The 140,293-nt window shown below is 47.2% G+C and overlaps 3 protein-coding genes across 3 annotated transcripts; all 3 read left to right on the forward strand.

Annotated features, from left to right (window-relative positions):
* The first annotated feature begins 29,386 nt into the window (after positions 1-29,386).
* ABCA5 (ATP binding cassette subfamily A member 5) lies at positions 29,387-64,259 on the forward strand. Its single transcript, XM_054393793.1, has 38 exons — positions 29,387-29,491; positions 30,433-30,637; positions 31,842-32,000; positions 32,900-32,997; positions 33,713-33,942; positions 35,424-35,565; positions 36,732-36,920; positions 37,276-37,423; positions 37,869-38,037; positions 39,599-39,657; positions 40,213-40,323; positions 41,091-41,266; positions 42,052-42,171; positions 43,129-43,267; positions 43,621-43,711; positions 44,142-44,281; positions 46,577-46,696; positions 48,283-48,484; positions 48,736-48,905; positions 49,676-49,809; positions 51,436-51,573; positions 51,908-52,021; positions 52,367-52,537; positions 54,448-54,561; positions 54,785-54,922; positions 55,667-55,741; positions 56,751-56,842; positions 57,386-57,512; positions 57,609-57,726; positions 57,817-57,908; positions 58,357-58,532; positions 58,972-59,047; positions 59,130-59,224; positions 60,102-60,221; positions 60,808-60,957; positions 61,907-61,986; positions 62,776-62,831; positions 64,011-64,259. The coding sequence occupies exons 1-38, from the start codon at positions 29,387-29,389 to the stop codon at positions 64,116-64,118; spliced, it is 4,947 nt and encodes a 1,648-aa protein (XP_054249768.1). The 3' UTR covers positions 64,119-64,259.
* Positions 64,260-64,793: 534 nt separating this feature from the next.
* LOC128976736 (ATP-binding cassette sub-family A member 9-like) lies at positions 64,794-102,460 on the forward strand. Its single transcript, XM_054394083.1, has 40 exons — positions 64,794-64,853; positions 70,415-70,481; positions 73,793-73,905; positions 74,590-74,800; positions 75,424-75,582; positions 76,729-76,829; positions 77,539-77,765; positions 78,533-78,671; positions 79,266-79,451; positions 80,003-80,135; positions 80,926-81,097; positions 81,809-81,867; positions 83,113-83,223; positions 84,762-84,937; positions 85,299-85,418; positions 85,758-85,896; positions 86,832-86,922; positions 87,502-87,641; positions 88,078-88,197; positions 88,857-89,016; positions 89,308-89,474; positions 89,926-90,053; positions 90,779-90,916; positions 91,305-91,415; positions 91,844-92,014; positions 92,175-92,288; positions 92,792-92,902; positions 93,501-93,572; positions 94,107-94,198; positions 95,455-95,575; positions 95,934-96,048; positions 96,345-96,436; positions 97,949-98,127; positions 98,909-98,984; positions 99,458-99,552; positions 100,538-100,657; positions 101,594-101,734; positions 101,888-101,967; positions 102,057-102,112; positions 102,238-102,460. The coding sequence occupies exons 1-40, from the start codon at positions 64,794-64,796 to the stop codon at positions 102,325-102,327; spliced, it is 4,953 nt and encodes a 1,650-aa protein (XP_054250058.1). The 3' UTR covers positions 102,328-102,460.
* A 4,717-nt stretch (positions 102,461-107,177) lies between these two features.
* Positions 107,178-135,298, forward strand: LOC128976473 (ATP-binding cassette sub-family A member 10-like). Its single transcript, XM_054393741.1, has 38 exons — positions 107,178-107,282; positions 107,851-108,061; positions 108,600-108,764; positions 109,660-109,760; positions 111,003-111,229; positions 112,031-112,169; positions 112,534-112,719; positions 114,039-114,186; positions 114,745-114,916; positions 115,485-115,543; positions 116,147-116,257; positions 116,349-116,524; positions 117,119-117,238; positions 117,597-117,735; positions 117,863-117,953; positions 118,807-118,946; positions 119,788-119,907; positions 120,079-120,274; positions 121,990-122,156; positions 123,151-123,278; positions 123,625-123,762; positions 124,596-124,709; positions 124,991-125,161; positions 125,536-125,646; positions 126,271-126,396; positions 127,355-127,411; positions 128,449-128,540; positions 129,191-129,311; positions 130,015-130,132; positions 130,630-130,721; positions 131,325-131,503; positions 132,112-132,187; positions 132,466-132,560; positions 133,032-133,151; positions 133,351-133,491; positions 133,756-133,835; positions 133,916-133,971; positions 134,718-135,298. The coding sequence occupies exons 1-38, from the start codon at positions 107,181-107,183 to the stop codon at positions 134,814-134,816; spliced, it is 4,884 nt and encodes a 1,627-aa protein (XP_054249716.1). The 5' UTR covers positions 107,178-107,180; the 3' UTR covers positions 134,817-135,298.
* Positions 135,299-140,293: the final 4,995 nt, after the last annotated feature.

Consider the following 140,293-nt stretch of genomic DNA (forward strand, 5'->3'; position numbering starts at 1 on the left):
TGCTGCGAATTCAGGCTTTCTTGTCTCCAGAAAGCAACTTACTACTAATCATCTTTGAATGCAGCGTCTGTCTCACCCTCTCCAGCTGCCAGGGACTATTTTGGGCTCTCCTTCCAGTTCAGATGCTGCTCTGTCAGGAGAGGGGGGGAAGGGGGGGGGTGTTTTATGATGTCCTCTCGCACAATTCACCAATCTGGGCTTTTAGTTAATTTGTAAAGCGGATTCCTTGGCAGGAATCCAAGTTCTCCTAGAGATGTTCCAAGTTTTAGTAGCCAATGAGCAAATTTCTGGTGTCCTTGGGAAAGGTAAAGAAGTGAGAGTCTATCTTGATTGCTTTTACTTCTCTTTTTTTGTTGTTGTTGTTAGAGGGGGATCTCCCAAAGGACAAGTTTACACCACATAGGAAGGCTCTCTGGTCACAGAAGTACCTTTATGTATAATGGCTGTCAGGGCTCTAACTGAATAAAGCTCAGTTTTAAGTGTGTTCACCATTGTATCAGATTTTGTTGCTTTGTTTGAGCCAAGCACTCCTAGTCTCCAGCCTGGTATCTCCTGGTAGGTTATCAGGGGATTATGGTTTCCATCTCTCATAGTTAAAAAGCAGAAAACACTTTGAAACACATTGAAAAAAAAATCTAGTGTATTGCCTTTTTTCTCTTCTAATAGGCTACTCTGTCAACCCTCTGCTTGTTAAATGAGAGAAAAATCTGTGGGCATGCAGTGAAGGTCAATCTTGTGGGTTTTAGTACAGTTTTAGTACGTTTACTTAGTACAGTTAAGTACCAAGGTCTGCTTGGGAGTGAGCTTCTGCATTAGCCAGCAGCATCTTTCTCTTAGGAGAAGGAAACCTGCAAGAGGAGACTGCAGGTTAACTCTCCATCTCTATGTCCAAAACTTCAGTGCTGTTTAAGCTTAGGATGCAAACTGTTACAGCTTCCCTATCCTGCTGCTAGCTCCAAAATCCACATGGCATTTAGAAATTAAGGTCAGATCTCTGTCTGCACCTCATTACCAGCACAGAGTCCCAGCTGACCAGACCTTGGCCTTCTTGTGCAGGGCTGGGGTGACCCACTGCACCTTCAGGGACTCCTGAGGGCTTCCAAAAGCCCTGTGCTGTGGCTTGCACTTCTCTGGATGCATTTTTGCTAAGTGCTGAGGCTCAATGCTTAAACAAACCTATTTCAGACGTGGCTTTGCCCAAAGGGATTCTGGCATTTTGATGACAGCATGTAAAGTCTGTCTTTTCCTTCATCTAACTGGAAGAAGGGGACAGCTGTTCTCAGCTCCTACAGGTGTTTCAGTCTTTGAATAAAATGACAATATATGTCATGTATCTGTGCTTTGATCCCCAGGGCAGTAGCATGCAGAAAGGCTCTGATCACAGGCTGACACTTAAAAGGCCACAGCATCAGCTGTTTGAAAGAAGAAATCAATCCCAGTCCTTACAAAGCCAAACTTGGTTTTATTTCTTCATACTTTTGCAGCACTGGAGACCCTAATTGCAGGCAATTAAAGCAGCCCTAAGAGGAGAGGGGAAAAAAAAAAAGGAGCTGTGTTGAAATCAAAGCTGGAAAGTGTGCCTCTAAATGAGCACCAGTTGCCAGTGCTGGAGAAGTGCCCTGGAACAAGAAGCTGATGCCCAGGGCAGTGCTGGGCGCTGCACAAACCCTCCATGCAGAGCTGGTGCCAAAAGGACCTTCTCAACTGGTGTGCCCTGGTTTGTAAGTGAACACTTCACCCTCTGGCACGCAGGTACTTGTGTGAGCATGCAAGTCTAGCGGGCTCTTACTGGGGCTCCTGAGCATGGGAGATGCTGAGAGCTGATGAGAGCAGATAGGATGGAGCAAGTCCAGGGAAAAGAAAGTCAGTGATCAGTGCTGGGTTGGCTTTTAAAATGTCCTCTCTCCCTTCCTTTCTGATGCTGGCACCTCTGGGAAGGTTTGTCATTGCCAGATGGGGACTTCCATTACTTTAGAGCTGTCAGAACAACAAAAGGCTTCTTTGAGTCATTTTCTATCTCTGACCTTCAACTACTGGAGAAGCAATAAGCACTCTTAGGAGGAATGATAACAGAGGGTGAAGCTGCAGCTATTATAATACCACCTCTTGCTGGAGTGTCAAATAAGCCCTGCTGCAAACATACATATGAAGAACTTCAGGCTCAGACTCTGCTGAGGGATGAAAAGCAGGAAAGCATGCTGCCTGGACTTTGAGGGAAAAGCAGCCAGAGATGCTCTGAGGCCATTTGGCCCTGATAAGCATTGTTTCTTTGAGTGCAATTACATGTTTGGGTTTAGCAAAAGACTCTCCTTCAAAAGCAGCTACCAAGCCTATGCTGATGCAGCCTTCATTAAGGGTCTCTTGCTGCAGACACAGTCAAGTGTTGACTCTTGTATTTATTTTCTGTTGCTGCCTTATCTTTGGCATCTCATCTGCAACTTTTCCTGGGATTTTTGTTGTGGTGGTTTGGTTTTTTTCTTTTTTCCACTGGTTTCATCTGAGTGCAATCAAAGTGGCTCTGGCCAGCCTCATCTAGTGTGAGGTGTCCCTGCCCATGGCAGGGGGGTTGGAACTAGATGATCCTTGTGGTCCCTTCCAACCCTGACTGATTCTATGATTCTATGAAAGTGGATGTTGTTCTTGGGCTTCAGTTCTTCTAATGACTTTTGACCTGCTTGGGTGCAAACTAGGAAAATCCAGCCTTGATTATAAAATTGCAAGCTAAGTAGGCTAACAAAACAGCAACAGTAAGAAACTGGATCAGCTTTGCTCAGTGAAGTTCTCCTGCTCAAACAGAAAGGGAGAAAAAAAAATAAAAAAGCCTCCTCTCTCTGCAATGTTTCTTACAAATATGAAACTCTATCTGAGCTGCAGAGGCTGCTCCCTCAGGCTGTTTGCACAATGCTCCTTGGGCTTCACTGCACTCAGTTTTTCCCAGCAGCCTAACAAACCATGGCCATTGCTCCTACAGCAGCTGGGGAGGGTGTGGGGAAAGGGGCATGAGTAGGTCCTACCCCAAAATGCTCTCCTGATGCAGGTGGATGCTGCTCTTACCATGCCCATACAAACTTGGGCCCCCACTTGTCTATGAGATGCAAACCCAGAGCAATGTTCACCTGCAGCTGTGCTAACATCAGCAGACCCAAGATGCAGCAGTGGCTTCTTGGAGCTTCCATAAATGAGGTTCAGTATCTGCTCACAACATCTTCAAAGTAAAGATGATTCAGAGGTGCTTTAGCACCCCAGAGACTTTCACTGTGGGATGAACCCTCTGAAACAGCAACTGGGTGTTGGGAATTTCTAGCTGAAAAGGAAGGTCAGATTTAATTTCAGCTTTGAGGCAAAAGAAAGTCCCTACAAGTGAGAGTCTCAGACTTCCCCTCTCCAAATTGCACTTTACTGAGCCAAGTTTACTGAGAAGAGGACACTCTTCCTTTCACATCTGTCAACATGCAGAATGTTGTGATTTTGGAAGACAAAAGAAAGAACAAAATGCTTTTTTGCACAATGAGTAGCTATGGAACAGCCTTTACCACTTTGCCATCCCAGATCATAATACCATAGCTCCAGGGTCCTGGATCTGCTTTCCTGCTAATGCTGCTCTACTTGATAATGCTAATCTCCAACTATTCCCAGACAGGCCCTAAGGAAGGGAGCTAGGGTAACTTTACAGCTAATGAAACTGCTTTTTTTCTTTTTTTTTTAATTATAGCTTTGTCCACATCTAAAATGAGCAGTCCTGCAATTTACCCAGCCACTGGAGAGTGACTCAACACTTCATGTAACGCTGCTGGTGTCCACGCTGCCAACTCATACAATGCACTGATTGTCCCCCAAAAACGTGAGTGACCACAGCACCACCTCCATGCTCTGGTTTTTAGCCTTCTCCTTCACTCAGAATTTCTTGTGCCACCCATGGGAAGCTGTGACCTGCCTGGGTCCTGCTTTAGCTCCCTGTGGATGCAGAGCTTTGCACCTTGAGCAGGACACCTGTGGGCAGGTTGAGCATTAGAAATGCAAGCTCCTGGGGTGAAGGCAGGGAAAGGGTTGGAAATCATGACCATGCCCATTATCAAGGTAAACACATCCTGAGGTCCTCCAAGTGCATTCACAGTGGAGGGCTCCAAGTGTGTTCCCAACTCCTGTGTTATCAAACCTCCCATGCTATTTTTCTAGCTTAAAAAAAAAGGATTGGAGTTTGTACCAGATGTGTTGGGTTTTAAATCCCTTTGAGAGGCTTCTCTAGGTGGTGTTGTGGCTCTTTTTTTTTTTCAGCAAGAGAAACAGACAGGTGACATCAAACAGGTATTGTTTGAGGGGGGGCAAAAAAGGCAACTTGTTAGTCATCTTGTGTATTTGCAACCACAGTGCACAGAATCTGCAAATCTGCCCTGTGACTTGCAGGTAATTGTGTTCCATTGATGCCAACAATCTTGGAGGAATGAAGTGTCTCATCTCTCTAAATTACTCCTGTGGTTTTAATTGAGTATCGTCTCCTTCACCTCAGCAGCTTGTGTATGTGTCATGGGAGGGAATTCACCCCAAAGGAAGCTCCCTTTTATTTTTTTCTTTCCTTTTTTTTTTTTTTTTTTTTTTTTTTTTTGGTGACTACAGTAACAAACGAGCAACACTTGCTGTGGCAGTGAGGAACCTGATCTTTTTTTTTTTTTTTTTTTCCAGCTGGGAGGAGAAAACAGCTCTTTGCTCCTTTCTCCCCTGCAACTTCTTGCTTTTACTGCTGTAATTGCTTTTAGAGATTGAGCTTTTAAATGCTTGTATCTTCCTGTCCCTGCCCAGCACCAGGGAGCTGCCACCCTGACCAGCATGTTCCTGGCTGTTGTGCCATGTCGTGACATGGGGACAGGGCACCCTGGAAATGCAGCCTGTTTTTTGCAGCCCAGGTGTAGCTGCCTGGTGGGGAGGAGGTGAGAGCTCCTTCCCTGCACAGCCCAGCAGCACTGCAAGCAAAACACATCTGCAGTGCAATGCAGATGGAATGGGAAACAAAACACAGCAGCTAGGGAGTCTTGACTGGGTATACTGGTTTCCTATTGCACAGCTCTGTAGAGCAGAGATTTGGCTTATGCCAGACATTTCTAGCCTCATACCTTCTACCCCATGGTTTCTTTTCTTTCTTTCCTTCTTTCTCATGCTGGTTAATTCCTCCAGCATGGCATTGCATGAGACTTTTAAACCTCTTTATAAACATTTACCCCCTCTTAACCCAAGCAAGCTCACGGAGGAGGGGCTCCACCACAGAGCAGGTGGCACATTCAACAGGGTGGAACAGCCAATTCAAAAAGGTATCCTTTTAAACATAAATAAATACATACATCAGAATTAAAAATAAACCAGGAGCTCAAACTAAAATGGGTTGTGTTTGCTGCTAGGGCAGACTTTGCTAGGCTTGCACCTGGCTGACTGTGCCACAGCTTTGCTCCCCGTGCTCTGGCAACACCTGCCCCTGCCAAGTGCCTATGTCATGGGGAGTGCACTGATGGTGAGGAGCTGAGGTGGTGCTGACAAGGCAAACTGCACATTGCACAACCAACAGGAGCCTCAACGCTGCTCATGGGTTAATTTTATACCAGCACAAACCTGCCACCTACCTTGGATTTAAAAATAAATAAATCAATCAAATCGAATCAAAAAGCAATCAGTTAGGCTTTGCATTGGTTCCACTGAGAACTTCTGGCTTGAGGAAAAATAAAAAACAAAAAGGAGCATTCTACATCAAATGTAGTATTGTGAATAGGTGCATGGCCTTTGGTCAAAGTCCATAGGTACACATTCAGCCAGCATCACGTGGGATGTGGTTCTCATCATCTCAGTATCCCTTTGTAGCTAGAGCACAAAAAGAATTGCATTTGGAAAGGCAAAAAAAACCCCCACCACCTAAGAATTGGGAAGTGAGATCAATATTTACTTAAAAGCAGCTCATTTCGGTGCACTATGTATGAATTAGGGCTCTGATGGGAGCTGCTCCCCCTTTCCTTTTCTGATTTCAATGGAGAAATTTGCATATTAGCAGGTTGCTTCTCTGTGGGCTTCAGGAGTGAAATATTCTCCCATTACAATGAATCCAGAAGACTCTCCAATATCTCTGCTGTCACCAGAGCCCAGATTTACAGCCACAAACTGTGTTTAGCTTGTAATTAACATGGACTTCCTCATTATTATTTTTTTCTCTCTCTTCCAGAATAATACCCTATTAGTCCTGCCAGCCAAATGGGCCATATTCAGGCCACAATTCAACTTCTTAATGACCACTGACATCAATTCCCACTTGTTCAGAGTGGACACCTCTTTGAAAGTGAGAAATGGGTTGCAGGGTCCTGCTGTGCTTGGAGAAATATTCTTTGCTGTGGATTGCTCCATCCAACTCAAAATACCATTCTGCAACTTAAAAAAGAGAGAATGGTGTTAGAAAAGAGAATGGAGTGATGGAGGAGTTTGTACCCAGTGATGTCTTTCTTACTGGAGCTGTATTTTCACAGAATCACAGAATGGGCTGTCTGGAGATGATCTCTTCCAACCTGTCTGCCAGAGCAGGCTCACCCAGGAACACATCCAGGTGAGTTTTGAAAGTCTCCAGAGAAGGAGATTTTTTTGACCACAAAGTCTTAGGGAAGTCCATCAAGGCACTGGGAATGTGGCTGCATACTCCAAGTATGATGCTGGAAGCATTTGCTGGTTTCTGCTATGGAAAGGGCCAGAATCAAGCTGCTGTTTCTGAACTCCAGGGAGAGTTTTACTTTCTACAGCCAATGCTATGGTTGTGCTGAAAGCAGAGCACCTCAGCTTCTTCACATAGCACAGGCAGGGTCTGAGAAGCAGTTTTGCCTTCTCAACTAGGTGAGATTCTTGGTAGGGAATGAGTCTTAGACTAACCCTCCAGATTACATGTTCCCCCTGACAAGCAGCATTCAAAACAAAAGAAAAAAAAAAAAAGAAATTAATCTCTGGCAAATTCTCAGAACAACTTTGGAAAGGATTCAAAGTAAGGAGAGGGCTCAGCAGCTCAGCAGCTGGCTGAAGCTCTGTGCAGTATTTTAGAAAGCTGACGAGGAACCTCCTGTGCAACACATGAAAGCTGATCCTGAAATGCAGAGGATGCCTCCCTTTAACTCATCCTGAAGAACGATACCTCCGGTGCAAACCCCGGAGCTGAAACCCCTTCCTGAGCAAAACCTCAGCCCCGACAGCTGAACGTGGAAAAGTTATCCCTGCAAGGAATTCCAACTTACACACTCGTACTGCAGAGCGTGAGAGGGGTGGCAAACGGCCTCAAGAATGATGCCATTCATTGAGATCATGTTTTGTGGGTTGGCTACTTGTCCTTTCCCATTTTCCTGCTACTGAGAAGGACAGACAAGGCCAGCGCTGGTGAGCGTGGGGACTAAGTGGCACCCTGGGAGGGCAGGCTGCAGGGTCACCAGCACAGGGCCTTGCCCATCACTGTCTCCATGCAATCCAGCTCCCCCACCCCAAGGCTTTCCAGGGACCCCCTGCAAGTGGCTGCCTCCCTGCCCAGCCCCTGCCCCTCCATGGGACCCTCCTGTGAGCACCAGTGAGCCAAGGGCATCGCTGGGTTCAATTCTGCATTATCAAACTTCCTTGGTTCTTTCTGTTGGAAACTTTGACCATTCCCTGCTTGGCTGGAAAAGATGACTGCAGCAAACCCAAATTAGGAATAAATTATACAACACAACTGTACATTTTTCTTACAAAGGAAAACTGCGTGGCAAGAGCTTCAAAAGCACCTCCTTCCAATGCCCTCCCAGCAAGGCTTAGAGTGGAGGCCATGGGCTTCACAATTTTTTTTTTTTTTTTTGGGGGGGGACACCACCAAACACAAGTCCCAGTTTGGGAATTGCTTTTCCACTGGGCCACGAGCTGTCTCTCACCCTCCCCACAAACCACACACACTCCCCAGCTGCAAAATGCACCGAGACAAGCAGCAATATCAAATCCAAACATTTGAAAGCAGCTCCAAAAGTTGCATCTTTGTGGCCAGTCCCTGACATCTGTGCATCTTTTTTCACAATGAATGGCTGGAGCAACTCCTCCTGACACCCCCCCGCTCCCCACTCCTCCCTTTCAGCCTGCTCCTGCAGAGACTGTTGCATTCCCACAGCATATTTGCAATACGGAATTCTCCACCTCCTCCAACCCCCCTCCACCCCCCTCTTGCAGGACACACAAGGCAGAACCACTCCAGAAAAATCACAGAATCATTAAAGTTGGAAAAGACCTCGAAGATCATCCAGTCCAACCATCAACTCAACACCACCATGCCCACTAAACCACATCCCCAAGTGCCATGGATAGGTGTTTTTTGAAAAGCAAAGACCAAGCCTGGCCATAAAAACCCCAATAAATTACAAATCCTTCTTGTCCCCTGCCCAGAAATACCCCTCCAACCCCATCCCGAGTGCTAAATAAAGCAGATCTTCTGCATGCAACCTGCTTTCCAAACCTCACTGCTGCCTCTGACCAAAAGTTACCAAATATTTAAAGGGTAGGGGTGGGGAGTGGGAAGGGGGGGGGGACGAAATCAGTGGAAAATGATCTCAGTCCTGGCACAGGAACAATACTTCCCCATGGAAACATAGGTATATATTTAATTCCTGGTAACTCCACTCAAGTTTCACCTTTCATCTGCTGCATGGACTTCTCCAAAAGTTTTTTGGTTGGGTTTTTTGTTTTTGTTTGCACGTGTAACAAGCTGCAATCCACATGCACCCTGCTGCATGCACATGCAACATGCACAACAGCAGTAGCCCCCATGCATCTGCTCCTCCTTAGCTGCCCTGATTGTGCAAAAAAAAAAAAAAAAAGAGGAAAAATAATAATTAAAAAATACATATAAAATTTAAAAAATAAAAAATAAAGGGTTTCAGCGATCCCAGCAGAAGAATTCCAGCAACGTCAACGCACAGCTGAAGTGCCAGCCCTGCCTGCCGGGAGCTCTGTGTGTGTGTGGTGTGTGTGCGCCTGCAGAGCCGCACAACCAAACAGGAAATGCAACTGCAGCCGCTCAACGCCTCAAACTTCACCCCTGCAGCTGCATCATCCCCCACACTGCATGCATGCAACTTTCGGACATGCATGCACGGCTGGCTGCAGAATTGCCCCCGAAGAGAAGCAGGAGCCTTACCTCTGGCCTGAGACATTGTCCCCTTGGCTTTGGTGGGGGAGGGGAGCACAAAAGACTTTGCCTTGCCTCTCCTCTGGAGCTTAGTTTTGCAACAAAGATGCAAACTGCAAGCGCTCAAATCCTCCTGCAGCGGGGAGTTGTCCTGACTCGCTGCAGCAGCTCTCCTTGCAGCGGGGTGCAGCTGGGGGGGGGTCGGGGGGGTGGGGGGAGCGTCCCTGCAATTGCACACGCTGCAGGGCAGCTTGCAGGGCGGGGGGTTGTCCTCCCCCCGCTCCGCGCTGCAATGGTGAGGAAGGCTCCTGCTGCACCTACATGATGGGCCAGGGCTGGCAGCGGAGAGCTCCAAACTTGGAGCTGGGGGGGGGGGGGGGCCGGGAGCGCAGGGCGCAGGCGCGGGGCCGACGGCAGCCGCGGGGCCGCCTGGGGGATGGAGTCCGGCGGCTGCCTGCAGGGGGCGGTGCCGCCTGCGCGGGGAGGGGGACAGAGCGCGGAGCTTGTGTGGGGAGTGGGAGTGTGTGCGGAGGCTGCGTGGGGAAAAGGGAGAACCCGCGGAGGCTGTGCAGGGAAACGGGAAACCTCCCGGAACCTGCGCGCAGGCTGCACAAGGAAAGGGGAGAGCAGGCGGGTGCTGCGCTGGGAAAGAGTAGCAACTGCGGTGGCTACGCGGGGAGCCCGCGGAGGCTGCATGGGGAAAGGGGAGCGTGCACGGAGGCTGCGTGGAATGAGGGGTGCACCCGCGGAGCTTGCGCGGAGGCTGCATGGAATGAGGGGTGCACCCGCGGAGCTTGCGCGGAGGCTGCATGGAGTGAGGGGTGCACCCGCGGAGCTTGCGCGGAGGCTGCGTGGAGTGAGGGGTGCACCCGCGGAGCTTGCGCGGAGGCTGCGTGGAATGAGGGGTGCACCCGCGGAGCTTGCGGGGAGGTGAGGGAGTGCGTGAGTTGCGCGCAAGGGCGCACAAATGGCATGCTAAGGGCGAGAGCGCTGTGGGTACCGTGCGCGCCTTCGGGTTCGAGGTGAGGGATGGAGGTGGCAGGGTCGGTGCCGGGTGACCTTTTTATTCCCCAAGCTGCTTTCGCTGGGAGGCAGCAAGGTCTCTGCCTGCACCCAGGCTGTGTGCTCTGTGGTTCCTGGGTGCAGAACTGATGCTGGATGTTCTGTGACCAGATGTAGGGGGCAGCCACCCAAGGCAGACACTTTCCAGTGGGAGCCTTAAATTCTTTTGGGACTAGGAAAGGCTTTGGGTCTTGGGCAGCAGCTGGAAGGGAACACGGTGGGATGGCCACAGCTGAGGCAGTGTAGGAGCCAGGAAGCCTTGCCCACAGAGGTCTTGGTGCCGTCAACCCCATTGCTCTCTGTGCAGAGCTTCCACCACCCATCAACCCATTCCAGGCACAGGGAAGTCCATCGTGATGTTCTGATGCACCACAGTGGAAACAGGGGATTGGAGTGGGAAAATACAACAGAAAGAAGAAAAGGACATGCTCTAGATTGTCTCTCTTGGGTTTAGACTTTAAGGATCCGTTGGCAATGAATCTCTAACCTTTCAGCCTGTATGGTGCCATGGACCTTACATGTTCTGCATAGCATGGCAGTGCCCTGGCTTAGCCACCACTCTTGGTCAACCTAGAGGACATCAGAATTTCTTAATATTTTTTTTCTTTCCTGCCCACATGCAGGAATTTTATCCCAATCCTGAAATTAAGTGTTTGCTGAGCTCGACTGCTCAGCCTCTGTGAGCATTCTAGTGGGGAAGAACTGGTGGAGCCAGTGCAATGACATCCTCTGGAGGTGGGGACACTGTCTGGATCTGAAACACAGCTGGACACTGTGGTGTGATAGAAACATGGAATCATTTTGGTTGGAAGAGACCTTTAAGACCATCAGCTCCAACCATTAATCAAACACTGCCAGGGAGTCCAGCGTACAAGGTGGATCCCTCTTCTGTATGTAGGAACCCCACTTAGGGAAAAAGTCCCTAGGGAGAAGCAAAGACAGGTCTTCCTAAAGCAGAGCTTTACATTCAATATAGGCTTCATAGGAACAATAAAAGAATATTTAAAAAAATACTAATTCAGCCCAAAAATGTGTGCTTTAAAAACGTTTGCAGCTAGATTAGTGCCAAGGATGTGTTGTGGACATCCTGCTGAAGTATTAGAATTGGAGAATTGTTTCCTTTAGAAAAGGTTTCTGAGATCACCAAGTGCAGCCATCAACCTAATCCCACCATGGCCATCAAACCATGTCCCAAAGTGCCCTGTTCACACATCTCTTGAACACCTCTGGGGATAGTGACTCCACCACCTCCCTGGGCAGCCTGTTCCAATGCCTATAAAGGTAGTATTCTTAATCTCCAACCTAAACCTCTCCTGGCAAAATTTCAGGCTGTTTCCTCTCCTTCTGTGGCCTGATACTGAGGAGAAGAGGCTGACCCCCACCTAACTCCAACCTCCTTTCAGGGAGTTGTAAAGAGCAATGAGGTCTCCCCTCAGCCTCTCTTCTCCAGGCTGAACACCCCCAGTTCCCTCAGCAGCTCCTCACCACCTGTTCTCTGGACCCTTCACCAGCTTCATTGCCCTTGTTGCTTCGTTTGGTGACAAAGGTATAAAATCCAGAGAAAAGTTTTCATGGGGAGGGCATCCAGGGCTGGAAGCTGCACTGCCATTTCCAGTCCCCTTTTTGCCTTGGGCTAAAACCTGTATATTTAGGTGATTTTTCATCCCGCTCCCATTTCCCAGCTGGCCCTGTGGGCTGAGCTCGTGCAAGGCCAGCATTCCTTGGGATTTTCCCAGGTTTAGCTGCAAGGGCCAAGGTCTGAAGGAGCTTGAAACTCTCAGTTAGGCATCTCTGTAGCTCTCCAGCGTTCAGAGTTGTTGGTGGGGCTGAGAGAAATTCGCTGCTCTAGGTGGGCACTGCTGCCAAGCTTGCAGCTGGAGCAGAGCCTTCCAGCCAAGCAATAAATCCCCCAAATGAAAGGTTTAGAGTGGAGATGCTGACAGCCCCTGAGCCACCACACTGCAGATGGCAGCGGGACAATTCAGTAGCTCCAAGCTAAATCAGCACTGGTGGCAGCAGCCTTTGAGAACTGCCTGCTTCTTTTAAGGCATTTTTTCCTATAGAGGACGGAGTCCTTCTCTAGAGGTTCCTGGAGCACTGACCATGACTCTTGTTGTGTCCCAGGTGCTCTATTTTGTTCTCATTGCACACACAAGCAGGTACAGCCCAGCAAAAACCTGTGTCATGCTGCTGGCACCCAGCAGCCAGCACGATGCCAATTTTAATTGCTTTTTGATGTTTTCCCTCTGCCTTCTCCCCAAAGGCATGCAAGGATCTGGGATCCCATTGCCTGCTTTGGAATTAGGACACCCTTGCTCAGCACCCTGGTAATGCTGAGGGAAATTTTCTGCCAGCTTTAACGGGTTCAGGCTGATCTTGGGGGCCTGCAGAAGCTTGTCTGTCATGTGCTGCACCGCAGTTCGTGTGCGGAGGGTTGGAGGCTGTGTGAAGTTCAGCTGCCGGACGAGTCCCAGCAGGACCAGGCAGTGTGTCTGGGGAGATGGGGACACAGCAGGCTGGGGGCTGCCCCAGGGGGTTGGTGCCTTTCTTGGCCCCTGCAGGATCATAAAATCACAGATGGGTTTGGGTGGGAAGGGACCTCTAAAGATCATCTCATCCAGCCCTCTTCCTGAACTCAGCAGGGACATCTTCAACTAGAGCAGGCTGCTCAGAGCACCTGCCCAGGAACCAGTGAGCTGCTTTGTCTGAGCCTGTGTCTTCCTGTGCAGAGAAGTAAATTTTCTAGGGCCATTATTTTAATCATAGAATCAGAATGGCTTGAGTTTGAAGGCACCTTAAAGATCATCTAGTTCCAAGCCCCCTGACATGGGCAGGGACACCTCTCACTAGCCCAGGTTGCTCAAAGCCTTATCCAGCCTGGTCTTAAACACTTCCAGGGATGAGGTATCCACAGCTTCTCTGGGCAACCTGTGCCACTGTCTTGCCACCCTCAGAGTAAAGAACTTCCTCCTAATTTCTAATCTAATCCAATCACCTTGTGTCACTAAGTAGTGCCTTGCCACATGCATCCTTGTGCAATGACTCTGTAGGAGCTCAAGTTGTGAATGCCTGGGGAGAGGAGCTCAGAGTCACTTCTTTACTTTGAGGGTGATGGAGCACTGGAGCAGGCTTCCCAGAGAGGTTGTGAGGTTGAGGAAACCTCTCAAGAGGTTTCTCTTGAGCCTTTCAAAACCCACCTGGATACAATCCTGTGCAACTCACTCTAGGTGAACCTGCTTTGTCAGGGAGGTTGGACTCGATGAATCACGGAGTCACAGAATGCCAGCTTGGAAGTGGCTCCAAGGATCATCTGCTCCAACCTTTCTAGGTAACAGTATAGTTGAAGTGAGCTGGCCCAGTACCCTGTCAAGCTGAGCCTTAAAACTGTCCAGTGCAGGAGAATCCACTGCTTCCTTTGGGAGATGATTCCAATGTTTGACTGTTCTCTTGGGGAAACATTTCCTTCTGGAGTGCAATGGGAATCTCCTCAGCAGTAACTTGTCCCCATCACCTCTTGTCTTTTCCGTGGGACTCCTTGTGAAAAGGGAGTCTCCATCCTCCTGGTAGCCACCCTTATGTCCTGGTCCATGGTGATAAGGTCTCCCCTAAGCCTTCTCAAAGCTGAACAAACCCAGCTCTCAGCCTTCCTTCATAAGGCAGGTCATACAATCTCCAGAGATCCCTTCCAACCTCTACCATTCTGTGATCCTTATTCCTGCTGCTGGGAGAATCCATAGGGCTGACTGGAGAGAGCAGATTGCCACATCTGGGTCTGGCCATGACTTTTTTCTTCTCCCCCCCCCCACCCCCCGCCTGGTTCTCTCTGTCTGTAGTCCTTCAAAACATTCCACGTGCTGGGGTTTGTTTATTCCTCCTTTCAGCTTGCTTTTGCATTGCTAAGAAACAAATTCACTGCAGCAAAAATTGGACAAACACTCTGCGGTTTCAGGGCATGACTGAAGGAAAATCTCCCCCTCTGTGTTTGTAAACAGGAGATTTGCACCAAAATATGGATTTGTTTTAGACATGACTCCCTGCCCAGCACTCCCTTTGAGGGGGGAACTGGGAAAGGCAGCCCTGCCATTGGGGGGAGGGGGTGGTTTCCAGAACAAACACAATTTGAGGCTTGGGCTTCAGTGATTATCACTGGAGGATAATCAACAAGCCAACAAATTAATCCCAGAGTTCTGTCCCCAAACAACAGTGAGCTTGAGGGGTGCAGTTTCTCCAAGTTATCCTCTTTCAGCCTTGCAGGACCATTCCCTGTGTTTATATCTTTCATTTTCTTCCATCCTAATGGAGAGGGCTGTGTTCTGCCCTGGGTCACAGAATTGTGGAGTACCTTTGGTTGAAAGAGACCTTCATGACCATCTAGTCCAACCTTCAATCCAGCACTGCAAGGTCACCACTAAACCATATCCCTAAGCACCAACTCCCCACATCATTTAAACACCTCCAGGGATGGTGACTCCACCACTGCCCTGGGCAGACCATTTCTTCACTAAGAATTACTTGGAAACCCCAGCCCTGTGAGGTTTATATCTGTCAGAAGCACAGACAGTGTGAAACAGAAGCAAAAACAGTGTCCAAAAACACCTCTGGTACCTCCTTTTACATCCTTGAAAACTTAAGACCAGGTTTGGGGGCTTCAAATCATGGTTTTCCCAGCATGTCAAATGGTGTGAAGGTGCTGTAGCTATTACTCTGAAGCTGTTGTGTATTTTGGATGGCAACCCAGTGCAGGGCCAGGCAGAAGTCACAGTGCCTGGGAAGTGGGATCTTCCAAAAACAATATGCTCTGCAAATGAGGAAACAGAGCAAAGCAAGAAGAGCTTGGTGAGCCAGCTTCCATGGAGCAGGAGATGGGATGGCCTCCAGCAGGACCTCTGCAGAAAGACCCAGTGGCTAATTTGGTTTCTTTCAGTTCTTCTGGTTCATGGTTTTATTGGATTCTGCTGCTTCCAGCCATTGCCTCCCTTCATGGAAATGGGAGCTGTGGAGAAGGATATTGTGGAGTGAGTGTAGCAAGATTTGGCTTGGTCTGTCCTGTGAGAGATTCTCATGATGGCTTTTAGAAATAACAGGTAAGAAACAAAGCTGGAAGTGGGTAGATTCAGGCTGGATGTAAGGAAGTTCTTCCCCATGAGAGTGGCGAGAGCCTGGAATGGGTTGCCCAGGGAATGGTTGAGGCCCCATCCCTGGAGGTGTTTAAGGTCAGGCTGGATGAGGCTCTGGCCAGCCTGATGTAGTGTGAGGTGTCCCTGCCCATGGCAGGGGGGTTGGAACTGGCTGCTCCTTGTGGTCCCTTCCAACCCTGACTGATTCTCTGATTCTATGCAAATCATATCTTCTGGTGTGATCCTATGCCCTGGGCAGTATCCTGTTAATTCTGCCATCGTTTTTCAGCTGAGGCAGTGGTCACCTCCCGTGGAGAAGCAGGGATTACGCATGGACGTGCAAATGCCAGCTGTTTCCCTGGTGCTCTCAATGTTCTGTGGTCTCCCAGTGCCAAGCTGAAATGAAAAATAGTAGGAATAAGCACACTGAAGACTCTGCCTGCTGTGGGGTAGGCAGACAAGGCTGGGCTCTTTGCTTCAGAAGTGGAAGGATCTGTAGAAAGTTCTTCAAGACAAGAAGGACCAGCTGCAAAAAAGGGATGTCTCTGAGGGGGTGTCTGGGGAAAGGAGCTTGAAGAAAAGCCAAAACAAACAGTGGGTGCAGATGCTGGGGAGAACACAGCTCGGGGAGAGAGGAGGTGAGGAACAATGAGCCGTCCGGAGCACGAGCCACGGACGGGAGCAGAGACCATCTGCTCCTCAGCAGCCTGAATGGTGCCGAGCAATATCCTGCATTCCTTTGTTCCCCAGTTTAAAGGGAGTTGCAGCCTGCCAGCGTTTTGAAAGCCAGACACAATCCCTGAGAGTTCAGCTCCCTCTTACCTTTTGTCTGAGTTTCCTCCAGCTCCTTCTCCTCAAGTGTTTTCTCTTGTAGCCGTTAGTTCCTAGCACATTTTTCCACCCTGAATCTTAAGTAGGTGGATAAGAAGCCCAGGAGGACATTGCAGTTGGCAGAAGTTAACCAAGCTGCCCTGCCTTGGTGCACAGAGGTGGTTGATAGTGTCTCTCTTTGTGACTTGAGCTGGGGAGTTCAGAGAGGATAAAGTGACCCAAGAAGTATAGGCAGCTCATAAACGTGAGCTTGAGCTCATGTCTGAGCTCTATTTACTGGCAGAGGCCAATAAATAAAAACTACTTTCAACTTAGTAACCTAAATAATAATAAGGTCTGAGACCTGTAAATGTGGCTAGATAATAACAGTAGTGAGTTGAGCATGCTCTCCAGGAGGGGTGAGGGTGATGCTGGTGTCTGTTAGCCTAAAGGAAAGAGACAAGAGATAGAGGTGGAGAGCCATGGTGGGCAAGAGCCAGGCAGGATTTATTTGTTAATATGAAGCTAATGCAGAGATGACCTAAAGCAGTCTCATACCTCTGGAAATCATAGAATCATAGAATTGTTTTGGTGGGAAAAGACCTCTAAGATCATCAAGTGCAGTGATCTTCAACCTGAGACCATCATGGCCATTAAACCATGTCCTGAAGTGCAAGGTCTTGAACCCTTCCAGGGACAGTGACTCTGCTACCTCCCTGGGCAAAATCACTTACTTGGGGGCTGGGGGGAAAGCTGTTCTGATCAGCTCATCTTCCATTCCATGTCCCTCCTTCTGAGACTTGCAGTTGTGCTCTTGGTGATGATTTTGTCTCTTGTAAAAAAAACCTGAACTATTACCAGGTGCATTTTCCATGGTCACCTTTTTGTGTTGGCTGTCCTGAGATGTCCATGCCCTGCATGCAGAAAGCCCCCATCAGAGGTCCTGTCCCTCCGTCACACAGGTTAGGGCTGGCATGTTGTGGCTGCTTCTTTCTTGGCTGCTGGCGTGGGGTTTAATGCTGAAAATATTGTTTGCTTTTTTCCTGCTTGGATTTCCTCCCATTCCTGCTCCATGCATGTATATATGTGTATAACAGGTTCTTTGTTTACTTGGGTGAAACTAATGGATCAAAATGCATCCTTCAGGCATTTTGTGAGCACTTAGCTCAGCCTCCACTCCAGCCCTTTTGTGCTTTGCTGGATTTGCAGTGCTGGCCGTGGGTCCTTTCCCTCTCTCGTGTACATCCCCAGCCTGACACCATGCCACAGGCTCTGTGTTCATGGCCCTGTGACTGCTCAGCTCTGCTGGGAGCGGGTGGGTGGTTAAATATCTTTTAGGGTCATATCCATCACCTTTAGTCTCTGTGGTGGTTAAATTTCTGCAGGTCACTCACCAGGCATCATTTGAATACCCAGCAGTTTGAGCTGGCTTCATCCCAAGAAGAGGAGCAACAAAGCAAATTCAGACTGATCTAAATTCTGCCCATCCACCAGTGCCTGAGCCCTTTCACAACGCCAAGGAAAGCACCACATGCACTGCACCAAGAGCTTGGAGAGCATTTCAAATCATGGAATCATCTAGTTTGGAAAAGAACTATAAGATCATTGAATGATTCATAGAATCATAGAATGAGTTGGGTTGGAAGGGACCTTAAAGATCAGCCAGTTCCAACCCCCTGCCATGCGACATCTCTCATTAGCCCAAGTTGCTCAAGGTCCCATCCAACCTGGCCCTGAACAACTCCAGGGAGGTGGCGTCCACAACTTCCCTGGGCAACCTGTTCCAGTGTCTCATCACCCTCACTGTAAAGAATTTCTAATATCCAATTCATCTGATAGACTCCTTCAAAGTTCCTCTGAAATCAGGGCACCTTTCAGCTGCATTAAACAAACACCAGCCCAGCTACCCTCTGTTTGGGAAGTGTTTTTCCCTCCTGCCCAGCCAGGTAGAGGTGGGGGCAGGACCATCCAGAGTTACCAGCTCCCTAGCACTGCTGGGTGACCCTGGCTGTGTTGCTGTGGGCTGGGTAGAGATGTAGAGATGGAGACACAACCTTTGGCCCAGCAGATGGCAATCCCTGTGAGACACCTGCCCCACATCCCTCACTCCCTGCCTTACACAGCCATTTGTTCTCACCTGGTGGCACTGCTCTGGACTTTGGACTTTGTTTCTCCCTGGTTTTCCCTGACTCCTTCATTCCACTGTAATATTCTTTTTTTTTTTTTTTCAGTAAAATGAGTTGCAGGCTCATCCAGTTAAGGGCTCAACCACAAATAACTGGTTGCTCTGGATCCCCCCTCAGTGCAGACCCTTGCCCACAGATGCTCCTGCACAAGAGCCAAGAGCTGTTGGCAGCAGCAGGGTTCTGGCTCCTGCACCACAGCTGAGCATCCTGGAGGAATCCAAGGGCTTCCTGCAGGCAGGATCCTCGCAGCCTGTAAGCTCTCCTGGGTAGGGATGGTCTTTATCACTCAGTGTGCACAGCCACCACCACGTGAGTGTTTTTGTCAAGGTGGTTTGTTAAACCTTTATTATGTTTATGTAGCTCCCAGGGTGACATGATCTGGAGTTAATTAGTGGAGCTGCTTTGCTTTGTGAATACAGCTGAAGAGTTTGTCAGAAGCCTGAGGTAGTCTTTGGAGCTCCTGTTTAACATTTTGACAAATCTGGGTGGCTTGGTGGAAACATCAGCATCAGTGGGGCTTGGACAGTTGGGATGAAAGTGGCTGTGAGCTCTGTTTTGCTTTGCAGGAGGCTTCACCTCTGTTGGCAGCAGATTAATTTTTGGGTGTGGATGCAATGCTACAGGGTGTCCTGACCAGCTGGGATTTGCTAGGAGACCACCTGAAAACTCCTGGTGTGGAGGAAGCAAAGCAAGGAGAAGCCCAAATATTCAGGGCTAGAAGCTGACACCTTACCAGCAGTTGGGGAAGGAGAAGGAGGAGGAATCCACTGCAAAAATGTTCTCCAACAAGCATGAAGGAGGTTGAGCAGCTCCAGAAGTGAGATTCTGAGAAAAGCAGGGCTAAATAAGGACAGGTAGTGGCCTCTGTCTGTTGGGATATTTTTACTGGACAGGCAGCAGGAAGCATACTTTTCTTCAACTGACATGTGCACTAGAGTATGCTGGAGTACAAAATCAGCCAGCAGTGCTTTTTAAAGTGGGAAATCATATTTCACACTCTTTGCAGCAAAATCTACTGGGAAGGGGGGAAGAGCTGGTGGGGGCACAGCTGCTGGTTTGGGGGATGCTGCCATGCATGATGAAAATTACCCATTTTCTACCACATCCCCATCAGCAATTTGCCTCCTTTGAACTGTGCTGATTCATAAGAGGCATTTTACTACTTTCTTTTTTTTTCTGCAAACATGAGGTATCATTCATGACCAGAATGAATCTATGTCTGTACCAAAGTGGCTGTAATTACAGCATTCTATCTGCATTGCTTACCATGTATGTATTATCTTTGCATCCTCTGGCTCTGATGTTAAGAGTCTCTTGATGCTTCAGTTAGAAAACTTGGGGGTTTTTTTCAGAGGTTTCTAACTTCCCATAGAAGTCTATTCTGGGCTGAAAGTCTCTGTGCCAAGTCTTAGGCCAAGACTGAAATCTCTTTCATGAAATTGTGTTTTGAGGCAGTTTGAATGTTGGTTTAGAAGGTGGATAAGAGCACAGGGTGAAATTTATGCCTTGCATGCTGTGAGCAAACCTGACTCCTAAAGAACCTCCATTTTGCATCACCATTTCTACAGGTGCAAAAAAATGCTGCCATTCTCAGCAGGGTTTAACCCCTTTTCTTTTCACACAGCTCTGAACTGCTATTGAGATTGGCCTGCACTTGCTAACCCTGTCCTGCTCCTGAATATCAAGGAGGTTTTGGGTGGCAGAGAGCTCATGGCTTTGACAGTGGCAGAGCACCCATCCCATCTGGGTGCAGCTGCAGACTTTGAGCACTGAATGTTGAAGGAAGTTGGGATTTGCACAGTTTGGTTTAGTCTCCTTTCAGCTCCCAGAAAGAGGCAGGTCTCTAAATTAGGTGCTCTGAATTATTGTTGAAGGGCTTCCCATGGCAGAGAATCTGGGTGTTAGGTGGTGCAACTGCATCATTCTTGTGCTTATAGACAGCTTTATTGATGCAAACACATAATTTCTGTAAATGTGGAGTGTATCTCCTCTTTAAAGACTCTTCTGTTGTCTTATAAACCACTACCTTTGCTTATAAACCACTACCTGGAGGGTGGGATCATTGCTTATGGACAAAGCTACCTGATTTCTGAGAATGACTTTAACTGTTGGTGGCAACTTGCCTGATTAATTAAATCTAAAAAAAAATCCAGACCACCAGCTTTTTTAAACAGCTTTATTTTGTCTCCATCTGGATAAAACCATAACAGGTAAAGTGAGCTAGGAAGCAGCAGAATTTTCTGCTTGGTCCAGGCACCCCTGCTGCTCCTAATGATGGGCTGATGATGCCTCACAGCTGAACAAAACTTACCATAATGAAAAAAAGGCACAAGCACATCACTGTGGTTTTGTTCTCCTCATCTGTGCTCTGCTGAAGTGCTGGGCACTCAGGAAATGCTCTCTCCAAATAGAAGCAGCACACAATGAGGAACTAGTTTTTTCACCTGTAATTTGCTTCTGCCTGGCACAGTCTCTAATAATGATCTCTGGAAGAAAGAAAAGAGCAATTCTTCAGTGCAGACCCTCAGCAGTGAAAAGGCAGGATGCTGGCATGAGGCAGGGAACCTGGTGCTTGGCTTCAAGAGAATTGTGACCTCAAAGGGCTTGGAGCTACCAGTTTGGATGCAAGAGGAGCCCTGTGTTGGTGAAGACACCTGTGCCCTCTGCATGCTGAGAAAAACATCTACAGGGTAAATGCTGGATGGTTGTTTTCTATTTAGTGTGAGGTGTCCCTTCCCATGGCAGGGGGGTTGGAATTAGATGATTCTTGTGGTCCCTTCCAACCCTGACTGATTCTATGATTCTATTTCTGCTTTCTGGAAAGTGCAGGTACAGCCTTGGATGCAGGAGGAATAGTGTGCCAAGGGATCCCAGTGGAAGGAGGTTGTGGTTGCTCAGTCTCCCCTGTAACAGCAATGTGCCTAGGGTCAGGAGAGCATCTGCAGCAAAGAAGGGCACAGTGTCTGAGCCAGCTGTTTGCATGAGAAAAATGCATCTAAACAGAAAGAAGAAATGGCCAGGAGCAGGATATGAGTCAGTTAATAAGCAGATGGGAAATCCATAGGAAAATGTAAAATCATTTGGGTTTTTTTTCTGTCAGAGCCATTTCAGTGGCAGGCCTCTGGTTCTCGAGGGACTCTGCAAAGCTTTGATAAAAACAGAAACAGCCAAGGAGCAGCTGCTTACCTGAGGCTTCTGCATCACTGGTCAAAAATCATTCCAGCACTGCTCTGCTGAAGGAGAAGGGCAGGCAGAGCAGGCACACTCTGTGCCAGCTGCCACATAAAAGCCACAGGGGGCAGAAGGGCCACAGCCACCAAAGTGACATTCCAGAGTAAATAGCTCTGCCCATCCATTTGTTATCTTGATACTGACCTGCCCAGGAAAGGCTGAGCAGAACCTCCTGTATTTGACTGCAAGAAATAGAGCCTGCTCCGATGCAGCCATAGAATCCTTTAGGTTGGGAAAGGTAAACTTGAAGATCACAGAATCACACCTTCTGCCAACTGGTGTGAAAGTCCCCAGCCCACACTGCTAGTAGCTAATTGGAGTCTGTCACAGAATCAATCAACCAGGTTGCAAGAGACCTCCAAGATCATCAAGTCCAACCGATCACCCAACCCTATCTAATCAACTAGACCATGGCACTGAAAGCCTCATCCAGGCTTTTCTTAAACACCTCCAGGGGTGTGGACCCCACCACCTCCCAATGGGCAGCCCATTCCAAGGGGCAATCTCTCTTTCTGTGAAGAACTTCTTCCTAAGATCAAGCCTAAACTTCCCCCTGTGGAGCTTGAGACTGTCACATCACCCCACTGGTCTCCAGCACCCCCTCCTTGATTCCCCATTTCCCCAAGAGTTTCAACTCAGAGTTACTTTTCCCGAGTGCTTTGATTTCACCTGTTGTTACCCAGCTCACATAATTGAGTTTACACAACAGCTCTGTCAACTGGAGCATGTTTACACTCCACTCCTGAGCAGGAGGAAGAGACAGCCCAAAATTTCCAGCACCGGTATAAACATCCCAGCCTGCTCCCTGTGCTGGGTTGTTTTGCCAGGTGCTGGATTGGTTTGGTTTTAGCTTTGATGCTGCTGGAGAGACCCCCTGCTGCAGAAGTGGAAGCCTCCCCATGGTAAGTAGAAACCAGTTGCTTGAAGCAGATGGGCTGGTCTGTGCCTACCAAACCTTTGTGCAGCCATCCTGCAGCTCGCCAGCATTTTGTGCTGCTGCCTGGGTGTAGCTGCTCAGATCTTCACTCCACTTAAAGAGATGAAATTGCTTTCTTTGTCTTTCAAGTTGCTTGCTCAGAAGTGTAAGTTGGGCAGGTTTCTGGTGCCTGCTGCTTGTACCCATCCCTACCCCAGATGGAGACTCCTTTTGGCCTCAAACAAATTACATCACCCTTGGCTTTTTGTACCTGTAAGTAGAGATTATGTTTAAGGCACCTGAGTGTACAGGGCTGTTGTAAAAGTTAATTAGGTGGTGGTTTTGCTGCACTTTGAAGATGAAAAGCCTTGCAGTACTTCAAGCGATAATTACTCTCTGGAGGCTATCCCCATTATGTGTGTTGGTTTTGACTCTTGTACTGAGGGTGCTGCTTGGTGGATCTCTGGCTGCAGCAGCGCCCAGTACCATGGGTGTCTCACCCATCTGACAGTAAGGTCTGTTTTAGATGTTGTGATCATCCCATATGGCACAACCTGATGTTCTGCAGCACCCACATATGAAACCTCTCCCATGTAGACCATTGCTTTCCCTCTCTGTGGACTGTGCTGGGGTGGGTTGTTGTTGGAGACTCCAAGCTATGAGCTCTTCTCTGGAGGGACAGGATTTGAAATGAGCAGAGGTGTGAACCTGCTGTGCCAGAATGCCCTAAACTCCAAGGACTCCAGGACTCTGCAACTAGAAGATGAATAGTAGTAGTAAAAACTTCTGAAGTGTAAACAGAGACCACAAGAAACATCAAAGTGACCAAAAGAATCCAGCCCCAGACGAGCTTCTGTTCTGTTTAATGCTGGATGGATAAAGAGAAGAAGGTTTTGGGGGTTTTCTGTTGAGGCTGAAGTTATGCCATTGTATTTACTCAGTATTCATTAGACATGATTTAATTAGAGCACTTTTATCTAATGCTCTTTGTTAAGGTGGAAACTAATAAAAAAAACCCTTTTCAGTTAAAGCAAACCTTTCTGGTGGATTCTTCTTCTTAAAAAAATTGCTAGCATAAAGATCAGGTGGGTTTTGATAATTTTCTGATTGTCAGGTAGCTGAAGAAGCCTGGACCCACCAGTACTGGGCTGCACCACTCTTGAGGGATGCCTCATGGAAGCATCATTCTCCCCAAAACTTCCTATCCCAAACCAACCTTCTCAAAATCAACCTCCTGCCACAAAAATCACAGAATCCTGGCGTGGTAGGGGTTGGAAAGAACCTCTGGAGATTGTTGAGTCCAACCTCCCTGCCAAAGCAGGGTTACCCAGAGCAGTTTGCCCAGGATCACAATGTGCAGGTGGGTTTGGAAGCCCTCCAGAGAAGAGAAGAACCACAGCTTCTCTGGGAAGCCTGCTCCTGGGCTCCATCACTGGAAAGTTTTAACTTGTGTTTAGGTGGAAAGCCTCCCCAGAACCTCCTACCCAAAAGCTCACTGTGCCAGCCCATGGGATTTCTGCCACTCTGGGGCTGCAGCAAAGGGTGCCTGTGCCTAAGGAGGGCTCTGGGACCAGGGCTGGGGTTGAATCCCTGGGTATTTCCAATCATGGCTGTCAGCAAAGGTGGGAATGTGAAGGCTTCTGCATGGCATGGCATCTACTCATGTAAATCATGCTTTCCACTGCTGAGACCCTTTTCTCCTTTCCAGATGAGGACACAATCTCCTAATCTCAGTTTTCCAAATGATATGCTGAGCCCTTGCTGCTGCTACAGAGCTGCTCTCCAGCTGCTGCTCATGCAGCTCCTCAAGGAGAACAAACCCAGCTCAGACCAGGAATTTCCCTCCACAGGAAGCCAAGCAGTCGCTCCTTGGTGGAGCACAGGGAGCGGCAGGGACTGTCCCCAAGCATGCAGGCAGGCAGCATCGCTGGCTGCTGCGGGATTCCAGATGCTCAATGACACCCCTGGGGTTCATTTGCAGCCCAGCAACGTGCAGGAGGCATTTAGGAAAACGAGCACGTCCCACTGAGCTCACGGAGACGGGAACAGGATTGTGAAGACCTTGGGGGCTTAGATCACATCCCACTTGTCAGCAAAAGGCTGGCCACGGACTGAAGCGAAGCACCTGGGGAGCACTCCCGGGCGGGGAGCAGTTTGGTAGGAAGCATCAAGGCACTGTCCAGCCACCAAGGCTGGCACATGGAAGTGATGGGAATTCTGCATTTGTATTCAAGGCAGCGTTTTCAGGGTATTATATTATATTATATCATATTATATTTTGGGTGATGCAATAAAACACTGCTGACCTTCTGGATGTGGGCAGGAGCCAGCAGCATGGGATGTATTAAGGTGCCTCCCACCCAACTGTAAATCCCCAGGACATATTTCCAACTTTTTCCTCCACTACCCAGCAAGGCCATGCAGCAAGGGGTGGGGTGGGGGATGTCCCTGGGATGGAGGGTTCCCAGGATGGTAGGGATAGTCCCCAGGGATGGGATGTGTTGTGGTGGTGAGGGTCTCCAGGACTGAAATACCTGGGAGGGGAGAGGTGTCCAAGAAGGTGTCCCTGGAAGTTCCCCGGGAGAGGGGCGTGGTCCACGAAGTTGGAGGGGGTCCCAGGGATGGGGTGTTCCCAGGAGGGGAGGGGTCCCCACCATGGAGGGTGTCCGGGTTGGAAGGGAGTCCTAGAGATGGGGAGGATCTTGAACAGGGGAGCCCTGATGATGGGGTGCCACCGGGATGTGAGTTCCCCAGGAAAGAGGGAATGGAGAATGTTCCAGTGATGGAGACTGCCCCTGGGATAGCGGGGGGCTCCCGGTGATGGGGCATCTCCGGGATGGTGGGGTGGGGGGGTGGGAGGTGTCCTACTGAGGGTCTGTCCCCGGGATGGTGGGGTCCTAGTGATGCAGAGTCGCTGGGACAGGATAGCTCCGATGATGGAAAGATCCTGATGCTGCTGCCCCACCCGTGTCCCGCAGGAATGCGCGGCGCCGGGGCCGGGGCCGGGGCCGGGGCCGGGGGGCGGGGGGGGGGGGGGGGGAGGGGGCTTGCTCCGCCCCGCTCCGTTCCGCTCCGCCCCGGGGCGGGAGATGCTGCCGGTGCTGCCCGGCCCCTCGCCAGCTCTCGGCGGCTTACGCTGTGCGTCCCGCAGCACCGAAACGGAGCTGGTGAGTAGTGGGGGTGGGGGGGTCGGTTCTCCCTCTGCGGTGGAGACAGGGACTAGGGGTGAGGCGGCGATGGCTGGACCGGGAGAAATGCACACACACACACTCCCACCTCCCCCCCAAGTGTATAAGGGGAAGGGGAAGAAAAAGGAGAGGAAGAGGAGGAGTTTTGCTGTACCTGGCGCTGCGCGTCATTGCTCCGAAGTCAATGCTTCTGGTTGCCTAGGGGTTTATGGTCGAAAAAATGGTGAGGAACCGACATTTGAAGGCGGTTCGGGGAGAAAAGGGGAGGAATGGAAACGCGAAGGGGTGGCCTTGGCTTCTCTCCACCGCTTGCAGCCGGGGACCCGCGAGGTCCCCGGGGAGCGGTGGGGATGCTGCGGAAGCTGAACTGGGAACGCGGCAAGAGCGATTTGGGGTGCAGTGGGAGCCGTGTGGATACTACGGGAGAGACTGGGGATGCAGCGGCAGCTGAACCGGGAACGCAGCGGGAGCAATGGGGATGCTGCGGGACCTGAGGTGGAAACGAAGCGGAAGCAATGGGGATGCTGCGGGAGAGGTGGGGATGCTGCAAGAGCGATTTGGGATGCTGCGGGAGCGATGGGTATGCACCGGGAGCTGAAGTGGGAACGAAGCGGGAGTCATGAGGATGCTGCGGGAGTAATTTGGGAGGCAGTGGAAGCTGAACTGGGAACAGCCCGGCCGTGCTCAGGTGCTGGTCGGTGTCATCTCGTTATCTTGCAGTTAAATATCAGGGAGTTGGGAGGGAAACAGGCTGCAGTTGCTGGGCTTCATGGGGCTGGTCAGCCTGAGACACGTCTGTATCCCTCGAGAATCAGGGAAGATTCAGCCCGTTTTAAAATTCAGCCCATTTTAAAAAATACATAAGTAAAGCATTTAGCTTAAATAATTTAAGACCAGTAAAAAGTGCATCAGAGTTTGTCTTCTCTCAGCAAGATCAATAACCTTATTTTCTTATCCTTCTGCAAGTGCTGTTCACTGGTAAGTTGTTGGGTTTTCCCCTCAAACCACAGCTCAGCTGGGGCTTATCCTCCCTTCCCCCTTGTTTTGTTTTTATTTTAGCTTTCAAAACTGACCCTTAAAGACCATTCTCACATTGATGCCTGGGGAAGCAAGGGAAGTCTGCCCAGGCATCATCAGATCTTTATTTCCCCTCCCAAGAAGCACTAACATCTCCCATATGGAACTGAAGTTACAAATCAAATCATTCCCTTGAGATTCCTTTGCTTGAGGTGCCCACATGTAGCTGTGTTTCAATCAGTTCTGCCAGTACAGGATCATAAGTGGTTAAACTGGGGATGGGGGGAACTTTTAGAGGTTAAGAGCATTTTCATTTTGTCCAGTATTGCTCAATTAAATGCCTTGGCAGCTTCTCTTTCTGTTCAGGCTACGTGTTCGTTTTCCTCATTTGGAGCTTCTAGGAGGGTTTGTGTTGTTTGGGTGGTTAGCTGTTTTGTTTTGTTTTGTTTTTTTCCCCCCAGTTTTTCATTATTCAAGTGATAATTCTTCAGTGTTCTTTGTTGTGTAACAGGCAGCTTCATTAGCTTATGTGGAGATGACAGGTGGAGAATCAAGAAATTAATTAACATCCTTCAAACGACCCTTCCTCCAACCTAGGTGATGTACATTAACACATGGAGGTGTTCCAGTGGAGGAGATGTGGGAGTTGTTACTGTTTTGTTGTTTGGGTACTTTTTTTTTTTTTTTTTTATAACTGGATAAAAAATACTGATGACAGAAGCAGCAACTGGCATTAAGTGATTGAATCTGATGAAATCAGCTTTGCCAGTTTTCTGGATCTCAATAAACCAGAGGAGTATGACTAAGGGAAGGGCTTGCTGCTTTATTTGCAGCCTTGCAGCGTTCAACCAGGACCTCAGTGGAGCTTCTTCTCTTGTAACTGCTCTTGAAATCTGCTCCTGAAAGCAAAGAGAAGTCCAAACACTGACCAGGGCATGCTGTGAGCATGTTTTTCTCTATGACCTGTAAGCAATAGCTGCTGCTCTTGGTTATTTTTAAAACACTCTGCAGACATTTTGAAGCTTTTCTTGTTTGGAAGGATCCACAGGAGTTATGTGCTTTCCCTGCAAGAATTAGTCATTAGGTTGATGGTGAAGCGTTTTGAGGTTTTGATATTGGGGTTTTTTTTTTTAATCAGAGCTTTGCTTGTTGGGTTTTTGTTGGGTTTTTTGTTGTTGCTGTTTTTTCTTTCTTTTTTGGAGTAGATTCAGTGTGACTTTATCAGGAACACTCCAGCAGCTAGGTGTGATCTCTTCCCTAGGCTTTGCTTCCAGCAATGTGCAGCCATGTCCCACACAGGTCCTTGTGCTGCAGTGGGGCTTCTGTTCCACAGAGCACCCTGACAGCCAGCAAAGGAAGCCTTGAGCAGCAGGTTGGAGTCCTTGAAGATGCCTTTCCCCTCCTCCAGCCAGAGAAATGCAGGCTCCCCCAGAGCTGCTCCTATGAGTGGTTTGTGCATTTGAAGTTCCTGAAGCTCAGCTCGTAGCAGCGGTGCTGACATCTGAGCAGCCTCATGTGTTTCTTTAGTTAGATGATGTCTGTACTCTAAAAATAGACTTCCATATGAAAATACATCTGGGGAAGGAAGCTTGAGCCATGTGTTGTCCAACAGATAACAGAGAAAGCAGGTCCTGCTGCAGAGCTGCTTGGAACTTGCAGTCACCAAACCCATTTTTGAGATAAGTGTCTGGAGCTGTAAAACCTGGAATGTGGATAAATTCTTAGAATCTCTGCTTTGTTTTGGCTGAAATGTTGAGAAATGACTCAGTTGTTCACTGGTGGCATGTGGGTGTTGCTGCAGCTGGGACATTGCTAGAACAGTTGGAGAGCTGCAAGGGGCTGGTGGCCAGCAGACCTGTGCTTGTTCTCGTGCTGCTGAGCAGCTCATGGTTGTATTTCAACTTCACAGGTGAGGAAATGGAGAGAGCTGTAGATTGATCAGCGACTCCAAACCTTGGACGCCAAGGTGGTGGCAAAACTGGAGATAGAAACCTGGTGGTTTCCCAGCCTGCTCTCCCTCACCAGGTACATCCCAGTGGAACAGGATCTGAAAGAACATTTTCAGGTTTTGGTTGGTTTTTTTTTTTTTTCTATTGATTATTAATTTTTCCAAAACTTTATGTTCAGCAGCACCATGCTGTGCAGCTGGCCTAATGAAAAGGTAACAACATAATGAAAAGGAAAACAAGTCCTGTTGGATCTGCTCCAGGATGGAAAGGGGTTACTCACGGTAAATTGAACAGTTTGCCTGGGGTGGGATGGCTCTTGTTTGCCAAAGCATCAGGCTGGCTGCCTGCCCTGAGCCCATGTGATGGGCACTGGAATTGTGCTCAGAGAGAAATGCTTTTGGTTTGTCACTTGGATGTGGCAAAATGATAAATAAGCCCAGGTTTGGTGAGCTCACCCAGAGCAGATCCTGTCTTTGGGTGGAAGGTTGCTCTGATGGCCTTTCCCAGCCAGCTTCCCCAGTTCTTTGTTGTTGCAAATGAGTACTGGAAATTTCTTCATGTAATGGGCATCCAGCATCTGCATTGGAAGGCACTTAATGTATAAAAAGCTGAAAATGAATATTTGTTTCTATTAAAATATTAAAGTATGACTGTATTGAATGCTACAACTGCCTGGATTTTGCTTATTAAATGAGTTTGTCATTTAATAGAGATTTTGGGGTTGTTTGTTTTTTGTCTTAAACAAAGAAGTCTGGAAAAATGGCACCAGCAGCTCCAAGAGAAGCAGGAGTATGGAGACAAACCAGAGCTCTCCTCTTCAAGAACTGCCTCATTAAGTGCAGGACTAAAAAAAGCAGTGTGCAGGTGAGTGGAGTGTTTGCTGCTGCCCTCCTGGCATTTATTTGGCTCCTCAGTTGGAGGCAATGCTCAGCTTTATTATAAAGTTTCTGAAGCTTCAAAGCCTGCTCTGAATTTTGGGTTGAAATAGGCTTTTCAGAAGGTATTCTTTGTTTGCTGTGTAAGGTGTTATCTAGACAATGGTTTGAAACTAGAGCAGAATAGATTTAGATTGGACATTGGGAAGAAGCTCTTTACTCAGTGGGTGGTGAGACACTGGAACAGGTTGCACAGAGAACTTGTGGACGCTTCATCTCTGAAAGTGTTTAAGTCCAGGCTGGGTGAGGCTTTGAGCACTCTGATCTAGTGAGAAGTGTCCCTGCCCATGGCAGAGAGGTTGGAACTGGATGGTCTTTAAGGTCTTCCAACTCAAGCCATTCTATGAAAGTATCCTTGAATTAATACTGCAATTTTGGTGCATTTTGAAAGCATTTGCACCCATAACTGAGCAGTCTGGCAGGGTCAGACCTCTCCAAACGAGTTTCCTCTTCTCTATCCATTTAGCCCCGTGCACAGGTGATGTGTAGAATGCTGTAAGATGAATTTTGAGGTGAAGAGGAGACAGTGTAATGCTTGGCTAGTCAAGACTAGCCAACTTCATGGTTTGTATTTTGTTGCTGCTTTCCAAATAGCACAAGTTTGCTGGTATTTAAAGTGTGCAGAATTATCCCTTGATACCTTCAAGTGGCTTCTTAGGCTCCCAATGCATACTGTTAAAATCCTGCTTCAGTGCAAGTGGAGGATTTGGCATGAAAATTACTGATGCATTGAAAATGTTCAGGGAACTTTGCAGCCATTATCCTCAGAGCCCCTCCTTTAAGCTTCATGTAACTAAGATAAACTTTGAGAAATGCTGCTTTCCACAGCTGCTCTTTGAAGTTTTCATATTTCTTTCTCTCTTCACACAGGAGATCCTTTTCCCACTCTTTTTCTTGTTTTGGCTCATTCTGATGAGCATGATGCATCCACACAGGAAGTATGATGAGGTGGACAACATCAACCTAGGCAGTCTGGACACCTCCATGCTGGTTGACTTTGTCATTGGATACACACCACCAACACGAATGGCACGAGAAATCATGAAGAAAGTGGCTTTTGATAACTTTGAAGATGGTATTAAGACCCTGAGCATTTTATTTTATTTTATTGTTTTCTTGGTGTTTTTCATGTTGTGGTTTGCGTTTGCAGAAGGGAGCTGACTGTTGCTGCTGTTAATAGAAAAAAGAATTTCTTTTCCATCACAGATAGAGAACAGGTTGTGAAGGATTTGGGTTGGTTTGTTGGTGGTGGGTTGTGGGGTTTTTTTGCCTAGTTGGCAAATCTTCTGGCATTGCCAACTCCCAAGTGGTTCCCATTCTCCTGTTACAGCCAACAAGTGCTGTGTGGCTGCAGGAAAGGTTTTGGGAGGACCTAAATCCAGTGTACAAAAAGGCCCTGAACACCCTGGGACTATTTAATAATTGTCCTGTCACATCCCAGGGCAAATTGAGGAGGTGATGCTGCCCTGTAGATATTTTAGGTTGCCTTTTCCCTCCTGTTGTTACTATCAAACTAAGATGTATGAATTTCTTCTTTAGAATGCTGGTTCCCACTAACACTGTGTCACCTCTTCTTTTGAAACTGATTTTTCTCCCTTTTTTGGGGTCTTTTTAAAGTCCTTTTCTTACACCACTCACACATCTAATGGGAATTTATCTCCCCAAAAGCACTCTGATGTATTTTTAGTTTGGTATCCTTCTATGCTTCAAAGGTACCACGGAGACACAGCCCAGCTCAACATCTGCATTCTCCTTACACTGTCCTCAAATGCTTTAAGCAAATGGTTTCCAAGCAGTGTGCAGCCCATCTTCCTCCCATCAGTGGCAAAATACCATGGGTTTTCATCTCTTTAGCCTTTTGCAGAGGTTAATCTGCCCTTCTTGAGAAGTGTTTTTGCTGAGAAGCCACTCTGGGGTAGCCAACAGAGGACTGGGGCACATGAAGCTGTTTCAGCAGCGAAAAAAAACTGGGAAGGAGCAAGGGGAAGACCTGGGAAGTCTTCTTGAACTATGTCCCCTGCTGCTGAGCAACACTCCTGCAGGGCTGTGCTCAAGAAAATACTTACTTCACTGTGACAAAAGTGCAATTGAGCCCCTCCACAACTACACTATTTGTCCATGACTCCCACTCCACAGATAGAGAGCAACATATATGCAGATACATCTCCAAACCCAAATAAATCCTCAGAGATTATCCCAGTGCTCCTTTGCAACTGCTGCACCGTTTTTCACCCTGCTGTGCTGGGTGAATCAACATGATCATCTTTTCCATCTTGCAGGTCTCATCACAGAGGAGTATTTAAGTGAGGAGGAGCTGCAAGAGGCTAGTGCTTTAAAAACCTCCAAATTTGTGGGTGTTGTCTTCAAGGATGGCATGTCCTACCAGCTGAGGTTCCCCGATTCGGTTGTCATGTCTTCCATTTATACAGAGTCAAGAGGTAGGTGTGATCTCTTCCCCAGGTGCTCTTGGATGTGCTCTCTGAGGGGATAAACTCAGCAATCATCCCTGCTTTTCTTTCTTCATGGAATCATTGAATTACAGGCTGGTTTGGGTTGGGAGGCACCGTCAAAGCTCCAGCCCTCCTGCGCTCCGCAGGGACATAGAGCAGGTTGCTCAGAGGCCCATCCAACATGACCTGGAATGGTTCCAGGGATGGGCCATCTACCAGCCATCTGCCCAATCTGGGCCAGTGTCTCAATGCCCTCCACAGAATAAATGTCTTCTTCTTAGCCAGTCTAAATCTGCCTTTTAGTTGCAAACCATCACCCCTCATCCTGTCACAACAGGCCCTGCTCAGAAGTCTGTTCCCCGTTGTGAAAAGCCATGAGAAGGTCTCTCTGGAGCCTTCTCCAGGCTGAACAACTTTCTCTGGCTGTCCTCACAGCAGAGGGCTTCCAGCCCTCCCATCATTGCTCTGGCCTTCTGTTGCCCTGCTCAAACAGGTTCCTGTCTCTGCTGTGCTGAGGACTCCAGAACTGGCCCCAGCACTGCAGGTGGGGTCTCAGCAGAGCAGAGGGACAGACATGCCTGGGTCTGGGCTGATACCCCCAAGTCCTTCTCCATAGGGCTGCTCTCCATCCCCCGGCTTATATTGATCTTGAGGATTGCCTTGACCCAAGTGTGGCACCTTGCACTTGGCCTTGTTGAATCTCAGGAGTTTCCAGCTCGTCCAGGTCTGATGGTTTTGGTCTGCTTTTTGACCTGGTGTTGCACATGTTGGTTGATAGAAGTGATTTCCACCATTGAGATGGGGTAAGCCTCCAGCTAACCTTGGGGGTAGGCCAGCTGCAGCTCCAGGTTTTTTTTGGTTTTTTTCCTTTTTGCTTTTTTCTGCAGCCAGCTGCTCCAACCTGCGGAAGGGATGTGAGTCAGTAACCTACTGGAGCTCAGGATTTACAGCCCTGCAAGCCTGCATCGATGCAGCAATTATACAGGTAAGCCTGAAACCAGAACAGACTAAAACCCAGGAGGGTCAGATCCCTGGGCTGCAGCTGGCTTTGTGATGTGTTCTGTTAATTGTGTAAGAGACCCTGTCAAAAAATGAGTTTGGATCTGGTGGCAAGGCAGAACATTTCCTCTGTGTGGTGTTTGGTGTGTTTTTTTTTTTGGTTTTTTTTTTTTGCTGTGTTTTGTACAGAGTGTTCTTGTCCAGTAGAATAATGTGGTCATTTGTCTTCATTTGTATCTAAATGAGCCTGAACTATACATCACAGCAGTCACCAAGACATGAAGGCTTGACAGTGCTGGCCCCAAAATGCTGTGTAAGATGCTGTACCCAAAGTGGCTACAGCAAATGTCCCATTTTGTTGTCCATATTTATCATCAGTGCCCTTTTCCCTACCCCCACCTTATTGCTCATGATGAGAGTCAGTCTCATCTTTTTAGGTGATGGGAATTGCAAGGAAAAACAAAGCCAAACCAAAACAACTTCATTTTCATTTCAGGTGTTCAGATATTCTCCAATTTCTGTGCTTTTGGGTTTAGATTTGGGGACAGTAAGATTTGGGGCTCTCCAAATCTCTCCTGGATATAAACCAGACAGCACAGTGCTGGCATGTGTGGCTGTGCTGGGATCACTGCTGTGGGGTGGGATAGGGCTGTAAAATGAGGAATGATGTAAAAATAACTCTTAATTTCTCTTTCTTCTAGCTGAAGACTAATCAGTCAGTTTGGGAACAACTGGAATTGACAAGAGCAGTGGTGATGGGAGAGGCTGCAGTGGTGGAAATAGATAACTTCCCTCGTGCCATCATTTTAATTTACCTAGTGATTGCTTTCTCACCTTTTGGGTATTATTTGGCTATTCACATTGTGGCAGAAAAGGAGAGGAAGTTAAAGGAGTTCTTAAAAATATTGGGACTGCATGACACTGCCTTTTGGTATGTGGATGTTGGACATGACCTCCTCTTTATATTTTGTTTATATATTTTATATTTCTGTTATAAAACCCTCCCAATGCTTTCTAGGAAACTTCCTCAATCCCATCCTCCGATTTTGGAATGATTTTTGGTCTGATGAACTGCAAACAGGCTAAAAAAGTGAGATGCTCACTAAAATCTGATGTAGAGATCCTCACAGGATGCTGACAAGGGCGATAGGATAGTTGAATGAGTAAATGCCAGAGCAATCCTGCTGTGTTTATGCATGCAGAGTTACACCAGACTTTGAGGGATTAAAGGTGATGATGTGTGAGATTTTAATGCAGTTTGGGTTTTGACTGGGTTTAAATTTTTTTGGCTCAGTGCCTGTTTTCTGGCAGCTCAACAGGTCACCTGAAGTCTCTCTTCAAAGCTTAGCAGCAGTTTCCCCCCCCCACATAATTAAATGAATCTCACTCTGTAATTTCAGTGGGACAGAGCAGCCCAAGCAGCAGGGTTTGATTTGATTCCTTACTGTGGTGGAAATTGCCCTGTGCAATATAATGTGGTGATTTTTTTTTTTTCCAACTGAGAGGATGCACTAATTTGAAATCCTTGATAGTTATAGAGATAAATTCAGCTTTAGCTTTCTCCTTCACATATTAGCTGCACCATAGCAGCCAGCTGGAATTGTCTGGGTTAGTTCTTTCTGGTTGCCTTTGGTTTGCTTCTTTCCTGGCACTCAGCTCTCTGGATTTTGTGGTACATCCTTGGTGACAAATCTTTATTAGTTTGAGTTCCTCATCCACAGTTATTCCCCTGCCCCCACTCACACGCCTTGGCATTGTGCACCTCTGGTCTGGAGAAAATCATTTTCCTTTTCCCAGTGGGAAATGGGAGCAATCTGCAAAGGCACACTGGTGATGCAGCTTTGGTTGACCACTGAATCTAACTCAGAGACTCACTCCTGAGGAAGCTGGGTCATTTTTTCTTTACTACCTGTCCACAAACTGCCCTTCTTTCCTGAGGTCAGCATTGCTCACAGGCTCACAGCTCTGTTTTTTAAAAAGAAAAGGATTTTATTACCCTGCCCAGCTACTGGAATGACTAATGTATTAAATTTTAAATAGAATTTCTTGAATTATTGAAACCTACTGCTCGGTTACCATCTTTTGGTTATACCAGGGAATTAATTATGCAAGTTTAAAAACATCTCCCCCCCCCAAAAAAAACCATCATGAATCATCTAATTGTGTGTCTTTCCGATGCTGTGGATATTGACTTATGTGCTCTAATGCTGAGAACAATTACAGGGATGTTTACAAAAGCTCTTTTTATTTGGGGACTCTTGTTTTGTCACAAGCTTGTCCCTTAGTGCAGCTGTTTGGAATATTAAAGAGTGATAGTTTTAGTTATTTTTGTGTGTAAATAAGTCAGGGTAGGAATTCATTGACTGGTTTCTGTTCTCTCCCCCATCTACCCCCCTCTTTTTTCACTCCTAGGCTTTCTTGGGTGCTGCTCTACATGAGCCTCATTTTTGTCATGTCCATTCTCATGGCGGTGATCGCGACAGCCTCTTCCCTCTTCCCCCAGAGCAGTGCCTTTGTCATATTTCTCCTGTTTTTCCTGTATGGACTCTCTTCAGTAAGTATTCCTGATCTTGTTCAATTTGGCCTTCCCATCCCTCTTGGTTTTTTGTTGTTTGTTTTTTTTTTTTTGTTTTGTTTTGTTTTGTTTTTTTCTCCATTTAATCTTGTTCTCACTTGGAACATACATAGCTTCTGCAGGACCAAATGGTGGTGGGTGTCTTCCCTGTCCCCAGCCCATTCCCAGGGTCCACTTCAGTTTGAGGTGTGGATGTTCTGGAAAAGGTTGCCCAGGGAGGCTGTGAATGCCCTCTCCCTGGAGATGTTCATGACCCTTGAGCAATGTGGTCTAGTGGAAGGTGTCCCTGCCCATGGCAGGGGGTTGGAACTGGATGATCTTTAAGGTCACTTCCAACCTAAACCATTCTGTGATTTTTATGTTGTAGAGCTCTTGATGGTCACTATGAGAAGCATCTGTCCTTATTGAAATACCTGAGTTGATAATCACTTGTCTTTGAACTGAAAACACTCCACAGCACTGTCTTGAAGTCCAAACCCATGCCTTCTTCTGCACACATTTGCTGCTATTACATAGTGTAATGTTAAAAGCCAGAGAATCAATTTAGATGGCAGATTGCTTCTCTGGGTTGATAAGCAGCCAGTGCAGACATGGTTACTTGTTTGCTGTCTCTCGTTCACAGAAGAGGTAGCAACCAGGGGATATGCACCCTCAGCTCTTTTTTTCTTCTAGAATTATTTTTCTCTCTCACCTTTGGGAAGTCTGTCCTTCCTGATGGTCAGAAAGGCAAATGTGGGATGTGGCTGAATGTCATAGTGACTGTACAAGGAGAATGAAGTGATGATCATACAACTCTTTTGGTTTGAAAAGACCTCATTGAGTCCAACCATCAACCTAAGACCACCGTGGCCATTAAAACATGTCCCAAAGTGCCATATCTGTGTTTCTTGAACACCTGCAGGGATGGTGACTCCACCACCTGCCTGGGTAGCCTGTTCCAGTCCCTGACTACTCTTTCAGTAAAGGAATTTTTCCTAATATCCAACTTAAATCTCCTCTGGCACTATTTCCTCTCATTCTCTCACCTGATATTAGAGAAAAGAGGCAAAACGGAAGCTATGGTCTTTTTGCTTCAGTTTTGCTATCCCCTGTATTAGTAATTTTTTGCTATGTTACCTTCTTCTCTCTTTCTAATCTGTCCTTAGGTGTTCTTTGCACTTATGCTGACACCTCTATTTAAAAAGTCCAAGCACGTGGGTATAGTGGAATTCTTGGCCACGCTGGCTTTTGGTTTTGTGGGCCTGAATATTGTCCTGCTGGAAGACTTCCCTAAGTCTTTTGTGTGGATTCTCAGCCCCTTGTGTCAGTGCAGCTTCCTGCTCGGTATCGCACAGGTAAGTGACCTTCTGCTCCTCAGGTGACTGCAAACCTCATCATGCTCATGTGTCTTGCAGCATTTTGAAACAGGTCTTGGTGTAGATATGCTTAAATAGATTTCTTTTTTAGGTTAACTGTTGATGATGAGGGAGGTGCTGGGGGGAACCCTATTTTAGTAGCTTCCCATGGCAGTTTACCACCAGACAGGACTCAGTGCACCATCCAGCAGCTGTTGGCTCTGGGTGCTCATTGCTGTGGTTTCAGTCACTTTTTCATTAATGATTTTTGGAGGGTTTTTTGTCCTGTTACTAACTTTGGCACCCTGCTGGTGCAGTGCTGGTGTGTAACCTCTCCCTTGGTCTCTGTTGGCAGGTTATGCATCTAGAAGATTATGAAGATGGTGCAACATTTTCAAGTCTAACTCGTGGTCCTTACCCCCTCTTCATCTCTCTTATTTTGCTGGTGCTGGATAGCATATTTTACCTGCTTGTAGCTGTCTACCTTGATCAAGTTATCCCAGGTATGTTCAGGAGAAAAACTAAACTGAACTGAACTGTTCTAGCATCTCCCAATTCCTGAAGTCCTGGGCCTCAAGGTTCACCTGGCTGATGACATTTTGTAGCATCATAGAATCATTTTGGTTGGGAGAGACCTTTAAGATCATCAAGTCCAACCAGGTCACCACTGAACCATGACCCTCAGCACCGCATCTGCACAGCTTTTCAATCCATTCAGGGGTGGGGACCCCACCACTTCCCTGTGCAGCCTGTTGCAATGCCTGACCAGGTCACCACTGAACCATGACCCTCAGCACTGCATCTGCACAGCTTTTCAATCCCTCCGGGGATGGGGACCCTACCACTTCCCTGTGCAGCCTATTGCAATGCCTGATCATTCTTTCAGTGAAGAAACTTCTCCTAATGTCCCGTCTAACAGCTAATTCTCTTTTTGCCATGGCTGTGCAGGGGAGTTTGGGCTGCGCCGGACGCCGTTTTTCTTTATGAAGCCCTCGTTTTGGTTGAAGCGCAGGAAAAATTACAAGGAGCTGTACGAGGGCAGCATCAACGGCAGCTTGAGTTTCAGTGAGATAGTGGAGCCTGTGCCTTCTGAATTTCAGGGGAAAGAAGCCATCAGGTATGATTCCTGCCCCTACCTCACGTGCAGCTTAGCAAATCGCCTGGATCCTGAAAACGTTTTTAACCTGCGGTTTGAAAAACCTCTCTGTAGTTCTCCACTGGCTGGATTCAAATCGCATATGGTATGCATTGCAGAGCCCTCCACACACACACAGCTCTGGTAGCCCCATCATCAACGATGTGGATGCCCTCCAAGGAGAAATGACTGAGCTTAAAGAGAAGGGTTTGTTTGTGGCTTGTGTTCCTTCAGCTGGAGCTCTCTCCCAACCAGCCGATTTTCCATCCCCTCCGTTCCACCGAGGCCAGGAGTGGTGGAAGTGGTTGCAGATGTTGCAATGCTTACACTTCTGTGAGGGTTTAGATTTTTGAGGAGAAAAAAAATGAATTCTGGGTCTGGGGGGGGGGGGGGCCTGTTGTGTCCTCTGTCGTCCAGAGGAGAACTTAGTGGTGGTTCTATCCTGCTGCCATATCTAAGAGGGTAAAACCAAACTGAGAAATAGAGGTCCAGGCTTTCATCTTCCATGCTGCCTTTTGTGTCACCTGCTGTCTTGCACCTGGGCTGCCATGTGTTTTTAGTGTCTCTCAGATACTGTTTCCAGTGTCTTTTTAGTCCTCATTTCCATCATTTTCCAGTGTCACATCTTGATGTGAGCTGGGGGACTGTATCTTCACTCCTGCTGGTTGGCTCCACTAGTCTCAAATAAGCATTTGAGCTTGGTGACCAGAACGAGTTTCGTTTTGTCCATGCTATCCATGTCTCTTCAGGCATCTGCCATAGGTTTGAAGTGTCCAGTTTTAATCCTGTTGTTCACATGAGAACATTGTGGCCATTTTTGCACTATTCATCCAATCTGGAGTCTTTCCACAGCGTCCCTCCACCAGCTCTCCGTCATTTCCTCACTATTTCATTGTCTTTACATGTCCAGGCTTTGTTTTCTTTCATACCCAGTTCTCCTCCCTGCTGTTCACACCGGTTGGCACTCTCCATCCTCATTTTTCAAGGTGGCCAGGCTTCCAAAACTCATCCTTGACATGGTACCTTCAGATAAACTGGTCAGGCTTTTTCATTTTGAAAAGTGGGTCTGGAAGGAAGATTTTTATCTGTCTTGGAGGGAGATGCCTGCTTTCTTTTCCCTATTTTTTGATCAAGAGCTGTCAGTAATCACATCTTTGAAGTCTGTTCTACTAACACCCCTTCTCCATGTCATGTCTGTTCAGTCTTCTCTTGTGAAATTATCAGGGAGCAGCTGTTCCCTTTTCTAGCTTGGGGAAACCTCTAGTGCATTGTTCTACCATGTGAAAGAAACAAAGACTTGGAATAATTCAGTCTGGCATCCTAGGAAATACCTTGGAAGGTGACCAGAAAAGGCTTTCTGATACAAGAGTGGATGTGGACTAAGTTCTGTGACAAGATGCCCTGTCTCTTAACTTACCTCTGTGGGTCTTAAATGTTTCTAGTGCCACTTGAGTGTGGTCTTCTTGTTGTGCTGACTGTTGCTCATTCAAAATGACCTCTGAAGATCCTCAAAGAGTTGCTAAACTGACATGTCTTCTTTCAGAATCAGCTGTGTTCAGAAAACATTCAGGAAAAAGGGGGAAACTGTGGAGGCTCTCAGAAGTAAGAACATTTGAGATTTTTAGCTGCTTGTCGGATGCAGAGGAGCAATAGCTGAATTGTTGAGTGGTCTTTTGTGTTTCAGTTTGGGCTTTTTTTGGTTTCTTTGAGTGGGGTGGGACCTTGGAGCATGGATGCCAGATGTGCTTGTGTGTGTCTTCTCTCACCGCTTGGGCAGTAACCTTGTTTAAAATGGTGCCCCCAAAAGAGGAGTCCTTCCAACACTAAAGATGTTGCTGATATTGTTCCAGTTGTTCCTCCTCTGCCCCATGTCATTAGAGACAGGATCTTCCCTGCCCCATCTCCCTGATCTTTTTGTCTCATCTCCATGTGTGGCTTTTAAACGCAGCCAGCCTGCCGCTGGTGCAGGGACTGTCCCAGCCCCAGGGTGCTGTGCCACACTGGGGTGTGGAGGTAAGGTGACCCCCTCAGGCAGAGCATAAATGCATACCCCATATGTCAGTATTTGAATTGTCCTCTGTGCTAGGAGCTGGCTCTGGGTGCCAGGAGCTCATGGCTAACATCTGCTCTTTCTCTTGCACCTGCCTCGGGGAGCAGATTTATCCTTTGACATCTATGAGGGGCAGATCACAGCTCTGCTCGGGCACAGCGGCACCGGCAAGACGACACTGATGAACATCCTGTGTGGGCTGTGTCCTCCCACGGATGGTGAGCTTCTCTAGGGGCAGTAAGAAGAGTGTGGCCAGCAGGTCGAGAGAGGTTCTCCTCCCACCCTGTGCTGCCCTAGTGAGGCCACATGCAGAGTACTGTGTCCAGTTCTAGGCTCCCCAGTTCAAGAGGGAAGGGGAACTACTGGAGAGAGTCCAGTGGGTGCTAGAAAGATGCTGAGGGGACTGCAGCATCTCTCTTACAAGGAGAGGCTGAGAGAGCTGGGGCTGTTTAGCCTGGAAAAGAGTAGACTGAGAGGGGATCTTCTCAGTGCATGTAAGTGTCTAAAGGGTGGAGGCCATGTGTGTGGGGCTGGGCTCTTTTCAGTAGTGGTCAGTGGTAGGACAAGGAGAAGTGGACACAAACACAGAACGTTTTGCTTGAACTTAAGGAAAAACTTCTTTGCTGTGAGGGTGCTGGAGCCCTGGACCAGACTGCCCAGAGAAGTTATGGAGCCTCCTTTTCTGGAGACTTTCAAACCCCACCTGGACAAGTTCTTGTGCAACCTGATCTAGGTGAACCTGCCTTAGCTTAGATGATCTCCAGAGGTCCCTTCTAACCCTCACCATTCTGTGAGGCTTAGAGCACCCTGCTTTGGAAAATCAAAGCTGTTCACCCTCACGATTATTTCGGGATGCACCAAATTTTCTGTGGATAGTATCTGAAAGAGCCCACTTTAGGTTCTTGTCCATGTTATTGTGCTGTCTGGCTGGATAAAAAAAAAAACCTTCTCAGTTGGTTGCTCCTGACTTTTCTGTTCTTGTTAGGTTTTGTGTCTGTCTATGGGCACAAAGTCTCTGAAATCGATGAAATGCTGGAGGTGCGGCAGATCGCGGGGGTGTGCCCCCAGTCTGACATACACTTCGATATCCTCACTGTGGAGGAGAACCTCTCCATCTTTGCAGCAATTAAAGGAATCCCTCAGAATGATCTGATACAAGAGGTGAGTCCACTGGGCACAGGTATTGTCTTACATTGGCTGAGAGAGATGGGATTGTCCAGCTTGGAGAAGAGAAGGCTCCCAAGGAGACCTTAGAGCAGCCTGTCAGGATTTGAAGAGGGGCTGCAGGAGAGCTGGAGAGGGACTTTTTACAGAGACATGTAGTGACAGCACAAAGGGTAATGGCTTCAAACTGGAAGAAGCTTCATTTAGATTAGCCATTAGGAAGAAATTCTTCCCCATGAGGATGGTGAGGCACAGGAATAGATTGCCCAGAGAAGCCGTAGAGGCTCCAATTCTGGAAGTATTTAAAGCCAGGCTGGATGGAGCCTTGATCAGCCTGGGAAGGGGGTGGAACTCGATGATCTTCAAGCTCTCTTCCAACCCAAACTGTCCTATGGTTCTGTGCATTCATTTCAATCTGTAGGGCACAAACTCCCTTACACTGCACAGGCATTTCCTTCAGGCCAGTTTGCAGGGGAATAACTTCACACTGCAGGAGGCAAAGAGGGACAGACAGATAATTACACAAAAATAAACTGCTGCTTTCCCTAGGAAACCAAACCACCCATAAAACATTTTAAATCCATTTGTGTTTGAACAAAGACACTTTTTAACTTCTGCAGCTTGCTGGAGCTGAAGGCCCTGCTCTGGCTGTAGAGGTTTGTTAGCAGAGTGAAAGAGGAAGAGCTAATTTGAACGTTAATCGTTAGTCATCAATTAAAAAAATAAATGATGGCATTTTAATTTTTTTTCAAAGTAATAAATGTGTTTCTTCTGTTTTAAAGGTGCAGAAAGTGTTGTTGGATTTGGATATGCAGCCTATCAGAGACAACCAAGCTAAAAAATTAAGTGGGGGGCAGAAGAGGAGGCTGTCGGTGGGAGTTGCTGTTCTTGGGAACCCAAAGGTGTGTGTAAGATGGCTCTGACTTGGTGTCACTTGGACACCTAAGGGCTGGTGTCTGGGACCTCTTTAGTGTGGAAAAGAGAAGACTGAGAGGAAATCCTGTTAATGTTCATAAACATCTGAAGGGGAAGGTGTCAAGGAGAAGAGGTCAGTCTCTTCAGTGGCATCCTGCCCTAGGTGAACCTGCTCTGGGAGGGGGATTGGACTCCATGAGCTCTGGAAGGTCCCTTCCAAATCCTACCATTCTGTGGGGTTTTTTGTCACAACCAACTAATGCATCTAATAGTATGTAAGGGGCAGAAATTGTTACTTGGAGCATCCATTGCTCTTTGTTTCTTTGTTTATGGTTTAAACAAATAAAATCTGAATTTCTGTGCTTGAGGATGTTAATGGCTTAGGTGGTGGCAGCAGCTGTGGATTTGATCTCTTGGAGAAACAAATAGCATGACAAGTTTTGTGTCATTTCTGGCAGGTAACATTTAGACCCCAACAATGAAACTGTCAGAGGCTTTCCTTGCAAAGCTATCCAGGCACTTAGAGCAGGGATGGAACCAGAGAGCTCTTTTGTGTTGCAGGTCTGTTACTTCTGGCCTGGAAGAATGGGAACTGCTTTTAGATCTGCGTTTCAAAACGATGTGTGTGACAGTTCAGGGGGATTTTAAAAGCATCTGTGTACATTCAGCCATCCCTTACTCCAAGAAGACAACCCACAGCTACACCTAATTGCATTAGAAGCAGAATAAGCCAGGCTGGGGCACTAAGTGACTGTGTGGCTCTTCCATTTGTCACAGCAGGAGATGACTTTGTTCAAAGCACAGTTGCAGCTGGCTGCCTTCCTCGCTCTAAGGGGTGTCCTGTGTGCTTCAAACACAGAGCCCTGTGTCTGCTCCTTAGGTGGGAGTTGCTGAGGTCAGTACCTTACCCATGGCTTTGCAAACACTCTGTGTTTTGCACCCAGGTTCTGCTGCTGGATGAGCCGACGGCGGGGATGGATCCGTGCTCACGGCACATCGTCTGGAACCTCCTGAAGAACAGGAAAGCAAATCGTGTGACTGTTTTCAGCACCCACTTCATGGATGAGGCAGATATCCTGGCTGGTGAGTCCTGCCATCACCCATTGGGCACCAATCCAGGGGCAGGGGCAGCCCAAGGCAGAGCAAACAGTGATGCTTCTCTATTTCCAACTCTCCAATTTGAAATACATCATTCATTGGGGCAGGTTGCCTAGGGGGGCTGTGGATGCCCCCTCCCTGGAGGTGTTCAAGGCCAGGTTGGATGAGTCCTTGAGCAACCTGCTCTAGTGGAAGGTGTCCTTGCCTTTGGTGGCAGTTGGAACTAAATAGTAGTAGAATCATGATCTTTGTGGTCCCCTCTAACCCAAACCAACCTATGATTTTTGGGGCAAACAATCTCCGAGTCAAAAGGTCTCCTTGGCTGTTTCTGTTTGCAGATCGTAAAGCTGTGATCTCTCAGGGGATGTTAAAATGCCTTGGATCCTCTCTCTTTCTCAAAAGCAAATGGGGAATTGGCTACCGCCTGAGGTATTCTTTGTGTCCTGTTATGTGTCACCATGTGTCTTTATCTGCTGTCTCCTGGTGAAATCTCTCAGATAGTTCCCTCCTCCACCCCCAAAATGATCCTTCTGTTATCCTCACACTTCATGTTCTGCTGCCTGATTGCTCCTGGATTTAGATGAGATACAAGGAGGAAATTTTTTACACTGAGGGTGGTGAGACACTGGCACAGCTTGCCCAGAGGGGAGGTAGATGAGGATCCCTGGAACCATTCCAGGTCAGCTTGTCTGGGGCTCTGAGCAACCTGCTGTAGTTGCAGATGCAGACTGCAGTGGGGTTAGACTAGATGACCTTTAGAGGTTCCTTCCACCCCAAACCATTGGGTGATGCTGTGCATCTGTGAGGGGGGAAGCAAGCTTTGAAAACTCCATTTTCTCCTCCTTGTGTGTTTCCTTAGCATGCACATCGATGCCTATTGCAACACAGAAGCCACCACCTCACTGATAAGGCAGCACATCCCTGCAGCCAGCCTGATCCAGGAGAATGATGAGCAGCTTGTGTACACCCTGCCACTCAAGGACATGGACAAGTTTGCAGGTATTGATCTTTTAGTTGTGTTGCAGGGCTGAGTGGCTGTGGAAGAGAAATCCATCAAGCGTGGCTGTCACCTGTAATCATTGTTAGATTTGTTGCTTCTGCCTTGGTGTGGCTTTACAGACATTCATTCTTTGGCTGATCTGGCTGATGAATCAGTCAGTGAGGTCTTTCTTGGGCATGCAAGGACCTCGTTGTCTCCTCCAAGGAGGGGGTGTGGGTACCTGACAGCAAGTGCTGGGGAGATGCCTTTAGCAGAAGAGTGAAGAGATCCTTTTGTCCAAGAATCTCCTTGTCCTGCAGAAACATCCAATGGAAGAAGGTATCAATGAGCAGGGCTGGCCTCCAGCAGGAACCCAGAAAGTCCCCAAGTCCTACAAAAAAGAGAATAGTTTGGGTTGGAAGGAACCTTAAAGATTATCCAGTTCCAACCCCCTGCCATGAGCAGGGACATCAACTAGATCAGGTTGCTCAAAACCACATCCAACCTGACCTTGAACACTTCAGGGAGGGGACATCCACAACTTCTATGGTCAACCTGTGCCAGTGTCTCAGCATCCTTGCAGTGAAGGATTCTTCCTTAGACAACCTAAATCTCCCCTCTTTCAGTTTTAAAACCATCAGCCCTTAGCCTATCACTATGCTCCCTGAGAAAGAATCTCTCCTACCTTTCCCACAGGCCTCCTTCAAGCACTTAAAGGCCACCAGAAGGTCTCCTTGGAACCTTCTCTTCTCCAGGCTGAACAACCCCAACTCTCTCAGCCTGTTCTCATAGGAGAGGTGCTCCAGTCCCTTGATCATCTTTGTGGCTTTCCTCATCTTCATTCCTCCTTGCTGCCAGCCTCAGAGAGCACTGCCTTGTTCCTCAGAGGATGGTGGAGCAGATGTGTTGGTTTCACTAGATGGCAGCAATTATCTGATGGGTCCTGCTCAGGGCTTCTTGTTCACCTCCCAGGGGAAAATGGGAGTAATAGCATGTCCTTGGAGCTCTGGGAAGGCTCAGGAGAATCAGTACTGATGGGAATATGCAGCTCATATTTCATAAGTGTTTTCTGGGTTTTTTTTTCCCCCCCACTCTTTAAGCAGTTTATTATTTATTAGCTTTACCTTCAGCAGCCACTGCATGTGCTTCTGAGAGACAGGAGTCTTTATGCAAGGTTGAATCCATTCCCCTGAACTATTTTAAGCAGCAGCCAAGGTTAGGAACATGCCTCAGCTACTGGGGCAGAAGAAATCATGGAGGTCTGAGGAGCAGCACTGAGATTCCAACTGCTCTTCCCATTTTCTGCATTTGAGCTTCCTTTCAGTGTGACCTTGGCTCTGAAGCTCCTGGGTTTGTCAAGTCCTTCATTTCACACAACTGGCAAGAGCTACACAATGGTTTTTATCCTAAGGTGCTAATAAATGCTCTCACTCTGGATGTAATGTTGGCCTCCAAGCTATCTTTTCTCTACAATTCCATGAAAAGAGATTGTAGCAAGGTGGGGTTGGTCTCATCTTCCTAGTTAAAAATGATAGAACAAGAGGAGATGGCCTCAGATTGCACCAGGGGAGGTTTAGATTGGATATTAGAAGAAAATTCTGCACTGCAAAGGTTCTCAACCACTGGCAAAGGCTCCCCAGGGAGGTGGTTAAATCCACATCCCTGGAGGTGTTTGAAAAAGGCAGATATGGAGCTGAGTGACATGGTTTAGCAGCAGACTTGACAGAGTTAGAGAATGCTTGGATGTGATGGTCTTCAAAGTCTTTTCCAACCAGAATGGTTGTGTGTGTGCCACCCAGGGTCTGCTGCCCAGCTGGTCTAGCTGTGTTGATCTGGTTGCACATATATATATATATGGAGTTTTTATATGTGTGTGTATATAGAAATAAAAGCTCCTCAGTGTTTTACTTTGTAAAATCTGTGTGTTGGTAGGGATCTAGGTGGAACAAGCTGTGCTGCAGTCCCTGGGCATGGTGTTTCCAGGAGAGGCATTCTCGCAGCCAGCCAGAAGGCAGCTGTGAGCCCAGCAGCTTTAGGATGCTGAGGTAGTTTTCCTAACCATGACAGCTTCAGGAAAACATTCAACATTTCCTCTAACCACAGAGGCTGAAAAGTTTGGTGCTACAAAGAGCTTCCTCCAATCTTGATTCTGAAGTGACCTGTGCCTTCATAATTATTCAACCACATGTGCACATTACCTGCTGTTCTCTACCATGCAGGAGGCTTTAGGGATGCCTCTGACAGGTTTGAAGATCTCCCAGGAGATGGTGTCAGCCTGTTTTAGAGCAACCAAAATGTTTCACTTCTGTCTCTAGGTTTGTTTTCTGACCTGGACACTCATTCCCATTTGGGAGTCATCACCTACGGCGTTTCCATGACAACACTGGAGGATGTCTACCTGAAGCTGGAAGTGGAGGCAGAGATTGATCAAGCAGGTGGGGTGGACTGTGGCTGTTTTCCTGTTTTCACTCATATTTGGTTTAGTGAATTAGTGCAGACTTGCCTGTGTCACACCGCTGCCAGGAGGAGTCTTGCTCTGCAGGTAGGAATGAAAAATCCTCTTGCAGAGCAGTGTGTCCAGCAGCCTGGGGCTCCTTTGATCTCAGGGTGTTCCAGGCTTTTGAAATATTGAACATGAAAAACACACAGAGAGATGGCTCTGGAGTGATTCTGAGAGGAGCCAGGGGAAAAAGCTTTTTACCAGCTGTCTCTGCAGTAATTAATTTTTCATCCTGTGTACTTACCTCTAACTTCTTTGCCCTTTTTATGGGCAGCTTTTTAAACTGTGCTTGATTGGAGCTGATTTTTTCAGGCAATTGTAAACACAGAGCATTACATTTATCTCCAACCTTCTGCATGAACAATATTAGTGGTCAGCAATTAAGGCTGAATATCTGGACTTGTCTCTTTTCCTTTCCTTTAAATTACCTTTCAATTCAAATTAACACTTGGGACTGCTTCATATTACTCCAGAATTACTCAGGAGTTCCTTTGATGTCAACTGTGAATTGTTTAAGATTTCTTAATCTTTCTAGAGCTTTCTGTGTGACACACTAATAAACTACCCTGCTCTGCAAAGCTTTTGTGTGGGTGTAAGAGGGTTTAACAGCTGATGCTGAATAATTCAGGTGCCTAAGTGAGCTAATAGGATGAAATTGGGGAGATTTGCACCTTTTGAGTGGCAGAAGTTTGTTTCATCTTCCTTAAGTGTCTGCCAAAGGTCTGTGTCATTGAGAACTTTGGAGTAAATCAGTGGCATTGGCTTTGGGGTTAAGCTGAGAGACTGTCAGGCATTGTAACAAGCTGCTCAGGGAAGTGGTGGACTCACCCTCCCTGGAGATGTCGAAAAAAAGATAGTAATGTAGGCATGGTAATTTAGGACATGATTTAGTGGTTATGGTGGTGTTGGGTTGATGGTTGGACTTGATGATCTCAGAGGTCTTCTCTGTGACTGGGGTGAGATCACAGTATGTCAGAGTTTGGAAGGGACCTCAAGAGATCGTCACAGGATCAATAAGGTTGGAAAAGACCTCAAGGATCATCAAAGTCCAACCTGTCACCCAAGACCTCATGACTACTAAACCATGTCACCAAGTGCCACGTCCAATCCCCTCTTGAACACCTCCAGGGATGGTGACTCCACCACCTCCCTGGGCAGCACATTCCAATGTCTAACAACTCTCTCCATGAAGAACTTTCTCCTCACCTCCAGCCTAAGTTTCCCCTGGTGCAGCTTGAGACTGTGTCCTCTTGTTCTGGTGCTGGTTGCCAGGTCCAACCCCCCCTGCCAGGGTAGTCTGCACAGGAATGCATCCAGGTGGGATTTGAAAGAAGGAAACTCCACAACCCCCTGGGCAGCCTGTTCCAGCACTCTGTCACCCGGCTCCGTCACCTGGCGTCTGCAGTAGCAGCAGGAAGGAATCCATGGTCCCCCAGCCTTCTCCATCCAGCCCTACCATTTCCAACCATGTAGCTGTGGCAGAGCATCTCACCTGCAGAGTTTCCCTCCTCCCTCTCTCAGATTACAGTGTGTTCAATGCCCAGCAAGCACAGGATGAAATGGATACCAAGTCCCTCGACGACATGGAGCAGAGCCTCCTGATGCTGTCAGAGACAAAGGCACCAGCCATGAGCAATGCAGCCCTCTGGAAGAAGCAGGTTTCCACCATAGCCAAAGTTCATTTCCTTAGCCTGAAGAGGGAAAACAAGTGTGTGAGAGTTATGTAAGTATTGGAGCTTTCTCCTTTGTAGACACAGTTCTCCTCCAAACCTGTTTGAATGGCAGCAGAGAGAGGGCAGGATGGGATTAATTTTCTTCCCAGAGCTGCATTTAAAAAAGACTTAAGTCTAAAGGTGTCCCTCACTGTTGGACAGAAGCTTTTTGGGGGTGAGGGAGGTAATTTAATGGCATGCACATAAACTGGGGTGGCTTTCACTGGACTTTAATAAAATTTGAAACTTTTATGTCTTTCAGGTTGTTGCTTTTTCTGATTTTTCTTGTAGTTCAGATTTTGTTGTTTTTCATACACCACGTCATCAAAAATTCTGTAGCTGCTATCAAACTTTCCCCAGATTTGTACTTGCTGAAGCCTGGAGAGGACTATCACAAGTACAGGAGTCGCCTCCTGCTGCAGAACTCCACAGGTAGGAGGGCAGAGATGAGGTGGTTCCTGTCTCCACCTCTCTCTTTAACCTCACATGGTGGGGAGGGATGGTGTGTGATACCTTTGGAGCTGGGGACAATCTTTCTCCTTGAAATTAACCCAAATGAAGATTTCCAAGTACCCAGAGATGGGTGAGGGGCACCCATCCCTTGTTCTTGGGGCTTGGTTCAGAGGTGCTTCTCCTCTCCACATGTCTGGTAGCCTTGTCCTCACTGTGTCTTGAGACAGATAAAGGAGCTGGGTAAGGAGAGCTTTAGATACATCAACATTAAAATCCTCCTCCAAAGCATACTGGAAAATGCCTTTTTTTGTTTCAACTTAGGTTGTTTTACAGATGTGTAGCAGCAACCCAAGCAAAAGAAATTAATCTGAGCTGTTGGGAATCGGTGCTTGGTACAACTTCATTTCTGCAGGCACTGTATCAAAGTGCTGCTGGTTTCCTGCTCTCTTAGCAAATTCTCTGTGCAGCTGAAAGTTTCAGTACCTCTTCAGCTCCTCTTCCTCACTGCTGAATAAGTCAATTACTTGGAGAATACAACCAAAAACTTGTCTTGAATTCTTTGGAGGCTGTTGTGTGGGAAGCCAAAAACACATTCAGAATAGCAGAGGACTTTCTGGTGGGCTTTGTGCAAGGGCTTTGTGATCTTTCATCACAAGAGTTGTATCAGTGAGAAAATACATCAATAATTGAGTGTAAAACACCCCAAGGTGGTGATGAGTAATCTTGTTGTTTTCTCTCTCTTCCACCAGAATCAGATATCAATGACATTGTTCACTCCCTTGGGAGCATGAACATATTGCTGGAGATGTTCAATGACAGTGATTATGTCTCTGCTGCCCCTCACAGTGCAGCTTTGAACGTGTTTGACCTTGAATCCAGGCAGGTAAGATGGGCAGATCAGCTTGGTTGTGTCCCAAAGAGCCAGACCCATGGTGCATTGGGGGCTGGGTTTGTTGTACTCTGCCTGAAAGGCACATACTGAGTTACAAGATCAATTCATGTCCTATCACATTCCTTATACAAGAGGCCTGCAAAGAGCCCCTGTATTAACAGCATGGAAATGTTATCAAAATAAATGTTTTCACAGATTGCATCATGTTGGAAGGGGATCTCAAAGGTCTCATCTTGCCCAGTCCCCCTGCAGTCAGCAGGGATTTCTCCTACTGGAGGCTGCCACATTGAGTCTGATCTTGAATGTCTCCAGGGACAGGGCCTCAAGCATATCCCTGGACAACCTGTTCCAGTATTCCACCACTCTCATTGTACAGAACTTCCTCCTAATGGGCAAGCTGAATCTGCCCTGCTCCAGTTTCAAATCATTGCTCCTCATCCTATCCCTACAAACCCTTCTTACCAGCCCTTCCTCAGCCTTCCTGTGTGTCCCCTTCAGCTATTGAAATGCAGCTGTAAGGTCACCCCAGAGCCTTCTCTTCTCCAGGCTGAACAACCCCAATTCTTCCAGCCTGTCTTCACAGGAGAGGTGCTCCAGCCATAGTGTTCATCATGTTCTGCCATAATGAGAGTTGTGGTAGGCTAATAAAACTTCCATCCCCTTTTCTTCCCCACCAAAGCCAAGAGAAATATTTCACTTCACAAAGAGACCTGGCATAGGAATTGTTGGGGTTTTTCTTACTTCCATTGGCTGAATGACACAGTCTGACAGAAGTGTGATTTTGTAGTACTCTCGTGTAAAGAAAAATGAATTTCTTGCCTTGTGTGTGTTTGTTTCAGTCTGGTCTGTGAAGGAGTGTCAGAGGGATTTGAGCCTGGGGGTCATATTGAATCTCCAGTGAAGGAACTGCTTTGCAGGACGCCAGCTCTGTTCCCATTTTTATTCATTGCCAGGTCTTGATGCTGGGGTGACTGCAGCCCATAGCTCATCTGAAGCTTTGCCTGTCTGGTTTTCAAATGCATTAGCAAGAGCATCCAAGTGCAGGTCATTGTGTGGGTTTTGTCTTTCAGACTGTAATTGTCTGGAGCATCGTTTGTCATCGTGTCACTGTGGCATAAAGCACTCTGGGAATTTGTTCCCAAGAACTTCTGATCTATGAGCACCAATATTTTCCTGAACTGGGTTGTCTTAAAACCACCCTGAGCAGCCCAGAGCTTCCTGCAAAGCAAACTCTGTTATGCAAAGATTTTTTTTTCCCCAGTGTTCAGGAAGCCTGTAGGAGACCTGTCCCAGGGAGAGGGAGTGGAGTTTCCAAAGGCCTGGAGTGATAGGATGAGAGGCAATGGCTTCAAACTAGAGAAGATTGGATGATAGAATGAGTTCTTTAGCATGAGGATGGTGAAACACTGGAATGGGTTGCCAGAGGAGGTAGTTGAGGCCCCATCCCTGGAGATTTTCAAGGTGATGCTCAACAGGGCTCTGAGCAACCTTGAGGATGTCCTTGCCAATGCAGAGGGGGTTGGACTGATTGACCTTTGGAGGTCCCTTCCAACCCAGGCCATCCTATGGTTACCCTGCATGCAGAAGAATTAACACAGCACCTCCTCTCCTTTCCAGCACTATGTTTTCACCCTGGTGTTCAACAGCACCATGGTGCACTCCTTGCCTGTTCTGATGAACGTTGTCAGCAACCTGCTCCTGCGCAACCTCAACGTGACCGACAGCATTCAGATCTGGAGCAACCCCTTCGTTCAGGTGAGGAGCACCTGGGGCTGCACAACAGAAACCACCTGTGGACACAGAGAGGCTGACAGCATCCCTGAGCTGAGAGGAGGGACTGCAAAACCACACTGGAAATGGAGAGGCTGGTTGGGACTGGCTGCAGCACCAAGGGCTGTGCTCCGCTCAGTGTGGGTGGCAAGGATTGGGTACCAGTAGCCCAAACCCACAGAGGAAGTCCTTGGTGGTGTGGGCCTTTTGAGAATTGCCTTCAGTGGTGTGGACCCTTGAGAAGTGTGCTTGAAAGGTGCTGGGATTTTTGTCCTGCAGCTTGTGGAAGAGACTGCACAGAACCTGGTTTGTGTTTCAGAATCTTCCAGACACCATTTTCAGACTGGAGATCTATTTTGAAGCCGTGCTGCTGGGAATCATCATTACTGGCATGCCTCCCTATTTTGCCATGGACAATGCAGAAAACCATAAGGTGAGCTCCCAAGTGTTAATTCAGAGACTGCAGAAAAGCTTTGGGGTCTGAGGGAAGTTTTTCAGAGGTGTTTTAAACAGCACCTTCTGCTGTGAGAGGCGTAGGGCACAGCAGCCTGGATGTGGCTGCTGTGGGTAGAGCAGATTTGGGACAAGCCCTTTTGCTTTCCATGGAAATGCCTTTTTCTTTCTTTGGTACTAACTGGGTGCCACACTGATGCCATGTCAGTGTAAAAGCAGATAGTTAGAGGGGGAAAAAACAGATCCTGCTCACACTGAGGCAGGTGAACACAGTGTCCATTTTAATGAACATTTAATTAGCACTGCATCTCCCTTCCCTTTGCAGATCAAAGCCTACACGCAGCTGAAGATTGCAGGGCTTTATCCCTCTGCTTACTGGACTGGGCAGGCTGTTGTTGACCTCCCACTCTTCTTCTCCATCCTTGTCCTGATGATTGGCAGCCTCTTTGCCTTCCACTATGGTGTTTATTTCTACGTGGGCAAGTTCCTTGCTGTGGTGAGTCTGGAGCACACATGGGGATGGGAGAGCATGGTTAGGTTGGTTTCTGCAAGTGTTTATTCTTCTTAGATGGTTTAACAGAATTTTTTCCAACTGATCTTATCAGTGCTGATCAATACTGGGTGTCTGGAGGATGGGGCCAGTGGCAGTTGGCCGGTGCCCAGTGATGGGCACAAACTTGGATGTAGGAAGCTCTATCTGAACATGAGGAGGAACTTCTTCACTTTGAGGGTGGTAGAGCACTGGAACAGGCTGCTCAGAGAGGTAGGGGAGTCTCCATCTCTGGAGTCATTCCAAACCTACCTGGATGCTGTCCTGTGTAACCTGCTGTAGGTGATCCTGATTTGTCAGGGGGGTTGGTCTGCAAGGTCCCTTCCAACCCCCACCTTTCTGTGATACACACAAAACAATGCCTCATTAAAGCTGCTGCAATGAGACTGCACCAAAGGCAAACTAGTACAACTTTTCATGGGCAAAACCATTCAGATTTTAGTGTTTCATTGAGAACTGGAATAAAATGGAGCTTTAAAACACCAGGGTCTTGCAAGGAAGTGCTCAGCCCTTCCTCTCCCTGCTTGCTCAGGCTGCTGTGTGCTCTTTGCTGCCAGCTGATAATTGCTCCATTTGCATGGACATTCTGCTAACAACAAGGTTGCAGTGACTTTGAGCACAGACCAGCTCTGCAATGAATTGCAGCATGTGATTACATTGAAGAGACTACAGGTCTTCATCTCTTTGATATTCAGGGCTGGCTTCCCTGAGATATTGGCAGTAATGGAGAAGAATCAGGTTTTTCCAAGCTGCGTGGCCAGCAGCTCTGAGTTAACCAGGTTTGGGATGTGACCATTGTACTGCAGGGCTGGTTCTCTACTGCTGCATCTGCCCTTGCTTTTTAATCTCTGACAGCATTGAAGGCTGAAGGTGGAATGCACCAATACAGGTGAGGGGTTGACCTGCTGGAAAGCAGCTCCACAAAGAAGGACCTGGGAGTCCTGCTGGACAGGTTCACCATGAGCCAAGAAGGCCAGTGATGTCCTGTACTGCATTAAGAAGTGTGTGATCTAGCAGGTCAAGGGAGGTTCTCCTCCCCCTCTGCTCTAGCTGAAGCCAAATCTAGAGTACTGGGTCCAGTTCGGGGCTTCCCAGTTCAAGAGAGACTACTGGAGAGAGGCCAGAAGAGTCTGCAAAGGTGCTGAGGGGCCCTGGAGCATCTCTGTGGGGAGGAAAGGCTCAGAGCCCTGGGGCTGTTGAGCCTGGAGAGGAGCAGCCTGAGAGAGCAATACTCAGCAAGAGCTAAAGGATGGGGGTCAAGAGGATGTGGGGACACTCTGGTCAGTGGTGGCCAGTGACAGGACGAGGGGCAGTGGGCACAAACTGGAGCCCAGGAGGTTCCATATAAGCATGAGGAAAAACTTGTTTGCTGTGAGGGTTCAGGAGCCCTGGAGCAGGCTGCCCAGAGAGGTAGCAGAATATTTCTCTGGAGAGATTCTAAACCCACCTGGACGTCGTGGTCCTGGGCAACCTGGTGTGTGTGACCCTGATTTAGCAGGGGAGGTTGGACTTGGATGATCTCCAGAGGTCCCTTCCACCATTCTGTGATTGTATGAACTCCTAATATTTGCCAAAATCTTTAGGTCAACATTTCTGTGAGGCTGTGTTATTAAAAAAGGGGAAATGGTTTAATAAAGGAAAATGAGTGAGTGAGGTTTCTGCCTATCCACAAATTCTTTTATTGGAGTCTTGAATAATATATCCTCCATGTACCAAGGTGGTGGAAGATGCATAGCAAGTGACAAAGATGAATCCAATTACTGTAATGTAATTTCAGTTGATACTTAATTAAAAAAAACAAATCACCCCAGGGTTCTTGCTGTACATTTCCTGAGAAACCTTTCCTGTCTTTGCAGATTTTTTGCCTGATTGGTTATGTCCCATCAGTTGTGCTCTTCACTTACGTGGTCTCCTTCACTTTCAGAAAAGTCCAAAATACAAAAGAATTTTGGTCATTTATATTTTCTGTGGTGAGTAACTTTACCTTGAATATGATTAACTTAGGGAGACTCTTTAGCTCCAGAGGCTCCCCCTTCATTTGGTGTCCTTATTAGCCACAGTGTACCAATGTCTGTAGTGCTTTCATATCCTAATTGATAAAGCTTTAAAAAATGTCTCAAATTAGATAACTTAATGCTTAGAGAGCCTGAACTGATTGAACATTGACTTTTTCCACCCTTTCTTTTGGTACAGACAGCCTTGCTCTGTACAGTTGTCACTGAAGTGGCCTTTTTTCTGGACTATTACCTAGTAACCAGCATCCTGCATTATGTCTTCTCCATCTTCATTCCTATTTATCCCCTCATTGGCTGTCTGATTTGCTTTATAAAGGTAAGAGGATGCAGGAGATCCACTCCAGAGCAATTGCAGATGGTTGGGGCTGGGTGGGTGTCTAAATGAGAGCAGGACAGGAGTTCCCTGCCCAGTGGTGTAATGTCAACTGGACCCATTTAACATGTGAGGAACAGCAGCTGCTGGTGCAAAGTCTCCTCCTTGCTGTGAGCAAAGTGCTGCAGTTTTAAAACAAGAGAAGAAGGAAGTCTTCTGTTCAGTGTTTCAAGGAAAGCCATGCCTGTGGAGATGAGCAAAACCAAGTGATTGGAGGTGGGTTAATTGGGATTTGGTGGCTTTCAAGCAGGAGCAGCCCCAGGGACGTTGCTGGGAGCTTACTGGTGTCAGACTTGTGCAAACGCTGCAGAGCTCAGAAAGTGCTTGACCAGCAGCATGTAAATAATAGGGCAAGAACTAACAGTTTCAGACTGGAAGAGATTAGACTTAGATGAGGTATTGGGGAGAAAATTTTGACTCTGAGGTTAGTGAAGCACTGGAACAGGTTACCCAGAGAGGTTGTGGATGCTCCATCCCTGGAAGTGTTCAAGGCTGGACAAGGCTCTGAGCAACCTGATCTAATGAATCTGCTCGTGGCCCAGGTGTTGGAACTAGAAGATCTTTAAGGTCCTTCCCAACCCAAACCATGAGATGATAGTATGGCTGATCTGACATTTGGAGTGGTAGAGAGCATACATTCTCTGCTAGGTGGTTGGTTGCTCCACCAGGGTTTGTTTGTGTCCTCAGGTGTCATGGAAAGGCAAGCGGAAGAACGGAGGATACTACGACCCCTGGGACAGGCTCCTGGTAGCAGTCATTGCTGTGAGCATGGTTATTTGATTTGCTGCCATATTTGCTGCAGAGAATTGCTGGCTCCTGCTGGGAAGTCCCTGCTCTTCAGGCATCTTTACTAATAGAGATTTGATCTAATGCTGAGCGTGGCTGGAGCCTGCAGCTTTGCAACCTGTTGCAGAACAAACAGGATCAGTAAAGCTGCTGTGCCTACCAGCTCAGCATCTGCTGCCTCAATAGGCTCATTAACGGTGCTGATGTTCATCCTGATTATTATGGGAGTCTGTGCTGCTGGGGGAAGAAGTCCAGAGCAGGGAGAGTCCCTTTCTGTCTCCAAAACCCTCAAATAATTGGTTGTGGATGCCCCCTCCCTGGAGGTGTTCAAGGTTAAGTTGGATGAGGCCTTGAGCAACCTGGGCTAATGGAGAGGTGTGGCTGCCCATGGTAGGGAGGTTGGAGTAGATGATCTCTAAGGTCCCTTCCAATCTAAGCCAGGAGTCTATAATTAAATCTAAGCAGACTCTAGTTGTGTCAACCCACTGAGCAGCATCCTCTGATACATTTAATCTTCTCAGAAACACTAAGACTTCTGTAGTAGGGGAGAGCTGGAGCTTCTTGTCACTCCTCATGCTGCTGGGATCACCTGCAGGGTCACTTAGAACAGCCTTCCAGTAAGTGAAGGGTGCCTGCAAGAAATGTGAGCAGGACTTTTTACAAGGGCTTGTTGTGACAGGACAGGGGGCAATGGATTTAAGCTAGAAGAGGGGAGATTTAGACTGGAGATTAGGAAGAAATTCTTTACAGTGAGGATGGTGAGACACTGGACCGGGTTGGTCATGGATGCTTCTTCTCTGGGGGTGTTCAAAGCTAGGTTGAGCAACGTGGTCTGGTGGGAGGTGTCCCCACTCGGGGCAGGGGGGTTGGAACTAGATCTTTAAGTTTCCCTCCAACCTGAACCATTCTCTGATTCTATAAGATCCACCAGCCTTGGAGAGCTGGCTGCACTCTGAGTAACCAGGACTTTATTTGTCTGGTCTAGCCCTATTTGCAGTGTGTTGTGTGGCTCTTCCTCCTGCGCTGTTTTGAGCTGAAGAACGGAGGGAGGACAGTCAGAGAGGATCCCTTTTTCAGGTGGGTCTCCATGGAGTAGGCTCTTTTAAAACAATGGTCCAAAGAAGCCCTTTTTAGAAGCAGTGCTAGGGCTGAAACTGAAGTGTGCAGTGTGTAGCTGTGGGGGATAGTGCAGAAAATCAACTACCTCTGGTTGTATCCCACCCTCAGTGCCTAAAGGATTTGTTCTCTTAACTGTAGTTGTCTGAATTTCAGTCAATATGGTCCACAAATACTTTGTTGGTTTCTTTTTGTTTTTTTTTTTAACTCCCTTTTAAGTTACAGCAATGCAAAATTGGGAGTTGTGTAAGGATGGCCCTTACATAAAAAGAGAATTCCCTTCCCCATTGCATGGTGAGGGATGCCATACCCCAACAAAGAACTCAGCATAAAGGTGGCCTCATTACCATCACTGAAAGCTTTTTCTGCTCTTTTGGGGCTCCTCAGCTGTGCTGCAGGAATGTGTCACTCCTGGGGTCAGCAAACACAAATTGCTTTCTGCATCAGTGCAGTGAGAACAACTTAATGCCAAGCAGAAGCATCAAATTGTTTTCTTCCCATTAGGAAGTGTTCTACAAAAGCCAGAACCTGGAAGTTCCCAGATGTCCCACGTGATGAAGATGAAGATGAAGATGTGAAGGCAGAGAGGCTGCGAGTCCAAGAGATCCTGAGCAACCCCAAAAGTGAGGAGGTAAAGCTGTGAGCCCACAGGCACTGTCTACAACCCAGATGTGGAGGCTTCTTGATGCTGCTTCGATCTGCAACCACTTCTCTCTTCTCTTGTTAGGTGCCAGCAATCCTGGTCAGCAGCTTGCACAAAGAGTTTGATGAAAGGAAGGAATTTCTTCTGGGGAGAAAAATCAAGAAAGTGGCCACCAAACATGTTTCCCTCTGCGTAAGGAAAGGTTGGAGCTGACTTACTTTAGTTACAAAACCAACTCTGGAATCCATTCCTCTGACCTCATGGGCAATGGTGTGTGTTGTCCTTTCTTTAGGAGAAATTCTGGGCTTGTTGGGACCCAATGGGGCTGGGAAAAGCACATTAATTAATATGCTTGTAGGAGAGATTGAACCAACCAGTGGGCAGGTAGGTTGCATTCTGTATCACTTATTATATTTATAACACATTCCACAAGCTAAATGGGAAACCATAGAGTCATTAAGGTTGGAAAAGACCTCTAAGATCATCAAGTCCAACCTTCTACCCAGCACCTCCATAGCCACTAGATCAGGTTGCATGTACTCATTTTTTGAACACCTCCTTGGCCAGCCTGTCCCAATGCCTGACCCCTGTTTCAGTAAAGAAATTCTTCCTAATATCCAACCTAAACCTCCCCTGGCACAGCTTGAGGCCATTACATTTTCTCCTGTCATTAATTACTGGGGAAAATGAATCTATATTTAAATTATTCTATTTGTTTTTTTTTTTTTAATTATTGTAAGAATTCCCAATTTTTTTTTTTTTTTGCTAAAATGTTACAAAAACAGTTTTGAAGCTTCTGTTACTGAGTCAGGGCTCTGCATGTTCCTTGCAGGTTCTGATGGGAGATTGTTCTTTTGGCCTAAGCAGTGAAGATGACTTGGTGAAGTTTGTGGGTTACTGTCCTCAAACCAACCCCCTTTGGCCAGATATCACATTGCAGGAGCACTTTGAAATTTATGGAGCTATCAAAGGAATGAGTCAGTCTGATGTCAAAGAAGTCATAAAACGGTGAGTAGCTCCTTACAGAACTGCTTTAAGCTTTAGCTTTGTTTTTTTGAAGCCTTTTCTGGTTTGACTTTTCCTCCTTTCGCTTCAATCGAATCTTGCCAGCAAATTCAGCATGAGTAGGGCAGGAGACAGAGGTTCAACCACACAAAATCCAGCTGATATTGGGATTATCCTGTGCTTACTTGCTTTTTTTAAGTTGTGAAGTGCTAACAATGACCTTAGCAGAGGCTGCAGAGCTGAGGAGTTGTCACTGCAGGCTCCTCGGGGTTGTGGGGCTGGTGGTTTTGTCTGGCAGCGCCCAGCTCCTGTTTTCAGCACTTTGTACACAAATCTTAGTAACTGAGCTCTTCAAATGAGACTCTTTGCATGCTGTGGGATGAGGGGGAAGCCAAACCATCACCCTCTCAGCTGTTCACATGTGATCCTCCCCCTTCCACAGCATTACAAATGCCCTGGATTTAAAAGACCACCTGCAGAAGACAACGAAGAAGCTGGGCGTAGGGCTGAAGCGCAAGGTATGGGAGGTCCCCAGGCTGCTGTGTTGGGTGTCTCCAGCAGCTGTTGTGTCCTTATTCTTTCTCTCTGCCTTCCTCCCAGCTGTGCTTTGCCCTGAGTATGCTGGGTAACCCACATGTCACACTCTTGGATGAGCCCTCAACTGGGATGGATCCAAAAGCCAAGCAGCACATGTGGTGAGTGCCAGAGGCTTGTTTCTCTTTGGGAATTTGCCCAGCTCTGAGTGTGTGTTATCCCTGCTAACACTAGGGAGAGCCCTAGGCAGGGAATCACAGAATCACAGAAGTGTTTGGGTTGGAAGGGACCTTCAAATCTCATCTAGTCCAACCCTGCTGCAGTGAGCAGCCATGAACAACTATAGCAGGTTGTTCAGTGTCTCAAACAACCTGACCTGGAATGGTTCCAGGGATGGGGCATCTACCACCTCTCTGGACAACCTGAGCCAGCATTTCACCACCCTCATTGTAAAAAATGTTCTTCCTTTTCTCTAGTCTGAATCTCTCCTCTTTTAGTTTAAAACCATCACCCCTTGTCCCTGTCACAAAAGGCCCTGCTAAAAGTCTGTCCCCATCTCTCTCATTGGCCCCTTTTAAGCACTGAAAGCCACAAGAAGGTCTCCTTGTAGCCTTCTCTCTCCAGGCCAAACAATCCCAACTTTCTCAGCCTGTCCTCACAGCAGAGGGATTCCAGCTCCACTTTGGATCATTTTCATGGCCTCCTTTCCACCTATTCCTACAGTCATTCCATTTTTCTAAGTTTGGAATCAGCACAACCTTAGCACCAAGTGAACTTCCTCTGTGTCCCCTCCCAGAACAGCTTGGAGCTTGAAAGCTTGAAAGTGAAATGAAATATTTAAAATAATAGAAGGAATTTGAGATCTAAGTCATCCTCTGGAAAAAAAAAATCAAGAGTTAGTTGTTGCTGTGGGTGTAGTACTGACCTGTGAAATAACAGTTTTATGTTTGACCATCACAGTCCTCTTTTCCTTCTAACCCAGGATTTACTAGTAGGTGCCAAGTGTTGCATTCAGGGAATGGTTTGGTTGTTTTGCAGGAGGGCAATTCGAGCAGCCTTCAAAAACAAGCAGAGGGCAGCCATCCTGACCACCCACTACATGGAAGAGGCAGATGCTGTCTGTGACCGTGTGGCCATCCTGGTGTCTGGGCAGCTCAGGTACCACTTGGAGCCCTCCCTCCCCTTTGGGCTGTCAACTCAAATATATCTCTTGGAGAGTCATGGAGTTGTCAGGGTTGGAAGAGACCTCAAAGATCATCCAGTTCCAACCCTCCTGCCACAGGCAGGGACACCTCACACTAGATCAGGTTGCTCAGAGTCTCATCCAGCCTGGTCTTAAAAACCTCCAGGGATGAGGCTTCTAACCACCTCCCTGGGCAACCTGTGCCAGTGTCTCACCACCCTCATGGCAGACTTCTGGGTTTGCACTTGGAAGGAAAGGAAATTTAAACTGCAGAACTAAATGTCCATCATCAATTGATCCAAAGCCTTGTAGTTTCTGGAACAGACTGATAAGCTCTTCCTCACAGCATGATCTCCAGCCTGCACTGTGAGGAACCCTCCTGATTGCAGATAGTCTGAGCGTGTAACTATAGCTCCCAAGAGGATCAATTACAACCCTCTCACTTCATTCTTCAGCCTTACAGCACCTTTGGCATCCACCTTGCACTAAATGTGGTGGCTAAGGGTCTGTTAGAAGGTAAGCTGCTCGTAGCATGTCCAACTCTTCTCTCTGCATTGGCAGGTGTATAGGTACTGTCCAACACCTGAAGAGTAAGTTTGGCAGAGGATACTTCTTGGAAATGAAATTAAAAGAAGCAGCAGATGTGCAGCAGCTGGAATACCTGCAGAGCCAGATCCTGCACATCTTCCCCAACGCCCATCGTCAGGACAGGTGAAGTTTTGACAACCACACAGAAAATGTTGGCATGGATACAAGCCCCACATTTCTCAGCAGCTTCTTGGCACCCAGTAGGGAATGCCAGGATACTGAAATTTACAATAAATATTTACATGGAACTTACACAGAGGAAAGAGGAAGGGGTTTGCAGGACAGCAAAAGCTGCTGGGTGGTGACTGGGAGCCCTGAGTGCAGATGTTTGGCACAGAGGAAGCAAAACTCCCTTTTGTGCATAGCTGTGGCCTGAGAGCTTCCCCCTTGGTTGGGACCTCCAGGAAACATCTGAGTCACTGGTCCTTACCTAGAAATGCTTGAACATTTTCTGGGAATACCTCAGAGCTGGAGGGGTGGGTTGGTTGGTTTCCCCTCAACAGCTTTGCATTTCTGCTGTATGAGCTGGGGGGTGGTGAGACCCTCCATAAAGGGCACTGCAGGCATCATCTAAGAAGCATTCTGCAAACGTGGGAGGTTTGGAGATGAGTTCATTCTCCAGAAGTCCTTGTGTGGGGCAGAGCAATTCCCTGAAGCCTGGGTTGCAGGAACTGCTGGATGTTGCAGAAGCCCCAGAGATCCTGTGACCTCTTGAGTTCATTTGAAAGGCAAAACCTCTGAACTCTCAGAGTTCCAGGCAGTAATTTTCCTTTCATGAGTTTCTTATGGGTGGAATAGAAATAGTTGAGTCTTGTTTGAAGAGCGTGAAAGTCAGAGTGATCTCAGGGGGAGCTCAGCTGGTGCACCTGGACCTGGAGCTCTGAGATGAGATACAAAGCAGCTGGTCTCCTGGAGCTGCATCAGTCCTGTTGTCTTGTTTGATGACAACTGGTCAAAATGCCTGGAGTAACCTCAGAAAAGGAGTTCAAATCCATTCACTTGGATATTCATATTTTTCCTCTAAGTCATAGTTTTTACCTGAAACTAAATTTGCTTTGTTTCTCTGTTCCAGTTTTGCTTCTATTTTGGCATATAAAATTCCTAAAGAAGATGTACAGTCACTTTCACATTCTTTTTCCAAGCTGGAAGAAGGTAATTAAACATTTGCCACCCATCACACGCAGAAATCATTTTGTCTGCCATAGAAGTGTTGAGATTGGAAGAGACCTTTGAGATCATCAAGTCCAACCACTCACCTAGAACTCACAATCCTACTACTGCTGCTAAGATACCACCACGAAACCCCATCCCTCAGTGCCACATTCATGCATGGATTGATGCAGGGCTAGGGGGAAGCAAATTACACCCCAGTGTGTGAGGGGAAAAAGCTGGTTTGCAGCTCAGGCAGAGCTCAGTTTGAGGTTACATTAATGGATTAAAATAGCTGAATCTAATCAATTAATAAAAATTGAGAGACAGGGCAGGACTGGCCAGTCACAAGTGTAGGTTTGTAGCTGCTGGGCTGGTCTTGGGACTGCTCCTGGCTATTAAAGTCAGATGAATTCTAGGAGGAGATTTGTAGAGATCCTAAAGAGGACCAGGGTGCCAAATCCACATCTCAGAGTCATAGTTGGTAGAGAGCAGATCAAACCAAAGAGAAGTGTCCCCAAGTCAGGTAGGACCTTGAGGGACTGCTCCCTCCTGCTTTTGCAGGTGGGAACCATGTCCCATAACTGAGACATTTGCCATGCAGTGGCTCTTGGGCGTTTCTGCTCCAACTAAATTTAGTTCATTTTTCTGTTATTACTGGTTGTCCTCCAACTGTGTTTCTTGTTGCAATGCAAAATGCTTGTACCAAGTTCAATGCTTTCAATCCACTTGGGTCAGGTCTGAGGTAGTGAAGTATTCCTAAATACTTGCTGTCATTAACTCTTCCAACAGTAAAACATGCCTTTCACATCGAGGAGTACAGCTTTTCTCAGGCAACACTGGAGCAGGTATGTTCAGCAAATATTCCAGGGAATTTTCAGGGATCTTTGGGGGAAGTAAACCCTGCCAGGCAAAAGCTGCAGGGTTTTTTTTGATGGAGTTTTCACAGGGTCTGGACTCGCTTTGCCCCTGTCATAAAGGAGTCGTGAGTCCCATCAGACAGAGTGGGTGGAGAAGCTGAGGAGCAGCTGGGGCTGCTCCACTGATGCCCCTTTAAGCATTTTGGAGGAATTAAGTCCCATTTTCCAAAGGGAATTTGTAGTTCCAGTTCCCCTGCTCCTCTTTGTTCCTGTTTTCCTTCAAAAATAAGATGCCAGCTGCAGTGACTGGAGCAAATTAAGTTTGTGGTGTTAGCAGGAATGTTGCTCTGATTTATTCAGCAGATGGGCAGTGCTGGTCATTTCCAAAAAAAGGGTAAAGCTGAGCCTTATTATTGCTTGTTCTAGACTAGTTGTTGGTGCTGATAAATGTCCTTCAGCATGCATTGGGTTCAACTTCCTTCTCATGGCATTGTTGAAGTGAGGTGGGATGGTGAGAGCAAGGAGAAAAAAATAACCCAAACTACAGCAACTTCCTCATTGGAGATCACAAAATCATAGAGTGGTTGGAATTGGGAGAGACCTCTTAAACTCATCTAGTCCAACCTTCCTACAGTGAGCAGGGACATTTTCAACTAGATCAGGTTGCTCAGAGCCCCAGGTAGCCTGGCCTGGAATATCTCCAGGACTTGGGGCATCTACCACCTGTCTGGACAGCCTGGGCCAGTGTCTCACCACCCTTAGTGTAAAACATTTCGTCCTTATCTCTAGTCTGAGTCTCCCCTCTTTCAGTTTTAAACCCATCACCCCTTGTCCTGGCACAACAGACCCTGCTAAAAACCTCTGTTCCCAGCTTTCTGTTCATCCCTTTAAGCACTGAAAGGCCACAGTAAGGTCTCCTGGCAGCCTTCTCTCTTCCAGGAAAACAACCCCAACTTTCTCAGCCTGTCTTCACAGCAGAGGGCTTCCAGCCCTTGGGATCATTTTTGTGGTCTCCACTGGACCTGCTCCAACAGGTCCATGTCTGCCTTGTGCTGAGATGAGGCAGTACCTTCAACACCCGTGAGGTTTTTAGCATGAGCTCTCTTTGTGCCCAGGAGAGGTCCTACCAGGAGCAGAGCCTATTCATGTCCTTTCTGTCTGACCCAGGTGTTTGTGGAGCTGGCTAAAGAGCAGGAGGAGGAAGACAACAGCTTTGGCACCCTGAACAGCACTCTGTGGTGGGAGAGGACACAGGAAGACCGAGTTGTGTTCTGAGCTCCTGCTCCAGGTGTGCTCAGCAGCTCAGGCTTAGTGCCAGCAGCGATCCTCCGCACATGCTGGGGGTGTGCATAGAAAACACCGGAGCTGGGCTGGACAAGGGACACCCTGTCTGGAAGCACTGAGTGTGTTCCACCATCCAGGCCTTAGGAGCAGCGCTGCAGCAGCGGTGAGCATCCCCACCATGACCACAGCTCCTCTGGAGCCCCTTCCCCCCTCACCCTTTCCAAGTTTGCCTCGAGTGAGAAGGCTCTGCCACGACAGTCGGCCGCCTCCTGCTGTTGGTCACTGGTGCAGGAGCACCACCTGCCTTCTTGCACCAGTGCTGGGGCTGGCTGCCTCAGGCTGGGTTGTCCTTACTGGGAATCATGAAGTCAAGCCAAGCCAGTTGGGACTGGAGCATCCTGCCCTGTGGGATCTGCTCACTGGTCTGCAGGGACTTGCTGTGCCCTGTGTCCTTGCTTGGGCCTTGCTGCCTGTCCAACAAGGCGCTGTGCAGGCACGTGTCCCTGCAAGGTCCTGCTCCCCACCAGCCAATCCATCCCTGCTTAGGCTTAGGAAATGCCCCTGCTTAGAAAAGAGGGAGGGAAAAATGCTCCACAGTCCTTGTGCTCCCTGCTAAGAGGGTCCTGAAATCCACTGCGAGCTTAGCTTGGTGTGCACCAAGTCAACATGTCCGTCACAGGTACGATACAGCACTTGTCAGCACTTAACATTCCTTTCTACTGCAAGGTGGCAGATGTGGCTGCCTCCTGGTGCCATCCTGGGAGGCACTGGTGTTTGTGATGCATGCACTGGGGGGTTGTAGGGGTGTACAGAAGTGGGTGCTTGTCTTCCTCCCACTGGGTCCGAGTACAAAGACATCACTGTGCAGGTACAGGAGTTGCAGAGATGTGAGTGTTCCTCATCTCCATGAGTCTAATCCTCTTGTTGGGTGTGCCAACATGTATCCTTCCAGCTGCTTTTAGACCCAGTCCTCCTTAGGTGTTTTCATTCTTCTTGTCAGTGAATCCATAAGTACATGCAGCAGTGTTTCCTAACCCTTTGCTTCCTCCTGACTTGGCAATTTCTCATTCACCTTCATAAGCCCAAATGCAAAAGATGCAAATTCACCACCTCAGCAGTAGGAATGGTGCCTTTGATTTGCAGAGAAGCACTAAGAAGAGCAGAATATCCTTTATCCTAAGATGGGACAGATGTCTGTTGAAAATATATTTTTCTTTTTTGGTGTGTTTGGTTTGTTTTTGTGTGTGTTTTTTTTTTTTTCTGCACAAAGCTATCATCACTTGTTTAGTTTTATAAGGTGAAATAAAAGCTTGGGAATGGTTCATTGTGTTCTGCAATGAACAGATGGGTTTATAGCAAACATTGGCTTTGTAAGTCATATCATTTCTATAGCTTCCTGTTCAAGTTAGAAAGGAGCTTTTGCTTTTTCCTTGTGAAAATTTGAAATGTGGCTTAAGGTGGAGCTGTGTGTCCCAACTGTTTGTAATTATCAAGCAGCAATGTGTGTAATAGGTCTGCTCTGCTCTGGGGAGAGGTGAACTCCTCGTGTCCAACTTCTGTTTCCTCCTTTGAGCCCATAGAGGTTTTTGGTTTGTGGTGAAAAATTCAGCCTAAGCCCTGCAGAAACACCTGGACAACCCATTTGCTTCCCCAGGGGAAGATGTCTTCCCTGCAGGAGCACAGACCGTGAATGTGCCCAGTTTGAGCCCTAAGCCATGATGCTTGAACATGTCCTGATCTCCTGTGCTGGGCACAAAACTGAGGTGGAGATGAGAATTAAACCACCAGCCTCCAAACTGCAGCTCCAGCAACATTTGTAGGGCTGAAGCTTCCCTATGAGGAAACAAAAATGACCTAACTTCAGCTCTTTTGTTTATGCAACAACTGGGAACCCCCAGCCTGTTGCTCCCAGTTACATCCCTGCTGCTGGCCAGTATCTCTGAGCAGCTTCCTGTAGTTGGAGCAGAAGTGGGAGCCACAATTCTGTCTCATGATCCCTTCCCCTGTGTGTACCTGCAAGTTAAGTGTATCTTCTCCAATCCCAACATTTCTTCCTCTGATCTTCCTTTGTCAGTGGTGCTTCAGCTGAGGGGCATCTGCACACCTTCTCCAGCACTCCACAGCAGGCTCTCTTTCACCTTGAACTTAGGAAATGTGCAGTTGTCTTCTTTTATTTCATCCTTTTAACTTCTAGTTACTAGTCTGTAAGATAGCTCTGTCCTGGCTGGCTGGCATCACCCTATTTCAAATAGTTTTTGGGTTGGTTGGTTTGTTGTTTGTTTGTTTGTTTTTTTTACTTCCTAACATTTCAAATGGCTCAGAGGAAACCTTCCCTTAGTAGCTGGCTTTGCACAGGTTGATGCTGTCTTTGTTTACCCCAAAGTTAACCCAGCTGATGGTGGCACTCTATTGATGCAGCTCCAGGCACTAAGAGTTGGGCTGGTTAACTTCTTATTTTATAGACTCACAAACCAATTTGGCTTGGAAGGGACCCTTAAAGGTAATCTAGTCCATTTTTGATGTGGCTGTGGTGTGAGATGCCACCCCAAAACGTCACTGTAATCATTGTGTATTGTAGCAGAAGCCTTTTGGTGTGTCATACCGTGTCTGTGATTGCCAGAATAAGAGAAAGCACACCCAAAATCACACCAGAGGATCCCCTTGCAATTTTTTTTTTAAGTCCCTTTGTTTGGCTGCTGTCTGTCATGCCTGGATGCCAGCTGGACAATGCTCACCAGGTTTGTGCTCTGGGAGGTGAGGCAGCTGGATTCAGGCTGAGTGGGGGACCTGGGACCAAGCAGCTCAGCTTGTGGCACTGTGCCCAGGTGCAATGGCTTTAGTTACCTTGCAGGGTGGGTGTGAGAAATGGCTACTGTATCCCAAACCTGGCAGGGGTGTTTGCTTCTGTGGTGTTCTTCTGAGGTTGTATTTTTGTATGGATGCGTTTCAGCTGTCTGGGTTTGTTTCCATTATCCCCAAAGCCCTTGTCTCAGACTGTCTCTGTACAACCAGTGAAGTCCATTGCCTGGCTGACATCCAGTGCTCTGGAGGCAGCAGCAGAAGGGTTTTGGGTCTAAAGATGGCACATTTGGAACGTTCCTCCTGATGCTGCTATCAGGCACTTGGACTCCCTTGCAGTTTCTTTTATACACTTGTCTGTCTTTTACCACTTTGCTGTACTTGTAAAGTTGAGGTTTTTTTCTTTTCCAGCAGAAAGTATTACCCAAATAAAGATGGATTGTTAAGTGCTTGTGTTTCTATCACGTCTGGTTTTGCCCTCCTAGGAAAAGGAGGATTGTTTTCCAAAGCCTTTGCTGTTTCCTGGGATACACCAGGGCTTGCAGGTGAGTGGGCTCAGGTAGAGCCATGCCAGAAGCCTGGAGATACCAGGCTGCAGGAATTCATCATAGAATCACACCGAATCACAGAATGTTGGGGGTTGGAAGGGGACCTCCAAAGGTCACCCAGTACAACCCACCCCCTGCCAGAGCAGGGTCACCTACAGGAGGTCACACTGGTGGGTTTTGAATGTCTGCAGAGAAGGAGGCTCCACAACCTCTCTGGGCAGCCTGTTCCAGGGCTCTGTCACCCCCTCAGTGCTCACATGGAACCTGCTCTGCTCCAGCTTGCACTCATTGCCCCTTATCATTGGAGTGGTTTGGGCTGGAAGGGACCTTAATGACTCTCTAGTTCCAATCCCCCCTGCCATGGACAGGGACACCTTCCACTAGACCTGGCTGCTCAAGGATTCAATCCAGCCTGGCCTTGAACACCTCCAGGGAGGAGTGGAGGTATCCATGCCCTCCCTGGCCAACCTGTTCCAGCGTCTCACCACCCTCACTTTAGATATTAAGAGAGAAATTCTTCAGTTGCCTTTTTTTTTTTTTTTTAATTAAACTGAGGGAGTTGCAGTATTGCAACACTTTGGGACCACCCACAGTCATGTCACATTTTGCAACCAGGTTAATTCAGCCCAACTTTGGGCTAGAAATGGCTGGGCAGCAGCTGTGTGCTCCTGGCACACCACGTTGTGCATCTGCAGAGATGAATCATAGTCATCCACTCAACCCCACTGAAGGAAAAAATAATTATTCATTTTTCTGCTTGGATCCCTGCCCAAGACACACTGGGTGGCTGGATGGGTGCTCACTGTGGTGTAAAGGTGGCAAAATGCTGCTGGTGAGACTTTGGGTGAAGCTGGAACATGAAACCATGGGCTACAGGCATGGAGGATGCTGCCAGCTTCTTGACTGCCAAGGGCTTGCCAGCTCCTGGACAATGAGGAGGAGAAGGTCCACTTCCAGCAAAACCTAGCAAAATGAAAAGGGTTTGTGCTCCCTTGGGCCCCTTGGAGGAGAGGAAAGTAACCTCAAAGAAATTTAATCTGAAGTTGGTGAAAGTTGCCAGGTTTTCACACCAGTTTTTCTTTCACGGGGGGGAAGGGCAGCATGTCCATTTATTTCATTCTTTGAAGCTGTAAAATGAATTCATTCCCCTGTGGTGTTCCCTATAATAGATCTTCAGAAAGCCCCTGATTTAGCAAGCTGAATTTCTCCTTGCTAAGAGTTTCCTGGAGCTTTCATTTCTCCTTTTTCCTGAAATGTGTTGCTTGGAGTGTTCTCAGAGGATGCTGGCTCCATCCCCAGCCCCTTTCCTCCTCCTGGAAGGTAGAAGGGCTGATCCAAGGCTGGTCCTGAGTCCTCTTCTCAGCCTGTTGAGCAACGGCTTGGGGATTTGTCTATTGGTATTTTGAGATGCTGTGTGCTCTCCAGCTGCTTTTCAGTGAAGCCCCAACAGGTTGCCTTGGACAGAGGTCCCACTTTAGCATCAAAGCCATGAGCAGCACCCAGTAACTGGCTGGGAAGCACCAAGGGGTGCTTGGAGCAGGAGTCATTTTTATGCCAAAATGCATTTGCTATAGCTAATGTGGAATGCTCCGCACAGCCAGGTCCTGCCAGCACAACATGGCCCAGGGTATGTGTCAGAAATGTGCATTTCTGGGCATCTCAGATGGCTTTTTGCAGTTAAAAGCAGCCTTCCTTCTTTCTCCTTTGTTGCCTGATGGGAAGTGATGTGGGAAAACACTGCTCCTCTCCTAAATGAGCTCATTCCTTGCAAATGAGTAAATTGGCAGCCTCAGAACAACTGCAGCCCTTTGTTAAGCAACAACCAGACAAGCTTTGTGTTTTCAGGCAGCTCTGCAAATCAGAGGCAGAGTCCTCAAGCTGTTGAAGTTCCAGGAGAGTGAAATTCCTTTAACTGGTTGAATTGCCCTCTAGCTGTAAACCCTTCAAGCTCCTTTGGATCTCCTGAGCTTATCTGGTTTCCTCACCTCCCTCTCTTGAATCCAAAACCCAACAAAGTCCATCCTGCTTCTGTTGGAAAAGCAACGAAAAGGAATGGAAGCTGTGGGGAAAAAAAAAAAACAAAACACCAAAGCCACCAACCATTAAAACCAAAGGGGAAACAGAAACAAGAACCAAAAACCCCATTGGTCCTCGGGCAGAGGATGAACTTCTGCAGAGGAAGGAGTGCTTGGTGACCAGGCTCTGAGCAAAGTGGGGAGAAGGTGGTGAAGATCTCCTTTAGAAGAGGGAGCAGAAGAAGCTTGGGCAGGGGCATGGTGGCTTTGCCACTGCTCAGAGCTCATGTTCACCCCACCTTTGGGCATGCAGCTCTCCTGCTGGGCCTCTCTGTGTTAGTAAAGCTGGTAGAAACATGCTGCTGTACTGGACATACGATGCATGTGTTATGTCAAACCCTGCAAAGTGCCCTGTTGCTGTCTGCCAGCTTGCCATGAGGGCAGTGGAACCTGTGGAGGTTACCTGTCAGTAGCCTGCTGCCCTCATGCCAGCTTTAAAACAAAAGTACAGGCTGGAGCAAAGTTCATGGGGCTTGGAGATGGGATTGCAGCACGTAGAGGCTTCCTGTTTCCACTTGCTGTTTCTGGTTTCCTGGGTTTTGGGATGCTGGGTTTTCCTCTGGGCTGGAGGAGGGGGGAGGGTGTTGTCGTTTTATGGCTTCTGCCACTGCTGCTCCTGGGTTTTTGGTTGTTTCTTTTTTTTAGTGTTACTTTCTCTTACAGTCTCAGGGGGTGGGGAGGGCTTCCTTGTGAGAGCCTTGACAGAGCTCTAGACCAGCTGGTCACAGATATTGCTCCTCAGTTGGGTCATTGCTTAGCAGCTTTCAGGGTGTTTGCGCTGCCAGGGCTGGGCTCTGACGTCAGGCTGGAGCGGGGCATGGCCATCAGGCTGGGCTAAGGCACTGAAACATCTCCATGACTGCAGAGAGATGAACAGCCCAGACCCCTCAGAGCTGTGGGAGACACATTTCTAATGGAAAGCACATTACCAGGTGAGGAGCTTTAGATTTCTCTTTTGTTAAGTGAAAGGATGTCCCTGGGGTATTTTCACGCAGAGATTGTGTTTGCTGATTCATTTCCCTCTGACTATTTTAATAAACTGTTAGGCTGAATGCTTAAGAGCTGCACTCTCAGCTCTTCTCTCTGACAAGGACTGATATGTGCTTCAAAATGTTTAGGAGGCAAAGGAGCAAAATCACTCTGCTTTTCTGGGGGTGTGTGGATTTGGATTCTTGTCACTGATGTATTTTGGCTCTAGTTGAAAAGTGCTAGGTCCTCCCAGCTAATGATTCCTTCCTTGGCTCCCCCTACCTTCATCTTAGCTAGCACCAGTAAAAACTTCTGAAAACACAGCCCCCTCCCCAGATTTCTCTTCTCTGTATGAATTAAAGTGATAATCTTTGCTACAGGACAGGCTCTGAGCTGTTTTCCTTGAGTGAGAGCAGGAAAAAAAAAAAACCAACAAACCTGTTTCCCAAACTGTGCGTTAAGGAGCGGAGTCGGTACAAACTTTCATCAGGAGGTAAAGACAGGGCAGAGTGGGGAGCAGGAGCAGGGGTTTGTGTTTGCAGGAGCAGGCAAACAGGAAGGTATGGGGACAGCAGGTTCACCTCTGCAGGGATTGATCACAGGCTCTCAGGAAGCCTGGGAATTCTCTGGGAAGCATGAGATGCAGCACACGATGCTGCTCCGCCAGTTGGCATTGAGAGGTTCCTGCTGGTGCTCCTGAAGAAGCAGCTGGCTTTAGGAGTTAGTCACAACAGGATCTGTTAACTTTTTAATAGAGGAAAGGAAAAGAAAACAAAACACTCTGAGGAGGTGAAAATAGGAAATCCCTGAAAGGATAAATAAATGAAGTGCTGATGTGGGACATGCCTTCCCAGGGCAACCTTTGGCAGAGCAGTGACAGACACAGGATATCAGCACAAGATAACACAGTGCCCAGGGAGTACTTTTCCTGGAGAGAAGGAAGCTTGGATGCATTTCTTGAGCCCTCAGGAGGGAAAAGCTTCCAGAGACATGCAGTTAAATTTAAATTTAAAACTTCTCAAAGACTGTTGCCTCCACATAAATATCTGATGTTTGATTTTTGTCTTCTGAATCTGAAGGGTTTAATCTCAGGTCTTGTGGAGGCATCTCTCCTGCTTACACATTTTGTGTCCAGCTGAAACTTAAATCCTTCCGGAGGAAGTTTGTGCAGCATTTGTAGGCAGCATCCCTTGTTTGAAATTTTGGCTTCACATTTCAGCTTCCAGCTGCAGTTGCTTCTTGGCTCCCCAGGCAAAAATAAGACTAAACCTGGTAGAAATTTAGCTGGAATTTTCTAGAATGTTTTAGATTTGCTCCACTGATTTATTACTGGAGGTGTCATGGGGGTTGGAACTATGGTGGTGGGGTTGGAACTAAAAGATCTTTAGAGGTCCCTTCCAACCCTGTGTTTAGAGTGTGTGGAGATTCAGTGCAGTTTTTGCAAGCCCATCATTTTTCCCACGTAATCCAAATACTCCAACGTGAACTTTTGTTTCCTGACCCAACATTCCAGGCTGGGCTGCTGCTTTCAGTTCACAAAAATTGAAATTCAGAGCTGGAACCACACCAGAGGTGGGGGCAAAAGGGAGCATTTCTTCCTAGAAATCCCTTCCCAGTTGCCTTTAACCTTCACTGTAGGCTGGGAAGCATGGGGAAGGGCGAACGCTGCAGGCAGGGAAAGCAGAGCACTGGGGTGATAAGCCTTGTGCTAACAGTTGGAAGATAAACAGAGATTCAGGATCCATCTCCCCTGGAGAACATAAATGCTTTAACTCTACCAAACACTGAAGGGACACAGAGTAGTAGTAACTGTTTAATAACTGGAGCTGCCCAGTCCAGGCAATGAGGAAGCCATGTCTGAAGGGGGAAAGAGGGCTCTGGGCTAAGGTTGTTTTTCTTTTTGGTTTCAGCCACTTTTTAAAAGGATTAAAATCCAAAACTGGCTTCTGAAGTTCCCTCTCCAGCTCTGCTTCTGGAAAGGTCAAAGCAGTCCTCCTGAAAATGCTGTTTCACTACCTGGCCATATGATCCAAGCTGGAGCTGAAGTAAATATTCCCTGTACAAAACCGCACACACACACCCCCCCCCCCCCCCCCCCAGGCAATGCTCCCTGCTCAGTACTTAGGAGGATGTGAAGGAACATGTTGGGGTTTTAATGCAGCTCTGGCTATAGTGGGGCTGTAATTCCCTCTGCTATTCGCATTTGGATGACAACAGGGCAAACTGGCCTCTCACTGCTTAGGGCAGACAGTGGCAGCATCTATTTTAGGACACTTTTGTCATCCAAGTGGTGTTTTTAAGTTGACTTCCTGAGTGGCAGCTGCCCTCCCCCTAAAGATGAAGGCATGTATGTGATGGAGGTGTTTTAGGGGCTCCTCATCTTGAGGAGATGAGCTGTGACTTGCCAGCAAGCTGCATGTCTAAGGCAGGACAAACTCCCTGCAAGAAGTGCAGGAGCTGAGGCTGAGCTCAGACGTGCAGCATGAAGTAGAGCTGCTGCACTCAGCAGCTGGACTTGGCACTGCTGCTCTACAACATCTATGTGTTGATTTTTAATGACTGCATTAAAAGTGTTAGCATTTGTATCTTCTTTCCACCATCTGTCATTCAATCTTCTCGTGTTTTCAGTACAGGACAGACTGGTTGGTTTGTTGTTAATTTTATGTAGATGAAGAATCAAACTACAGACTCATAGAACTTTATTGGCTGGAATACACCTTCAAGGCCGTCAGGTCCAACCACTAACCACTAAACCATGTCTTAAAGCAATAACCCCTTGAATGCCTTATTCTACAAAACTTCTTTGGGATGAAGAGTGATGAGTCTTGAGGAGGGCAGATTTAGACTGGAGATTAGAAAGAAACTCTTTACAGTGAGGGTGGTGAGACACTGGAACAGGTTGCCCAGGGAGCTTGTGGATGCCCCTCCCTGGAAGTGTTCAAGGCCAGGTTGGTGGAGGCCTTGAGCAACCTGCTCTAGTGGAAGGTGTCTCTACCCATGGCAGGGTGGTTGAAACTAGAAGGTCTGCAAGGTCCCTTCCAACCTAAACCATTCTATGAATCTGTATATGTGAAGAGGCAGCTGAGTCCCTCCCAGCTCTCTCTCCTCTTGCATGATCTTGATCAGTTTCATTCAAACTTCTCCTTGGTTGTCCAAACCATGAAATGAAGAAAAGTTCTCAACCTTTGGCATGTTAATGGCTTCCTCTGAAGTGTTGTTCACCCAGCTCCAGTGAGCTGTTGGATTCTGAATATTATTCTGTTCCTTATCCTAGCTGGGAAAATGCAGGGAATGCTCCAGAAAGCCTCCAAAATATTTCAACAAACTCGTGTTCTGCTATGGAAGAACATCCTCCCGGTGTGGAGAGTGAAGACAAAAAGTTTTCAGGCAAGTATCAGCCCTTCCAAAGGGAAGTGAGAATTTCCACTACGAAGTGGTTTGTTTGGGGTTTTTTTTACGCTGCCTTGTTTGTGTGTGAGGTGACATCTGAGGAGCCCCAGCTGGAAACGTGGCTCTCTGGAAAACATCAACAGTTGTGCTTCTTCCTGTATTGTGGCATCATAAGGGCCTGTTCCAAAGCTGCCTTGTTGCTCTGGGCTGTTTATCCCAGCTCTGCACTCTCCAGAGGAACACGATGTCCAATTCATGCTCGCGGGTGTAAAATTATCAGCAGATCTGGTTGGCTCTGGTGCTAAGAAAACATGTTTTTGTTCCCTCAAAGAGAAAGCAGTTGTGGCTGGGGGAGCTGCACTGTGGGGCACTGGCTGGCTGGGAAGGGTCACAGAATCACACAATGTTAGTGGTTGGAAGGGACCTGGGGTCATCTGGAAGGGATCTGTGGATCGCCGTGTCCAACCCCCCTGCTAAAGCAGGATCACTGTGTCCAACCCCCCTGCTGAAGCAGGATCACCCAGGGCAGACTGCACAAGAATACATCCAGATGGGTTTGGAAAGTCTCCAGAGAAGAAAACTCCACAACCTCCCTTGTGTCCTTGAAGACACTTTCCATGCCACTCAATGCCCAAGTTGCTGAGCTGCCACTCACCTTTGCATTTCTTTGCTTTCATCTAGGAATGGATTACCTCAGTGGTTTATCTCTTAACAATGCAATTATCAGCAAATATGATATACCACTTCCCAGAGCAGGAAGTCCCCTACAGGTTCCTTGGAAGACTGGATGATCCAGCCTTTGACTCTGCTGGAGTCATACTCATGTACACACCTGTCACCAACACCACCAGGCAAATAATGAGCAAAGTGGCTTCAAATTCTTCACTGAGAGGTAAAGCTGCTCTAAACCCCTTGACACTGAACTGTTGCAGATGGGTCTGGAGGAGGGCCACAAAGATGATCAGAAGGCTGGAGTAGCTATGGGGATAGGCTGAGAGAGTTGGGGCTGTTCAGCCTGGAGAAGAGGTGGCTCCAGGGGGACCTTGTAGTGGCCTTCCAGTTCCTGAAATGGGCTACAGGAGGAAGGGGAGACTTTATACAAGGGCTTGTAGTGATGTCTTTAAGCTTAAGAAGAGCAGATTTAGACTGGATATTGGGAATAAATTCTTTACAGTGAGGGTGGTGAGACATGGAACAGGTTGCCCAGGGAGGCTGTGGATGCCCCTTCCCTGGAAGTGTTCAAGGCCAGGTCAGATGAGACCTTGAACAACCTGGGCTGGTGGGAGGTGTCCCTGCCCATGGCAAGGGAGGGTTGGAACTGGATGATCTTTAGGATCCCTTCTAACTCAAACCATTTTATGATTCCATGACAGTCCTCACTCAGCAGGAAGAGCTCCATTTGGGAAGGGACAGGTTGTGGCTGGTGCTCACACTCATACTGCTGCATGAGGAATCAAAGTGTCAGCTGTGGTGGCTTTATCCTTCTCCTTTTCTTCTCTTTGGTTTCAATGGCAGGCATAAAAATAGAAGGGGTGGAAAACAAGAAGAAGCTGGAAGCAAGAGGATATTTGGAGGAAGATGTCATTGGTGTGGTTTTTAAGGATGACTTCTCCTATTCTCTGAGGTTTCAGAACTACAGGCTGATATATCCAGATGATGTCGTGGAGCACTTTGGTAACGAAATGAAATCAGAGACCTTGGGTTTACACTTTTTTACTGACTAAAAATTGTGAAATATCCCAAAAAAAAACCAACCAACCAAAAAGAGCGAGCCTATTTACCTAAGAAAAATCAAGGGAGTTGCTCAATTAGGATCACAGAACCCTTTTGATTGGCAGAGACCTCTAAGACCATCAAGTCCATCCATTAACCCAGCACTGCTAGGTTACCACTAAACCATGTCCTTCAGCACCACATCTACGCTGCTTTTAAATCTCTTCATGGATGGGGACTCCACCACTGCCCTGGACAGGCTGTTCCAGGCCTTGACAACTCTTTCAGGGAGGATATTTTCCCTAATGTCCAACCTAAACCTCCCCTGGCACAACTTGAGGCTGTTTCCTCTCATCCTGTCACTTGTTGTTTTGGAGAAGAGACCAATCCCCACCTGGCTCCAGCCTCCTTTCAGGGAGCTGTAGAGAGCAATGAAGTCTTCCCTGAGCACCCTTTTCTCCAGACTGAACAACCCCAGTTCCCTAAGACACTTCTTATAGGCTTTCTACTCTAGACCCTTCCCCAGTTCTGTTGCCCTCCTTTGGACACACTCCAGACACTCAGTGTCTTTCTTGGAGTAAGGAGCCTAAATTTCCTTTTTTCTTTTTTTAGCCAGTTGATGGCAGGGGAGGTGAGGGGGGAGAAGAGAGAAAATCTTGCTAAGAACTGGTCTTGAAAATGGAATTTGTGGAGGCTGTTTATTCTGTTTAGAAAAGTCAGTGGCTCTTCACAGATGTGAACCCAACTCCAGTGTGCTCTGGATTTCCTAGAAGTTCTCTCCAGCCTCTAGCATCAGGCACGTTTATGGTCACTGTACTTTGAGCCTGGGCTCCTGCCAAAATAGGAGAGCTGAGCATGAGTGGCTCCTCTGCACACTGAAGACAGGGTCAATGCCACTTCAGGTAGCCCATGGAGCCAAAACCACCAACTCCCAATCCCATATTATTCTTGGAGAAAAAATGACTGCTTGGGGAAATAGGCTGAGAAAAACTACACTGGATGAACTGACTCTTAGGTCAAATGTTTTCAAACCCAAAAGCAGTTGGAGACGGATGTTTGGAAACAGAGATCAAATTGTTAATCTTTTTTTTTTTTCTGTTCACACAGATACCTGCTTCAATTTTTCATCAGCTGCCTGCCAAAGCCCTGCATACTGGTACAAGGGTTTCCTGTCAGTGCAGTCCAGCATTGATGCAGCAGTTATAGAAGTGAGTATGGTCATGATGATGATATGTTGTCTGCTCTTTCTAGAGTTACCTGCTAAAAAAACCAAACAACTACTGGAGAGAGTTCAGTGGAGACTACAAAGATGCTAAGGAGCCTGGAGCATGTCTGAGAGGAGGAAAGGCTCAGAGCTCTGGGGCTGTTGAGCTTGGAGAAGAGCAGCCTGAGAGGAGATCCGAGCAATGATTATCAATATCTAAAGGGTAGTGGGCAAGAGGCTGGGGCCAGACTCTTCTCAGTGGTGCCCAGTGACAGGACAAGGGGCAATGGGCATAAACTGGAACCCAGAAGATTCCATCTGAGCATGAGGGGAAACGACTTTGATGTGATGAGGGAGCTGGAGCCCTGGAACAGGCTGCCCAGAGAGGCTGTGGAGTCTGCTTCTCTGGAAAGATTCTAGACCCACCTAGGCATTTTGATTTTGGGCCAACCTACTTTAACACTGAGGCTGGAGTAGATGGTCTCCAGAGTTCTTCCAACCCCACCATGCTGGGATTCTGGGACTGTGTAAATACAGAGGTCATTTGCTGCTTGCAAATAAAGCACTGTTATTACCAAGATTCCAATGAAATTCTATTCATCTAATTTATTTAACACCTTAAAATAATTGTGATGCTCATGAGGGCCAGTGTGTTCTGCTGTTGGCTGTTTCACTGCAGGCACTCAAAGGAATGTCAAATTTCTTTTCCCCAGATAAAAACAAACCATTCTGTCTGGGAAGAGATGAAGTCCATCGGCGGCGTTCGTCTGAGCTCCCCCTCCATCAAACCTGTGTACAAACTGGATTATGTCTGGTTCATTGTCTACATTGTGCTCTGCTTCTCCCCATACATGTACTTCTTATCAGTGAAGGTTACAAGAGAGAGAAAGAAGCTCAAGGTATTAATGAAGACCATGGGGCTGCATGACATGGCGTTCTGGTGAGTCTCTGTGTAGGTAGAGGAATCAATTTGTCTTGCACATGGAAGATGCCTCCTAGCTTGTAGGATGGACCTAAGTCTGGTACCACCTCTCAGCTGAGCAGTAATTGTTCCCCAGACCCCAGCAGCAGTTATGGATTCATGGAATGTTAGGGGTTGGAAGTGATCTCCAGAGATCATCCAGTCCAACCCCCCCACCAGAGCAGGGTCACCCAGGCCAGGTCACACAGGAACACATCCAGGTGGGTCTCCTCCAGAGAAGGAGGCTCCACAGCCTCTCTGGGCAGCCTGTTCCAGTGCTCACATGGAACCTCCTCTGCTCCAGCTTGCAATCAGAATGCTCTTCATGTAGCAGAGATGCTTGTAGTGAGGTACTTGGAGTTAAGGCAATGCTTACCTCCAGGAAGTGACAGAGGAACACAGAGAACACACCAAAAAAGTGAAGAAACAACCAATTTTGGAGCAAACTGCAGATGAGGAAGCACAAGAGGGACACAGGGTCTATCAAAGCAGGTTTCTAAAACCTCCTGAGTATTTCACATCACTAGGAAAAACATAAGTGGTCCTCACTGCAGAGCCTCTGCTTAGATGCCCTGTGCAGAGACCTGGGAAGGTGCAAGACATGGATAGCTGCACCTTCCCAGTCTGCAAGACGTAAAAGGAAGTGCATTTGGAAGTCCAAAGTAGGTGAATGACATCGAATGTACCTTGCATTGGCCATATGATGGCAAGCACAGAAGCTAAAATAACTGTGCCTTCACTTGCAGGTTGTCCTGGAGCTTGCCCTACACCATCTACATCTCCATAACATCCAGCCTGCTGACACTGATCACCATTAAAGGAGTCCTCCAGGATCACAGCTTTTCTGAAATCTTTTGGTTTTATTTCTTTTATGGCATAGCATCTGTAAGTCTGCTTTTGTATTCTTAAGTGAGGCACACTTTTTTCCATTCCCTGCTTAAAGCTCAGTGACTTCAGAGTATTCTCTGTCAAGTCACATTCTATGTGAAAGCAACAAAAATTCCTCCACTACTGGGACTTATGGTTATAATTTGTAGACTATGGTATCAGTTTGGGGAGATTCTGGCCTGGAATTAGGGTAAAAATATGCTGACACCAGCATTAATGGGAAGTTTGGAGCTGTCTCCTTGCATCCAGCTCCCTTGGAAGGCCAAGTGGAGTCTGACTGCTAAGTGATGCAAGTCAGTGGAGTCCCCGTTCCAGGAGGATTGAAATGCTGTGTAGATGTGGTGCTGAGGGATGTGGTTTAGTGGTGACCTGGCAGTGCTGGGTTAATGGTTGCACTTGCTGATCTTAAAGGTCTTTTCCAACCTAAGCAATGCTGTGATTCTACAATTCTGTGTGCCATGGGCATCTGTAGGGACAACTGAATCTCAGCTGAGTCTCTAATTTTGCTCATTGAATTTTCACATTATTTTTTTTTTCCCCAACTCACCAGCAGAAATGCATCCTGCTAACTCCTGCTTTTCTCTGCTGCAGATTCACTTCTGTTTCATGCTCAGCTCGTTGTTAAAGCACCCAAATATTGCCAGTTTTGTGGGGTTTTCCCTTCACATCATCTTTGGGTTGCTGGGCTACATGACATTGCTTCTTAAACTGCCATCATCCTTGGAGTGGATTTTTACTCTCTTCAGCCCTTTTGTCTTTACTGCTGGCTTCTCACAGGTATGTTCAAAATAAAGTCTAACAGCTCAGCCCACAGCAAACATGCTGCCAGATATCATTTGCCTTGTTAGCATGACCCAGTCCCAGCCCTCTGCCCTGGATGCTTTGTAAAAAGAAAAGCTGACTCCCAGAGCCCAGATGCATTTAAAACAAATAGAGTTGGGTTCTCAAGTGCATCACCAATTCTACCAGCTCTGTACAGACAGTAAATTTTGGTCTCTGGAACATTACTGCAGCAGTGGGATCTGCCTGGTGGGTACCAAGATCTGCAGGAACCACGAGGGCTCGAAGTGCTGCCTTAGCAAATACCAGGTGCATCGTTCTGCTGCTGTAGTAACTTCTTCTGCACAGTTTTGAATTCAGCTTACTGAGGCACTCCTGCTACTCATGGCCATGATAAAGTGTTGCCCTGCTTAGGGACAGCATCAGATTCATGAGTGGGCATGGATTTCTGGTGAAAACAGTCATGATTTCTCAGCAGGGGCTTGCACGTAGTATGTCTGCCTAAAGGAAGTGTTTTGTCTGACTTGTGCTTGGATTTGAACTCCTAGGCACTCAAACTGGAAATACATGGACAATCCTTTACACCAGGATTCTACCCCTTCTTTAACCTATACATCCTACTGAGCCTTGACAGTGTCTTGTATTTGCTGTTGGCCATCTACTTTGATAAGGTTTTGCCTGGTGAGTAGAAACATGAGGGAAAGAATTCCAAGTTCCTTCTATTTTTCTTCTATTATCCTCTCCTCTCACAGGGCAAAAAGTTGCTGAAGGGGGGGTGGGATAGAGCTGAGAAAACTTTAGTCTAAGTGGAGCAACAAAGAAGATGTTCCAGCAATGAGGATATCCTATCCCTGGAGATGTTTAAAAGGTGCAGAGATGTGGTGCTGAGGGACATGGTCTAGCACCAGACTTGATGGAGTTAGAGAATGTTTGGACTCAATGATCTTGGAAGTTTTTTCCAACCCAAAGGATTCTGTGAGCTGGTCAGGCTGTGGAAGGGCATCTTAACAGCAGTGAGCCTGGATGTGTTGTGGCAGGGGATGAAAACTGGATTTGCTGTGTTGTCAGCAAAAAAGTGGTTGGGCAGAATCCTGTTTTCCCAGAAGCTGGGTGCAAGTAGCAACCTGCCTCAAAACCAGGCTCCAAAAGCAATGTTATACCCTGCAGTGAGGCACTGAGCTCCTACTCCAACTGGCCAGCCACTGGCCTGAAAAGGATGTTGTAGGACTTGACCTGGTTTTCCTATGTCTTCTGGGCCAAAGGGTTTGCCAGTGAGGTCTTTTCTGTGGTTGTTCCCCACCTGCACTTAGAGATATGGATGAATGGAGAACTTTAACTGCAGAATTCACTGATCCTTACAAAATCCTGGCAGTCTATGTTCTGCAGCTGTGGAGGATGGGGTGGCTGGACATGACATTCATCACAGAGAGCAGGTTTGGGTTGATATTTCACCTCTCTGCTTCTGAGTTAGGCAAGTATGGAGCACCATATCCACCTTTGTTCTTCCTGAGACCATCCTACTGGTGCAAGCCCAGGGGTGGCTACATGGGGATGCAAGCTGGCAGTGAGAGCAACCACGATCCTATCTTCACCAATAACACTGAGCCCATGCCTCCAGGCTTTGATGGGAAGGAAGCCATCAGGTAAGGACTTCTGCAGGCATGAAAAGTACAGTTGTATGTGTTACATCTGACTGCAGGGAGCAGAGACACATTGCACCAGCAAATGTTAGGCTGAGCCACCTAACACACAACGATGAGGGAAAGGTGTGGGAGGGAGGGTTGGAGGAAAGAGCTGGATTTGGACATCTGTTGGACATGGGGCATCCTCTGTGCCAGGGACCAACCTGCTCCCTCACCCTTTCCTCTCTGCAGAGCAGCAGCAGCTGTGAGTCTGTTCTCCTTCACTGTCATTTTCAGGATGGAGTGTGCTGCATAAGATGCTGTTACTGCCATCCCTAAGGGACAGTGTAGCCTGTTGCTGGTGCTGTCCATTGCTTATTACTAGAAAGCAAATATAAATCTGCCAAAATAATTGATGGGTCATCCCTTTTAATTACATAACAAGGAGTTACCCCATTCCCTGAGGCTTCCTGCTTCATTCACTTGGTGTTCATTGAGTTTGACTTCAAAAACCTTTTAAGCAGCTTTTCCAAAGATACATTAGCTTGGTACACTGCTTGGAAGGAATGAATTCCATAAAGCAATTCTTGCAGATGGTAGTAAGCAGGACCAGTTGGAGGAGGAGGTGGAGAAATATTCTTCCAGCAGTTTTCAAAGGTTATTTTGAGAAAAAAGGCACAGGCCAGGAGTCTGGCATTTGATAGTAACACCTTGCTTTTACCTTTCCTTTAGACTGACCAATATTAGAAAGATATACAAGAAGAACAACAGGAGAACTGAGGCTTTAAGTGGTAAGAAAGGTTTTGTAGTTCTTTCTATTCTTATCTTCACTAAATATGAACCCAAACTGTTTTGAAATGCACTGGATGTGCTTAAATCTACCTCCAGCACTGTTTAAAATTCATTGTGCAATGGTTATATCTGCTGGGGTAAATTACTGGCAGATTTCTACCAGTTCATTATCTTCCTCTTCACTCCAGGAAAATTACTGTTTATTATTACTTGGAACAGCAGAAATCTTAAAAGCTGTGGGAACCACTCTAAAAATCCCCTCTCAAGCCTCCCTTTCCAAAAGTAAACTGTCTTAGGCAAACAAAAATTGTTTTGTTTTGTTTTGTTTTTTTTCTGGTCCCTGGCTATAGCTGAGTGTCATGGATTGAGTTGAATCTGCTGCTAAACCATTGCACTGAGTCACTTGTCACTGGCTGAGCCTAGTTCTGCAAGCACTCACACACCTGCCTGCAGCAGGGATGCAAGATAGGGCATAGGGATGGCATAGTCATGAGGCCTTTGTTTAGCAAGAACTCCAGCTGAGAGTGAAGGTATCAATACGGGCTTAAAGGTTTAGATTGACTAAAAACAACAACAAAAACCCCCAACCAAACAAAAAACCCCCAATCAAACAAAAAACCTCCAATCAAACAAACAAAAAAAAAACTCTCAACCAAACAAAAAAACCCTCAACCAAACAAAAAACCCTCAACCAAACAAAAACACCCTCAACCAAACAAAAAAAACCCTCAACCAAACAAAAAACCCTCAACCAAACAAAAAAACCCCAACCAAACAAAAAAACCCTCAACCAAACAAAAAACCCTCAACCAAACAAAAACCCCTCAACCAAATAAAAGAAAACCCACAAAAAAAGGGAACCCCAACCAAACAACAGCAACCAACAATACTAAAAAAAAAAATATTTTTCTTTTTAAAGGCAATGAGGTAGCAAAGTCTGGCTGCTTTGAACTCCTCAGATCTCACACACTGGAATGGTGATGGGTTCTTTACTTTCTGTGGACTCTCTTGAGCCTCCCTAAAATAAAAAGGTATCAACCTCATAGAAAAGAGAACTCAACAGTCTTTAAATATCAAACACTTTGTTCCCTCAATTCAGAAAAGACATGGCTGGAAGTTCCTTACTTAGTCCTGACTTCTGAAGATATAACTCATGGTTTTGGAGCTCCTTTTTTTGCCTCTTGGCAATAAAAGGAATGTCCCTCCTCTATCTCTTACAAGCTTTCATCCTAATTCTGTTCTAGGTTTGTCCTTAAGCATATATGAAGGGCAGATCACTGCATTACTTGGTCACAGTGGATCTGGAAAAACTTCTCTCTTAAATGTGCTCAGTGGATTTTCCAAACCTTCAGCAGGTAAGGTGATGGATCTGCATGCTGGGGGCAGGGGAGGAAGCTCTTTGTTTCTTGAAGTGCAAGGAGGTAAAGATCCAACCCACCCCCACCCCCAGGTTTTCCCTCAGTCATTCAGTCTGGCTTGTTGTCGGTGCAGATTGCTCCTCCAACACACAGCTTTCAGGACCAGGGCATCCCTTGTGTGTGGAAGCCTGCACAGATGGCTGTTTCTCCATCTGGATGGCCTGATGTTAGCCATGAACTCCATACCTAAACCCCAAGCAAACCAAAAACCCCAACCAGACAAAAAACCTCCAACCAAACAGAAAAACTCCAAACCAAACCAAAAAAGCTCCAATCAAACACAAAAAAACCCCGAACCAAACCAAAAAAAACCCCAACCAAACCAAAAACCCCCAACCAAACCAAAACCCCCAACCAAACCAAAAACCCCCAACCAAACCAAAACCCCCAACCAAACCAAAAACCCCACCAAACCAAAAAGAACCCCAACCAAACCAAAAAATCCCAACCAAACCAAAAAATCCCAATGAAACAGAAAAACCCCAACCAAACAAAAAACCCCCAACCAAATAAAAAAACCCCAACCAAACAAAAAACCCTGAGCAAACCAAAAACCCCAACCAAACCAAAAACCTCCAACCAAACAAAAAAACCCCAACCAAACCAAAAAACCCCATCCAAACCAAAAACCCCAACCAAACCAAAAGCCCCATCCAAACCAAAAAACCCCATCCAAACCAAAAACCCCAACCAGACTAAAAAACCCCAACCAAACCAAAAGCCCCATCCAAACCAAAAAACCCCAACCCAACCAAAAACCCCAACCAGACTAAAAAACCCCAACCAAACCAAAAGCCCCATCCAAACAAAAAACCCCATCCAAACCAAAAACCCCAATCAAACCAAAAAACCCCAACCAAACCAAAAACCCCAATCAAACCAGAAAACCCCAACCAAACCAAAAGCCCCATCCAAACCAAAAACCCCAACCAAACCAAAAAACCCCAACCAAATCAAAAACCCCAACCAAACCAAAAAACCCCAACCAAACCAAAAAACCCCACCCAGACCAAAAAACCCCAACCAAACCAAAAAACCCCAACCAAACCAAAAAACCCCAGCCAAACCAAAAACCCCAGCCAAACCAAAAAAACCCAACCAAACCAAAAACCCCAAGCAAACCAAAAACCCCAACCAGACCAAAAAACCCCAGCCAAACCAAAAACCCCAGCCAAACCAAAAACCCCAGCCAAACCAAAAACCCCAGCCAAACCAAAAAACCCCAACAACAACAACAAAAAATCCCAACCAAACAAAAAACCCCAATAGGAAATATGGTTTAGTTCTTAAGGAAGAATTTTGGTCCTCTGAAACATTTTCAAATGCTATTATTTTTGCCCTTTTTATTTTTAAGCACTTAAGACACATCCACAATGCTGGAATTGGTGTCCAAGGACACAAGGCAGTCAGCTGTCCTCTTACAGCTGGGAAATTCTGTCCAGTGTGAAATTGGTTTCATTCCTTCCTGTGTGCAGGTTCTGCAACGATATACAACTACCAAGTGTCTGAAGTAGAGGATCTGGAAGGAATTCAGGGAATGGTTGGGGTTTGCCCCCAGTTTAATTTGCATTTTGAAGTCTTAACGGTGAAGGAAAACCTGAGAACTTTTGCTCACATCAAGGGGGTGCAGCAGAAAGAAGTAGAGCAAGAGGTTGGTATGTGCTTGTCAGTCACTGTCTGGTGGTATTTGGGGCATCTTGAGATATCTTTAATTAGGGAGATAAGAGATTATTAGAGTTTATCACCAGGGATATTAGATTATTGAAGACTGCCACCAGCACCTTGCTCTGTGGCAATGAGAACAGCCCTAGATTTAGGATTTTTCAGTTCTTTCTCATCCTCCTAAGAGTTAGAATTCAGATTTGCAGTCTTTTATCTCCAAGCAAAGCAATATAAGGTAGCTAAGTTTCCTATCTCTCAGTTATCCTCTCCTGTGCTCTCTGTAGGCATTTTTGTGTTAAACTGTGACCAGTGCTTTGGAAATCTGGCTCTTGTCTTTGTATATCCTCAAGGTGCACAAAGTTCTCACCATGCTGGACCTCAGCAACCTTCAGGACGTTCGTGCTGATGCTCTGAGTGGGGGACAAAAAAGAAAACTGTCTCTTGGAATTGCAATTTTAGGGAATCCCCAGGTAGGTGGTGTTCCATACACAGCATGTCCTGTTGTAGCACAGAGCTTTACAGAGCCTTAGCAAGCAGACAGTTGTACCTTTCCCCTGGCATTCTAAGCCTGCTGATCTCCTAAATCACTTGGCTGCTGGAAGGCTTGAGGGATCTAGGTCAATGAGAACCATGTTTTAACTTGAAAGGGAAATGATATTGTAAGAGGAGAAAGAGCAATGAGAAATGGCTGATACCTCAGGCTACCTTTAACTCTCGGGGGGAGATCATCAAAGGCATGACACAAAATGATGTAAATGTGGCAGTGCCTGTATGGACACACAGAGTTCTGACCTTGCTCACCTTTGCAGGTGTTGCTTTTAGATGAGCCAACAGCTGGCTTGGATCCCCTCTCCAGGCACCACGTGTGGAGCCTCCTGAAGGAAGGCCAGGCTGGCCGTGTGACGCTCTTCACCACCCAGTCCATGGAGGAGGCTGATGCTCATGCTGGTGAGCCCAGACTTCCACTCTCTGCTTGACTGTGGGTTGCAAATGAGGCTGTCCTGCTGCAGAGCCTGTGTGTGAGTCTCAGCCATGCTCACTGGACATGTTTAGTCTGATAGCAACCACTCAGCCCCAGCTGAGCAAACGCTGAAGCTGGACTGATGTGGCCCTCCAAGCCCTTGCTCATGCTCTGCTTCAGGATGAGGATGCAGCAGCTGCACATTCTCTGGATATGTAGCAGTAGCAGCACCCACACAAATTAGGGCTATAGCATCACAGCATTATAGAATGTTAGGGTCTGGAAGGGACCTCTAGAGATCATCAAGTCCAACCCTCCTGTCAAAGCAGGATCACCTAGGGCAGGTCACCCAGGAACACATTCAGGTGGGTTTTGACAGTGTCCAGAGAAGGAGACTTCACAAGCTCTCTGGGCAGCCCCATGTTGAGGTGGAACTTCCTGTGTTCCAGTTTATACCCATTGCTTCTTGTCATAACTGGGCACCACTGACTGGCACCTACACTTGACACCCACCCCTCAGGTATTAATAGACATTAATAACATCCCCTCTCAGCCTTCTCCTCTCCAGACTAATACAGCCCCAATTCCCTCAGTCTTTCTTCATAGGAGAGATGTTCTAGTCCCTTAATCATCCTCATAATGCTCTATTGGTCTCCTTCCAATAGATTCCTGTCTCTACCATTCCTGTTTCCTTAGTGCTCTCAGGCTGCTTGGGAAGTTTTCCACAAGCCTGTAGGAAGATTAACCTCGATGCTTGGGACAAAGGCAGTGGTTTAAAACGAAAAACCCCTCAGGAATGGCCAGGTTTTACTCCTCTTGACTTGATTATAAATGTCTGTTGAGTTCAGGAGGAGCAGGGTGAGGTCAGACTACTGCAGCGTTGTAAATCCCCCCCTGAAGCCTTTGTGTTCATACCTCCCAGATCGGAAAGCTTTCCTCTCCAGAGGGAGATTACAGTGTGTTGGTTCATCTCTCTACTTGAAGAGAAAATGGGGAATTGGCTACCACTTAAGGTAAACCCTTTTCTTCTTGGTCACCACTCTTTTTATGGGAAGCTTCTAGCTGATGAGTTTCCATGTCCAGTTTATGTCTCTATAGAATTTCTGTACAGAGACCTTGACCATTCCTTTTGGAATTCTTTTGAGGCTGCCAAAAATATCTCTCTTTGGAAAGCGAGCTGCTTTCCTTTGGAACCCAATCCTGAAAGCTCCAAGCATGTAGCTAAAATGACTTTGCAACCTCCTACGCAGCCAAAAGGGGACCAGAGTAAGATGAGCTTAAACTTCCACAGATTCTGTGGTTCCAGGGTGACCTACAAACAGCTTTCATCTGAACTTGTTTTACTCTGGATATTAATTTTCTCTGCTCTTGGCTTATCAGGGTTATTATTCTTAACCTCAACTATTTCTTGCATCCATGGCAAAACCAGGGGCACTGCAGATGACTCTAAGAATTCCCACCACAGTGCTGCCCAGTTTTGGAGTTTGCCTCACGGCTTGAAGAGCGACTGCTGGCTTTGTGTTTTCCATGGATGATGCATGCATTTTCCTTCTCCTTTTAATATTATAGCAATTGCTTTTTAATACCATCAGAATACAGGTGAATGACCTGTGTGACCCTGAGCTTACATCATCCCTGGTCAAGCAGTACATCCCTGATGCTGTGCTGAAAGGACAGAAGCAGAGTGAGCTGTGTTATGTGCTACCTTTGGAGAACATGGATAGCTTCCCAGGTATGAAAAGCTTCTTGTTGTGCCAGGGCTGTGAAGGGAAGCAGAAAGAGTTTCCTTGGTCCAGTATTGCTGTGTGGGACTGGGAAGCCCAGAGCTGCATAAACCTCAGCCTTAAAGAAAGCCTCTAATGGAGATGCTAATAAAATTAATGCAGATGAACAGGGGGAAATCCACTAAATAATCTACAAACTAAAATCTGCTGAGTGTCCTCTGGCTTCAGGTTGAGATTTCTCCCACCAGTAAGGCCCATGGTAGTCAAGACCTCTGAATTTTCCACTACTTACCTCCTGTAGAGTGCAGTGGTTTTGCCATGGCTTTTAAGTTATGAGATAATGATGTGAGTGGTAGAAGGTACCACACTGATCATGCCAGCCTGAGCTTCTGCTCAGCCTTGGTCTTGGTCATTGGGGTGAGCCTGCTTGTTTCTGTCATGCAGATCTGTTCAGCCATCTGGAGAACAATCCTTTGCAAGGGGTTGTTAAGTATGAGGTTAGTAGGACAACCCTGGAAGACGTTTTCCTGAAGCTCGAAGGTGAAGAAGCCATCGATCAAGAAGGTAAAATATTGATTGCCATTTGCAGGTGTGGCATGATTACTATTCTCTATATCCCTATGCTTTAATTGAATAGGAATGAGTCGCTGTTAAATGTGACTCTTGGTAGGTCAGGAGTTGCAGTTGTATTCAACTTTCATTTAGTGAAGGATGTCTTCATGGAGAAGTTTAGGTAATTCAGTCATAGAACCATTAAGGTTGAAAAAAGACCTCTAAGATCATCAAGTCCAACCATCAGCCCGACACTACCATGACCACAAAACCATGTCCTGAAGTGCCAGGTCTACACATTTTTAGAACCCTTCCCACAGGCTTTTAAGCAGAGGAACTGACCACTGCTGTTGGAAGGGTATTTGCCTTTGAAGGGTATAATGCCCACATCAGGAGCTGGGAAGAGAGAAACTAGGCAGGAAGCATTTCACAAGGTCCCTGAAGATGCTGGATGTGTTGCCATATGAGCTCAGGTTCAGCCAGTCTGAACTCCCCAATATAAATTATCTTCTGGATAAATTCTGGCCCCTTTTCTCTGCCCTGGTTTCTTTCCTGGCTAAAAGATGAAAGCTTTCTTCTCTTCAGAAGAGAAGATCCCTGATGAGTGGGGTTAAAATGTGTCCTTTGAACATGCTTTGCGGATAATGGTATTTCTCATGCTGAACACATAGAAGATGGAGACCTTGAGGAGAGGGCCCAAAGTCTCCCAGTGCTTTTGGAGCAGGAGATGCAGAGAGTGAGTGGGATGGCTCTCTGGAGGCAGCAGGTGTGTGCTGTGATGAGAATTCGCTTCTTCAAACTCAAGCACGAAGGAAAGCTTCTCGGCTCCATGTAAGTATGGGAGCTCTCATCTGCTCTGCAGCCCTCACAATGACTTGGTGCTTCTCAAAAAATTCTCTTGAGGGACTGAGGGAAGGCTCAAATACCAGTGGAGATGTTTGGAAGCAGAGAATGTGGTGGAAAATGTTCAAAAGCTGCAATAATAGGGTCAGTCAGAACTTCCTGGTAGAGCTCTGGATTGCTTAAGTTATAAATTTCCCCTTGTCTCTGTCACTATAAATCACACAACTAGTGAAAAGTGGAGTTCCCCTGGACCCACTTATGATCTGTTTTTCCATCTAGATTGCTGTTCTTTGGAATATTTATCCTTCCAATGCTGATGACTTTCATTGCATTTCACCTGTGGGGCAGCTCCACTAGCTGGGAAATCACAGCCAGCTCCTATTTTGTTCCCACCAAAGAGAAAGTTCAAAACAAGTCAACAAATCTTCTCATCCTCAATGATACAGGTGAAGAAGAACAGGGGATGTTGATTCACTTTCTGCACCACTCTGGGTCCTCTTAGAGTTGATAGACCAGCCTTGCCTTACTCTTTCTGTACGTCCCTTTATGTATTTGGGGCTTTGGGAGCTGTTTTCTTTTGAGCAAAAACAAATCCAGTTTTAGTGATACTAAAGTGAGTAGCTGATGTTTGAGGGAGGAATGAACCAGGCAAATTCAAAACAAACAAAGAAAAAGAGCAATAAGCAAAGTGTGGAAACCTCTATTGTGTTTAACCTGTTTAAATTAAACTGGAGGAGGGGGAATAGAGAAAATATGAACTTGCTTAGATTCTGCATGTTTGAGGGTTTTTAACATATCTCTGCCTTGCGAGTGGGAACTTCTCTGTGTGAAACTGTTCATATTTTTAAAAGAAACCAACTCAAATTACTCTAATTTCTGTTCTTGACTTGATCTCAGGATCACAAATTGAGAATTTCCTTGTTGCTTTGGAGGCTCAAAATATCATCCCAGAAATAACTCATGAGAAAAACATCACAAGCATTCCACTCTATAATGGAGCTCTGAAGATAGCCCTGGAAGGCAAGGTGAGGGAGATGTCTTTCTCTTTCACCCTGGAGGTCAACAGAACTTTCTGAAATGCCTTTAAATGAAGCACAGTGAAATACACACACCAGCAGAAGGGAGAATATTTGTCTGACATATTAAATAATAGCCATGAGTCTGTTTGTTGGATTCCAGGATTGTCATAAAATGACTTAGATTGGAAGGGACCTCAGAGATCATCTCCTCCAACCTCCCTGCCATGGGCCGGGACACCTCTCAACTAGACTCAGCTGCTTAAGACCTCATCCAACCTGGCCTTGAACACCCCCAGGGAAGACGCATCCACAGCTTCCCTGGGCAGCTTATTGCAGAGTCTCATCACCCCTGTACTGAAGAACTTCTTCCTAAGATCCAGTCTAACCCTGCTCTCCTTCAGCTTCAAACCATTCCCCTTGCCCTATTGCTATCCCCTAGCTAGAGCTAGGGCTAGAGCCTCATCCAGCCTGGCCTTAAACACCTCCAGGGATGGGGCCTCAACCCACCTCCCTGGACAACCCATTCCAGGGTCTCACCACTCTCATGGTGAAGAATTTCTTCCTTATGGCCAGCCTGTATCTCCCCACTTCCAACTTTGTTCCATTTCTCTGACCTAAAACTATTTGACTGCCATTTGTTACTGCATTTCTCTGACCTCTCTCTGAGCTCAGCTCCTCCTCACACCTCTCCTGGGCGTGAAGGTCACATCTTCTTGCTCTTGTGTCTTCAGAGCTACAGATTCACAGCCATGTGCAGTGTAGAAACCATGAACTGCTTCCCCTTGCTCGTGAATATCCTCAGCAACACCTTCCTGAGGCTCTTCAACTCCACCGCGCGCTTCCGCGTCTGGAATGAGCCCTTCCACAATGTGAGTCTCTTGGTGAGAACCAACTGAAGTAGTCTTGTTGAAGTGATAAGGACTGGATGGGTTGGGAACCTGGTTGAATGAGCAGCTTCCAAGGATTGGGATCAGTGCTCCAACTGCTGGCCAGTTCCTGAAGGCATTGATTGCTCAGCAGTCACAGAATGCCAGGTTGGAAGGGAGCCCAAGGATCAGACCTCAGCAACTGGCAGCAACCACAGCAGTTCTTGCAAAGTCTGAGACTCTAAATGCCTTTTTTTATTGCCTTATTTTGTGTTCTTCAGCACCAATGCCTTCCCCTTGATGTTGGTGCTCACCTCTGTGTTTAGCCAGCCTGTGAGCTATTCCCTGGGCAGCTGCTGGTTACTGGTGACTCTGAATTTCTCCTCCACAGGCAGAAACAGGGATAAGGAGTGACATTTTTATCTTCTGTCTTGAGTACATGCTGATTTTGGCTGCTGGTTTGCCCTCTCAGTTTGCAGTGAGCAGCATGGAGGACTACAAGGTAAAAACCATGGTCTGAGAGGTCTCAGACAAGAAGTGATTGTGAATGTCCTGTCCATGGGGAGCACTGGTGGGCTGGCTGGCATTTCTAGGTGGGATGCTGGAAGAAATACAGCTGCAGGAGCACATTCTTGTACCATCTTGGGAAATCAGGTGGGGCTGAGAAGAATGTGGGTGTTAATAAATGATCAGGAGGATGATTTTATAGAATCATAGAATTGTTTTGGTTCCAATGGCCATTTTTATAAAAAATTCTGTGTTTTAAAACAATAGTAGGACTAAGAATTGAAAGTGCTTGGAAAAGAGCAGAAGATTGAGTCAGGGAAAGAGGAGCAAGGGTGATAGAGAAGGAGGAGGAGCAGGAACAGGAGCAGGAAAGGTGTTTGGGGCTCTTTCAAATCAACTCTCTCTCCTCATTTGCTTTTGCAGCTCCAGGCTCGTGCCCAGCTGCGGCTCTCAGGGCTCTTCCCCTCAGCATATTGGTGTGGGCAAGCTCTGGTGGACGTCCCACTCTTCTGGACCCTGATGTGCCTCATGTTTGGGGTTGTGCTGCTCATAAACCGCATCTGCCCCTTGGAAGCCATCGACCTGCTGACCCTGGTGAGGCCTTGGTGTGCAGGAAAAAGGGCAAGCACACATCTCCCTCCCTTCTTTCACAGGGAGCTTCTACTTCCAATATTTCAGTGGAAGCAGGCTGCTCCAGGCAGGTTTTCATCTCTCCATCTCCTCATTGGTGACATCAGTCTGTCTCTCTCTGTAGATCATCTGTGTCACTGGTTATGGAGCATCTCTTGTCCTCCTCATCTATTTGATTGCCTTTAGATGTCGCAGGGGACGAAGCAATCGTTACATTTGGACTTCCATCTTCGTTCTGGTAAGTGAAGGGAATCTTCACTCTGAAAGTGTTTGCTTTACACATCTGGCCACTTGAGGCTTCATTTCAAATCTCCTGGTGCTCAGCAGAGCCACCCAAGTCATTAACAAACTGTCCATGATAACAGAGTTTGCTACTGGTTGGTCTTGAGGAGCTTAAGGTTGGACTTGAGGATTTTAAGGTTGGACTTGAGGATCTTAAGGTTGGACTTGAGGAGCTTAAGGTTGGACTTGAGGAGCTTAAGGTTGGACTTGAGGATTTTAAAGTTGGACTTGAGGATTTTAAGGTTGGACTTGAGGAGCTTAAGGTTGGACTTGAGGAGCTTAAGGTTGGACTTGAGGATTTTAAAGTTGGACTTGAGGATTTTAAGGTTGGACTTGAGAATTTTAAGGTTGGACTTGAGGATTTTAAAGGTCTTTTCCAACTGAAGCTATTCTATGATTTCCACCCCCCTCCCCCAGCAATGCATTAATATTGGAAATACTTTTTCTGCTTTATTTCAGTTGAATATAATTCTCTCTACGATCGATCACCACCATACAGCACTTTATTTCATCCTCTGTACTTTGATTCCTGGGTCTCCACCTCTGGGCTGGTTGATCTTCTCTGCACCAGTAAGTAAACATCCTGCTAAATGCTGTAATGGTCCTAATGGTGCAAACTGGAAAAGCAAGAGGAGCTTTCCAAATTCTCTGCCTCAAACTGCCAACTGTCAAAGAGACAGAGTCAGGACAACAGGAGAAAAGCTCCAGGCTGGGGAGTGAAAGAAAGGACCAAGATCTGACCTGTTAACCCTGATTGGGATGGTTTTGGTTGATTTAGTTACAATGAGCTGTTACATGACTGTTTTGACAGCCAGGGTAGCATGGGAGGGGAAGGTGTCAGAGTGGGAAGACCTGGAGGAAGGAAGTGAGCTAACAAAAGGAGGTGAGAGGTCTGGAAAGAGAGAAGCAATGAATGAAAGGTTGGATCTAACCTGGCTGACTTTGAGGCATGTCTGGAATAGTTGTAGCCAAGGCACCTGCAGCTCTTTGAGGCAGTGTGAACCCCAAAAAAAACCAAACCAAAAAACAAAGTGCAGATCAAAATGCCTTTATCCCACCTTGAAGACCACTCAGCATCCCTACATCCCAGCCTTGCTCTGACCCTGCACCAAGGCACACCATGCTAAGGAACTTTCCTAGCTGGCTGATCTTTTTTCTTTCCTTGTAGTATTTCTCACTGCGTGATGAAGAGGATTTTCCTCCTGAGTCATGGAATTACATCTTCATACCTATGTTTGCAGTAAGCAGCACTTTGGTGATAGTTGTTTTGGAAAGGGTGGCTGTTCTAATGGGATGGACCTGTGCTGGGCTTGTAGAATTCTCCCCATAAATACAGCATGGGTTATGTAGTCAAATGGTTGTCAGGGGAGATGCCTCCAGGTAATCATGGGCTTAGATCTCCTGTGAGCCCTGGATGCTGGACCATCTGTGCAGAAATGGTGGGGAGATGAGGTCATGTATAAGGCAGAGATATTATTCATCAACTGATCCATCTAATGTTGGTTCTCCAAAAGAAAGATGTGATCTCTGTGGGGTGTCTGCTGGGGTGCAGGTTGTCTGAGCTAAAGCTGCAGTGTGAAGTTAAGGCTTTAGCAAGTGATCTGCATATGAGATGCAAATGTATGCAAAGCATCAATTTAATTTCTTCCCCTTTTGGGACCCTTTCAATAGCTGAAGTAAATGAGATTGGTCCCTGCATGCTCTTACAATTAAAAATAATTGAGTGTGTTGGTACCTTGTCCCCACACAAACCTCATTCATTTCTGCTTTTTAGCCATACATCCATTGTGTGATTTTTGCTTTTCTCCTGCGCTGTTTGGAGATGAGATATGGAGAACCAGTTTCCAGACTGGATCCCATCTTCAGGTATGTCCTAAGCAGTCAGGGTACCTTGCAATTAGCCACAGTTATCCTGGTCAGCCACAGCTATCCTGGTCCTCAGGGTGGGCTGGGTGCTGTAGAGCCAGGCAGGACCCTCTTGGCTCATCCTGGCTCTTCAACAGGAAGAGGACAGGAGTGAACGTAAAAGCACTTTGCAAAGTGTGGCTAAAGCTCATAGTTTTAGTTTGAACCATTGTATCTGGAAGGGAGGACAATGGGAATGAAGGGAATGATTGTTTGTTTAATTCCTGTGGGTCATTACAGTTTCCAGCTTAGTGGGGTTTCCTTGAATGTGTCTGGAGACAAATTCCCACCCAGTGTGTTGCAATAGGTCAGCTCAAGTACAATGTCCTGGAGAGAATAACAAATTTGATTTAAGCTTTTTTTCCATTAAGCTTCATAGCTAAGCTTTCAGGACATTTCACTACAGCTGCCTAAATTAGCAGTCACAAACTGAAATCCAACATTCTAAGCCCTTTTCTGATGCGTCAGGATTGCTCTCTGCAGGATGGAGACTTCCTCAAAGCTTCAGCAGCCTGGGGCTGTCTACTGCCTGCTCTCTGCTCATCTGGCACCACCAGCATGTGGCTGAACCCCTTAAGTCCTGTGGCAGAAGATTTGTGAAAAATAGTAAACTGCCAAACCCTAACAAATGTGCCTGAGCTGGGGGTTGGGTGCCCACACAGCTCTGAAAACCTGCCTCCTGTTTTGTAATTCTCCTTGGCATGTGTCGTGCAGAGGACCAGTCAGTATTGACTGAAGAAGGAAAAAAGCTAAAGCTGCCCTTTATTTTCTCATGCATGCCAGTGGGATTTTTTTCCTCCTCCTGAGTAAATCATAGAATCATGGAATGGTTTGGGTTGGAAGGGACCCTAAGGATCATCTAGTTCCAACCCCCCTGCCATGAGCAGAGACGCCTCCCACTAGAGCAGGTGGCTCAAAACCTCATCCAGCCTGGTTTTAAACATCTCCAGGGATCAGGCATCCACAACTTCTCTGGGCAACCTGTTCCAATGTCTCACCACCCTCACTGTAAAGAACTTCCTAGCATCCAGTCTAAATCTGCCCTCTTCCAGCTCAAAGCTATTGCCCCTCATCCTGAACTGCCCAGACACTGCCAGTGGAACCACTCCTGGCATTCAAATAAATTCTGTGGGGCACTGCCCTGGGAACAAACCTGTAAACCCAGGCTTTTTGGAAGCAGTTCCTGATGACAGCATCTCTCTTACCTCCACTTGTAGGATCCAGCAGAGGAAAGCAGTCACCCGCCAGAACAGGACCCACCCTGGGGAGGAGACCCCAGAAGTCCAGGCTGAGAGGGAGAGAGTGAGGATAGCAATGACCTCCCTGCAGCAGGAGGAGGTGAAAGCAGCCTCCTGGCTTGTTTTCTTCTTTCATTCTTCATCTTTACACCTGGCTCTGCTCTCTTAGCTCAGACACTTACTATTTACTAATCTGATATCCAAGTGGACCTCTCATCACCCAGCCCATGACTGCCCTGGCACTAGACAGGGTCTAGCTGGCACTACATTTTTATTCCCATTCTGCTTATTCTCCCTATTGTGTGTGTGTGTGTGTGTTTCATTTTGTTCCTGTTGCTGTTTCCTGGATTTTTAATGTAGATATTTTCCCTGTAGTCATACTTAATGGTAAGAACAGATGAACTGTCTCCTGGGACAGGAGGAGAGTTTTCATTCCCCACTTCCTCCCTTCCCAGGAGCCAGTTATCATTGCCGACAGTTTGCGCAAGGAATACCAAGACAAGCAAGCCAGCTCCACCTTTAAGAAGAGGAAGAAAGTTGCTGTCCAAAACCTCTCTCTTAGTGTTAAAAAAGGTGGGAGTATCTTGCTGCACTCCCCCTAAATGATTAGACTCTAATGTGAAGGTCATCTTTTTCTTGGATGCCATTAAGAGGTGATGTATTTGGTAGAACTCCCTGTGTGCAGCCAGACCCAATGCACCACAGCTCCTGCAGTTTTGATTTGTGGGGATAAGTTCATGAACTACCCTTTCTCCTACTGTACTTTTAGATATTGCCTGGCACACAGTGGGTGGTGGTGGTGGGGGGGGAATTAAAAAAGGTGTTATTAACAATAATTGCTATTAAAAAATCATGCCTATTTGTTCCAGGAGAAGTATTAGGTCTGTTAGGACCCAACGGAGCTGGGAAAAGCACAACAATACACATGATTTCTGGAGACATAGCAGTGACTGCTGGGGAGGTAGGTGATGCCTTTGGAGCACCTGGGAGGATGACCTCTGCCTTTATAAATCAAGGATGTGATAAGGCAAGCTGGCAATGCAACCCTTGACTCGGGGAATTCAGAAGCATAGAATGGTTTGGGTTGGAAGGGACCTCCAGAGATCATCCAGTCCAACCCCCCCCATCTAGTCCAACCCCCCCCATCAATTCCAACTCCCCCTCATCTAGTCCAACCCCCTCCATCTATTCCAACCCCCCCCCCCCCCCCCCCCCCCATCTAGTCCAACCCCCAAATTTATGTACATGCAACCCTGCATCCAGATCTGGAGCCATCAACAGACAAAGGACATGGACCTGATGGAGCAGGGCCAGAGGAGGGGTATGAAGATGATGGAGTAGGGGCGGGGAGGAAGCTGGAGTACTTCTCCTGTGAGGACAGGCTGAGGGAGCTGGGGTTGTTCAGCCTGGAGAAGAGAAGGCTCCAGGCAGATCTAGTAGCAGCCTTCCAGTGCTTGAAGGGGGCTACAAGAAGGCTGCAGAGGGACTGTTTCCAAAGGCCTGCAGTGATAGGACGTGGGGCAATGGTTTGAAATGAGAGAGGAGTTTGAGATTAGATGTTAGGAACAAGTTCTGCACTGTGAAAGTGGTGGAACACAGCAACAGGTTGCCCAGGCAGGTAGCTGGGGCTCCATCTCTGGAGATATTCAAGGTCAGGCTTGAGAGGGCTCTGAGCAACCTGATCTAGTGGAGGATGTACCCTGCTTACTGCAGGGGTGTTGGGCTGGATGACCTTTGGAGGTCCCTTCCCACCCAAAAAATTCTATGATTCTACATTTACAGGAGTAAAAAGAAAGTGTTGATTTACTCAGTGCACATTCTAGATGTCACCACATTCAGTGTTTACAGATTTAAGGGTTTGAAACCACAGAGAAATCTCCAGTGTGCATTTGAAACCCATCAGGAAATTTCACAAAAGAAATTTTGACATCTTAAAAAAATAAAAATAAAAATAATAAATAATATAATAAACACTAAAAAGAAAAAAACATTCTCCATAAACAGCCTTGCAAACCTAGGAAATTAAAACCAAATGTGAGCAGGGTTGGGCCAGCAACAATCCAACACTTAATTATGTGCAGGATGATTAATGACATGTGCTGGGGGAGGGGAAATGCCATTGCTGTTACAGGTTTGGGACAGTTGGAAATAGAAAAATATTACTGGGAAAAGATAGTCTCCAGCTGGTACTAGTGCCCAAAGGTTTCCTGGTGGTCATATTGGGGAAACATATTTCTGGATGCAGATGAGCAGAAGCCATAGTAGATGGAGATGAAAGCCAGTGGTGCTGGCTTTCACTTCCCATGTGCTAATGAAGTTCCTCACATCACAGGAGAAAACATTACCACATTTCCAAGGGTTCCATTGATGCACTCCAGAACAACACACTCCAGCTGCGGAGGCGTGTGTGGACTGGAGGATCTCCAGAGCTCCCTTCCGACCCCTACCATCCTGTGACTCTCTGTTTGTGCAGGTGCTGCTCAAGAACTGTGATGCAGCTGCCTCCTCCCCAGGGCAGGGCAGCCCAGGGAGTCTGGGCTGCTGCCCACAGCAGGACCATCTGTGGGCAGACCTCACCGTGCACCAGCATCTGGAGGCGTACGCTGCCATCAGGGGGATAAGGGAAGAAGATGCAGCTGCTGCCATCAGCCGGTACAGAGCCAGATGATTTCAGCTTTTGCTTCTGCCTCTCTCCAGAGGTATAGGACAGGGAAAGCTCTTCCTGCTAATAAACCTGGCTAGTGTGGTGAGAACAGCACCCTCAGGCACAGAATCACAGAATGGTTTCAGTTTGAAGGGACCTTAAAGATCCTCTAGTTCCAACCCCCTGCCGTGAGCAGGGACACCTTCCGTGTCACACAAAGCCCTGTCCAATCTGGGGTGGGGCATCCACAATCTTTCTGGACAACCTGTTCCAGTATCCCCCCACCCTCTCTGTGAAGAACTTTTTCCTTAGATCTAATCTAAATCTTCCCCCCTTTCATCTTAGAGCCACTGCCCCTTGCCCTATCACTACATGCCCTTCAAAACAAAGTCCCTCTCCAGTTTTCTTGTAGCCTCTCTTCAATGCCCCTTTACCTTGCAGAAACAGGATCTCCTTCTGAGGAGATCTGCTACTTTATACTGTTCTCAGGCACTGGGTCACCAAGATTTTTAGCTCTAGTTTATCTAGAAAACTTCAGGAAAAAGAAAAAAAAACTTCCATCAAGTTTATGGCCAGTTAAATGGGTAACTCAATTCTCTCATTAACTGCTTTTACTGTCTGTAGTTTCTTCCAAAACTCTTTAATTTGCTATCTGAGCTAGAAGTAAAATCACCAAGTAGCCCAAGGTGATGGGTATCTGCTAAAACAAGTATGTTAGACCCTGGTTCCTCAGTGTCCCTGGCCACAGTGTTACCAGTGTCCAGTATTTTTCCTTTCCATTCCCCGCAGCATAGCAAAGGCCTTGGATCTCCAGAAGCATTTTAAAACTCCAGCTAGGAGGTTATCTGCTGGACAAGCCAGGGAGGTAGGTGTTAGATTTGTTTGTTACTTGAGCAAATCCTGCTCCTTCTTTCTTGAACGTGGTATGCAGAAAACCTTCAGCAGAGTAGGTTCCTGCCATGGTTTGTTGTCATCAGTAGCTTTGGAATCCAGCCTGGCAGGATCCTCCTCTCTCCTCACTCTTCCAACCACAAATTGGGTTTATGTGGTAATCACCTCCTAATGCCCCACCAAGTGCATTGTCCAGTAAGTGGGATGGAAAACCACTCTCAGATCTTCAGCAAGCTTGGAAATTTGGGGGAAAGCTAACTTGGGGACTCCTGAGGTGGGGGTTTTGGATCACTGTCAGTCTTCATGCATTTTGGAATCAAGAGCTTCAACTTCTAAAAGAGTCACAGGGATGAAGGTGTAACGAGGCAGCTCCCCAGTTTTGCAGGTAAAGCAAAAGCAAACTCGACCTAACCTGACCAGCCCTGACCTTGGTGTCTCCCATTTCAGCTGTGTTTTGCACTGAGTGTCCTGGGAAATCCGACAGTGCTGCTCTGGGATGAGCCATCGGTGAGCATGGACGTGAAAGGACAACGCCGTATGTGGTGAGCAGCCCTGGCTTAGCAGAATGGAGAACAAGATGGACCTTACCTTCTCTGCTGTTGTAACTGTGGGGCAGAAGAGGCTGGGAATCAAGAGGGGATGGGACAGGCTCTGCTCAGTTGCCCCCTATGGTAGGACTGAGAGTAATGGATATAAACTCCAGCACAGGAGGTTCCACCTCGACATGAGGAGGAACTTCTTCACTGTGAGGGTCACAGAGCACTGGAACAGGCTGCTCAGGGAGGTTGTGGAGTCTCCTTCTCTGGAGACTTTCAAGCCCCATCTGGATGTGTTCTTGTGTGACCTGTGCTGGATTCTATGGTCCTGCTCTGGCAGGGGTTTGAACTTGATGAACTTCGGAGGTCCCTTCCAATCCCTAACATCCTGTGATCTGCATCTCCCCATTTCCTAACACACAGGGGATGGGGAGCCAGTCACTAAACTCCTCACTCCGTGGAAGTGAGTCCTTGCTGACCACCAGGTTCAATCTTAAGGGTAAGGGCACCCAGAAAAGTCCAAGTAGATGCCAGCTGAACCCGTGCATTTTGGTGCAAAAGACAGAAAATCCTGGTTTCTTCAGAGAAAAAATTCCAGGCAACTCTTCCTTTTCACCATTCAGCCCTAGTGCTTGCTCTAGCTCTTCACAGGATCATAGAATTGCTTTGGTTGGAAGAGACCATCATCAAGTCCAACCACCAGATTTACACCACCGTGGCCATGAAACATTGTCCCATAGTGCCATGTCCACACCTTTCTTGAACACCTCCAGGGCTGGTGACTCCACCACCTCCCTGGGCAGCCTCTTCCAATCCCTCACCACTCTTGCAGCAAAGGCATTTTCCCTAATCTCCAACCTAAACCTGCCCTGGCACAACTTCAGGCTATTTCCTCTTGTCACCTGGTATAAGGAGAAGAGAGCAAGTAAGGGAGTAAGCAAGGAATTCTTTGGCTGTTCCTGGGCAGTAACTGTGATCGCTCTGTTCCCAGGAAAGTGATCCGGAATGCCATGAAGAGCAAGGAGCAGGCAGCCATCCTCGTCACGCAGTACCTGGAAGAGGCGATGGCCATATGTGACCGGGTGGCCATCCTGGTGTCAGGGCACCTGAGGTGGGCACGGGGGGTTGCATTGCTCACCAGGATGCCACCTGATTTTTAGTAGGAGGTTTTGGGGGGCTTTTGTTTGGTTTGGGTTTTGGCTTTGTTGTTGCTGTTGTTTTCTTCTTCATAATCTAATGGGAAATGTTGGTTTGGATTGTCCTAAGTACGTAATGAGCATGGCTTTGTCAGCAGGCAGTTGTTTAGGCAGCACAGTAGAAACCACTGATGGGTAAGAGGAGGTGTGTCTGCTGCCCATACTCACTGACTGCTTCATTTGATGCTTATAGAACCATAAAATCACAGAATGATTTGGAAAGGACCTTTAAAGGTCATCTTGTCCACCCCTGCCCCTGCAGAAAGCAGGGACACCTTCAGCTACAGCAGGTTGCTCAGAGACCCAGACAACCTGACCTGGAATGGTTCCAACCTGATCTAGTTGAGGATGTCTCTGCTTACTGCAGGGGGGAGTTGGACTAAATGACCTTTAGAGGTCCCTTCCAACCCAAGCCATTCTATGATTTGGCATCTACAGCCTCTCTGGGCAACCTGGGACAATGTCTCACCACCCTCAACGTGAAAAATGCCTGCCTTCTATTTAGTCTAAATTTCCCTCTTTTAGTTTAAAACCACCCCCTTGTCCTGCCACAACAGGCCCTGTTCAGAAACCTGTCCACATCTTTCCTATCAGCCTCCTTAAGCACTGATAAGCCACCAGAAGGTCTGGAATCTTCTCCAGGCTAAACAACCCGCAACAGGCCCTGTTCAGAAACCCATCCCCATCTTTCCTATCAGCACTGAAAGGCCACCAGAAGCTCTGGAATCTTCTGCAAGCTAAACAACCCCAACTCTTTCCCAGCCTGTCCTCATAGGGAAGGTTCTCCAGCCCTCAGATCGTTCCTGTGGCCCTTAGGATGATTTGAGCCTTTTTTTCCCATTTCTCTGCAGGTATATTGGTACAACTGAGGACCTCAAAAGCAAGTTTGGCAGAAGTTACCACCTAGAAGTCAAACTTGCCGACACAAGACAAAGCGACGCTGTCCACGCTGAAATTGTTCAGCTCTTCCCCTCTGCAGCTCGGCAAGAAAGGTCACTGCCCCAGGGGACACTCTGTTGCCCCCCCTGACCTTGCTCCATGATCTAGCTGGGAGTACAACAATCTTCCAAGCACTCCTAAACCTTCGTGCTGAGTTACAGAATGGTGAATTCCTTTTTTTCTTTTTTTTTTAATTGCTTTTTCAGGACTTCTTCCTTGCTCACCTACAAGATCCTCATGGAACATGTGCTACCTCTGTCCCAGGCTTTCTCCAAGCTAGAAGCAGGTAAAAGGAAACAATCCAGCAAGAAGATTGCTTTCAAATGGTTCATGTAGGTTTGGGGATTTAAGGATGCCTTCTCCATCTCTCCACAGCTAAACAGAAGTTCAGGCTTGAGGATTACAGCTTGTCATTGCACTCTCTGCAGCAGGTATGGTGATGTAGGAGTTACAGGTTAGAAATCACTTGTATAAAAAGAGGAAACAGCCTGTGACCGGGGTTCATACTGCCAGTCCTTGGCAATAATGAGGTGGTTTCTACTGTGGCACATTGCAGGTATTTGTAGACCTCACCAGGGACCTGGAAGAGCACAGCCTGGATGTGGCATCTGATGGGGCTGTGGAGCAGAGACCACTTCACCCCTGAGCCCTTGGAGCCACAAAGGAAAACATTCAGCCTGATTCCTCAGTGTTACTGCTACGAGTGATTGGATGCAGCCCTAGGGCTTGGTTACTCGTGTCATAGCACCTACTGCTCTGCAGGTTCTCTGCCTCACCAGGAAAAGAAGTATTATTTTAATAAATAAAGCCTTTATCTCCTGACAAACTGATGCCTGCTCCTTTCATCTGTACCCTCTGTTCAGTCTGGAGAAGAAGAGGCTGAGGAGAGAGCTCATTGTTCTCTACAATTCCCTGAAAGAAGGTTGAAGTGAGGTGGAGGTCAGTGTCTTCTCCTTAGTAGCAGGTGACAGAACAAGAGGGAATGGCCTGAAACTGTGCCAGGGGATGGGGACACTGGTGGGGTGGTGGAGGCAAGCACCAGCACCCTGATTCTGTCTGAACAGAGCAGCATCTCTTCTTAGACACCTGCCTGCTAGGCCTAGCTTTAAATAAAAATCAAACAATCAAATAGAAACTCCCTATGTTCAGGCAGCCAAGTGTTCCCCCTGGTGCCCTCTCACCCTGACCCCCAACATCCCCAGACTCTGGGAAAGGCTGGACTGGGGATGCAGTGGAGAACAGGGGCAGTGCCATCCTGTGGGACAGACACAGGCAGCAAGCCCCTCACCCACAGCATGAGCTCACACGAACGATGCTGGTAATGAAGGCATGGACAAAGCAGAGGAGGATGCAGGCAAAGATGGGGGTTTGGGCAAATGCAGGCAGGGATGTGGGCAAGCAGGTACCAGCAGGTGGCTGCCGTGGCTCAGTGATGTGCCGCTCCTGCCAGGAGCTCCCCCAAAGCAGCCAGCACACACCCCCAGCTTGCTGCTTCTCACTAGGGACCTCCAAGCATCAGTGTCTGTGTTGAGGACGTGGACAGGGAGGGATCTTTGCTTGAGAGACACTGACTGGAACCTGGCATATCCACTTCTTCAACTAAGAGCTGTTGGGTTTTCACTTTATGAGGAGGAGCTAAAAGGAGAGGAGAAGGTTGGACACCCAGGAGTCATACTGCAATTAGTTCCTAACTTCATTCTGTGTCCTGACTTACTGTGCCTCTGGAGTCTGCCTAGCTCTGAATCATCTGAACGTTATTTAAATCAGAAGGGTGGGTTGGGTTTATTTTTTTTCTTTTTTTTTCCCAGCTAGGCAGAGCAAAAGGAAGCAGATCCAGGTCCAGCACATTTGCAAGCCCAGCCTCTGTCCCAGCTGGTTACTGCTTCCTCCCACTGCTGGTCTGTCAGCTGTGCTGCTGTGGTGGGCGACTGAGGGACTGGTGTGCTCCACAGCCTGGGGGTGACATCAGAGCCATTCCCTTGAGGAGCACTGAGTTAGTAAGGAGACATTTTTTTGGTGAGGAGAGCTGCTGCTACCCAGAAGGCAGCACTTCACCCCACTTCCTACACTGGCTTGCAAACCCAACCTTTGCCATGAGGAGATAAGCAGCAGGCACTGTTTGCACTTCCACTGGCAGCAGGGTCCCATGATCCTGCTGTTGACTTCATCCTCACTGACAAACACAACAGAATTTGCCAGAGAAAAGGACTGTGTGTGTGTGTGTGTCTGTGGTTTGTTGTTGGGCTCTGTTCTTTTTTATTATTTTTGCTGTGTTGGTGGTGATTTTTTTTTTTTCCTCCCTCTTGGCCAAGACACAAGAATTTCCTGAGTAACTTTCAGAGAATCTGCTCCAGCAACTCAACAACAATATGCTCTGTTTGCTTCTTACAACATAAATAAATCTGAAGATCTGCCAAGGAGGAAAGGGGGAGGAAGCCAGGGGAAAGCGAAGGGATGGTGTGAAGAATGCCTTTTGGAAAAGTGCCTGAGTGGAAAAGGAAAAAAAAAAAATAAAGTGTGTGAACTAAGCAGAGCTGGGAGCTGCTGGGGCTACCAGAAAGTCCATCCTTGGGAGGTTCAGCGTCTCTGCTTTTACACTGCAAAGGACGAGCTCTGGATTCCCTTCTACACTTCCTGTTAAGGTAAGGCTCACACCTTCTTCTTAAAGCAAATCAAAGCTGCTATTGGCAAGGCAAACATCCAGTGACTGCTAACACCATTAGTGATACTGGGGGAGAATAAGAATGCATGGGTGGGACACTGGCTGTCAGCTTCTAACGGGCTGGGTTAAGCTTCTGATTACCCCAGGTGACTATCTACAGGCAATAGAGGCTTTTTAACCTTATTTTGGTATGAAATAACACACAGCTGGAGCTCAGTTCATGGTAGAGCTGTATTTCCAGCATTCCCTGGTGCTCAGAGGATGCAGAAAGTTCAGCTCAGCTCAGTATTTTAAGGAACCCAGCACAGAGGAGGAGACTTCTTTGCCTACAGGCAGTGAAAAGCTAAAGATTGGATTTAAAGAGTCTTCTGTCCATTTTATGCTCTTAAACATTGCCCTTAAAGCATTGGCAGGTAGTGAAATCACTTCTACCACAGCTCCTCCAACTGCCCAAATTGCAGCAGCATGGCTGGGGGTCAAGGAGCATTAAGGGATGGTGAGGAGGTGGAACAGGTGGGATATCCATGATGGCTACCTGATGTGCCAGGTCTCTATCCCACTCAGGATCTCCTGGGTGTGAAACTGACACTCCAGCAGTATGTCAGCTTCCTGTGGCTGATCTCTGTGATGACTGAAACAAAGGACAAAGGGAAATCTGCTGTAGCTGAGACACTAACCCCCTCTGAGCTGTGGAAATGCACATGGGTGACACATGCCATGCCTCTCTTAGGTGGAAAAGTGGCCAAGCAATTGCAGGTTTGACTTCACAGTCTCCTTGAGGAAGTTTAGAGATCTTTGAGGAAGTTTAGAGGAAGTTTAGTATGCACTGGATTTAATGCATGCTAAATCCAGTATTACACCTGGATTTAGGGAGAACATCTGGAAGAGCAAAATCTCTTCAGAGGGTGATGGCAGACCAGCAGATCTCTGTCACTGAGCCCATATCCCTGCCCCATGCTGTGCCAGTGCTTGTGTTTGCAGCCTGTACCCAGGCAGGACCCTTTGTGGCAGCTGCTTTGCCAGCATTTCAGTGCCTGCTGCCTCACTCCAGCATGGATGTGCCTCTTGTGTGGGCTGAATGTAAATATCTGGGAGAAGATAAACTCTGACTTCCCTGTCAGCACCACGAGGCATCATCCCCTCAAGGTAACAGGACACCCTAAGTTCTCCTTCCTCATGACAGGGAGGTTGAAAGGCTTAGTCCTCTAAATGCAGTGATATTTCTACCTGAGACTTCACTTGGAGATGATCAAGATCTTGTCTGAATGCATATTTTAGCTACATTTAACTACACCTGCCCAGGGATGTGCTTAAAGCCATGCAGATGTGGTGCTTGGGGATATGGCTTAGTTGTGGACTTGGCAGAGTAGGATTCATGGTTGGACTCCATGATCTTGAAGGTTTCTTCCAACCTAACTGATTCTATGATTCCGCAGATGTGAGAGCAGAACAGTTTGGCTACCTGAGCTTAGCTCTTTCACATTTGACTATTCAGTCCTTTGGCTCACTGAAGTTGCTCCCAGTTATTTTCTGAGGGTTAAGATGGACCTATCTCATCTGCACAACTTTTGACAGCCAGCTTTGTGCCTGATCCTTTCACCTCCCATCAGCAGCATTAATCCAGGCACCAAACACTGGTTTTATTTTGACCATGTCATCTTCGAGATGCTGCCCCATCTTTTGGAGTAGCACACCAATGCATGCTGGTGGCTCTCTGTTTCTCTCATTTTCCATGAATAGCCCTGACAACAACAGCTCTCTCCCAACACACTTCCAAGAATTTGTTCTCTTGTTGCTCTGGAGCTGCCTTTCACCAACGCTGCTTTCCGCATGAGCTCAGCTCGCACCACGGCCAGGAGTTGCTCAACACTTCTTGGTGTGAAGCCTATAGCACGTTAAAATTCCATGAAAAAACAGGTTTTCCTTGACCATGCTGTTGTCATTTCTTGGATATTAAGGCCACCCAAGCCAATTAAGTCATGTAGTACCACCTTCTCTTTCTTATTTCATTAATATTTTGTTAATTATTTCATTTTTATTTCATTAGTAACTCCTCCCAGCCTTACCCTGCTGCAGCACAGCAGCATGAAATCCTGGTCCTAATCCATTTTTCACTGTTGACCTGCAAGGATTGGATGTCGAGGATGACAAGATCTCTTGGTCCCTCAGTGCTAGAAGCTGTGCTGCAGGGCTGGCTTGTGCTCAGCAGATGAAGTCTGAGTTGCTTTAGCTCTCTCTTGCAGTAAAAAGGGAAACCCCATGGCACATAGAATGGCCCTGGTTGGAAGGAACCTAAAGATCATCTACTCCAACCTCCTTGCCATGGGCAGAGACACCTTTCAACTAGACTTGGCTGCTCAAGGCCTCATCCATCCTGGCTTTGAACACCCCCAGGGAGGAGGCATCCACAATCTCCCTGGGCAGCCTATTCCAGAGTCTCACCACCCTCATACTGAAGAACTTCTTCCTAAGATCCAGTCTAACCCTGCTCTGCCTCAGCTTCAAACCATTCCCTGCCCCCCCCCATCCTGTCACTAGACACCCTTATGGAAAGTTCCTCTCCAGCATTCCTGTAGGATCCCTTGAGGTATTGGAAGGTAGCTCTGAGGTGCCCCCAGAGGCTTCTTTTCTCTAGGCTGAACAACCCCAGATCCCTCAGCCTGTTCTCACAGCAGAGGTGCTCCAGCTCTGGGAGTAGGCTGGGGGAGCTGGGGGTTTGTGCAAGGACTGTGTAGCTAAAAGCCATCACTGCTCTTCCAGCTTCTGCTGTATTTGAAAGTAATTTTTGTACCAAATTTTGAAAGCAATTTTGAAACACATCCTTTGCAGGTTTAAAGATGAAGGCGCTTCAGAGAAATCTGAGTGTGTTCCAGCAAATGAAAATTCTCTTGTGGAAAAATCTGCTGATCAAGTGGAGGATGAAGATGCAGAGCTTTCAGGTAAGTCAACAAACAAACAAACAAAAAACCACAAACAAGCCCAAAACCAAGCAGAAAAGTGAGTAGATAATCACTGGTAGTGGCCAATCCCTGCCTGCACCTTTACATTCATTTCCTTTGGTAAAATTTCAAGTGCTTTGGAAAAGTTTTACAGGTAATAAACACCTCCCCCCCACCCCCCACCCCACTTTTTTTTTTTTTTTAACTGATAGTATTTCTGTCTTTAATGAGGTGGATGAGAGCACAAACAAGCTCTTTGAGCAATTTCCTGGGGTGATAGGCACAATGCAAAGACCTTTTTAGTTACTTGGTGAGGCACTGGAACAAGTTGCCCAGGGAGGTGGTGGGACCTCTGTCCCTGGAGGTTTTTAAGACCAGGCTGGATGTGGCTCTGGGCAACCTGATCTAGTGTGAGGTGTCCCTGCCCATGGCAGGAGGGTTGGAATTTGATGATCCTTGAGGATTTTATGACATCTAAGAAGCCACTGTGACTGAGGGCCTCTTGTCTGTGTTTTAAGCCCACAGAGAATATGTTCTAATTGTGTCCTGTTGTCACCCCCTTCCCCAGGAGTGGATGGTGTCTCTGCTCTTCCTGCTGCTGATCTTCATAGTGTGTACCTTCATCATGAGCACTCGCTACCCTGAAGTGCCCTACAGCCACCTTGGGCAGCTGGATGACCCTGCTTATGATGCCACAGGGAAAACCATTGCTTTCACACCCATCACTGTGACCACGAGGCAGATCATGAATAAAGTGGCCCTGAACTCGGTATTGAAAGGTAGGTTTGCCTTTGAAATAGTTTCTTTGGTATTGTTTATCATGAATGTGTTGTGGTTTCAGTGGTTCTCCAGGATCTGGAACAGGCTGCCAAGGGAAGTGGTGGAGTCACCATCCCTTGGAGGTGTTCAAAAACGTGTGGATGTGGCATTTTGGGATGTGGTGATGTTGGGTTGATGGTTGGGTTTGCTGGTCTTAAAAACCCTATTCAAAAATTCAGAAACCCTTTTCAAAAACTCAAAAACCCTTTTCAACTGTAATGATTCTACCACAGAATCATAACAGTTGGAAAAGACCTTTAAGATCATCAAATCCAACCATAACCCAACTACCATGACCACTAAACTATCCTGAAGCACCACATCTACACTCTTCTTGAACACCTCCAGGGACAGCAACTCCTCCCTGGGCAGCCTGTTCCAATGCCTGACCTCTCTTTCAGTAGAGAAAGAGTTGCAATGTCAAAAAAGCAGAATACCCTCAGCACACATTTGCAGACCCAGAGGAACTCACTGCAGTGTTTTTCTTGTGCACCACAGGTATAAAATTGAAGGCAATGGAAAATGAGAGAGCCCTGGAAACAGCCTGGACTTTGAATGATGAAGACAAAATTATAGGGGTTGTATTTAAGGACAACTTCTCCTACCACCTCAGGTTTCCTATTGGGAATGTGGTTATTCCAAATGACAACTTAGACTTCATAGGTAATAGAAATGGAGAGTTTGTGGGGGGCTGGTTTCCTGGCCTGGATAGGCATTGATTTGTTATAATAATCCATATCATCCATCTAATAATCCATCGATTATTTAATACATTGTTAACTAATCTTTTTGCCAGAGGGCCATTGTCCATAGGAAGAGTTTCCCATAGCCAAGAGGATGGCCCTGAGCTGACTGTGTGCCCTCATGGTCAAGAAGGCCAATGGCCCCCTGGGATGTATTAAGAAGAGTGTGGCCAGTAGGTCAAGAGAGGTTCTCCTCCCCCTCTACTCTGCACTGCTGAAGTCTCACCCAGAGTACTGTGTCCAGTCCTAGGCACCCCAGCTCAAGAAGGACAAAGAACTACTGGAGAGAGTCCAGCACAGGGCCACTGAGATGCTGAGGGGACTGGAACATCTCTCACATGAGGAAAGGCTGAGACAGCTGAGGCTGTTTAGCTTGGAGAAGAGGAGGCTGAGGGGAAAGCCTGTTAATGATCACAAATAGGCAAGGGGAAGGTAGGGTCAGAGTCTTCTCAGCGGTCCCCAGTGACAGGACAAGAGGTAATGTGTGTAAACCTGAGCACAGGAAGTTCCATCTAAACATGAGAAGAAGGCTCTTTACTTTGAGAGTGGCAGAGCACTGGAACAGGCTGCCCAGAGAGGTGGTGGAGTCTTTATCTCTGGAGACTGTCAAGGACCATCTGGATGTGTTCCTGTGTGATCTGCTTTAGCTCTGGCAAGGGAGTTGGACTCAATGATCTTCAAAAGTCCCTTCCAACCCCAGCCATTCAGTGATTCTGTCCTAGTGGATGTGGAGGTTTATCATCAGCTTGTGTAGTGAAAACCAACAATGTTTCACAGCTCTTACCTGTGATGCCCTCAACATTTCTCCCCTGCAGATACCTGCTACAATTTCTCCTCGTTCTACTGCAAGAGCCCAAAGTATTGGTACAAAGGCTTCCTGTCCCTGCAGTCCAGCATTGATGCTGCTATCATAGAGGTAAATCAAATTTATGGAGCAGTGTAGGTGTCCTGTGATTTTCTGCTTGGTCCAGGAAAGACAATTTGTTCTGTGGCAATAGCAAGGGACGGGCTTGTCAGAAAATTCTGCAGCAAGGCAACTGTTTGAACTCAGTCATCAGAGTATTATTGGCAGCCACGGTGGGATCTTGAATGCAATGAGGAAAATGATGGTTTTTGAGTTAATTTTGAAGATTTGTAGGCTAGAGCACCTCTCCTACAAGGACAGGCAGTTGGGGCTGTTCAGTCAGGAGAAGAGAAGGCTCAAGGGAGACCTTAGAGCAGTTTTCCAGTACCTGAAGGGGGTTACAAGAAAGCCAGAAAGGGACTTTTTATAAGGGCTTGTAGTGATAGGATGAGAGGGAACTGATTGAATCTTGAGGAGGGGAGATTTAGATTGGACATTAGGAGGAAGTTCTTTACTCTGAAGGTGTTGAGACACTGGAATGGGTTGTCCAGAGAAGTTGTGGACACCTCATCCCTGGAAGTGTTTAAAACCAGGCTGGGTGAGGCTTTGAGCAACCTGGTTTAGCAGGAAGTGTCCCTGCCCGTGGCAGTGGGGCTGGAACTAGATGATCTTTAAGGTCTCTTTCAAGTCAAGGCATTCTGTGATTTTGCTGCCCTTCCAGAATGATGACTTCTCTTAAAAGCCAGGAACCAAGCCTGATACCATTATTGATTTGGAATATTTCTCAGATTCCAAGGAAAAGGCAACTCTTGCAGGAGGTTGGGGTGGTGTCCATATCTGCTGCATGACTTAGTTTGAGAGTAGGCATGGCTGTCATTTCTTGTCCTTCCCTTCCAAATTGTTCCTCAAAAGCATACCTGGGTGGTGCTCATTCCACCTGCCTGTGCACCTCCAGCTGTCCAGGTTGTTTTCATACTCGAGGAGAGAACCAGCACACTGGGGAGTGAAAGAGCACCTTGGGCAGCTTGAGTGTCTGGATCCTCACCTTTGGACTAGCTGAAGGGTTTTTCTCTCTCTCAACAGACAAAGGAGGGAGCCTAGCAAGGTGCAGGCACACAAGTGAGCCTGGATGAGCCTTTTCTGTAGGGCTTTATTGTGTCATTTGTTGATGTTTTCTAGAAAGCTGCTTTAAAACCCCAAAAGTCTGATGACTCAGAAGCTTCCTCATATAAAATACATCTGACTGTAAAATAAATAACTAACTAAATAAAAAGAATACTGAAGTGCTGAACTGCTGACCTTGACTTCCTTTAGGTGGTGGCAAATCATTCTGTTTGGGAAGAAATGAAATCCATTGCCGGTGTCCGGATGAGGTCTCGGAGTGTCATCTTCACCATCACGATAGAGTACAGCTACTTCATGATTACCACCGTGATGTGCTTCTCTCCATTCATGTATTTCTTGTCAGTGAACGTGGTGAGAGAGAAGAAGAGGCTCAAAGTGCTGATGAAGACAATGGGGCTGCAGGATATTGCCTTTTGGTGAGTTCTTTTTTCAACTGGAGCGTCCCTCTGCTAAAAAAAAAAAAAAAAAAGAAAACAAAACACCAACCCAAAAAATCAGTGCCCTCTTGGGTGTTTGTGCCACAAGTTAAGAAGTTGCATGAGTCCCTAAGTTTTCTCCAGTAGCCTAAAGGCAAACCAGAAGGGTTGAGCATGGTAGCAGTGTATTCTTCTCCCCCCAGGCATTTCCTCCTAAGGTGACTCTTGCCATTTGGTCTACACAGAGTATGAATGACTTGACCCTGGGCCATGAAGATGATCAGAGGGCTGGAGCACCTTCCCTGTGGGGACAGGCTGACAGAGTTGGGGCTGTTCAGCCTGGAGAGGAAAAGGCTCCAGAGGGACCTTATGGCAGCTTTCTAGTGCCTGAAGAGACCCTGCAAGAAAGCTGGGAAGGGACTTTTTACAAGGGATTTTTGTGACAGGACAAGAGGGAATGGATTGAAGCTTGAGTAGGGCAGATTTAGAGTAGAGATTAGGAAGAAATTCTTTACTCTGAGGCTGGGGAGACACTGGAACAGGTTGTGCAGAGAGGTCATGGATGCCCCCTCCCTGGAGGTATTGAAGGCCAGGTTGGATGAGTCCTTGACCAAGGTGGTCTAGTGGAAGGTGTCCCTGCCTATGGCAGGGGGGTTGCAAATAGATGATCTTTAAGATCCCTTCCATCTGAAGGCATTCTCTGAACCTATGAATACTTTAATATTTTAGTTTAAAATGGCTCTTCCATGCAGCTGGGGTTGTAACAACAGTAGAAGTGTGATGCCACCTTTCCATCCACAGGCTCTCCTGGAGCCTGCTGTATGCTGCTTACGTGGTGGTCCTCTCCTGCCTGCTGACAGCTCTCGTGGTGCGTGACATATTCACCCTCAGCAGCTTCACTCTGGTCTTCCTGCTGTTTTTCCTGTATGGTCAAGCATGTGTAAGTCAGCTTTTCAAGCCAAACTCTTCTCACCATATGATTTATTACCACGTGGATGAACCTGAATGTTCCTCCAGAGCCTTTGTCACAGCGCTCAGGACGTGCTTTGCATGGCTATGTTAACCAAAAGAGCTGAGGGGCTTCTCTGATCCAGCAGCAGGGATTTGAATCACAGCCTGAAGGTCTGACAGGCAGTAGGTTGGCTCTAAAAGACCTGATTTGAAACTCAGATCAGCCCATGAAGAAGGACTTCAGTGTCAAACAGCCCCAGCTCACCAGAGAGCTGTTTGCCTGGCAAATGGGAGTGCGACTGTTAAAGATATTTATTTCCTTCGGTGACTGAAGGAAACTTCTCTTCTTGCAGATCCACCTGGTTTTCATGCTCTGCTCCCTCTTAAGGACCTCCAAACTCATCACCTCCGTGGGGTTCCTCATCACCCTTGTCTTTGGATGCCTGAGCCTTGCAGTGCTGGTAGAAAATCTCCCAGAACCCCTGAAGTGGTTTCTTGGTCTCTTCTGTCCTTTTGCATTTAATGCTGGCATTGCAAAGGTAGGGAGCACCATCTCTGCAGCTCATCCTTCCCAGTAGCCTGCTGTCCTGGGCCCCCAGGAGAGACAGGGCACACTGTCACAGACAGTGGTAGTAGAAGACCCTACCACAGTAGGGTTTGCTGATAGCAAAAGGCTTAGGAAGTCATAGTCCTCATTAAAAAACAACCAAACCACCAACAAAAACAAACAAACATAAAAACCCCCAAACAAAAACAGCTTTCCCACAGCTGGAATATCCTCAGGTACTTTTGATTCGTATCCATGTCCTGTTTGGAAACCTCCATGTGAGCTGAGCTGCTGTTGGGCAGGAAAGAGAGGCTCCAATGCCCCCATCCCATTCCCCTACTAAAGTGCTGGTGAATACAGAGAAAACCACAACCCTCATCACCAATGACCTGTATTGTGTGCTTCTGCAGAGTCCACATGAGGACAAGGAAACCTCTGTGTTTGAGAGCCCTCTTACCTGGAAGGGCTCTCAAACATTGGAACAGGTTCCCCAGGGAGGTGGTCAAATCCCTATCCCTGGAGGTGTTTAAAAGAGGGAGAAATGTGGTGCTGAGGTAAATGGTTTAGCACCAACCATTAGAGAATTGTTTGACTCAATGATCTTAAAGGGTTTTTCCAACCAAAATGATTTTACGATTCTCTGATTATCTGCCAGGGCTGGACCCCAGGCAGAGAGGAGCTGACTTGGGGACCCTTTGCACCCAATCATTCCCCTCTCACTACAGCAACAGAGTCTCTGCTAACAGAGACTGTGCAAACACCATTGGAATTTTCTGCTGTGACCATCCTCCCTCCATCCCCACTTTGGATAATTCTGTGCAGTTCCCCACTTTCCATCAGGCATATCTCCATTGCTCTGAGCTCCAATTATTTAATATTTAATTCCCTAATATATATATATATATATATATATATATAAAAAAGTCTGCCTGGGAGAGGAAATTTCTGCACCAGCAGATAAAGAAACTGGGTTTACAGCTGATTTACCAGATGGTTAAATCAATCACTATGTCAAATTCACCTTTGCCATGACTCTGTCACAACCAAGGGTGTCAATATCATGTTCCCTGAATGATTTTCTAGGAAACTCTGGTCTTTTTTTTTTGTTATGCTTCTGGATCATTCTGGAAAATTCTGAACAAAAATATGCATAGAGTAAATTTCTTTTCCTTCCCCACTAGAAAGAAAGGAAGAAAATTTGGTACCAGAGAAGATTTCTGTGCTAACAAAGTCAATTGCATCCATGGCTTGATGGCATGTGCAGAGTTTTCCAGCCTGAAAAAAATTCTTCCTCTTTGTCCTTCATTTCAGGTTTTCCACTTGGAAAAATATGGACTGGGTTTCACTTTTTCTAACCTCATGGATGACTCATACTTTTTATTTTCAACTTACATTGTGCTGGTCTTTGACTCAGTCCTCTACCTCCTGTTAGCTTTGTACTTTGACAAAGTCCTGCCAGGTGGGTTTGAGTTATGCTCATGGTCATACCTCCTTCTTTGATAGCTTTGATTTATATGGACTGTGTGTAATAGCTCCTCAAGTTCTGACCTGCTGGGCTGCTCCATTCTCTGAGTCAATCAAAATAGGGTTTAGACTAAAAAAAAATACATTCTGTCACTGAGTGGTTTCTCTGCCCCTGACACACAAATCAAAGACACCAAAATATTTTATGTTGCTGTTTTGTTTTGTATTTTCTTTCTAATTGTACTGCTGTGAACTTGGAGGTCCCTTCCAACTTGGTTGATTCTGTGCTTCTATGAACTGTTTAGGGACAACCAATGGAGTGATGTGGGGGACAATAATTTATTAAGCAGAATATTGAATTTATTAGCTATAGCCCTGCAGTCAGCCTTCTTGTCTTGTCTCCTCCAGCTCCAAACCTCATTTTCAAGTGGGACAAAGTACCCCTTTTGAGGAAGCCAAATCCTAATTAGCACATCCCATTTGTTTAGTCTAGGATGATGTCTTGGTTGTGGCTTGGGTTAATGACAGATCATCTTCTTCACTTTCCTCTCAGGCAAATATGGCATACCAGAAGCTCCTTTCTTCTGCCTGAAGCCTTCATACTGGGTGCAGAGGAGGAGAGGTTCCTCCAGGGGGATATCCAGAACAGCAGCAAGCTCAGAGGATCACCTTGATGACAACATAGAGCCAGTGCCCCCTGAATTCACAGGGAAAGAGGCCATCAGGTTAAGAGATAAGGAATTGCTGTTCATGCTCTTTGAGTTGGGAAGCTTGGGTTTAATGTTCCCACAGACCACTGTTTACACTGTCAGCTTTGGTTTGGCTTACCCAGGCAGCTCATGAGGCTCTTACAAAACCATTTCACAGAGGGAAAAATAGGGATGAAAGCAAATGAGGCAAATAGATCATTTAGGCTGGTGAGCTTTCACTGGTGGTGAAAGTTGGATAAATTCATATAAAAAACAGAACAGAGTGAGGTTTGCTCTGGACTTTGTTAAATGCCAGCAAGGAGAACATGGAGGGCAGTCCATTGTGAAACAGCCACCTGTTGCAATGGGCTTGACCTTACCTTTGCAAGACTTGGTGGCCCAGCATTGTGTGCCAGGCAGTGACATCCATGTCTGTGTACAGAACATGCCCAAACCCTGCTAAAACTTGGGGCTGCTCCCCACTGCCTCTTACTTTTCTTGGCATTGCTGTCATTTTCAGTTAAGGTCCACAGAATGAGGAAGGACACCAGGGAGATGTGTTTATAGGAATCCTGAAGTAATGCCCTCTTTGCCTTCCTTTTAGGCTCCACAATATTAGAAAAACCTATAAAAAGAAGGACAAGAAGACAGAAGCCTTAAGAGGTATGAAAGATGTGGGACTGATTCTTGTTAAAGAGGAGGAAACCCTCTTGTGCAAACAGTCAGAGAAATTAAACAACCCCTGCATTGTCTGAAAATTTATGTCAAACATTAATGGATGTGACTGAATCCTATTTGGTTCACTTTTTACTGACTTCCCATTTTTAATAAGCCTGAAGAGAAGAAAGATTTTTAATTTATTTTTTTCTGTTGCATTTCTCTCTTTTCTACTAAATACAGAGCAGCTTCTTGTGCCTTCAGTTAGCTTGCAGAGCTTTGCCTCATGTTGCTTATTACACTTTTGGTTGATTATTGTTATTTAGTTCTTATTCTTCTTGACTTATCTTGCCTACACCAATGAGGCAGGGTAGGTAGGTTTGAGGGACATGGTTTGAGGGACATGGTTTGAGGGACATGGTTTGAAGGACATGGTTTGAAGGACATGGTTTGAGGGACATGGTTAAGCACCAGATTTGGTAGAGTTACATAATGGTTGGACTCAATGACCTTTAAGGTCTTTTCTAACCCAAATGATTCTATGGTTCTAATGAGCAGAGGCAAGCCCAACCTCATTTTCCCCCCAACTTCATGATATTTTCATTCTAGGTTTGTCCTTAAATATTTATGAAGGTCAGATTACTGCCTTGCTTGGCCACAGTGGGGCTGGCAAGACAACCCTGTTAAATGTGCTCAGTGGACACACTTTGCCTTCTGAAGGTAGGATGGCAAATGATGGGATGGGGTGGGCTTGGTTCAAAAGCTCTGAAGACCATTTTGTTCCATCTCATCCCATTTATCCTCTAAACAGGCTCTGCTACCATATACAACTGCAAACTCTCTGAGCTAGGAGATAGGGAAGAGATTCGAGGGATGATTGGCATTTGCCCACAGGTCAACACACACTTTGAAGTCTTAACAGTGAAAGAGAACTTGAAAACCTTTGCAGAAATCAAAGGCATCAAGTCCAAAGAGGTAGAGAGAGAGGTAAGTGTGTGCTCCCCTGAAACAACACTCTGCAGCATGGGAGGTTTACACTGGGCATTGGGAAAGACCTTCTCACAGACAGGATGATCAGATATTGGAACAGGCTGCCCAGGGAGGTGGTTGAGTCACCATCCCTGGATGTGCTTAAAGGACATTTAGATGTGGTGCTTGGGGATATGATTTAGGAGGGAACTTTGTCAAGCAGAGCCAATGGTTGGACTTGATGATCCCAGGGGTCTTTTCCAACCTGAATGAGTCTCTGATTCTGTTCTATGATTCTAACCCACCCCCCTTTCAGTAAAGGCTCCTTTTGCACTGAGAAGCTCAAAGGTCCCATCTGACTTTGTCTTCTGCAAATCAAAGCTGATGTTGAGCTTCAGTCAAGTTTGTAGGCAAGTCTGCAGGCTTGGTGCAACCACAAGCATTCCTCTGCTCAGCCCCAGGAGATGAGGGGATGTGGCAGGTCCTGTAGTGGCTGCTCCTGTTGGTGATGATACATGAACTGCTTTCAGCCCCAGCCAGACCTCCTTCATGGCTGATTGAAGGATGGAAAGAGAACTGGCACTGAGAATGGGCATCCTTGTGCTGTTCTAGGTACAAAACATTTTGGAGCTGCTGGATATCACTAACATTCAAGACACTCAAGCTGAGAAACTGAGTGGAGGGCAAAAAAGGAAGCTCTCCATTGGCATAGCCATGCTTGGAAACCCCCAGGTAAAGCTGCAGGCACAGCTCTGCAATGTAAGGAATGTTCAGGTCCAACATAACCTCATGCATGCACCTGGCTACAAGTTCATGCATGATTTCAGGCAACTTTAAAGTGCTGATGATTCCAGAAATCAACAAATCGGATAACTTCTTCTTGTTAAATTCACAACCCATCTTGCAGCCCAGTTGCAAAGCAGACAGATAGATCCCTGACCACCACACATCTCCCACAACAACTCCTCCTTGCATAAAGGTGACCTGGGTCTCTCACCTTCAGGATCTGAGGCTTTCAGGAGAACACCAAAACCCAAAGACATGCAAATCCTCTGGCAGTGAGGAATGTCTGACTTCATCCTTTCTGCAGGTTTTGCTCCTGGATGAGCCAACAGCTGGGCTAGATCCTCTTTCCAGGCACCGTGTGTGGAGCCTCCTCAAGGAGCACCGAGCTGGCCGGGTGATCCTCTTCAGTACCCAGTTCATGGACGAGGCTGATATCCTTGCAGGTGAGCACAGGCTCAGGCTGTAGCATCTCTGAAGCACATCCCTGGAGCAGAAAGCCCATGTGAGGTTCAAAGTTGTGAACTGCTTCACAGCTGGCTTTTTCCTGCCTTTGACTTTCTCTGCCCTTAGACCGCAAAGCTTTCATCTCCCACGGGAGGCTGAAGTGTGTTGGATCTTCTCTGTTCTTGAAGAAGAAATGGGGAATTGGCTATCATTTAAGGTACCTGCTTCAGCCCCAGTGACTGCTGTCTGGGAACAGGCATGTGCAAGGAGCCACCAGAATGACTGTAAGGGGGAAATGATCATAGAATCATAGAATCAGTCAGGGTTGGAAGGGACCACAAGAATCATCCAGTTCCAACCCCCCTGCCGTGGGCAGGGACACCTCACACTAGAGCAGGCTGGCCAGAGCCTCATCCAGCCTGGCTGCAAACACCTCCAGGGATGGAGCCTCAACCACCTCCCTGGACAACCCATTCCAGGCTCTCACCACTCTTATGGCAAAGAACTTCTTCCTCATGTCCAGCCTGAATCTCCCCACTTCCAGCTTTATTCCATTCCCCCCAGTCCTGTCACTACCTTATAGCCTAACAAGTCCCTCCCCAGCTTTCTTGTAGCCCCCTTCAGATACTGGAAGGCCACAAGAAGGTCACCTCGGAGCCTTCTCTTCTCCAGACTCAACAGCCCCAACTCTTTCAGTCTGTCCTCATAGGAGAGCAGCTCCAGCCCTCTGCTCATCCTGGTGGTCCTTCTCTGGACACCTTCCAGCATGTCCACATCCCTCTTGTAATAGGGGCTCCAGAACTGGATGCAGTACTCCAGGTGGGGTCTCACCAGAGCTGAGTAGAGCAGATGGCATCAAAACTGAAGGGACATTCAGTCAAATTAACTGAGGCAGCTCTTTACTGCAGAGTGAGGAATGGATCCAGCATCTGGAGCTTTCCATTTGTGCAAGCCAGCAAATACAGTGATGGTTGTTGGTTGGTTTGTGGTTTGTTTTGGTTGGTTGTTGTTGTTTGGGGTTTTTTTTTTCCCAAAACTAAACTTTTTTTTTATTTTTTTCACCCAAACAGGATCCATGTCAGTGAGTCTTGTGACCTGCAGAAGGTGACCTCTCTGGTGAAGCAGTACATCCCCAACGTCATATTCTCAGGACACAGGCAACATGAACTGAGATACAAACTGCCATTAGAAAATGTGAATAAATTCCCAGGTAATGCTTATTTAAATCATTGGGAATTGTCCATAGAGAGGGAAAAAAAATAACCATGAATTTGGGGAAAGAGTAATGAAGAGGGAGATTGCCTACAGGTGTCACACAAGGACATTAGAAGCTGTGTTTTGGTGTCCTGCCTGCAGTTTTAGCATCCATTTAGCAGATCTCCACTCACTGCATCCATCATATCCAGTGTGACAGTCCCACAGTCCTACTGCCTCAGAGGACACATGGCCTGAAACGCTGATGCTAAAACAGCCTCAATAAGCTATGCATCTGGCAGGTTTGTGTTCCTCCAGACTCTTCTGGTCCTGGCAGCTTTATTGCTTTCCCTGTCACTGGAGATGCTTCACTCAGGTTGATTCAGCTGAACCAAAGTCACTTCTTTACTTTTTTACTTTGAGGGTGACAGAGCCCTGGAGCAGGCTGCCCAGAGAGGTTGTGGAGTCTCCTCTGGAGAGATTCCAAACCCCCCTGGCCATTGTAATCCTGGGAAACCTGCTCTGGGTGACCCAGAGTTGCCTTCCAGAGAAGGAGAATGCTGGGATTCTGGGATTATAGAATCATAGAATCAGTCAGGGTTGGAAGGGACCTGAAGGATCATCATCTAGTTCCAATCCCCCTGCCATGGGCAGGGACACTCCACACTAGATCAGGCTGGCTTAGAGTGTCATCCAGCCTGGCCTTAAACACCTCCAGGGATGGGGCCTCAACCACCTCCCTGGACAACCCATTCCAGGGTCTCACTACCTTCATGGTGAAGAACTTCTTCCTCACATCCAGTCTGAACCTACCCACTTCCAGCTTTGTTTCTGATTGCTTTGCTTCTGTCCTGCAGCCCTGTTCAGTGGCCTTGACAGTTTCTCTGACCAGGGAATTCTCAATTATGGAGTTAGCATGACAACCCTGGAGGATGTCTTCCTGAGACTGGAGGAAGAAGCCACAGTGGATCAAGAAGGTACAATGGTGACTGCAGAGGTAGAATCTGCAGCTGAAGAGAGCAGCTCCTTGGCAATAAACCCTGGGCATGCCTGCAGCAGTGGGTTGCTGGGTAGCTCTTATTTTTTCACACATTCCATCACAGAAGCTGAGCTTTGACATAACTGTGCCTGTGGAAACCTCTCTGCAGATGAGCACGTCCCTGGGGAGGAGCAGGGAGAAGCAGGACCACGATGGCCTGAGGAGGCAGAGCCAGACTCCCAGCTGCTCTCAGGCACCGGGGAGGCGACGGTGGGCGGCTTGGCTCTCTGGAGGCAGCAGGTCTCTGCCACGGCCTGGGTGCACTTCTTAAACCTGAAGAGTTCTGCGAAAAACCTGCGCTCAATGTGAGTACCAAAGGGACACACCTGGGACCCAGCCCAGGCACAGCAAGGGAAGGGATGCCATCCAGAGGCACCTTGACAGGCTGGAGAGGTGGGCACAAGCCAACCTCGTGAGGTTCAACAAGACCAAGTGCGAGGTCCTGCATCTGGGTCAAGAAAATCCCAAGCACAAATCCAGGCTGGGCAGGGACTGGCTGGAGAGCAGTCCTGAGGAGAGGGACTTGGGGGTGCTGGGGGATGAGAAGCTCACCAGGAGCTGTCAATGTGCACTTGCAGCCCAGAAAGCCAAGCAGAGCCTGGGCTGCAACTGGAGAAGTGTGGCCAGCAGGTCAAGGGAGGTGATTCTCCCCCTCTGCTCAGCTCTGGTGAGACACAGTACTGTACTGTACAGTACTGCACAGTACTGTATCCAGTTCTGGAGCCTCTCTTACAAGAGGGATATGGACATGCTGGAAGGTGTCCAGAGAAGGACCACCAGGATGAGCAGAGGGCTGGAGCACCTCTGCTATGAGGACAGACTGAAAGAGTTGGGGCTGTTGAGTCTGGAGAAGAGAAGGCTCCGAGGTGACCTTCTTGTGGCCTTTCAATATCTGAAGGGGGCTCCAAGAAAGCTGGGGAGGGACTTGTTAGGCTATCAGGTAGTGGCAGGACTGGGGGGAATGGAATAAAGCTGGAAGTGGAGAGATTCAGGCTGGATGTAAGGAAGAAGTTCTTCCCCATGAGAGTGGTGAGAGCCTGGAATGGGTTGTCCAGGGAGGTGGTTGAGGCCCCATCCCTGGAGGTGTTTGCAGCCAGGCTGGATGAGGCTCTGGGCAGCCTGATGTAGTGTGAGGTGTCCCTGTCCATGGCAGGGGGGTTGGAACTGGATGATTCTTGTGGTCCCTTCCAACCCTGACTGATTCTGTGATTCTATGATTCTAAGGGGGGGTGGAGGGGGTGGTGTAGTTTTCACCTCCCTGTTTTGATAAGCCTTTGGATTAATTGATGTCAGATGAATTATCTTTGATGAACTGCACTCAGAGAGTAGGAAAACTTCTTCCTTTCCAGAGCCAGGAAGATAAAATCTCCCTTTTGTACATTTTTGCTTCTATCCTGAGTAATTTTATGCAAGAGAAGCCCATTGTCTTCCTGGAGAAAAGAAACAGCTTTTATTTCAGATGGATGAGGATGATTTAAAATCAATTTGTATGTACAGAAGGAGGAGGGGGGGAAAATAACTACTTTCAGATTTTTTTTTTTTTTAAACTCCTCTCATCTTGCCAGTGTCTAAAATCATTTGTCCCCATGAGCTTTCAAGCTGGCCTTTCCTGGTGGGGCACAAGAAGCAGAAAGGAGATGCTGGTTTATTAAGAACTTCTGTCCTAAGGAAGCCTCAGAGGCATTTCATGGCCCTTTAGAAATTGAGCACTCCAGATCTCAAGCCCTCTCCCTGCTAAATTTTGAGGGCCTTCCTGTGTGACCTACTCTAGGTGATCCTGCTCTGGCAGAGGGGTTGGACTGGATGTTCTTTTGAGGTCCCCTCCAAGCCCTAATGCTCTGTGATTCTGCAAGTGACCATGGTTTGAGTCTTCTGCAAAGCAAACTGCTCACCATTTTTAATGGAAAGAGCATTGGGGTACCCTGAAGCCAACACATCTTTCCCATCACAGAAATGCATTCTGCTGACTCTCTCTTTTCTGAGTGTTTATTCCTTTTTGTTTTGATTTCCCTTAATGCAGTTTGCTGCTCTATGTGGTTTTTCTGCTTCCTGTGATTTTGCAACTGTCCCTGGCTGCTGCCTGGCAGAGCATCAGCACTTGGGAGCTGTCATCTGCTCGGTACTTTGTGCCCCTGGGGAAGAGGGCTCACTCCAGGCTGACCACCCTCCTGATCCAAAACAACACAGGTGAGGGGATCAAAGCCTTTCCTCACCCTTTCTTGTGCTGAGGCTTCACACGGGGAAATAGGTGAAGCAGCAGATAGTTGCAGGATGTAGTGGATCTCAGGGGTGATGAAGGTTTTGGTGACAGAAGAGTGCAGGTATCACCTTTCAAGGGTTGTGAATGAAGCCTGCTTTGGCTTCAGCAGCTGCTGAGATCCTGGTGCAATGATGTGAAAAGGGATACAGAAGCAGATGAGATTAGGATTGGCCCATCTGAACATGAGGAAAAACTTCTTTCCTTTGAGGGTGACAAAGCACTGGAACAGGCTGCCCAGAGAGGTTGTGGAGTCTCCTCCTCAGGAGAAATTCCACACCAGCCTAGAAGTGATTCTGGGCAACCTGCTGTGGGTGACTCTGCTTTAGCAGGGTGGTTGGATTGGATGATCTCCAGAGGTGCCTTCCAGCCCCCACCATGCTGGGATTCTGTGACTCAGTTCCTTCCCTGCCTCAAATCCAGACCTCTGTCCAAACAATTTCTCTGTTTTCAGAGCACTCCACACTGCAGTGAGGGCTCACTACTGCTGAGTCAAATTAAAGGTCTACTTCCAGAGGTCTGACCTTCAACCTTCTTATGAGTGGATGCTATTTCATCCACTCATATTTGGCCATGGTATGCTACTATTGACTTCATCAGACCATCACAAGGGAGAATATATTTTGTAGCAACTCAGCAAAGGCAGAAAAAAAAAAAAAAAAAAAAAAAAAGCCAATGCATAAATTCAATTCATGGAACTGAAATCCTGAAATCCATTCACTTCACAAAAACTAACATGCAATGGTGTGTGCTGTCTGATGTCCACAGTTAGTAGACTTCCTCTGTTTTTCATTTGGTGGTCAAGGATTTAAAACACAAAGCAAAGCAAAACAAAACAAACCCAACCAACCAAACAAAACAAACAAACATCAAAGATTCTCTTGTTCAATGTTTTGATTCCTCTGCTTTTGGCTTTCACACCAGGCACAGGCATTGAAGACTTCATCCACTTGCTGGAGAGCCAAGATCTCACAGTAGAAATAGCAAATGAGGAAAACATCACAAAGGACCTAACCCACAATGGGGCTATAAAAGTCTCTCGCAAAGCTCAGGTGAGGATTTTTGTTCTTCTCCTCCTGTTTCTTCCCAACAGCTGAATAATTAAGCAAGATGCCTCCATCAGCTTTACCTGTGGGATAGTCCTGTTGGATAAGGCCCACAGGTACAAAAGGTTTGAAAGTTGTTTAATCAGTAAACTGCATTCCAGGGGAGACCTTTTCTCCCTCATCTTAACTTGACAGACTTCCAATACCTCCTAATTTGGTTTTTTTTTTTAAGCAAATGAGGCATAAGCAAAATAATTTCATGTCTGGATTCTCCTGGTGTGCTCCTCTTTTACTGCTTCCCTGCAGATGAGGAAAGCCAAGGGTTTTCAGCTTGTTTTCTTACTCTTTGAAGAGCTACAGGTTTACTGTGCTATGCCACATGGAGGCCATCAACTGCTTCCCAGTGCTTGTGAACATCATCAGCAACACTCTGCTGAGAGCCCTCAATTCCACCCAGCACATTCGGGTCTGGAGTCATCCATTCTTCTCTGTAAGTATCAGAGCCTGACAGCCAGAAGGTGTTGGAAAATAGGTCTTAAATATGCTTAAGGTCTGCTTAGACTCCATTGGGAAACCATGTGAGCCTACCTGTACCTGCAACTCCACCTTCCTTGGTGGTGGCTCTGGAACCAGCACATCTGACTTCAGGAAAACTGAAGCTAATCCTTCCTTCCTGGGTCTCAAAGGCTGCTGAATGGAGAAAGTGGCTGGGAGGGCTTCTTCAGGAGATTTCTAATTCTCTAATTTCATGTTATTTAAACTTTGGCCCATCAAATGACCAAAGAGACAGCTCACCACAAGTCTAGGATGGAGGAGTGGGACCTGCATCATCCATCCCTCCTCACCATCCATCCCTCCTCACCATCCATCCCTCCTCACCATCCATCTCTCCTCACCATCCATCTCATCTCTCCTCACCAATGGAAAGCACTTTGCAGGACCATGTTTTTGGGAAATCCTTTGTCCTGCTGATATTTGGGTTCAAATATACTTGCTTGGAAGGGGTCTCTAAGGGTCATCTTGTCCAACCCCCCTGCACTAAGCAGGGACATCTTCAACTAATCCAGGTTGCTCAGAGTCCCATCAAGCCTGACCTTGAACATCTACAGGGATGGGACCTCTACCACCTCTCTGGGCAACCTGTTCCAGTGTTCCACCAACATTAAAGAACTCCTAATGTCCAAGAACTTCTTCCTGATGTCCAAATCCCACTTAGTGTTCATCATGCCTTATACTTCATGAGAAATGAAGGAAGATGAGTTGTTGGTTCTGACCATTACACCTCAGATGTTTTCTGTAGACGCTTTGTTCTTCTCTTTTCAGCTAAATTCTCCAGAGTTCTGGGATTATTTTGTCCTCTTTTACCTGGGCTATATGGTGGTGTTATTCCCTGGGTTCCCTCCTCTCTTTTCAGTGGGCTACACGCAGGACTGCAAGGTAAGTTCCTTGAGATGGAACAGATCTGAGGTGGGCAGAAGGGATTCCAGCATTGCCACAAGGACATTTGAACACGAGGGGTTGCTTGAGGCATTTTCCTCTGTATAACCAAAAGCAGCTTTGCAGCCAGCACACAGTGCTAAAAGAGGTGGAATTTAACCCCAGTATCACAGTGGTAACAACTCCCATGTTAGCTTTTTATTTCCTGGAGCCATTCCCAGGGATGCTCTTGGCCAACCAGGCACCACCAGCCAACTGCCCTTTACGTTTTGCCTTCCCAGGTGGGAGCTCGTGCCCAGCTGCGGATCTCAGGGCTCTTTCCCTCAGCCTACTGGTGTGGCCAGGCACTGGTGGACATCCCACTCTGCTGGATCCTTCTCTTCTCCATGTTTGGGCTTCAGTTTGCCATGAGCACCAATATTTCTGGGAGCGCCAACAGCTTCTTCTCTCTGGTACATCCCATTCCCCTGATTGCCTGCTCACAAGGGAAGGCTTGGGGGTAATAGCTGGAGCATGTTAGCTGAGGCACTGTGGGTGCAGACAATGCTGGCACACCTCTGGGTCCCCAGGTGCTTGCTGACCCTCTCCTGATTTCACCTCCTATCATTTAAGTTTAGGAAGGCAATAAATCTCCCTTTGATACACTTCATTACACTTAGCAGTCAAATCGTGGTCGCTTCTGAATGCCCTGATTGTCTCTAGGATAATTTAAACTGAACCACTCAGCTATATATAGCTTTCTGGTTGTTTAGGTCACTCCATTTTCTCCTTCTTTGTGTTTTTTTGTTGGTTTTGTGTTTTGTTTTTTTTTTTCTTTCCCCTGCAGATTACATGTTCATTAGGTTATGGAATGTCTATGGTTCTCTTGACCTACCTGATCTGCTTCGTCTTCCGTAAAGGACGCAACTGTGATTTTTGGTCTTTTATCCTGATAGTGGTAAGATTATTCCTACCTAAGGTGCTGGGGAGTTTGAAGAAGTGGATTTTGAGATCTTGAGGATGAACCAGAGGTCAAAACACCAAGTATAGACATAGAACATAAATATAGGCTTGTTTTTGACAGCAGTCGATTTGATGTGAAAGTCGTGTCACTGTGTTCTAGTCCCACAATCCTACTGTGGCATGGGGAAAGCTTGGCTTTACCCTTAGCTGGTGCAGGAATGGAAGCAAAAATAGTTATTTATCGCTCTGATCAGCTCCTCACATCCAAGAGATGCAAGATGTTGAGGTATCAGCCATTGGGTTAGATCCAGATAACCTTAGCCCAAGCTGGAAGGAGATGGATTATTTGGCATGAACCAAGATGGGATCCTGTGCTTCATTCTTCTTTCTGAAGCAGACCTATGTCTGAGAAGAATTATCCCCAGCTGACCCAAACGAGTAGCCTCCCCTTGGGTAGAGACAGCTGAGGACCTCCTGAAGATTCATTGTTTCTTGTATTTACATTTCTTGCTCATTTTTAGAAATCCAGTGGGGGAAAGACAGACCCACAGCATTTTGAAGACCACTGAAGAGCATAACCCTTCCCAGCAGCTGAGTTACCCTCTTGTTTTATTTGTAGGTTGCCTTTGTCTCTGTTGTTGTTGGCAGAATCATGGATTTCCTTGAGTACAGAGCTGTCACCTATGCTTTGTCCCTCTTGAACCCCCTCTTTTCCCTGGGTGAAGTAACACTCAACTGCCATGAGGTAAGCAGTGGCACTGGTCAAGGAGAGATACCCCACCATAAAACACAGCTGTGTGTCCCTCTGAGCAAAGTCTGGTGGTCACCCATGCTGTGTCCTGGGAAGCCTCAGTAGTTTCCAATTGGCCACAGTGCCTTGATAGATCTCAGAACCATAGAATGCATCAGGTTGGAAGGGACCCTCCAAGGCCATCTTGTCCAACCTGCCCTGCAGTGAACTAGAACAACTTTAGATCAGGTTGCTCAGGGCCCCATCAAGTTTGATGTTGAATGTCTCCAGGGATGGGGCCTCCATCACATCTCTGGGCAACTTGTTCCAGATGATGGTTTCAGATCATTCATTATGGCTTGGGAATAGTTCTGGTGCAGCTGAGCTGTGACTGTAGGTTAGGTAAGCACTCTTAGTTCTGTCCATGCAGAGCCAAGCAACGTGGCTGGAGCAATGAGAAGAGAACCTCTGAAGTTCTGCATCTGACTTTGCATGGAAACTAAGTGAAAATTAAGAATGTTCAGAAGGTGCTTTGCTCCATGTGAGTTGGAGCTGGTTGTGGCAAGTGAATGAAGAATTAAGCAACCATTTATGAGCCATGAATGACTTAGGGGTGAAGCACAAACAGAGGTCACTCTTCCTTGGTCTTGTTCCACTCACTTCACCTCTTCTCTGCTGGGACCCCAAAGGAGAGGAGCTCAGATGTTGTCCTGTGATAACCATTACCCCCAAAAGGAGCTTGATTCATGTAGTGAGGGCTGTGATGTTTTCTGGTGTAGGACTGGGATGTCCAAAATCAAACATCTGTATTTGTTCATCTGGCTGGTGAATATTTGGGGTAAATCAGAAGATTTTGCACATTTTCAAAGTATTTGCTGTTTGCTTTGAACTATCCCCAAATGAACCAGCATTATACTAAAGAATTACAGATCTTTACTGCTTTTGTTGGTTTTTTTGTTTTTTATTCTTACAGATTTTTGTAGAAGAAACTTGGAATCCAGGCAGTGATTTGCTGGTAGCTGTCCTTGCAGTAAGAAAATATTTAAGATTACTTCTGTTCAGGAATGTGTCTCTCCTGAACCCTGTCCTCAGTGCTGAAGAAGCAGATGAGAACCCTGAGCTCACTCCATGCAGGAGAAGGATCTCACTGGGGATGGATTCACCGATCCACAGATTGCATTGGGGTGGAGAGGACCCTCAAAGGTCATCTTGTCCAACCCCCCTGCAGTCAGCAGGGACACTTCCAACTAGATCAGGCTGCCCAAGACTGCACTGAGTCTGATCTTTAATGTCTCCAGGGACGGGAGACATTCAACCACATCCCTGGGCAGCCTGCTCCAGTATTTTACCATTCTCATTGTAAAGAACTTCCTCCTGATGCCCAGCCAAAATCTCCCCTGCTCTACTTTCAAACCATTCCTCCTCATCCTGTCACAACAGGAACTTCTAAACAGTCCCTCCCCAGCCTTCCTGTAAGTCCTCTTCAAATATTGAAATGTTGCTACCCCAGAGCCTTTTCTTCTCCACTCTGAGCAGCCCCAACTCTCTCAGTTTATCCCCACAGGAGAGGTGCTCCAGCCCTCTGACCATCTTCATGGCCCTTCTCTAGATCCACTCCAGTAGGTCCCTGTCTCTTTTGTGTTGGGGGTCCCTTGGCAGGGAGTCCCAACAGTACTGCAAGTGAGACAGATGAGAGATTTACCCAGTGTGCAAGAATAACCTCACTGAGGTTATTCTGAGGTGGGGAAAGGAGAAAGCAAGAAGCCCAGATCACTTCAAAACTGCTCTGTTATTTTCCGAACTCTGTTTTTCTCCTGCCATTGGTATTTCCTGCAGTGCTGGTGAGTGACGAAGTTCACAGCCTTCAGGCTTACCCTGACAGCAGAGGTTGATGGACTTTATTTTCACATACAGTGGAAGGTTTTTTCCTCCCCTCCTTATATTTTATAACCCTGCCATCACCTTTCTCAGTTTCAGCCCTAGCAGGATGGAAGGGAAGGGTGTTAATGTTGCAGCCTATCTTTTATTTCCTTTTTTTCTTTTTTAATTTTCTTTTTTTATTTCCAGCCTTATATCCATTCTGTGGTCTTCATTCTTCTTCTTCGATGTTTGGAGATGAAATATGGAAGATCAGTCCTGAGGCAGGACCCAGTATTTAGGTTTGTCTAAACACAAATGCACCACAGGCACAAGCAAGATCTACAGCCCCACCACACTGCTTTTACTTGGAGATAATATTTTGAGGAGATATCATTGCTTTTGTGTCCCTCATTTTAAATACTTGTTGGTTTTTAATATTGATGATTTTTTTTTTTTGCATCACAAAAGTAGCTCCTTAAATGCATAACAGCTATAATAATATGAAAGCTCCTTAGTACCTACACATGGTGCTGCCTGTCCTGTGTTGGAGGTACCAGCTTGGTTCCTTGGATAACACAGAAATATTGTAAATATTCTGTAATAATAATTAAAATAACATAAAATAACAACAATAATAATAATATTAATATTAATAATAATTTATATATATAATATATTATTATATATTAAAATTATTGCAAATATAATAATATTTTCTATGTATTATATATTATTATATATTAAAATTATTACAAATATAATAATAATAATAATAATTAATAATAATAATAATAATAATAATAATAATAATAATAATAATAATAATAATAATATAAAACCCACAAGAAATTCTAACCCAGAGGGAGGTTCACTCTCGGTCTATCCAAAGTGTTTTGGTGGAGGAGAAGTCTAAAAAACAAAATACTAAGCTGAATCTGGTGGTTTGCAGGATCTCCCCCAGACGAGAAGTCAACCACCAGCACCCTGAGGAGCCTGAAGAGGAAGATGAAGATGTTAAAGCTGAAAGAGCAGCAGTGAGAAACGCATTAGCAGCTCCAGATCAGGAGGAGGTATGACTAAGTGTTGTCCTTCATGGTTTATTTTGTACCAGTAGGAAGTCCACTGGTAAAAACCCAACCAGCAGGTGCAAGTCTGTGCTCTGGCTGCGTTCTTCCCACTGGGAAAATCAAACTGCCAAGTGCAGAGTGTGGGTCCCACCATGATAAAGAAGAAAGCTGGACCATAAAGTCTCCATTGCACCTCATATTCTAGTGAACTGTGAAACAAATCCAAAGATCTTTAGTTAGAAAAGGAAGAGGCTGAGGAGAGGGCTCATTGCTCTCTACCACTCCTTGAAAGGAGGTTGAAGTGAGGTGGGGGTTGGTCTTTTCTCCCTAGTATCAGGTGATAGAAGGAGAGGAAATGGCCTCAAATTGCATCAGGGCAGGTTTAGGTTGGAGATTAGGAAAAACTTCTTTCCTGCAAGAGTGGTCAGGGACTGGTACAGGCTGCCCATGGAGGTGGTGGAGTCACCTCCCTAGAGGTGTTCAGGAAATGTGTGGCCATGGCAGCTGGGCACATGGTTTAGTGAGCACGGTGGTGTTAGGTCAGTGGTTGGATTTGATGATCTTAGAAGTCTTTTCCAATTGAAACAATTCTCTGATTCTCTGATCTTTAGAAGGTTTTCTGCCTTTTTTAATGGAGAAATATTACTGAAGGCTTTCTGCCAGCCAGTATCACAGACTAATCTTTCTTCTTCCTCCCTGCTTTCAGAAATCAGTCATTATTGTCAGCAATCTGTGCAAGGAATATAAAATAAAGCAAGCTGGTTCTGTTTTTAAGAAGAAGAAGAAAATGGCCACCAAAAATATTTCCTTCTGTGTTAAAAAAGGTGAGAAATTAAAATCATTCTCTTAGACCTGTTTTGGACCCCTGATCATACTCAGAGAGTTAATTCTCTGCAGATTCTCAGTTATCTGAGCAAGGACATAAAGGTCAAATCTATTTGCTCTGTGGTTAAGGCGTGTTTGGTCTGTGATTGATGTGTTAATGAACAACATGAAATGGATGAATCCCTTTAGACTCCCTCTTATCTAACACAACCTAGACCCTCCTTCCAGGACCCACTTCAGCAGTGGCTCCTGAGAGACCTGGGAGCAATGCTTAGACCTGAAACATCAGTTAGTGTTGAAATGTTTGGGGCTCTCAGAGCAGCTCCCTTCCAACCACAGCACTCTGTGATTCTGTGATGTATTTGTACTGTTTGGTTGTGTGTTGGTTTGGGGATTTAGCATGGTCTCTGTCATATTTCTTTTCTTTTGTGGGATTGTACCTGCTATGTTTGTTGAATGGGGAGCATTACCAAGAAATGATGTGTATTGATTCCAGGAGAAGTATTAGGACTTCTGGGGCCCAATGGAGCTGGTAAAAGCACAGCTACCAAAATGATCGTTGGAGAGACAAGCCTGACTGCTGGGCAGGTAGGAGACTGCTGGAGAAAAAAGAGACAGATCCATGACAGAAGTGCAAATGCAAACCTTGCACCTAGGTTAAGCTGCAGCTTTGTTCACAGCATGATTAGTGATCAAGGTTTTCACTGAATTCCTCATGCGGGTCAATTAATGTATTAATGAAAACCCTCATGAGCTACTTCTAACTTTGATGAGCAGTTGCACCTACCCTAATTGGCCATGTTTATATTTAGAAACAACATAAATCACAGAATCCCAACATGCTGGGGGTTGGAAGGGACCTCTAGGGATCACCCAGTCCAACCCCACTGTTAAAGCAGGGACACCCACAGCAGGTTGCCCAGGATCATAATGGCCAGGCAGGTTTTGAGCATCACCAGAGAAGGAGACTCCACAGCTTCTCTGGGCAGTCTGGTGCAGGGCTCTGGCACCCTCAGAGGAAATAATTTTTTTCCTTCTGTTTTCATGTAAATGAGGGTTGCAAAATCACTCCCCTGCTCTTTGGGTTCCCTCACTGAAACCCCAACGAAGCTCATAGCCTTCCTCTGAGCCACAGCCTTGTTTCTGGGCAAGGCTATGTGAGAGCAAAATATGATGAATCTGGTTATGCAGGTGCTGATGAAGGAAGGAAATGGAACAGCCTCCCACCTGCAGGACCACACGCCTGCCTTCCTGGGCTATTGCCCACAGGAGGACCCCCTCTGGCCAGGCCTCACCGTGCAGGAGCACCTGCGGCTTTACGCGGCCGTCAGAGGGCTGCGCAAGGAGGACACAGCTGCTGCTGTCAACCGGTACGGAGGGAGGGGGTCTCCAGGGGTTGGTCAATGTCTTATCCCACGGACCTAGGGCGTGGGGAGGGGATTAGAAAGCCAAAATTCACTGTGAGCCAAAAGCAAACCCAGGAAAGGGAGCTGCAGAAGTGTTTTTTGTGCTGAACGCCACAATTCAGTGAGCGGGTTAAGAAAATCTCCAATTTGCCTAAGTGCATTTAGTGGGGCTGAATTTACCACTAATGTCCTTTTAAGTATGTTAAGTAAGAAGGACTTCTAAAAGCTCTGATGTTATGGTTTGGCTGTACAAGAAAGGGTGTCTAAGTACTGCCTGCCCAGCTGACGCTGGCAAGGTGGAATGGATTCATAATGCTCTTAACACTAATAATGGGTTTAGGAAAGAGCTTGTGGCTTCTTCTCTACACTTTGCCTCAAATATTCACTTACATTTTAATAGTACAATAAATGTTTAATGAAAACAAGCAGGAGTCAAGAGCAAGGGGAAGAAAGTCCCTCTTTTTTGCAAACCATTTTGTGAATTCTTGATCGGAAGTATTGAGTTGGGAATAACAAACATGTTCTACTTTATTTGGGTGGGGGTTTATTTCACTTGTTCCATTTCTCCACAGAATGGTGGATGCTCTGCAGCTCCGAGAGTATTTAAACAAAAAAACTAGGAAATTGTCTGCTGGGATATCCAGAAAGGTGTGGTTTGTTTTGCTTACGAGGACTGCAGTGCACTCAGCACCAATCAAAACCCCCCTCCAGGAGCAGAGGGACCTACCTGTGCTTTGAGCTACCCAGGACAGCATTGTGCTGTCTTCCCATGGTGGGAGGATGGAAATTAAGTCTTTCCCCAAACCACATTTCCTATAAATCAGAACCTTGATTCCCATAAATGAAGTGATGCTGCCTGCAGCTCTGTGTAGGCAGAGTGCCAGGGACTGCCAAAGACCTGACTCCAGCCTCTCTCCCCACCGCAGCTCTGCTTCGCAATGTCCATGCTGGGCAACCCCACGGTCCTGCTCCTGGATGAGCCATCCACTGGCATGGATCCCAACGGCCAGCGCTGTGTCTGGTGAGTAGGACCTCAGGCACTGAGCCACCACGGTGGTAAAGGGGTTGGAAAACCAAGAGTGGCTGCCTAAGGTTAGGTACAGAGTGTCTCACCCCATCTCTGGTTAGTGCCACTCATCACATGCCAGTGGCTTGATTGGAAACTCTGTTTTCCTGCTTCTCTCTGGCTAAAGCACAAGCAAGGAGAGAGGAAAAAAAAGCATTTTACCTTCATCCTTGTTGCAGTCTTTAGGGCAGTCATAGATGGAATTTGGAAGAATTCATTTTGAGCTGAGTGAAAAACTGGTTTTGTCATTATGTCAAAGCATCTCCACGTGTGCAGCAGGCTGCAGCTGCTGCAAGGGAAGCTTTCACTCTTGTTTTAGGGAAGAGCCGTTTGGAGGCACAAGGGTGCAAGAAAAATTGTCTGGTGCTCCAAGGGAGTGCTGTATTGGTTTGTCTTGTTCCTTTCTCTCTCCTCTGTGGTGCTCAGGAAGATGATCCGTGCTGCCCTGAGGAGCAAGGAGGCAGGAGCCATCCTGACCACACACTACATGGAGGAGGCAGAGGCCGTGTGTGACCGCGTGGCCATCATGGTGTCCGGGCAGCTACGGTGGGCAGCAGCACGGCCACAGATGGTCCATGCAGCAACAGAGCCTTCTCCTCTGGCCTCTCACCTACCTGAACCCATCCCTGTGGGCTTTATGAAGTGCTCCCTGTGATTTCCACCAGCATTACAACGTGGGAAGGAGCAGATGGTGGAGCACCAGTGGTTTCACACTGACGTCTCTTTGTCTTCCCTCCTCTTGCAGATGCATTGGCTCTGTTCAGTACCTGAAGAACAAGTTCGGCAAAGGCTATCTACTGGAAATTAAAGTCAAGGATCCAGAGCACACTGATCATCTCCATGCTGAGATTTTGAGGATTTTCCCAGGTGCAGCCCGTCAGGAGAGGTAACTATAAAACACGGGACGAGCACCGGCTTCAACACTACCCCATCCCTACAGTGCTGGCCAGACACAGGACCTCAGCTGGGGAGGACTGCACAGCTCAGAGTCCCTCTCTGGGGATCTGATTTGTTGATGTCACCACATCCAGCCCTGCTGTGATCCCTGCAGCAAACATCCACGAATCCAGCTCACAGCACGGCTTTAAGTTGTGATCCCAGAACTTCAATAGGGAGCAAGAATTGCCTTTTTATCTTTTTTTTCTTCAAGGTTCCCCTCTTTACTAGTCTATAAGGTCCCCATGGAAGATGCACTGCCTCTGTCTCAGTCTTTCTCCAAGCTAGAGGAAGGTAAGAGCAAAACAAGATGACTTTTGGAAAAGGTGGAACACAGGCTGCTCATTTTTGGCTCTCTTTCCATTTCCCCGCAGCCAGACGAAACTTCAGCCTCGAGGAGTACAGCTTCTCTTTGAATACTTTGGCTCAGGCAAGTGATTTCAAGGCTAGACATGCTGTAAAGGCATGAGCAGGAGGAAAACCTGCAGTGAAACCTGGGCCAGCACAGTGACAGAAGGCTGCTCCATCCAAAAAAAATGCCTGGAGGTGGTGGGCAAGGAGTCCTTTAGTGGGAAAGTGGTGAAAAATGGTTTGGTTTTATTTTCATAGCTTCATAGAATGGTTTGGGTTAAAAGGGACCTTAAAGGTCATCTAGTTCCAACCCCCCTGCCATGGACAGGTTGCTGTTTGGATTCAGTGTGCCTGACTCAAAGTCATGGATGGGGCTCTGAATAACCTAGTTGCAGATGTCCCTGCTCACTGCAGGGAGGGTGGATTAGATGACCTTTAAATTTCCCTTCCAACCCAATCCAGTCTGTGATTCCAACTGCCAGACACAGGGAAGGATGCCCTTGGTAGATGTCCATGCCCAGCCTCTGTAGTTGCTCCTGAAGCAGCAGGTTAATGCCACTTGCACAAGGCTGGTGCCAAAGATGAGGACTGTTTATGGCAACCCATCAGAGGGTAAATCCAACTCTGTGGCTACACCTAAGGGCAGGCAGTGCCTCTCAGCAGGTTATAGCAGAGAGCTCAGGGGTCTCAGCTGCTGTGCATGTGCTCCCCACCTAAATTTACCTCACATAGCTCTCATGAGGGCTGCAGAGTTGTACCTCCTGTGGAGCAGCATCACAGTGTCAAGGCAAAGAGCAGTACTCAGCTTTATCTTGCCCGTTTCAGGTGTTTTTGGAACTCTCCCGAGAGCAGGAAAAGGACAATTTTGATTTGACTTTGGATGGGGCTTTTGACTGGAAACAACTTCAGCAGGAGGACTGCTGAAGATCCAAGATGCTCCTTTACCTATACTCCATAATTAGCCAAACTGATCCAATACTGCACATACTCACTGCCACTATCAGCATACCACAAAGAGGAGGAGCAGGTTCTGCCTTGCCAGCAAGCACAGACTGAGAGCTCTTCTCCAATGCAGAAGACATTTCACCTAGACTCTGCAGGTGTCTGCATTGAGCCCTACCCCCAAGCTGCATTTCCAATGGCTGCTTGATGGACTGGTTGATGAAATGGTGCCTGCACTGCTAGAGCTCTTGTCAAGCAGAGCAGCATGCAGCAGAAGGACAGAAAGGTTTGCAGAAGGAAGGGTCATCACCCATCTGTGGGGACAGGGCTTCTGCTTTGCTCAGTGGATCTGGGTGCATCAGGGAGTCTGGACACACTGCCAACCCTCTGGGCTCCTCTCCCACCACTGCAGGGGGCAACTTGCCTGTGAGGAGCTGGAATACAGATTGTTGAAATTTGCACTCTATTTTTATACCCTTTCAATAAATGTCTCTCTTAGAAAACAGCTTACACCCTCCTATGACATTATTGCTGCAGGCCATCAGGAGCAGCTGAGCAGCTCAAACTGGGGGATGGAGGTGGCTGGAGAAGACCCAGGGCTGCTAGCCAGGAAGTTGTAGGTCCCTCATATTTACTATCTTCAGCAGTTTGGCTCAGTGAGTGTGCTCACCCCCACCCTCCCTCCATGCTGGGGTGAGGGATTGTCACTCCTCCCTCTGGAAACCAGCCTGGGTTGTTCAGCCTGGAGAAGAAAAGGCTCTGGGGAGAGCTTATTGTGGCCTTTCAGTACTTAATGTGGCTGAGAAGAAGGATGGGGACAGACTCTTTAGCAGGGCCTGTTGTGTGGTGGGACAAGGTAATGGTTCTAAACTAGAACAGGGAGGTTTAGACTAGATAGGAGGAAAAGCTTTTTTACAGTGAGGTTGCTGAGCCCCTGGCCCAAGGCTGCCCAGTGAAGTGGGAGATGCCTCATGCCTGGAATCATTCCAGGTCAGGTTGTCTGGGACTCTGAGCAACCTGCTGTCCTTGCAGATGACCCTGCTAAATGTAGGGATGACCTTTAAGGTCCCTTCCAACCCAAAGCAATCTGTGATCCTATGACTGTCCTCCTGACAACTCAGGCACAGGTTGTCCCCGTGCCAAACTCCTTTGCAGAGGTTGAAACAGACAACACAAAGTCCAGTTCTCTGTGGCTGTGTTGCAATCACTGCTTGTGTATGTTCCCTTCTCAGCCCTAGAAAACATTTTGGCAGCTGGAGGACACATATGTAGAGAGATCATGGTTATTCCCCTCCTGATTGCACAACAGCTCCATTTCTACTCCCCACTCTTGAGAAACAGGAAAGCAAAGTCCCTGAATATTTTGGTCACTTCTTCATACACTCAGCTCTGGAAAAAGACAGCTCAGTGAAAGGGAAGAGTTTTATTTAGTGCCCTGGGGACAGCAGCAGATGTGGGGAGCTCAAGCCATGGTCCTGCTGATACAATGACAGTTTAAACAATCCATGTCTGTTGTTGGGCTCTTTTAAATCAGCAGTTTGTGGTTTGCACCTCTGGAGATGCTGCTGGTGAGAGAGGTCCCTCTGCTGTGGTGGCTGCTGGTTTGGCCTTGTAAAATACATTGCTTTTCCCCTCCTCTGCCCTCTGGATCTGCCTTTACTTACTGCCTTGCTTCTTCAACCAGGAAATCTATTTTCTACCTCACAGCAAGAGGACATCGAGTCCCCTTGGAGGTCTTTAAAGGATGCAAAGATGTCAGCAGTAGCAAAAGCCCCAGCAAAAAGTCCTGCCCCAGAGAGTGCATCTCTGGGAGCTGGAAAGGAGAAGTGCACTGGGATACAGGGAAGATGAGAAAGCAGAATGCAGGTCTGAGGTGTGAAGTCTTCTTGTAGCAATTGCATTTCCCTCTCTGCCTTGAGGAGCATCTCCTGCCTTGGCTGTTCCCCCCAACACTGCTTGCAGTGTTGCTGTTCTACCACCAAACCACTTCACCCTCCATTACCACAGGTGGGACAAGTTATTCTCCATGATATTTGGGGGTTTTCACTGCATGGGGAAATGAAGCAAGCAGAGCTGGCTCCATCATCTCTTGCACAAGGTAAGAGACCCACAGAGACTCCCCCAAATGTGAGCTGGTTGGAGCTGGGGCTTTGCATCAGTCCAGAGGGAAGAGGGACAGGGCTCACAGTATTGCCAGCACACAGTCAACACTGCCAGGTCCTGGCCCATGGCCAGTGCCTGCAGAAAGAGGCTCTGTCAGCAGCACAAAGCCAGAGCTCAGCTGGCAAAAGGGAACAAACAAAAGTTCTCCAAAAGTTCACAAGGACTTAGCTTTTCTGTTAAAAAGAACAAGAGAGAGATTCCCTGGAAATGAATCAGCTTCTCAAATACTCCTTCAGAAGCTGCCTCCCTCTGCCATTCTCTTTTCCCCTGCCCTGAGCTGAAGGGCTGAAGGAGAAAACCACCCCCAGCAGCTGCAGTTGCTCTACCTGCTCTTTGAGGGCAGGAGCTGACAGCAGAGCAGGAGCTGACAGCCCCCACTGGGAAGCAGCCTGCTCCACCATGCCAACCAGCTCCAAAACTGGCCTCACACTTTGCCTTACCCTCCTTGTTTCCCAGCTCCATGCAGAGGGTGTCTTTGCTGATAAACCTCAACTGGAGCATGCTGGGCACCCTGCAGGATGTGTCCATTGTCCCAGCACAACATGCTGCAGATGCTGCACATTCCCTGCAGTAACTCATGCAGTAACTTAATCTTCTTAACAGGGAGGTTTTTATTTGTTAGATTTTTATAATGCTCTCTTTATGCAGTGAAATGCACAAAGGGCCATTGACCAGCAGCTGCCCCCAGAGCTGGTCCCCAAGCTCCATAACAGGCATCCTGGAGTGACAGAAAAGAGCAGCCCATGTCTTTCAGGGTAGGAAAGGAAAATGGTGCCAGCCATTGAGTTTTGAGTGCTGGAGAGCAAGGGAGCAAGACACAAGTGCTCAGGGTTTGGGAGCTGGAGGACAGTGCTTCACCCTGCCAGATTTTGGGGTGTTTGAAAAAGGTCTGAGCAGAAGTGATAGGGCCTTCTGGATCTCCTCATCCTCTTGTAGCTGTGATAGAGAGATGAGCATTATCTAGTTCAAATGCTGGGTGGGTTCAAATCCAGTTCAAATGCTTGGGTAGGTGCCCTTAAGTGCAAGTGAGCAGCAACAGCAGAAAGTGGGGTTTTATTTTCTGGGAATTTCAAGGAACTGCACAAAAACCAGAGATGTGAGCTTCAAACCAGCTGAGACAAACTTCTGCAGAGCAGGAGGGGAAGTAAAGCTGAGTGATGGTAGGCAAAGGACTGCTGTCATCACAGAGCAATAGAATAATTTGGGCTGGAAGGGACCTCAAGGTTCCAACCTCCCTGCCACAGGTAGGGAAACCTCATACTAAATCAGGTAGCTCAAGGCTCCATCCAGCCTGGCTTTGTGTCCTGCAGGAAGCCCCTAGCTGTAGGAGGTGGTGGGCTGTAGGATGGGGCAAAGGCAATGTACCCAGCCCAGTGCAGTCCCTCCTGCATCCTTCCTTCACAGCAGCAGTGTCACAGCCATGTGTGCTTTCTCCTGTGCAGGCACCTCCAGGTCCTGTAGCTCATCTCAACTGAACAAAACCCATCCTGTCTTCAGCATCAAACAGAAAGTTGTTTGTGTCTGCTGTGGAAAGAAAAGCCCCAGGAAAAAGTCTTCTACAGCCAGGTGGATGTTGTGCTCCAGCCAGCAGATCCACCAGAGTCACAGCAAGCAAAGCCTATTCCTCTGCAACACAACTGGCCATGTGTGGCTGTCCCAGAGCAGAGCCAGATGTTCTACAAGAAGAAGAAATGAAGCAAAGCAGGTGTTGGCAACCTCAGCAGCATGGGAGTCCAATTCTCTTTTTCCATTCACTTGAGACCAAAGAGGAAACTGGTGTTTGATTACATCTCAGCATGTGGACCATGGAAGGGGTGAGCAGGGTCCATCAGGTCCTCACCTAATGCAGACCAGCACATGAGCACCAGGATGTCATGGCCAGTATCTCTCAGAGTATTTAATTTCTAAGGCATTCCAGCTTGGGTCACCATGCACATGAAAGCTGGGAAGATTCTTCCCTCTCATTGATGCTCCCTAATTCTACTCAGCACCTCCAAACCCTTTTGAGACCCTCAGCGTAAAACATTCCCCTCAGCAGCAGATGGATAAAATATCAGGCAGAAGACTCTGTGTGGCTGTGACAGCAGCCAAAGCCAACAAAATATTTACTTCAAAGCAGGCAGAAGGATGGTCTGTCCAGCTGGGGAAAGCAGGAAACAGTTTTCTGAAAGAGGGGGAGAAGGACAGAGAAGGAGATGATTGTGTGAGGCAGCATGTTTCAATTAGATCATGCCTGAAAGATAACAGAAGTTCATGAACTTCTGTTCCAGGCACACAGGGAGGTGCATGGTTTGTCCCCTCTGCATCTTCACCCCAGCACAGACATCAGATGGGGTTTAGGGGCAGGAAAGGAAGGAAAATGAGCTGTGCAGTAGCTGAGCTAGAAACACACCTGTGTGGCTGTGGCCCTTCTCTCCAAACACAATGTGGAGCTTGTGCTTTTTAGGTTTTTATTCTCTTTTTTTGCCTTTTAATTTTTTTTTTTTTTTTTTTTAGCCCCATATGAAAGGATTTTGTACATCTGCTTTCCGAGAGAGAAGATGTGAGCCCTTTGTTGTCTTTCCTGGAACTGCCCCAGCGAATCAACCAGTGCCGGGGCTCCGCCGGACCCAGCCCCGCTGGCCCGGGCTGTGGTACCCAGAGCATCTCCATTCGTGCCGTGCCACCTCCTGGTGACACCGAGCGCTGCATTGGCTGCGGCGCTGCTCCTCCCCACAGCGCCAAAGGGACATCCCTGCCCTTCCCAGCAGCCAGGCAGCGGCAGGTTTGTATCTGCAGGGTGATTTTTGTCACCCAGTTATCCTACTCCAACCTCTTAAGGTGCTGCACCAACCAAGGGGAGCTAAGCCCAGAAGAGGAGGCTGAGGGGAGACTCCATAGCCCTCTACAGCTACCCCAGAGGAGGTTGGAGTGAGGTTGGGGTTGGTCTCTTCTCACATGCAACAAGTGACAGGACAAGAGGAAACAGCTTGCAGATTGTGCCAGGAGAGGTTCAGGTTGGCTGACTGCTGGGAGAGGGGCTGAGCCCCCCCATGCCCAGCTGCTTGCCACTGGAGGTGGCACCACTGACTCTCTTCATGAGCAAGATCCTTGTTCTGCAGCTCCCTGCTGCCCTCCAGCTGCTTAGGATGCACGCCAAGGACTTGCAGATGGAAGGAGGAGGTCAAAAAGCTGGCCCACAGATGCTGTGGACACAGCTGGCCACCACCAGCAGCGATGTTCACTTCTTCAGCATGCCCATGGGGAACCTCCCTGAGGAAGTTTCATTTGGGCCCTCACCAGTGGTGTCTGGTCTG

The sequence above is a fragment of the Indicator indicator genome, chromosome 29, assembly GCF_027791375.1.
Source record: "Indicator indicator isolate 239-I01 chromosome 29, UM_Iind_1.1, whole genome shotgun sequence".
NCBI lineage: Eukaryota > Metazoa > Chordata > Aves > Piciformes > Indicatoridae > Indicator > Indicator indicator.

Excerpts from the sequence above, each read along its gene's own strand:
- ABCA5 (XM_054393793.1), top strand. The coding sequence starts at position 29,387 with ATGGCACCAGCAGCTCCAAGAGAAGCAGGAGTATGGAGACAAACCAGA. Across the intron at positions 38,038-39,598 it reads CAGGGGAAAGAAGCCATCAG|AATCAGCTGTGTTCAGAAAA; the intron begins GTATGATTCCTG and ends GTCTTCTTTCAG. Across the intron at positions 39,658-40,212 it reads AACTGTGGAGGCTCTCAGAA|ATTTATCCTTTGACATCTAT; the intron begins GTAAGAACATTT and ends CTCGGGGAGCAG.
- LOC128976473 (XM_054393741.1), top strand. The coding sequence starts at position 107,181 with ATGAAGGCGCTTCAGAGAAATCTGAGTGTGTTCCAGCAAATGAAAATT. Across the intron at positions 109,761-111,002 it reads TTGATGCTGCTATCATAGAG|GTGGTGGCAAATCATTCTGT; the intron begins GTAAATCAAATT and ends GACTTCCTTTAG. Across the intron at positions 120,275-121,989 it reads GCGAAAAACCTGCGCTCAAT|TTTGCTGCTCTATGTGGTTT; the intron begins GTGAGTACCAAA and ends CCCTTAATGCAG.
- LOC128976736 (XM_054394083.1), top strand. The coding sequence starts at position 64,794 with ATGTCCGTCACAGGTACGATACAGCACTTGTCAGCACTTAACATTCCT. Across the intron at positions 78,672-79,265 it reads TCTTTTATGGCATAGCATCT|ATTCACTTCTGTTTCATGCT; the intron begins GTAAGTCTGCTT and ends TCTCTGCTGCAG. Across the intron at positions 99,553-100,537 it reads AAAGGACAACGCCGTATGTG|GAAAGTGATCCGGAATGCCA; the intron begins GTGAGCAGCCCT and ends CTCTGTTCCCAG.